This window comes from Pteropus medius, unplaced genomic scaffold (assembly GCF_902729225.1).
Source record: "Pteropus medius unplaced genomic scaffold, Ma_sr-lr_union100, whole genome shotgun sequence".
Taxonomy (NCBI): domain Eukaryota; kingdom Metazoa; phylum Chordata; class Mammalia; order Chiroptera; family Pteropodidae; genus Pteropus; species Pteropus medius.
In genome coordinates this window covers 15,662,314-15,804,053 of record NW_024349796.1, presented here as the reverse complement: position 1 = coordinate 15,804,053, position 141,740 = coordinate 15,662,314, and the positions used below count along the sequence as shown (strand labels likewise).

The window sequence follows — 141,740 nt, the reverse complement described above, 5'->3', positions numbered from 1 at the left end:
AGCAAATCCCTTTGTCTTTCTTCTTCCCGTGACCCTGGAGTGCATTCAGGAATAAGCAGATCTTTGGTTCAGGCTGCCGAACCACACCATTCTCCTCACGAGTCCCACAACCATTACACAGAATTCCGTCCTACTCGCCTCCTTGGTTTCCTGTATGTTCCTTCATCTTATTCGGGACTAAAAAGCTTCTATATAAAATGGCACCGTGTGTAGTACCTCAAGCGCATGACTGTTCTAACGCTGTGCTTAGGTTTTCAGAAGAAAGATTAAGAACAATCCAAAGCGAATGTCCTTCTACGGCAAAACGCGAAGGTCAACACTTCGTACAGGACAAAGAAAACGCAGCTGCTGCTCTGTTAGATGGCTGCCCACCCCTCCCGCCCCAAACTTTCCAGAACTAAAAGAAAGGCTAGTAAGTATCTCACCTCAAAGACGTGTAACTCGCTTCACTTAATCCAATTTAGTCAAAATTAGGGATCGGTGTAGAATCCTGAAACACAATAAAATAACATATTGTGTATGAAGATTTTTTCACGAATTTAGAAATTGTGCTCCAAAAACTAAAGCGTTCCGTAAAAGTTTACTACGTGAAGTATTTCTCAGTAATAGTGTTATAAAGATTAACTCTAAGGTCGAAAAATGTGAAAAACTTCTAATTCGACAACTCACATATGGATTACCCACGCTCTCACTCCCTTTTTTAAATTCTCATGGCCAATTGTGAATTCTGAGATATTTTTCTCTTCTACACAGGACGCTTCCAGAAGTTCCCAATCAGTACATTTTACAGAATAAAAGTTAACTTCCGTACGTGTCTAAAATAAAGTCCAAATGACAATCTGCCCCGAAAATGATGATAACAACCCCAAATAAAGAAGAACTGCTTGAACTGCTCATTTCTACCAGTACGAAGGTTCGACTACCCCAGGTTTAAAGGACGTATGCCAAAGAGTCAGCAAGTCGACACGATCCTCTCACCGGAATAAAAATCTAAAAGCTGAAAATGCTTTGCGAGAAACCACTCTGTAGCCACTAAAGCTAAAGACGAAAAAGTTTTGTTAGGACGGAAACGGAAAATCCTGCATGTACGCACAGACTCTAACGGGAAACGAAATGGGGGGTTTCCATGACGAAGCCTTCACCAGCGCTGTATTATGCAGAAAACAGATGGCGCCAGCTTCAGGTGAGGCAGAGCAGGTGAGGCTACGTGCGTACAGCCCGAAAGTCAGGTCGCCCGGATTCAGATCCAGCTCCCACTGCCGTTAATCTGGGCAAGCTATTTCGCCTCCAAATACCTCAGTGTCTGTATCTGTGAAGCTGGCATAATAATGGCCTTTAAAAGGATTGCAGCGAGGATGAAATTAGATATAACGGATGTAGAGCATTTAGCACAGTCATTGGGACACGGTAAATATCTAATCATTGTTAGCTAGCCGTATAATTATTGTCCTCTTTCTAAAACTGTTTCACAGCACTGCAGCCACGGGAGTGTCAACAAGCGCCTTAAGCAGCAGTTAAATAAAGAAATCGTATTTCAGTCCCCCAGTCCCTGACAGGAGTGGATAAGCCTGATGCCCATCACAAAACGATCAGCAAACACAGTGAGTGATCTGGATCCAACAGCAAACGACCATAAGTGAAATCATTAAAAAGTACTAAAAGCATAATAAAGGTGACCACTAATCTGCTCGCTTGAGCCCAGAGATCTTATTACCAATAATCAGGTTACAGTATTAAGGGACTAATGACATTTTCCTATTATATCCTGCTGCTGAAGAGATCTTGAGAGTCAACCATTAAAAAACAATAATAAAGTCCAAAAGAATCAAGAACCGTCAACCAGAACAGAAACTCAGCATGCCCCCTCTCCAGCCTTGGGCAGGGATGGGGTGGGGGTGGGGGGGCTGGAATCAGAGACACAGGGTATTTGAAACAGCTTCGCCCTCTCACGTTCCAATGTGTAAGAGCATCTACTGCAGAGCGTTCTCAAAGTGTGGTTCGCATTTGACCTTGACAGCCGAAGAAAACCTATGCAGTCTCAGGGAAGGCGACACCTCTATCTAAAACCAACAAATTGGGGATGAAAAGGAAGACTCCCAAGCATGCTTGAATTCTTATGCCACCTCCCCACCGCCGCCCCGGGGAGAAACCGCTTGGGACTCAGCTGCTGCTCACTGGAGCTACCGCCGTCAGAATCGTCTGAACATCTCCCTGAGCCGGACTCTAATGACCACTTATTTGGTAGCCAGCAATTTACTCTTCGCTTCAAAGCAGCCTTTTTATCCAGGTTTAAAAAAGAATGAAACTGTCTAAAAATTTTTTTTGCAGCAGATGGAAATGCATTCATCGGTCTCTCCATCATCCTTTTAGCTGGCAATAACTGGCGGTTGTAAAGAGAAAAAACGGGGAGGCTGGGTGATTTTAATCAAAGCTTGGACTCCAGCCCTGCCCCGCAGCATGCTGGAATATGAGGAAAGTTCGTGGCTGACATTCCACAGGAACGGAGCTCTCACGTGACCGGCTCCTACGTTAACCGCCACCTCTCTGTTACTGGTTTTGTGTCCGCAGCAAATATCATTAGCATCCTCTGCTTTAGATGCTCCACTAATTATGGTCCCGTCCTCGGAAAAAACACTGATCAATAACAAAACGACTGCATCTCACAAAAGTCTAATGTGGAACGAGTGGATCATAAAACGCTTCTCAGAGTGCGTGGGTATACAAAAAACAAAAACAAACTGCGGAATCGACACGCGGCTCACTCTCTCTGAACAGCACCTTAGGAATGCGCAGCGAAAACATTTACGGCGCTTCTGAAATGCAGAGGAAATCCGTGTATAATCGAAAGCAGGAGGGCTTTCAAATCAGCTACGCCCTAGCAGCGTCAAAGCTGACAAATTATTTAATCTCTCCAGACGTCCGCCTCCTCACCTACGAAGGGGAACTACGAGCATCTTCCTTGCACGACGGCCACCGCTGCCAGGAGGAGCGATCACGCCCACTTCAGTGGCTGGCACAGGACACGCGATCGACAGGGGCCAGTATCGCGAGGGCCATTTTCAACCGGGGAGTCACAGCGAGTGTGACTTTTATTCCTTGGTGGGAAAAACTGGTGTCAATAGAATTTATTTGTTCTGAAAAGCAAAGCGTAAAACCTTAAGTCGCATGGAAGGATACGCACCTCGACGCCATATAAATAGGAGTGTTTACCCAATGCGAGCCGGCAGACAGGAAGCTGCAGCTAAGGTGAGGTGTACTTCATAAGAAGAATATGTAAACAAGCAAACAAACAAACAAACAACATGTAACGCGACGACAGACGAAGGACCAGGAGACGGACAAGTGACACCTGTCTGTCAAGCTGGAAGAGGTCCTGTCTCCTCCCATTCTTCTTTCTTGTCATCTCCTCTGGGGAAGAAACGCATTCCCTCAGAACCTGGGAGTCCAAACTGAGGAAGTCTGAAGCAATGAAGTAAGTGAGCAACCCGTCTACACGCAACCACCTGCTAAGCCTCTGGGTTAACAGGTTTTTGTAGTGTTACAAGTTTCACTTTAAAACATAATTGACATAAAGTATGTGAGCATGAGGTCTATCGGTTTTCCCACGCCTTACTCTCGATTAACTCAAATAATTATAGATTAGCTATTGGTAATGAGAGAAATGGAGATTTCATCTGAGGGAGAGGTTAAAAACAAAAGACAGATGGATGGGTATTTTAATGCACGGGGCGCTTGTGAAATGAGGACACGTCATCATCCGAGAGAGGAAATGACAGAGCGGGCAAAGGACGAGACTGCAGGCGAGTGTGCCGGGGACTATGCGACAAGCACTAATGATCCACTTACCAACACTCTGACGCAGGCTTCTGAGAGACAGTAACCGTCCCCGTGTCTCAATGAACAGCAAATGCTACTGTAGATCGCCCGTGCTTACCAAATGCAGGACTGCGCAACGGGGCAGCATGCGGTCTGAAACGCTAGCATCTAAAAATGCAAAGTCGTTCTACCTTACATACTCGAACTCTAGGAAAATCATCACCACTCAAAAATTAATGTAGACTCTGCAGTATTTTACTTTGTGATATTTGCAGAATCCATCTGAGAATCCTCCAGCTCTAGGTTTTACTGCTGATCCATGAATAGGTTAGTCCTCAGTGCTAAAATGCCATAGAAAAGGATCTTAGAATCACTACAGGCAGAAAACTTCTAAGGATATAAGAATCCCACACCTAAGAACGTAAGTTCACACTCTGGTTCCATTCAAAAAGCGTTACTGAAACCAGGTATCTGTCTACCTTTTCTATAAGGGGCCAGAAGTATGCAGGCTGGGCAGACCAGAAGGTCTCCAGGGCAACTACTTAACTGTCACTGTAGCCTTAAAGTTGCCAATAGTACATAAAGGAAGAGCGCAGCTGTGTACCAATAAAACTTTATTGACTAACACAGGCCAGATTTGGCCCGGGGGCCATGGCCCGCTGACTGCTGACTTTCACTCATGAAATCACGGAGCTGGAAGAGACCCTGGATATCACATGGTACAATAACGCACTCAATGCAAAGATACCTATAAAACGATCTGACTAGCAGACATCTGGTCTCTGTTTAAGTCCCAGAGACCATCCGCTCGGAACCAGGTTCCATAACTGGACTCTTCTCCAAGCTAGACGATATTTCTAAACCAGGGACAGCGAGCTTCTGAACGGGCTGTTTGCCCGCCATATGGGGCTGTCGGGGGCACCGCGGTTCATTCAGCATCTCGGTTCCCAAACCCTAAATGCTAACTACAAAAAACACGCATCCCATCGCTGCGACAGCCCCAAACTTCCCCACATACTTCCAAATCCCCCGGCGTGGGGCGCTGGTGCCCAGTGGGTCAGATCCCCCGAGCTACGTCAGAGATGGAGCACGTGGCAGGCGACCCCTTCCACCTATGGCAGATATGACGACTCGGTCACAAGAGTCCTCCCTACTGAGGGTGGTCTTTGTCTCAGAATTCTTAACATGCCGTTCAAGACAATTACCACTGATGAAATCGGAATTGCGACATTAAAACATATGTGTTATCTACATGCACACTCTGGAAAGAAATGAGCTGCTTTTAAGTTGATAAAGCTGAAAATTTTTAAATGTAAGAGGTGTTTTCAAAGTGAGTGAAAACATTTCTTGGTTGTGAGAACGACTGAGGTGGCAATGCCAGATGTCCTGTGACGCTAGGGACAGTTCCCTACCACAACGGATGACCCTGCACCCCCCATGGTGTTCAGTGTCCCACCGGAAACACAGGTGGATGAAAACCCGTTTTAATGATCTCAGCCCAGACAGTAATTCCGCACTGGTGACTACTCGGGACAGCAAAGCTCTAGTCCATCAGAGCTGAAAAGGGTCCCGAAGGCCGTAACTCGGCCATCCTTGACGTGGGGAAGGCTGACCACGAGGGCTCCGAAGCAGTTGCCAAAGAGAGTGACCCGCCAGGCTTGCCGGAACAATGAGCGAACCAGAACCCTGACGGAACCCGGCCCCTGCTCACGCGACGCTGCAGAGGCAAAGGGGCCGAGCACCTCACGCAATCACACGGCCCACTGGCAGCACAGAACCAGAAACCCCGAACTCCCGTTCAGGGCTCCTCCTATTCCTCTACTATTATGCTGCCGACTGAAGGAAAATCCGAGTATTATTGCATGTCTAACTTCCCACTAGCTACCTAATAAGCACAGAATTCATCTCACCAACCGACAGACTCTTTCTTCAAAGCGAGACATAGCTATCGGACAACTTTAAAAATATGGAAATAAAGAACTAAGATTTGAACCAAAGCTTTAAAAATGTGTCTACATAAGAGATTATTAGTTTGCAATATAACAGCTGAATATAAATGGTTGGATATGGATGGAAAGAATCTCTACAAACTGTCTATATAATCTATATATATATATGTACACACATACATATGTATATATATATATACACATATATATATAATTATACATCTATATAATAATAATGGCCTAAGGCCATTGGCAAGACTAGTTTACAAGAATATTAACTCTTGTTTCCATGTCTTTTTTAAAAACTTTTTTATAGCTCGTGGCACTTTGTTAAAATCTTTGGTATGGATAAGAGTTCATACATAGTTCAAAGACTAAACTCCAAAGCAAAATCATGAACATAAGAAATGGCAGGTCCCAGATACTGTCTTTAAATCAAGTTTTCAACTATTCTAGATTGAAGCGGTAACATTTTGTTTTGAGGGCTTGGAGAGAGGCAGGTATGTTGGAACACAATTCCAACGATTTGTTTTTTCTGTTCTTCAGAGATAGTCATGTAAAAGTGAGTGAGCGGCAGCAGAAAATCCAGCACGAGTTCTGGAAGGGCCTATAAGGAAGTCTTGGGTCTCCCAGGAAGTAAGGGCACCAGGTCTGGCCAACTATGACTTGCCACACTTTTCTGCAGAAAACTTTGTCCAAAGTATCTGTAGATGACCCGCCTGTAAGCCCTACAGGGGGCATTAGCTACTTAGCTATACTCAGTGCAAAGCCAGCCCTAACTCAACACAAGCTTTAAAAGGTAAGTATCACAAACGTAGACGACAACGCCAGAACGGATGGCTGATCAGCAAGTTGAAACCTGAGACCCAAATCTCTCTGCAGGCTGCAATGCCCGACTGCTAAAACGCAGGCGGGATGCAATTTAGCAGCAAGAAGCGTGAAGTCCTGCACTTCAGTGTAAACATCAGCTACACAAGTACAGACTGAGTTCCTATGACAGTTTTGGGCGCTCTGGCTTAGCAAATGTTTAATATAAGGGTAAGCTGTGTCTGCTTAAACGTCCATGTCTTTTTGGACTTCAAGAATATTGAATATGCAATAACAGTAGGGTGTCCACCTTACAGAAAGTAAGAGTCCCACTACTTGCCGCCTTGCTCAGACATCTAAAATAGGGTAGACAATTCCAGAATCCCGCCTTTTCAGGATGCTGACAACCCGGCTCATCCAGAATAAGATGATCAGGATGGTGAGAGATCTAGGCACTGGTAATATTTAACCTGGAGAAGAGACAGTCGTCTGTAAATACGTGACAAAATGTTAAGTAGCAAAGACAAAATACATCCGAGTTGCTCTGGACGGTGTAACTAAAACCAACAGGTAGAAAATACAACAGGTAGTTTGGCTGTTATAAATAAAAGAAGAGCCTCATAACTAGAGCCACTCGACAATGAACCAGGCTGCATAAAAAGTGAGTGAAGAGTTTGGTGCCCTAAGCATTCCCCGAAAGGTCCCTAAATCCTCTGGGAGGGGTTGGAAGGGCGTTAAAATTAAGCGGAAGATTAGATTAAGTGGCTGCTACAGACTCACTTTACTTCTGCAATATTATTTTAAGTGCAGAAGAAAAGGAATAAATTGAATCAGCCCTTTATTTCCTTAACAGTAGGTGGGGCTGGCGAAGGCGGAGAATGAGAAAGTTAGTGATTCTAAGGTTCATTCGAAAACACATGATACGCTAAGGACCTGAAATGCAGTAGAAATAAGCAAATCTGGACGAAGGATACACGGAATTAGGGTCAGAAGACCTGGGACTGCATCCTGTTTCCAACGGAGCCTAGTTCTACAGGGCACTGAGCAAGTCACTTACACCTTGTCGCTCAGGTTTCTTCATCGCTGAAATAGGGTTATTGCCTGTCCTGCTCTAAGGATCAAATGACGACATGGGAAAAGCATTTTGTAAATAATCTATACATAAATCATCCCTGCTGTTATTCTACATTCATCAGACTCTTCTAAGCTTTGCTCAACACACTTTGAAAAGGGTATGAAACACTCAGAATCTTGAAAGATCAACCAAGATGAGGCTTTGTGAATCATCTAAAGAGACAGAAAGTATTAGGTAGAAATCCTAAAGGTATAAAATAGAATTACCCAAGGGAAGCTAACAAGGTATATATCACAGAATATCTGGACAGAGGAATGATAACTCCTACATGTCAGGATAATAAGACTCTAGAAGATGCTACAGATGTTCAGAAATCAGAACCCACCCGTCCAGGACCTGTCGGCGTGTACCCCGCTCAAGGAAGTACGATCAGACCGTCTCCCAAGGTCCTTTCCAGTACTAGCTGGAACTGCAGCCAAAAAATAACTGTTTATTAGGAAAAGAAATAAAGTTAACAGTTCAACTTGGGAATACAGTTTATAGGAGCATTCTACTTTAATTACAAGTGTTCTTGTTGTTAACTGACAAAGCAAATCGGGTAAAACATTAACAACGGGTGGACCTAAATAAAGGATGTTTCAATTACCACGAGACAGTCATCACTTAGGTTGAAACTATCAGGAGTTGACTGTGATGCCTTTTATCTGCCGAGTCACGGGTTCCTGGGGGACAGTCTGGCCCTGGCTTAGCACCATTCCCCAGGGCACGCCCTCCCGACTCCGCTTTACTTAAGTTCACTGTTCTCATCAGTACCCGCGCCGAAAACAAATGTTAGTGCTAAAACAAACCTCGATACTTGTTTTATTCACATTGCAACCTGTCCCTTAAACCTCTCCATGACACTAATTACCATATGAACCTGGACTTCAAGAGCCTCCGCCAGGTGCCAGGTCATTCGCGAGTTCTCTCCCGGCCCCCTGCAGACAATAAGAGAATGCACTGTCCGTCCGGGTATTTTAAAACAATGATAAAACCAACTAAAAGTCCTGCTTTCACTCTCACCAAGCACTAGCGATTCTGAACAACCTCAGTGCTAAGATACGCCTTCCAAGCACTGCAGACAGCTCCCACCATCACCCATTAACCACGCTGGTAATGGTCTGCCTCCCCCATTTCCGCCCAAGTCTCTTATCCAATAGTTTTTCTTTTCTTTAAAACTGCAAATAAGAAAAACTAATAATAAAGACGAAGGGCAATCTGTGTATTTTCTACAGAATTTGCAATTGTGAAGTATATCACATCGCTTTACCGTGATGCCTTCGTCTAAGCAAAACTAAGTAGAGGCCACTTACATAATCCGATCAATTATAATTTAGTATTAAAACTCTTTTTCCAGCAACAATAATGTAAACAGTGGTTCAAAGCCACAACCACACGCCTGGAGGCTGGAAATTTCACCGATTTATGGGGCCAGACTCAGTAGAACGGACAAGGCTCAAACAGGACCGCAGTCCTTTGTGGCTGCTCTGGTCTCTTTGGGTCTCTCGGAGGTCCAGGGCATCCTAGTCACTGCGAGAGGAAGGTCTCACTCAGAGAAGAGAAAGGACAGAGAGCGATACTAAAGAAGGGGGGTCGACTACGTGTCACCACGCTCACGTCACAGGCGGCGCAGCAGCTGCATGGTGACTCAGCAGAAGGTCGACACTCTGCTTGGTATGTCCTCGTCCAAAAGCTGTATTCCTCGGCTGTTACCAAATTCTACCAATTCTACCAAATGGCAGGTCATGGCGTTCTAACTAGGGTTCGCAGACAACCGGGAACGGAGTATGCACTACAAAACTGATCATCGGAGTGCAGAACCAAAAAACCCAACATAGCAATTACTTCGTGATTACAAACTGGTGATTAAGGACAAGAACCTGTGGAAGTATATGTGGACGAAGAGTTTGGGTAATCACTGTCTTAATGGTTCTCCCAACGCAGATAGATATTTTATTGTAGCAGAAAAAATAAATAAATCTATAAGAATAACTAGTAATTTGCTGCACCCTGATAAAAAAAAAACTGCCATAACTGCTTAAAGTGTAAAATACATTTAATCCTACAGAATAACACACGGAATTTAACTGGAGAAAGCTCAAAACTTTACAATTAGAACAAAGAACAGAAATTTCGGATTATCCAGAACACAGGGCACTCAAATTTCAAACATACCATCCAGATATGTATCTAGAAACTGACTACAGAAGGCAGGGCTCCTGTGTTTCAAAGAGGAGGACCTCCTCTTCCCAGTTCAAGACTGTCGCAAGCGCTTTATCTCTCAAAACCAAGGGAAAGGGTGGCGGGGGGAGGGGAGAGAGGCTACATCTTTTAAACCAAGATTGTATGGAAAACTCAGAACAAGCCTTACTAGAAAAACAGCATTGTCCGATTTAAAGAAATCAGATTAAATTAAGACATATAGAAATCTACACAGCAGTTAATTCAATCATCATAAAGACTGGTGTCATCTTTCCATTTTCTAACTTGAAAAGTATCCGATATGCTCACTCACGTGTTAAAGCATTGTTTACGTTTAGGCACTGCTTTCTACCGGTAAATATCAGCTGTGCCCATAAACATAAGGAAATTATAACGATCTATCTAACTCAAGCACAGATTTTCAAGAGTTTATATGCTATAGCTAATAATATCGTGTGTTTGAAATTTGAAAGAGAGTAGATCTTCAGTGTTATCACTGCAAAAACAAAGAAAGGAAAATGCTAACTTAGGCGATGCGTGCGTTAATGAGCTTGACTGCTGATCGTTTCACAATGTACACGCACATCAAATCAGAACATTGTACGCCTCAAATGTAAACAGTTTTTATTTGTCAAGTATACACCGACAAGCTGGAGAAAAAAAGAATTTATAAGCTAGCAAGACGCCAAGGCACCAATATTAAATGTTCTAGCTCACGTGAATTAGTGCAAGTCGGAGCACCCAATCAAATCTGAAAATTAAGTGTACCAATATAATAATTTTAAAAATAAAAAAATTTAACACTTAAAACATGAAACAATCATCAGACATCACCCTCCACCAATAACAATGTTACAGTTCTCCTTAGCTATCTCGTCCAGTTGGTGGCAAAAATCCAATTCACTTACCATCTACATGAAGCTAGGAGAATCTTTGTAATTACACTGAAGTGAGACATTACATGATGTAGATGAAGTACGTATTAATTGCAGCCAATAAAACATAAATACAATGTAGACAACTAATTACGATTATCTCTGGAAATGATAAAAACAAGCCGCATTACTATACGGCTGGCCATTAAGTGAAACTAAGTGTACGAATGTGTATATAACAAACAGATCTCGGGTTGTTAATATTTCTAAAATACTGCCAATGGAAAACATATTTATTTCCTTGTAGCAGAAATAAAAAATTACAGTAAGTTCTTAGTTGTTGCTCATAACTGGATGCACCCTAATCTAAAATTGTCCTTACTGGTTAAACTGAAAAACTAAACCCAACAGGGTAACTTTGAGTAAAAATGTGTTAGAAAGTTTGGCAGAAAAACAGTGAATTGCAATGGCAAACGTTGACAGCGCTGTCTTGCTATGCGACGATCACCGTAATTCTAAAGGCATTTAGAAGTTCATTCCATGACAAAGGGAGTAAGACAACCCTACAGGGCGAGAGAAGGCTCCAGAAGGAAACTTTGAAGTTTGATGAATAAAGACAACTTCAAAGAACTATCGGTATGAGGAAGGTAAAGCAGCAGAAGTTGGGACCTGGATGAAGAGTTCAAGCTTTCTGAGGAATGTAAAACATTCCGCCGAAATCCACATGACACACGCACACACACACACGCGCACACACACGCACGCACATACACACGCACGCACACGCGCGCGCACACACAGCAGCATTAACCGAACACGAAGCTCTACGATGCCGCAGCCCAGAGGTGCACGATCGTCCTCACCGGTCCGGTCAGGACCCTCGGAGCAACGACCCCTGGATGCCACCTCTGCCATCTCGCGCCACCCGCACAATCGGCCAGGTCCCGGGACACGGCCCCGCGCGGGACGACCTCCCCGCGAGACGCACCCCTGCCCGATGCCCGCGACTCCCCGCCCCCGGCCCCTGCGGCCTCGGGGGCCCCGGCGCCCCCCGCGCAGCCCCTCACCTCTGCCCTTCGGCCCCGATCGCGGCGCCCTCACTCCACTCGGGGTCCCGATCCGCGCCCCGCGCGCGCGGGGAGCCCCGACTGCGCCGTCCCTACCGGGTCTCCGCCCCGCGGTGCCGGGCGGCGGGCGAGCGGCGCCCACGGAGCTGGCCAGTGCCCGCGCCGCGGCCCGACCCGACCCGGCTTCCGCCTCGCGCCGGAAGCTCCCGCGCGGGGGCCGGAAGTCCCGCCCACCCGCGGCCGCCCCGCCCACCTGCTTGCAGCCGGGCCTCGCTGCGCGAGGGGCGGCGGCTGGTGATGTGGGGCAGCCCAAGCCGGCCAGGGGCGACCGGGCCGAGGCGCCCGGAGCCGCCTGCGTCCGGCGGATCGCTCAGCCGCCGTGCAGCCGGGTGACCAGGTGGCGGCCCTGCTCACGCCCCGCGGGAGGCGCGATGCCCCGGTCGCTGCCCCGCCCTCCCATCGAGCCGAAACGTGACACGCAGAGGTTAGGCACCCCGCGGGGCAGCACGAGTGCGGTACAGATATCTCGGAACGAGGCAGCACTGCTTCGTTCCTTCACTCAGGTCGTTACGCCTGCGAGATGTCACCCCTTCAACAACCGAAACAAGAATACCCTGTCTCCCGGCGGGAGGGAGGCGCTCCGGCTGATGAACTGGCGTGGAACCCATCGAGCAGCGGCCTGTCGGTCAGGAAGCTTAGTGTAGTATGAGGGAGCAAGCAAGAGCGACGACAGCTGAAGCATAAAGGCACTGACTGTGGCAGTGCTGGAGCCCACGTGCGAACAGTAGGGTGTAGGGAGCCAGGCAGATGATGAGAATTGGGGCGATGATGGCTCTTCAATTAAAACTAAAATAAATGATGAACAAGAGTGCTGAGCCAAATGATTCATACTTATACCCACAGCAAACTGGAGCAGATGTAGACACAGCTCCAATAGGTTAAGAGGGTCTCTCATACATGGATTTTGGAGTCACACACAGAGCTCGGGCTGGTCCTTCCTCCATGTTGATATAGGAATCTCATAGAAACCTAGGATGGGGTTAGACAGGATGGTATGTTTAAGCTGGTGGATTAAGTGGGGGGAGGAATTCGAGGGAAGAGGAGAAAGAAGGGATAAGGAGGAGAGAAGGAAGGGGAACAGGAAGACAGTCATCCGAGAGGTGGTCGTCTTAGTTCCCACGGTCCCAGTTTTTGATCTGCAGTCCCCTGTGAGGTCCGGCTAAACATCCCGTCATTAAATTCTATGAAAAGTCTATGTCTTTTTAGTAAATTTCCCATTTCACTTGGGTTAATTTTGGTAGGTTTCTTTCTAACAATGAAACACCAAGACATCGATGCCAGTCCGCACTATAGCATTAACCTCTTCTAACCAGAGTCCCGGGGCCAGCTTCTCCCCACAAGCCAGTGACGGGAGAAAGATTTGCACATGTGCACTGCTGCCTGGTCCCTCCAGAAGAACTCCCAGTTACAACGGGGTTCGGCGGGTGGGGTAAATCATACAATCCGGACGTATCTAAGTCTGGAGGGAGACTTTAGAAAACATGGATTGCAAATTTCTCACTACACAGAGCAGGGAACTAAAGTCCAACTAGACAAACTGGTTTTCCTGAGCTCAAACAGTTCAGCAGTCCTGGAAACAGGACTGGTTCAAAAATCTCCTCTCTCCCAGTCCAGTCACCTGATTGCCAGGTGTGGAGAGTGCGCAATACCCCCAGGAGGCTACTGTGAAATCCTTAAAACTCTGCTCCCAGCCTCCTCCCACTTACCCCTGCTCTGTGGAGTTTACCCCTATCTATGTAACGGCTCCGGCCGGGCTGCAGAATCGTGACGGCTGTTCAGAAGACACTTGTGCGTGATGGTGGATGACACGTGTTACTATGAGCCCGGAGAGAACATTTTAAGGAAAATTTTCCTACTTTTTTTTCCAGTCCTCACCAACTGGCTCAGACAGGCAGATGATGGGTTTATTAACAAGAGCTAATCGGATTAATTGTTCACCAAGTTTTTGACACATTCTATGTCCTCTTTAGCCCACACGTGGGTGTTTTCTCTATTCTTTTCACCATCGGCATAAACGTCAACATCATTAGCAGTTGTTTCTAACACTATATCCCTTCCCTTTGCACGCACTGTAATTTAGTAATGTGTGGCAAAATAAACTCGTCGAGTAGGAGGCGATCGCAACAGCACGTTCCCCCAAATAGTAATAGTTTTCTGGAAAATTATATTAAAGATTATGACTTAAGTGATAATTAAGATCGACCAGTGCTCTCCAATTAGTCACCCTGACTCTACGGCAGAGTTCCAGAGGCACGGTTTTTTTCCATGAGGATCTCAGTCTCCTGTGGTCCAATAACACCCCTCAGGCTAAAATGGAAGGTGACTCTACATCTAGGCTGCTGGTTCCTAAAGTGCAGGCGCCCCAGAAATGTTTCGATGTGATTGAAATATCTGAGAACATCACTTCTGATACTTGGGTCTAATTTTTTATTGCGGTAAAATATATAAAACATAAAATTTACCTTTTAAGCCACGTTTAAATGCACACCTAAGTGCCATTAAGGGCATTCACGACGTTGTGTAGCCATCGCCACCATCCATCTCCAGAACTTCTGCATCTTCCCCAACTGAAACTTTGTGCCCATTAAACGATAACTCCCCATTGCCCACCCCCTCCTCCCCTAACTCTAATTTTGGTCTAATTTTATAGTTTATATATCCCATAAAAATATTTTCAACACGGATTCAAAACAAACCCTCTTGAAGTAAACATTTATAAATAGAAATAAAACAATACCTTATTCACCTCTTTTCTCCTGTGGAGACACATGAAATGTGAACCCCACAGGGACACGCTGTATCGTAACCAGATTATTCCTACTTCACCCTCTTTACGGCCTATGCGAATGGAAATTCCCTACAGAGACGAGAAACAGCAGGGAGACTCAGCGTGATACTCATGCACCAGAAGTCTGGGTAGGTATGTACCCAACGACTTTCATACGAGTTAATAATTTTAAACTCCAATCCTCGTTTGTCTTTCTGCAAAAGCAATGGGCGTGCCATCCGTCTGATTGATGCAAAATCTTCCTGACAGAATCAAAACTGAGCAGAAACACTCTGCCGGAGAAAGCATCACCTGTGAAATTCCAACAGGACTAGCAAAACGAGCCCTTCTCTTCAATACAAAATTTCACTCCATCATTTGGCAACTGAAATAGACACACGGCTCTACTTCTAACTTGAAAATCTCACCACGCCCTCTTTAACAGTCATCCCAACAGAGACAAACTGCACAGAGTTTCTGAGACATCACAGCTGCCCCAGCCCAGGACCCTATCTATATGTGTCATCTAAGCTTCCAGTCCTTGAGACCTCAATGGACAGGTATGTCCTCTCCCCACCCCAAGTCTTGCTTTATCACCTGAGCACAAAGGAGCACTGCCAGAGCTCATCTTACAAATATTGTTTGTAAAACACCGCCTTCATTTCTTCCCTGCTGCTCCTCTACCTACGTGGAAGAGAGATCACTAACATCTGAAACATACACCAGACTGTCCTCGCTGGTCTTTTTAATAGCCTTATTAGCCTTGTGCCCCCAAACACCTTTCTTATTCTTCCTCAGCTAAACGCACCCTCATTCATCTGTTCATTCAACAAATATCCAGAGAACGAAAGAGACAGTAATTCCTACCTTTGCTGAGTTTGCATTCTAATGGCCGGGGACGGAGCTGGAAAATAAACAATAAAACGGTAAACAGATATGTTAACGATGTTAGGATTTAACATGTTTATTTAACATGACGATACATGTTTATTCTACTTTGACATGTTTATTTAACATGGTGACAAATGCTTTAGGAAAAAATAGGGCGTGATAGAAGGGCATGGGACAGGGGCAATTAGGATCATCAAGAAATGACACCGGGGCAGAGGTTTGAAAGAAAGTGAAGTAACGGCATGTCTGGGGAAAAGTGTTCCAAGACAGATGGGACAGCCAGGGCTAAGGCCCCGAGGCAGGAGCCCGCACATCAAATCCTGGCTAACTAGCTCTCGAGCTGGTCACGTGCTCAAAGTCTCTCTATTGCAGCCAAGGCTCAGACTGGACTCCCTGCTAGAATGTTTGGTTCGCTTGCATTTCTGTCTCCACCCGTCAGTCCTGCAGACATTTTTGCCAGTTGCTCCCCGATAGATGGGAGGCCTGGAGGCAGAGAAGGACCTGCTCCTTACTGCGTACTTCCTATTTTCTGTCAGCATCACCTACAGACGGTCCTTCAACCCGGAAAGGGCCGTTAGGACCAGCTACCAGCCTTCACCCAGCTCCCAGAGCCAGCCTCTTCGGGCCCCTTAGAGTGTCTGCTGGGGAAACGCAGCCTCGGCTCAGAGCCCCAGGCCCACGCTGCCCTTTCTTTCCACGGCTCCAAAGGCACCTGCCTTCCTGCAGCGACCGCCTCTCTGCGACCTCGGTGCGCCTCTTGGCCTTTCCAGCTGTCCATCATCCACTTACCCAATTCCCAATACGGAATTCTCTCTATCAAGAGAACTAGCGTGGTTTCTTTTTCCCCGACGGGGACCTGACTGATAAGGGAGCGGGAATGTAACTCTCGCAGTCACAAACCGTGTTTTATTCCTTTCTGACTCTGAGGACTTAGCATGAAATCTGGCATATTCACCGCGCTCAATCAAGATTTGCTGGATGAACAGATATTATAAATCCATTCACTGGCAAAGTAGATCGAGACCAATGCCTCGGGACGTGACAGGCAAGCCCGACTTTCTCATTAAGTACTCGGAAAGTGGCCTCAGAGCTGACCAAATGCAGGGCCTTCCTGAGACCAGCGGCTCCCACCCCCGGCTCCCGTCCAGCACACAGGGGGAGTCTGTGCAGAATGATGAGGACCCACACGGAGACCACTCAGGAACAACGAGTCCTCAGGCAGGATGCCATTACCCCAGGGGGGTTTCCAAACAACAAGAGAGTGTTCGGATTAAAATTATTTACTAAGATCATTAGCGTCTGGCCCACTGCCCACCCAAACTCTGCCAAAACATTGGCCACTTACTGACAGGGATGCAGAACAAGACACTGAGCGGCTTATTTCAGTGGGGTCAGAAAACGTAAAAGAACATCTCTCTGGGGATTCTCATGCGCATTTGAAAGACTGGACCATATTCCTGCCAGGGAGCTTCATTGTCATAAAAATGCGCCAAGTGATTTCTGGAAGTTGAGCAGCGTTGCAGGGGCCGTGCGGTAGTGAGCATGAAATCAATAGTTCTTTAAACTCTTCCATTGACGCTCGATCCAAGTTCTCATCTATGACGAAATCCTCCTGGAGAACTCAGACCGCCTAGGACCCCACAACAAGCACAGGAGAAATAGCGTTTGCCGTCACATTCTTTTGATGCGCTTCTCCATCCTGGCCCCTGTCTAAGGATAACCTCTCTTTTTTTGGATTGATATAATAGCCTCCAGACCGAACTTCTTTCCACTAGCTCTGAACCATGCTCCACGTTGCTCTGAGTTATTTTTGCAAAGCTCCCTTATTTAGTTCAAATCTCAGCTTTGTCGCTTATTAGCTAGCTCTGTGGCCTGAAGTCACTTAATTAACTTCTCTGTGCTTCGGCTTCATCATCTTAAAATGAGGATCATAACAGTATCTACCTCACAGGACCGGCACACGGTCGAAATAAGTCAGCGTATCTGAAGTACTTAGGACGATGCCTAGCACATTGGAAGTGCAATGTGAGTGCTAGCTATTATTACTATGGCTGAAAATGCTGTCTGGCTTCATGTTGCTTATGGGATAAAATCTAATTTCTAAGGCGGTAAGGGTTTTCCCGCTCAAAACCTCCAGCTACCTTTCCAGACTCACCCTCCACATATTCCCTCTCGACTTCTCTTCATAATAACCTGTCTCCGCACTCGCTCTGACAAAACCTACTTTCCCAAGGATCTTCCACGAGGCGGACCGCGAACCGTCACTGTCACCGTCCCCGCCAGCACTGGCTTCCCAGTCTTTTCTTATTGGTGTATTTTTTTTTCTCAGTACCCGAAACGCCCTCCTTCTGCCTGCCCTTCAACTGCTACACCCCGACCCCAACCTGCAGACCGTCCGAGATGCGACTCCACGAAGCTTCTCTCTGTCCTCTACACCGATAATGACTCCTGTCCTCCAGACCAATAAAAAAACTCCGTTTTTCTTTAGTGCTAACGACCACACGATACGCCATCTCGCGCATTTACCCGTTCACCTCTCCTCACAGAAATGCAGACTTCTTGGAGGGCAGGAAATACACCAAAAAAGATGACTACCTGTTTCACACCGGCGCCTTAACACAGTGATTGACATGCTATGTGTTCAATAAATGAACAAATGAATCGATGAAATAAAAGCTCAAAACAGGCAGAAGGCGTTGTCCATTACCTGAAGCCTTCAAGCAGATGCTGAGTGACCGTCTGCCACCAATGCTTTAATGAGAAGTGGGTGAGAGTTTGGACCAGATTACGTAACTTCTAACTGTAAGATTCTGGGAGAAATCCAGGGAAAAAAAAAAGTGTGTGTGCGTGTGTGTGTGTGTGTGTGATGCGTGAGAATATATTTTGCTTGATGCAAATGAACTCAAATTGGACCCCAACGTTATTTTATCTAATCACTCAATTTTTAAACGGAAAAGATGTGTACATATATAATATATGACATACGAAAAACTGGTTCTCGAGCTAACGGATTTTGCAAAAAGTCCCATAAGGAAGAGCTCGACTTGTCTTGTATTGCACACAAGGTCTTTCTTTCGCCTGGAATATCTAAAAAATGCTAATGTAACCTATTCCTATTACTAAAGAAAGTTAAATACAGAGAAAGAAGAACAAGAGAATGGTAGGTGAAGAGAGGTAGGAGCGATGAGGAGAGATAAGGAACTGATGGCGGAACCAGGAAGAAAAAAAAAATAGATGTCAACAGGTGAACAGAGAGTGGCTCCGGATGACGCAGAAAAGCTGACTGTCTAAGCAGTCCCAATCTAAAATTAACGTGTCTATTTACATCATACATAAAATGGAAACAGCCAAGCAGTAAAAACACTAGCAGTTTTCCTTGACAAATATACGGCAGCCATAGCTTGAAAAATACCCCTTTTCACTGAAGAACTTTTTCCGTTTCTCAGACTTGAGTACTTTACATGCGAGTGTCACACAAACCATTCGGCAGAAGCAGATGTGAATGAATAAGCGTGAAAATAAAGTTCTTCTTCGTTACTTTAACAGAACAAGCACATACATGTTTAAAATATTAAAACTGTTCATTCGTGATATGAAAGGTAGTTTTTTTTAAGTAGCAAAAATTATTAACTGTTTTGGCCAAATCGGCCTAAAACACTTAACATCCTAGGTTACCCAGCTAACTTGGTTTTTACCGTCCTCTTCCTGTTTATTCACACACTAAAGAAAAAGATAAACTTTCTTGCTTTTAAGGTTCTAAAGAGATCTTAGTAGACAGAGATAGACAGCATCCGTTCTATACCCTGGAAGGTGTGCATTCTCTCTTAAAAGCTGGACGCCCCTCAGTTCTCTCCCAGAACCCACGTGCCCTTCAAAACCCCAAGAACAATTTGCTGTGGGCTTTTGAAAGAGTTCATCCCAAGTGGCTCATATTAATTATGGCCAATAATAACATTTTCTTGAAATTTACCATATGTGAAAATAAAATACAGTTTGTTTTTTTTTAAATGAAAATCACTAAACAAATAAAAAGTATCATATTACCCCCAATTTTGAGCTGGCGATTTTTCTACAATTTTCAAGGGGAAGAAAAAGTCCTGTCCTACAGTTCGGAGGGCATCTAGCCAGCAGATCTAATTGCAAGCTGGGAAGGGTGTAACCCTGCAAATTACATGGGAGTCAGCCATCTCTGGCCGAAGTCCACTATAATCTCAGAAAGTGTGTCCCATTTTTCTGTGCAGAGAGGTTTTACTAACTGTCTCCTCTCATAGTAAAAGTGGCTCATGTTTATTGATTAGTTTCAATTCATCTGCTTGTTCCAAGGACTTTGCACGAATCTGCTCATTTCATCCTCACACTCACTAAAGATGCGTTTTGCCTGTTCTCGAGCTGCTTAGTAAAGCAGGGACACATACAGTCCGTGCTTTTTTGAGCAGCTTTTCACTCGACATTGTGTCGGTGAGACACAGCTAAACCGTTGGAGCCAACTGCAGTTCATTCTTTTTCATGGTGGCATAGAATCCCCTTGAGTCCATAACAGGATTTCCGAGCTTAGTTTATATGAAGACTATTGTGTTAACAGCAAAACACAGCAAAACAGCTTTGCTTTTCTATTTAATTCCAAGATTACTCATGCTTAGGTTACCGAAGTGCTTTAGTGATATTTTAATCACACTTGTAAAATGAAGGTTTCGGTGAAAATAGAAAAGGAGAACATTTGGGGTTGAGCGCACTTGTCCGTGATTAAGAGTAAGTGGGGGGATTCTGAAGCTGTTCTCGAGACACCTCCAAGTTTTAGGGTGGCGCCTGGATCTTAAGAAAGCTTAGCGAAAGAGGCAGAAAGAACAACAGTCTTCAGAAGCAGAGGCCATAATTTTCGAGGATGGGAGAAAAGGAAGAGTTAAAGCCCTAGGTAAGAGTTCTGCTTTTCTAGAAGGTAAACTTCCAAGTTAACGCTTTAATTCCGCCTGGTTTTCAGGCCTTAGAGATCACACTCGGAGCAGTACGCCAAAACCGACTCTGAATACGTCTGCTTAACCCGAACGTTACCTAGCTTTAGATAAACCGACATTGGAAGACCTAGAGATTTGGATAGCCAGCTTCTCCAGATGCTCCCCTTCAAATCAAAGGCCTCGCACTTTAAAAGTCTTACGACTTTGACCGCCACGGTGTGGCTCTGAAGAATTTTGCCGAGTATGTCCTTCGTCAGTCTCATCAGGAGAGGGACCATGGTAAGAAACTGACGAAGCTTCAGAAGTTACGAGAAGCCTGAAACCTCCTTCGGGATATCGAGAGAACAGAAAAGAACCCAGGAGTTTTTTTTTTAACAGGGGGGAAAAAACCCAAATCATATATTCTCATTAAAATTTCAAGCAAAAATACAATGGCCTTTATTCTAGCAGAATGTCCCCTTGTTCAAATCAACTATTGATTGAGCATCCCTGTTCCTCTGGCGCCTATGGTAGTATAATCACTATAGACGCCACAGGAATATAAAAATAAGTGACAGGCATTTCCTTCCATCGTGGCACTTATAATTGAGAAGAATAGATAAGTCAAATATATGAAGATTTTTCAATAAAGGACTATCAGAAAGGTACCCCCCAAATGGCATGGAAGTCAGAAAGAAAGACAAATCAGATCGGGTTGGGAACAGAGGAGAGACTGTGTGGAGAAGCTGTGGCCATGGCATTGGCCTTGAAGCACAGGTAGGATTTTGACAGCAGAAGTAGGGTGGGGAGGAGAGTGTACCAAGCGAGGAAAAGAGCAGAAGCAAAGCCACGGACACTAGACAGACCAGAACGACAAAGAATACACCAAATAATAGTATACCACGGGGTTCACGAAAGGATGAGTTAACCACCCCTCCCCGGGGGCCCAGTACGCAGGCCGGCATCCTTTCTCCAAAACAAGTTTGTGTGCATATTTCTTGTCTTGGTTTGCTAGGGCTGCCATAATAAAATGCCAGGCTGGGTGGCATGAACAACAGCGATTTACTTTCCGACAGCTCTGGACACTAGAAGCCCAAGATCAAGGTGTGGGCTGGTTTCTCCCGAGGTCTCGCTCCTTGGCTTGCAGACAGCAGGCTTCTTGCTGCATCCTCACGTGGGCTTTTCTCTGGGTGAGCAACTCCCTGGTGTCGCTCCAGTCACACAGGATCAGGACCCACCCATAGGACCTCATTTAACCTTAATTACCTCTTTGAAAGGCCCATGTCCAAATACAGTCATGTTCTAGGGTACCAGGGGTTAGGGCTTCGACATGAGAATTTGAGAGCACGAGGCACAATTCAGTCCATAACACTTATTTAATGACCTCCTTCTGCTTATCATGAGAGAAGGGGTCTAGTTACGCCTTGCATGGAAGTATTTCTTGACCTACTTTTTGTCAATTCAGAGGTAGAGTGCAGATTGTGGAGGTTGGAGCAGATGATGAGAAGAGCTTTAGAAGCTAAGGACAGGTTCGACTATTTCAGAATAATGAATGGAGGCGGGGTCACGTGATGAAGAGCACTCTTCAAGAGAATCGATCCGTCGACAGTGCAGAGGGCTTGTTAGAAGTGAGAGAAAAGGGGGCCAGGAAAGCCGATTAGGGGTCTCTCACCATGGCCCAGGCGTGGGGAACTGAAATGTGAATGCTGGGGTGGCTTTGGGGAAGGGGATGAAGGGGACACCTGCTCCAGAGCTCGGCTAAGACAATCCACTGGAAGTGGGAGGAGGGGGAGACAGAGAGGTCCGAGGCAAGCGAGGTTCCTGAGCTCGGTGACATGAGCGTGAGTGACGATCCCACTCAAGTCAAGACATGGCGCTCGAGGTGTATACGACCGGTGAGTGTGAAATGCAGGCGACCTACGTGGATGCTCCCTTGGGAGGTGTTCAATGCGAGAAATAGAAAGTCGAGGGAGTTGGAAATGGAGGTCTGTCGTCCAAGAAAGAGCTATCAGAGCCAGCTGTACAACAGATGGCACTTTGCTTCATTCACTCCCGTACCTGCAGCTCCGAGCCCAATGCCTGGCCCACCTCCCATGCTCAATAAAACACTTGCTGAGTGGATGACAGAGATGGAAGAGTGATCTGCAGGGCAGGCCCTGGAGCGTGATGGACGATGGCTGAAATCAAGGGCGTGAGAGAAGGGGAGAGAGAAGTCAAGTCCAAGGATGTTTCATTTCTCTTACTTGACTTGGAAATTCTCTGACTGTAAATCACGGCTAACGCAATGGGCTATTCTCCAAATCAAGTACAGGAAAATAATCTCAGGACCTCTACAAAAAATACGGGCGTTTCGGAGCCAGGGGGAAAGGGTTGATAATCTGTTGTCTTAACGAATAGCTACACCTAGTGACCAGTTCCAAAAACAACATGGGAGCTTTTCAACGCGTTTCTTAGGGTTTTCACAGCGCTCGGACGGACACCTGGGGAAGGAGAGTTACAGACACTGACCGATTCCGCCGGTGGCAGTGACAACGATAACTCATATTTGCGCAGCGCTTAATGACCTACAAGACGCTCTCCTGAACCGTATCGCGTTTGGTGACCGAGATAGATACTGTCGAAAACAATCGAGGCCGGTGCACAGATGGGGGTCTGGGCTGCTTCGCGGGGTCGAATGCCCGTTGCTCTCTGTCACGGACACGTGCGCCACAAGAAGTGGCTCTCTTTGTCCCACGTCTTCCCGTTCCACTGAATTCGTACCTGCGCACTGCTCCCCCTGTGTCACCGTGACCACAGTCACTGTGTCTGTGTGTTCGGGGTGTGCCCGCCACAGGCGTCCAGCCGAGGGGCGTGGGGAAGCGCAGCCTGACCTCCTCACACCGGCCGAGCGCCCGTGGGTGGCATCTTCCCCCGGGTGCCTGTCTCTCATCCACATGATGGCACTGCCAGTTCCGGTGAGAAGGCCCTGGCTGTGGCCGCTCCTCCTTACGGAGCTTCAGCTCTTCGTGGCATCAGAGTCTCCTAGGCCACTCATATCAGGAGCCCCCTGGACCGTCTCTATTAAAACCTCCGAGTGCAGAGACCAGGGGTCGGTGCTTTGGGCAAGTTTTCTGGGTGAAGCGGACGCACCATCAGATCTGGGAAGCACATGTCGGCCGTTTCTCACGCAGTTCTCTTGGACGACTGCGTGGTCTCTGGTGCCTGTGAGACTTGCTCCCTGTGTGGGCGCAGGACCCTGAGGACGCGGAGTCTGTGTATAACACTCACTGTCACACCCAGCATGAAACAGGCTGTGAAGGAAGGCGCGGATGACAGGGGCCTAATTCCTCCACAAGGTGCATCACTCGGCATGTAATAAACCCACTTATCAAACGCAACTGGAGCATGTGCTGTGGGCTGGGCCCACTAGGGGCTGAGGGGGCACCCTGCCCACGTGGTGCAGACAATGGGGGCGGGGACTGGGGTGGGGGGGAGGATAGAGAAGTAAACAGGCCATTGCTACAGAGCGAGGCAGGGCGGGAGGGGAGGGAGGAGAAGTTGGAGGGAGAAACAGAAGCCAGCTCATGAAGGGCCTTGTACACCACAGTAAGGAGGGTGGACTTGGCCTTGGTTCAGGTGTAAACACCTCCCAGACCTGTCAGATCCTTTGGAAAGAAAACGCCATCCCTGGCTCACCCTCTCCGGGTTACAGGAAGAACACAGTCTTCCAGGAGGCCCTCCAGACCAGCGGTCACCCCTGTCCATTATGCCCGCCATGCTCCTGCGACCCCTCAGCGCTGGTGGGGACCTGGGGACATATATGGATGTACAGTCTTAGCTGTGGGGCTTGGTCCCTCACATGAGGTAAGGAAGATGCACTTCGGATTTAAGCGAAACGCTTATTCTGGGAATGGGAAAAGCTAAGAAATCAACTCAGCACAGGATCAAGAACACCGGATGCCACGATGCTTGGGGGAATTCAGATTATGCTCTGTATTAGGGAGCTATTACTGACTCGATGTTAACTATTACAGTTATACGGGAGAATACCCTCTTCCTTAGGAGGCCGAAGTATTTTGGAGTAAATTGTCATGATGTCTACAACTTAATTAGTCTAGATAGATAGATAGATAGATAGATAGATAGGTAGATAGATAGATAGATAGATGGATAGATGGATGGATGGATGGATGGATGGATGGATGGATGGATGGATGGATGGATGGATGGATGATAGAGATTCGAGAGACAAAGCAAATACATGGCAAAATGTTAACAGCTGGTGAACCAAGCTGGATGAAAGCTGTAGAGATGATGCTTGTGCCATTCTTTCGGTTTTTCTGTACGTTTGACATATTTTGTAATTGAGAGTTGGGAGAATAAGAGAGAAAAAGGCCCTCAGGTACCTGGCCCAAGTCGCTTCTCAGACCTCGGGTTTCAGTTTCTCCGAGATGATGTGGGCGTGACACCTTGCTCTCTCTCCACTGACAGCCTGTTCGTATCAGCATCTCAGAGCTCCCAGCATAAGATCTTGAAAACCTGTTTTGAAACGGCTAAAGCGCCACTGTTCAAAATCTAAAGGCACGCGCCAAAAGGTTAAGAAACTGTTTGGCAGGCTCCAGGATCTCCTGTTGCTTTCCCGTGTTGGTAAATGATTTATACAAACAACCTGGTCAGCACTGTGTTCGAAAACACACATACGGGAATTGTACCATTCTTTATGGTTTACCTTTCTTGGGATTTTGAACTACCGTTCAAAAACCTGAGTTCTCATTTCAGGCACCCCTCGTGTTTGCTGCCTTAACTAACTCAGAACACAAGTCAATCATCTGTTACCACTGGCATCCTCGTCCCAGAGATTTACAAACTGTGTTTTCAGGTGATTGCGTGTGGGCTTAAGAGATATAGCGAGGGTGTCCTTTGAGAGAAGAGGAAGAAAATGATTTATAACTAGTGAGCGTAATAAACAACATGAGGATGGACATTAATGACATAGTGAAATTGCCTGAACAACCAGTTGACTCGGCTTTGACAACGGACACGAGATGTGCACTGTTTAGGGACGTGATCGCTCAGGAAAGCTCCGGCCGATCAGAAACCTTTCAGTCTACTTATCCTGTGCCATCTTCTTGTTCTGTGGTCATGTTTGACAATCTCCCTAAAGAAATTGAGCAGACGATCCCTTCTCCTAACGAGATTTTATCACACACAACTCGCTTTTGATACGGCCACGTACATTTCCGTGCAACGAAATGGACGAGTGTTCTTCAAACTTTCTAACCTTGACCTAGAGAAAGAAATACACTTCCACGGAGCTCTAGAATACATACTCATCTATAAAACCGAAACGACTTCGTGAAACTACCTGTCTCTGCTACCTGTTCTCTGATATTTTCCTTTCCACTCCACTTCGTCGTTTTAAAAATGGGTGTTTGAGACTCTTGATCAATGTCAGAGCTTACTGGGTCCTGCCCCTGGCGCTGAGGAATCTGAAATGGACGACCGCCACCTCGGCTGCATCTTCCTCATGCAGAAACAAACCCCTGAGGTGGAAGGGAGCAGGACACTGTGCGCTGTCCGCTCCGCAGAGCCTGCGATGAGGGTCATAGTGTGGCAGCGTGACCGTACGACAGGGAAAGCCCCGAGCACTGCGCATGCTCCCTGCACATAGTAGGCACTTAACGACAGCTAGTTGATCGACCAGCGCCCGCAGCGACGCCGTGTCCTGCGCGACAATCAGACCACACGTCCTGACAGCTCGCCTTCCCCTGAAACAGCGTTTCAGTCTCGTCTCCCCGTCGTCGTTAGGTGCCGCTGATGGCAGCGGTTTTGTCCTAGCTCTGAGGATTGTAGAATTACGATTTAAAAATATATATATATTTTCATCTGGTGCTTTATAAACCAAGAGACAAAGTCTTCCCTTGCTTGTCAAGAGGAGGAAGGCGTTCTCATCTGCTAGTCCCAACTCTATGCTACATAAATCTGAAAATGATAGCCAGTAGCAGTCAAATGCGCTGCCTTCTGTCCCTCTGTTCTGAAGACTCCTGGGGAACTGCTCACCGAGTGTGACTTAGACCCGTAAACTCCCTATCCCTGAGAAGACAGTTACGACACCAGTAAGATGTCAAAATGACATCAGAGACCTGGCTATCCCTGCCCTATCCTGACATCAGCCCTGCCCGGGGGGACAGACGGGACCTCTCTCCTGACAAGGGTCCAGATCGCTCAGCCCGCCTCTGCCAGCTTGTCTTCGGCTCCCAAGGTTTCCCCGTCTCTCTCCTCTGCCACCTGTCTCGAGCACTAGGGGCCCCAGTGAAAGAGAAAGGACTGTGGCCGGAGGCTCCTAACCCATCCTCCTGCCGCCAGCCCCACTTCCCGGGGACCGGAAGCTCTGCTGGTCCCCGCCTTCAGCTGGCTCAGCTTCTGCTCCCTGCCTGGCATCTTCACCGTCTCTACTCCCTGCCCCAAAGCTCTGACAGTCCAGCCATCCAGGTCAGAACGAGCTTACGTCTCTTTCTGGAGAAAAACCTGTGGGACCGAATCATTTTCAGGCGCTGCATTATTTAGATATATTTCCCCCATCGGCGTTCCTTATTATTTCTCAAATGGCCCACTATACATGTAAACGTTGCGGGATAAAAAATACAAAATAATTTAAAGCTATATAATTTAGGTCAAAGGCTCCCCGACCACCCGTGTTTGGCCACGTGATAGCTGACGCTGAGTCAGAGCTCTCGCCCGAGTGCCACTTGCCACCGGCACGTGGTCCGGCGACTGTGCTTAAAGGCGCCCGAGCTAGTCACAGCGACAACAAACGAGAAGCCACACGACTTCTCGGATGTGCACAGTGGCAAAGAGGTTCCACGTGTCATTATTTACTTAGTTAAAGACAAAGACTCTGGAGCCGAAAGGGACCTTAGTCCAAAGGTCGCGCACGCTGGCCGCCTTGGGGGACAAACCCAGCCCGAGTCCTCGGCAGGCACGATGTCATTTAAAGATGGAATGGGCCTGACTCTAACCAGGTTTCGCTGTCTGTAGGGTGCCACATCATTGTTACACTGCCTGATTTACAGACTTATGTTACAAACTGTAGACATTCGAACTCACATTCATGATAGTTCTGGAAATCGAGACGCAGAGGTGAAGAGACTCATCCAAGGGCACAGTCTTGAGTCCCTGGGTGCCCCTTACCCATGGGTGCCCTCCTGACCTACACGGATGACTGCATGCTGCTTGCACAGTATCATGGAGCTCTCTCAAGAGGGATGGTATTGGCCCCAAAGAAGCCAAAACCGGTTCGGGGTGGGGAAAGGGCAGGAATCTTGATCGTTTTATATATAAAGCACAGATATACATCGAGTACACAAATATATATTCAAGTATATCTGTGGTATTAAAATGTCATGGCGTGATTAGGAAAAAATGTCTAAAAAGCCTCCTTTGAAGGGCAACAATGTGAAAACGCTGAGAAATAACCGAGTCACACGTTCAGAAGATGTGTACGAATGTTTTTTCCTTGTGCAAGCATTGCCCAGGCAGAACTCGGGCGAGAGAGAGACTCAGAGCTCACGTGCCGGGTTTGGTCCTTAGATGCGCCACTTAGATGTGGTCACGTTCTACGCCTTGACAGAGGTTTAGGTTACACGGTTTTGATGACATTGGGCGACCCGGGACTTCTCTCCCCGTGCATCCTATTTTAATAATTCTATCATGGCTGTAACCACATTTTAATAGAACTAACTTTTTAGGTACTTGCTTTGGAAGCTCTTTGGTGGCAGAGTCTCACCCTTGGGTATCCCCAGCACACAGCACAGAACCTGACACCCTGTAGGTATTTTGTAAATATTCCATGAATGGATGAGTGCGTGAATGAAAAAAAGCATGCACGGGATGACTTCCTCGCCTAACTTCCAGGCTCGGTACCGCTCTCCACAATCTCGGTAATAATTTCTTATATCTGCTATACAATGGCTATGAAATAGTTCCAATGTCATCTCAGTCACTTGTGCTTTTATTTCCAATTAAACTAGAAACTAAAGGCCGATGGCAGGGATGTGTCTTGTACATCCTTCGACAGAGCTGACATCACCTCGCTGCTGGTTGGACGAAAGCTTCTATTTGTAATGACAGAGCCGTAAGTCACGGAAGGCGCCAAGGCTACAGAGTCCGGGCGCGGCCAGAGGGCAGGGACCGGGGACATTGCCTGGCAGTAGTTGTCACTCAATAACTAAATAATACTCAGTAGAAGAAAAGGAGGAGGGAAGGAAGCAGGCTGGATGGGGGGAGGTAGCAGGGAACTGAAGCTTAGAGCTGTAAAATGATTTTGTGAAAACCTCCATCAAATTCAGCTCTCTTTCTCGGTCTAGCTGTTCCCACCGCATTGCTGACATTTTTAATATTACTAATGTTGTCCGAAATGCCGTCCATTTTCCTGATGGCGATTTAATGGCGAAAGCTGTCGCCTGGCTCCATTGCGGCTGTTCCTTCCACGTACCTGACAGGCCAGTGCTCCAGGTGCCTGGATCGAGAGGGCTAGTTTGCAAGAAAACAAGACAATGTACTTTGCTGCCTTAATTCTAGTGGGGATTTAATTTAATTAGCAGCTGATTTACCCAACGCACTCTGACAGCTGTGTTTGTGTAGCATCGCGGAAGCAAGAAATCACCACCCATGGAAACCAGCATCAAAGCTAATTAATCTTCCTGCCGCATCTCTCCAGCCTACAGCTCTGTGGACTTCCGTGTGCTTACTGCACATTTCATGGATGTTACGGGAAATAATACTCCAGTAAGTGCACTAAGACTTGTGAAGTACCTAGTGCAGGCTTGTTCTAGAGCCTTAATAAGACGAATCTGAAAATGAGGCTTTGGAGGTTTGATCAAAGGGCAGGTGTTTTTTAATGGGTTTTAAGGAATATTAAGGAACTCAGACGAGAGCGAATGAAAACGTACTTATTACCTGGGCCAAACAAACAATCACAGCAGCAGCATCTGGGACCCGCACAGCGCACTCCAGAAAAAGAAACTAGTTTGACTCCTAGCGGCGAATCACGGGGCCCCTGCCTCCGTGAAGAAGGCAGCTAGCTGCGAGAATTAACGTGAATTGCAAGACCCGTCGGTCCTCGACGCTTCGAATGCACTAGTGGCCCTGGGTGTGTAGTTAGTTTGATTTTGCTGTCGGTATAAAAACAATCACATCTCGTGGTTGGAGGTGGTGCAATTTGGCAGAGGACAGAAACGTTTACAGGAATAACTGAAGGGCATCATCCCGAACAAGCCCGCAAAGATGAAAAGACTCAAAGAATTCTTGGCAGGCTGCTCGTTCAGAGAAAGACATTCAAATGATTTATAAATGGAGACGAAGTGTGTGGGTTCCTGGGTGTGTTTGCCGAAGAGATTCTCCGATCCCTTCAGACTTCCTGCATCTCCACTCTGAAGGTTCACTTTTAGGTGACTTCATCATTAGAAAGAAAAATACTAAAATTGACTTCAGTTTACCTCCATTACACACAACGAAGTGTGGTGATAACCTAAAACATCGAGAATCAGAAAATCATTTCAATTTACCTCATTGATTCAAAACTTTCTGCTACGTAATTTGTTTCATTGCGGGGGATGTTTGGGGTTTGGCAAGAACGTAGGGCTTCGACATCTGGAAGTGGAGGTTAGGCAGCCCTTTCCCAAAATATCACCGCATCTTAGGAGCTCCCGTCCACTGTTCAGCTTCCATGAATTCACACAAAGGCAGAGATGCCTTCCGGACTAGGACCGGAACGCCTTCTCCAAGTTCAAAGATACAAAACCGGGGGCGGATGGCCCGCGATGATGCTGATCAGGGCTAGGGGACATGGAAGGGCAATAAGGCCCGAGACGGAACCCACTAAATAAGCCCAGGAGTCAAGACTGGTGGTGAGAACTAGACCACTGTCTAGCTTGTTGCTTGGCAGTGTTGGCTCCGGTTACAGAGTCTTGCTAATGGCAGAATCCCTTTCTACTGAGTCAATTTGATATTACGATCACACTTTGGGGAGAATGGCTATGGATACCTGAGTAAGAGAGTTCTGTCACTAAAGGGTTGTACTTACTGGAAGCCTAATATTTTTTTCGCTAAAACGCTCATGACTAGTATTACAGAGAAGTCTTCCCCGGCACGTTGCAGACCCAGGGGGAATCGGCGAGTGAACAATATGGGAATCGACAGTGACAGCAAATGAAACACACACTAGGTCTGCAGGAGAAGGTTGGGGGCCCGCGCCCCAGCACCACACAGTAAGGTGGGAGACACAGCTGACACAGCTCAGTGAGTTGGGTCTTGCCTTCGGTAGTAAGGCAAAACCCGGCCCTCTGAGACCATTCCCATTCTGAGTCCTTATGAATATTTAGGAGGAAAAAACGTATTAGTTATCCATCGCTCTGTAAAAAATTACCCCAGTATGTAGCACCGTCAAACAAACATGTCTTAGGTCACAGTTTCTCTGAGTGAGGAATCTAGGAGGGGCTCACCTGGGAGCTTCTGTTGGGTCTGTCCTGAGGCTGCAGGCAGCTGCTGGCTGAGGCCACGGTCATGTGCAGGCTGGAGGAAGACAATCACAGGGCACTGGGTCCTGTCCAAGCCCACTCCTCACAGAGGCTCCGATCAAGCCTGAAACCGTATGTCCCGCGAACTCTGAAGCCTTGGCTGGTGGGAGCAGAGCCAGGAACGAGGGCCACCTGTCGCCCCTTCGCAAGCCCAGGATCAGGCCGCACTTCGAGCGGCCCCTCCCAGGAGGTGGACGCCTGAGCGTGTAGGCCCCGCATGGCATCAGAAGCCAGGGGGGTCCCTGCTGCCCCAGGCCCCCTGAAAGATTGCTGTGGTTCGTTTCTTTGGGTTAAACCCAACCCGTGCGCACGCGGCGTGGGTCAGGGGTGCTGGGGCTTCCAACCCATTCAGGGGTCCCGAGCGGCCTCATCGCCCGCTTGGGCTCTCGGAGGACCCCAAGTTCCCGAAGAACTTCAGGACGGAACCTAACGAACGGCCTGTTGCCTTGGTGCAGCGGGGCCAGGCCGGCGGGGGTCTTCCAACGAGGGACACCTGACGGGACACCTGCCGGCTGGGCCCGCTCACCTGGGGGGCGGGGGCGGGGTCCGCAGCGCGCCGGGGCCGGGGGTCCCGGACAGGCCTAGACCCGGTACCGGGCCAGGACCTGCTCCCCATCACGGGCTCTTAGGAGAAACCAGGTGTCTGCCAATGCCCGAGGCCGCACTGCACAAAGGCTGCCGTCCCCCCGAAGCCAGACGTCAAGGGCGCTCGAGGCCTACTCGGGGGGACCTGGGGGCCCTGGTTTCCGGAGGAGTCTGGGTCCCCGCCAGCAGCTCTTTCGAATCGGAAACGACTCTCGCCACCGTTGCAGCCACTGTATCAGACGGCTTTGGGGGGCGGGAGGGGATGGCCCCGCCACCCGGGAAAACGTACGGTGGTGAGGCTGGGCCGAGGCGGCGGAGGCCTGGAGGGCTCGCTCTCCCCAGGCCTGCTGAGGGGTGCATAGCGGGCACTGGGGTACCGAGGGCCTGCCGAGGGGTGCATACTGTGCGCTGGGGGCACCGGGGGTTCTGTAGCATTCAAGGGTCCTGAGCGGCGGGATCCCTGGCATGCTCTTGGGGTGCCTGAGGCATCTGAACAATTCCAAGCCCTAACCCACCATACGGGCAAGGTTCCCACTGAGCGCAGATCTCAAGGGCCGGGCTGGAGGCTGGCTGACGAATGCTCCGGGGGACAGCTGGGAGCCTTGATGGCTGGAGAAGCCCCAGCCCCCTCTGTGTGGCCTCTCACCATTCAGAAGTCTAGCTCAAGCTCCTTTACAACAGGCAACTTCTGAGAGGACGAGCTGCCACGTGTAAGTGCTAATCAAGGCTCCACTTGCATCCTATTTGCGACTATTTCATTGGCCAAAGCAAGTCACGTGGCCAAGCCCATGTGGGTCTCTGCAGGGCCGTGAATTCCAGAAGGCGTGGTACTTTGGGGACCTTCAATGTAACAGCCTATAACGGCCATTGATCAAGTATTAACAACTAACGTTCACAGCTTTAAAAGCGTTTCCATTTATTACCTCATTCTGTTTAACAATGATCCTCGAGGAATAAATAAATGTCACCCCTGTTTACAAAGAAAGAACCTGGAGCTCAGAAATCTGGACACCTAAAATCCCACAATTAGGAAATGGTAGAATTGACACTTGCGCTTAGATTTTATTACTGTGTTTTTCTGTTATATCACAGCTATCTTTTTTTTTTTTTTTTTTTTTTGGCCAGCGCAGTCTGTGTTTGTGTAATATTTCCAAGTTTTGAAAATTTGTTGACAAATAAATAAGAAAATCATCCATTTTTCCCCAAATACTTTCTCCAAAGCTTAGATTGTTTATTTTTAATTCTTTGGGAGAAACGCACCCAGTTCTCAAAAACTTTGATATATCACAAGAGTCATTAGCGACGTTTGCTTATTGTAAAGTAAGCGCTAATGTTTGCTTATTGTAAAGTAAGCCCCAAGAAAGCCAGGATGGCTATTTGGAAGAACATACCCCACGTCAAATCCGAAAGGGGATTTATTTAGACTTCGTGATGCCCAGAGTTTCTTCTGAGGAACAGAGCTTTTCTGCACTGCAGCCCCATGACAAAGAGTTTCAGCCACAAACTCCCAGACCCAAGTCCCTTGAGGCATTTATACTACTGTGCAAAACGTCACTACTAACGGACCACGATTGACTAACAGAACTTGTATCACTGGGGTGGAGTTGGGGTGGGGGGCGCTTATCAATAAAAATTTAGACTGAGAAAGAATCCACACATATTCTCATTACTGATTGCAATTCCCGGATGCAGGAGAATGCGTCAGAAGGAGATGAAAATCAGATGCGTCTCAAACACTCCCCGTGGTGCCGTTGCCATGGCAATAATGGCGGAGGAGCAGAGGCCCAGGGGGCCCGCAGCCCTGCGTCCCTTCCTAGGATGAGGCGCTCCACTGAGGAATGCCCCGTCATCTGGTTCCATACCCTCGGCCCCCAGCTTCCAGGTGACACAGTTCATTAGGAGCCTTTATGGCTGGGCCTTTGATCCATTCCCTCTGCTTCCCTTGTCACTTTCCCGGTAGGCAGAGAAATAAGGAAAACTTAATAGGCCAAATAGCTCAGAACTCCCCATCTTGTACGGACATCCTTGTAAGAAGCTTCTCCTTTAAGCAACCTCAGGCTTCACGATCATCGACCTTTTGTGACCTGCCTCATGCCATTCCAACTTCACAGGAGCAAGGCCAATAAGAGGTGTCATGGGAGTGGGGGGCAACGGAAAAATACGTCAGTCTGGCCTTGGGAGCTCCGTGAGTTTGTAGCAAACCAGAGTTCAGTCAGTCTTGCTTCTTGTCAATGTTATAACGAAATGCCATTCCAGGACCTGCCTGTATGTGATTTTCAGGTGGAAAAGTACACTTCTATGTGGCCTGAAGCAGGAGCAACCAGCCTGCCCGTCTTGGGGCTCTTGGTGTTCCCAGAAGGATGTCATACCTTATTTCGTTTTCTAGAGTATTCATCTAACACATACTGATATTGGGATCGATTAAGACCAGAGAAGATAGCAAATCCTCCCCCAAGGAATTCACATGCTAAAAGAAAGAACAAGCTCCTGGGGAAAATAAATTAATAACAGAAGCTTAGCATCCACCGAGATGCCAAGAGCTCAAACTTGCGTGCCAGTGGTCTATTGCTATTACTGTCCTTAACCTTGAAGGCTGACAAAGGTTCCATCTGCTCTGGACTTTCATGCTGCTCCCCTCGTGCTCTGACTGCTGTATCGTTCTGCTTCATTCACCTGACCTGATCTCCTGAGGCATCCCTCTCTGAGAAACATCTCACCTCTTCAAACAGCCTCGCCCTGACTAAAGCATAGGGCTTCAGGCAGTCTGGAGGGCGGGGACACAGGCCTTGCTTATTTTCAAAGCCACCCAAGTGATCCCAACATGCAGGCAAGTTCGGGGACCAGGGCCCTAAGGAGAGCGATAAAGGACAGAACTTCTAGATGGAAACAGAGACTTGTGACTTAGTGATCCGTTTTTTTTTCAAGAACGGTTTTTGCTTTCTGCTTTCTGCACCCTCTTCCCTGCCTCACCCCAAGCTAAAAGGCTTCAATGTTAAAAGGTTAAGAAGAAGGCCTAACAGTCACATGACAGTCTATCTTTCAAAACCATCTCCCAACTCATATATTTTGAATCTGGGCGAAGCACCCCATCCCCCAGACACCTGGCTCACTCCTATTACCTTACACACTAATGGTAGCCGTTGGCTCTCGTAAGAAAATGCCAGCTTCTTCATGATGATAGTATGCATTAAATAGACATACACACCTTTCAATTCAGAGGGGCTCGAAGGGAGGGGAGAGGGGACAGAGAGACAGAGACATAGACAGCAGCCGTCAATTTAGTGGATGTTTTCTGCCACCTACTGGACATTTTGGGATGTGCTATGCAGAAGTCACCTGTAATCACAGTGCCTGTCATATAGAGGTGGCTCAATACTGAACGGTGTGGAATCTCCTTATTTTTATTTATAAAAATCTTGGGAGCATTGCCAAATACCTACACATGATTGTTTTGTAGGTGACCTTTTAGAAGGCCAAATAGTCCCTACAACATGCTTTTTTACTTTAGTTTCTTATGCTCACCTCTATTTATCATTTCTTAAAAGCTGAACATCTAGATTATCGAGACTTGTTCCCAAGCACGTGATGTAATTAAAAGATCTGTCATCTCCCTGACCTTTCGCTCTCAGAGTCCCTCGGGGCTCAGTGATCGGACCGCCTCTGTTTTCATCCCCTGCCTTGACGATGTCATCTGGCCCTCGACTTTAAACTTTCTCCACACACATTTATGCCCAGCATGTCTATCTCCAGGTTCATCGACCCTGCTGTGTACTTGGCGTCTCTCCTTGGACGTCTCACAGACATGTCAAACCTCACACGTCTGACTCTTTGCTCATGCTTTCAGCTCACGCTTCTTCCCGCGTCCCCCCGGCCCCCACTCACATCTACTCTGCCAATCTTCCCTCTTCGATAAACGGCAACTCTATTCTTCCAGTTCTTCTGTCCCCCAGAAACACTGGGGTCATCCTTGACTGTTCCCCTTTCATCAGACTCCACGTTAAGTCCATCGGGAAATTCTTTTGGATATTTCCAGAATGCAACGCCCCCGGTCTAAGCCATCCTGTCTTACCCGGATGATTGTGGTGGCCTCCTAGTGTTCCTCCTGAAGTCTACGTCCCCAAAGAAGCCAGGGCTGTTCGCTCCTGGACCAGATCACGTCCCTCCTCCTCCGCTTTGAAGCGCTCCAGTGGGTTCCCACCTCACCCAGGGTGCGAGCCGCGGCCCTGACGATGGCCTTCTCGGCTGCGGGTCTGGCCCCCAGCTCGTTGCCAGCCTCATCTAGGACCACTCTTCCTCGCTCCTGTCACTCCAAGCCCACACTCTGTCCCCGCAGGAACCTTAGCGCTGCCGGGCTCGGGGCCAGCCTTCCTTCCCTGACATCACCCTCTCATTTCCTTCACTGAGTCTTTTAACTCGGGTCTCAGCTCCTCTTCAGGCGACTTCCATTCCCCTTCACCGCCACTGAACACCTCGCCGCCTCGCTCTTCTCCTCCTGAGCACTTATCATTGAACACACGCCACATTTCACTTATCTTGTCTGTCACCCTCTTCCCTTCCCTCCCCGCCCCGCCCTCTGGCCAGAGTGGGAGGGGTTTGGCCTGTGTGTTCCTTGCTGTATCTCCTGTCCCTGTAATACCAGAACTTAATATTTAGTACACCTTAATGGGTGGGGGAAGGTACTATAGGATTGGAAAAATAAGGAGAGAACAGACTTGTAATTGTCTTTATTTCCTGATGTTAAAATGGCTACCTTTAATATTTTTCTCATTACATTTACACTCTCAGCTCATCCTAAGTCCTTCACTGAAATATACCATTACAATCTGGATCAACAAAATGACACGCTAGTTCTAATCTTGGCTCTTAACTTCAGGACGGTTACAATAGCTGAAATTTCCTCGAGTTCTTTCAGTGACATGTTTGCAAGTGAACCAGGTTAAAATGCAGCAAAGAACCAGCACTGGGCTCTACTCAGCGTTGTTCCCGGGGCCGCTGCTGGTCCTTCCTGCTTCCCCTACAGGTCAAGGCCCTGGTGAACGGCCGGATGGGACGTCCAGAACCCCATGGAGCGGTATTCGCCACCATATTTTTTTAATACGCACATATTAAAAAAAGATAAGGAATGTGGTATTTTCTAGAGCACGATTGCTTTGGACAATAGAGTATTTCTGAATGTGCTTTTGTTTCTTCGTACGTTTATGTAGCACTGAAAATGCCACCTCAAGCTGCTGAAGTACAAAGTCTCCCACAGATGGTTGGACAGTGATAACGATAAGCTCTCTAGCTTAGCTTGTCACAGTACATGACACACATCATACCGGATAAATACTGTGACTAAGGTAGGTACGATACATGAGCCAGTGGAAATGCTCCTTTGAGATCAAGAGGTAACAGGTACTAACAAACAGAAACCAAACAGGTCAAGGCATGTCGAACATTTAATAAACTCGCAGCATCAAACAACTGATGAAAATGTGTCATTTTAAAATATTACTGGGAAGAATTATGATTTTCATGTTAACTTACTGTCTTAATAAACGTAAAAATATTTATTGAAAAGCATATAAAGTCCAATGAAACTAAGTAAAATTACTTTTATTTTTATAAATAGATAATTCATCATACAAACAACTTTTAGCAGAATGTTAGCTGTTCATTATCTGCTTTAAGTATGAAATGTATGCAACAGTTAAGTTACATCTCTCTATAACCTTCATGCAACTACTTTTGTTAACTTCCCCGTATTTCCAACACTACTTCAAAGACAGGATAAATAATAGGGTATTTCAGTCACAAAGTGTCACCTTTGCTGCGTCAACAGAATATGATCTGCTTATGTCACGGCTGCCAGTTATGGATTATAACACCAGGATTTACTGGACTTTACAGAAGCAGCTAGCATATTCCATGTTTTCATTCCCTATGCAGTAGTATGATCCACAACGATGTCACTGTGAAAACTAGTAACTAGGTTCTCAAACACTAGGATCTAAGAGAAATAGACCCTCTAGACGGAGAGCAACAAGCTGGCATCAAGTACTGCTGAACGTTTTGTCAGTAAATGGCATATAACAGATAGATGAATGATTCTGTAATCAAAATACAGTGAAATTTAATTATTTTTTTCTATAGACAGCCAAGTAAAATTAATGTTGTTATTACTCCACTTATTCTGGAAATTGCGGCTTCAAATGTTAAATGTTTTACAGCAACGAATATTTCCATAGATTATTTTTAGTAGCATGGCCATATATTAAAAAAATGCTCCGATTCTATGTAGTTTTCAAGAGTGTAAACTATGATTTAAGTAATCATTTATTTGAATACAATATTGATTCAGAAAAGCATAATCTATTCATTCTTCATAATGAAATGTTCAGTCCAATTTTGATGCTTTATGCAGATGTCACTTATTTCTCACGAAGCTGCGGTGTGGATTCAGGTTTATCCGTGTAAGTACTCAGCACAGCGCCTGGCATGTGATAAGCTCTCAGTATACATTACTATTATTATTTCTATGAAGTGAATCAATCCATTTATAATAGGAAAATTAGCTAACGCCCCAAGAGAACAATCAGAAAATAAACCTACAGAGGTATGACTTCTTTTAATGATTATGCAGCCACTACATCCCAAGTTTTGTATATGTGCTAAACGGTTTCGAATATTACAAACTATTTTTAAGATCATACTATACCTGTCTGCTCTGTTAAGTTTTTGCTATGGCCTCTGGCCTAAAGCAATACAATTCTGACAGAATATGTACATTAGAAAACCATATAAAAACAGTGCACACGGAGATCGGGTCAGGCATTGTACCGTCACCTCCCAAAGAAGTAGTGACCAGCGTCATTCAGGACGCCCTAGCTCCTTTGGGTTTAAAGTTTTTTCTTTTTCTTTTTCAATTATAGTAGATATTCAATATTACTTTATGCCGGTTTCAGGTGTACAGCCTAGTGTTTTTTTTCTTTACGTCGCATCTTATTTGACTTCTGCAAAACCTGTCGCCCTGTCTTCTCTCATACAGAAACATTACGAGCTGTGACAAAGTTCTGTCCTCTAAGGAAAAAATTCCTTAGAAAGGTTCTTGTAAAAGCCACTGTAGGTTTATGGAGACTGGAACGGGGTGCTGGGCCACCACGGTAAGAGTGAGTTCTCGAATGGTCTCGACAAACTAAAAACACTGATCTTTTGAGTAAATTATAGATACGTACGTATGTAAAGGATTTGATGAAGATTTTCTGATGTTTAACTATAAATAACTTTTTTTCCCCACTAGAAAAGTTAACTGACTCAACGTAACAAGTCTGTCCTACGATGAACAAAATCATGAAAGAAAAAGTCTGTCAAAAACAGACTCCTGCCATTCTTTCAGTATCAAATAAGAAGGAAAACAAATTTTTTTTGTTAAGATACAACAGCACACCTGACACCACATGATTCTGGCCTACAATGTTATTCTGTGACTATTACCACCCAGAATTTGGGGCGGGGGGGAACCCAACCCTCAAACACGCCCTTCAGAGGCACAATAAAATCCTCCCCATGTTGTCCTGGTTAAAAGGAGTGTGGAAACGAAGCGCGACACCTCTCCGCTACACCAAAAATCGAGAACGAATAACCGGAAGGCAGATTCCCTCTGAATGCACTATCATTCTACAGGCTTCGGGGAGATCAGCTCCGCGGTTTCATCCCGTGTGCCCCGTCACTGTGTTTTAGGAGATGCAGCAGCCCGTGTCCTTCTGGGGCTTGATATCGGGTTCTTTCACAGGTTTCACCACCTCTTCTGGCTTGGGTTTGGTCTAGAGAGGAAGAAAGAACGACAGAGCGTGAGAACGTAAGCTAAGGTTTGGAACAGGGACACTGTTTTTCCGCTTCAGATTTTAAAAGACGCACTAAGAAATCACACTGAGACGAAGGGAGCTTTTCCAGGAGCTACACGTCGTGTCCACTCAAGACGCAGTCAGAAGCGACATTTCAGTGAGGATGGACACGCGACGGGTAGGCGAAAATCAAGCGAACGGTGCTCTTCCTCCTTCTGAGGAAGACAGTGAGGGGGAACCACGCGCGGGGACCCTCAGGGAGACAGTGAGGGGGAACCACGCGCGGGGACCCTCACGTCTGGAGATCGCTCGTGAGGGTACAGGCTACGTGCGCGGGCCCATCTTAGAGGCTGAACAGGACACAGAGATACTTGTTCTCAGGAAGAGCGGTTCTAGTGTGGGTAGGACATTGTATAGAAACCATCCGATTTCAAGGAAGGAGCCGCGGCTGCGAAGTAATTCCCGCGGCCTTCTCCCAGACCCCTCCTTTGTGGAAGTCAGACCTCGACACTGCCACCTGCCCCCATGTGATTCAGCACACCGAGATGTACTTGGAGAAAAGTGAACGAAAGCGGTCTCGTTTTAGCCCGGGGTGATGTACTTCGTGGACTGCTGAAATCAGGCCAAATCTTCAAACGCCCCGCACTACGCTAAATCGGAAAGAGCACCGCTGTCGCGACAGAAAGCCGGGCGAGCCGCCCTTCTCGAAGCAGGCTCTGCCAAGCCGGCGAAAGGGCGAGACAGTGCGCTGAAGCGGCGTCAGTCAGTCGGGCAGAAAGTCAGAAGACGATGCAGGCCTCCAGGTTCACGCTTAGACACAGCTATCTACTCATCTGGAGGAAAACAGCAGGGCTAACTCTGCACCCCTGTGACGCGAGCGCGAGTGAGTGGCAGGCGCGCGCTCGTACACCGTCGTCCTTGGGTCTGCCGCTGAGGTCGAACGCGGCCAGCGCTTCTGGGGTCCACTGCGCGCTCGCAGGCGGAAACTCGAAAGGCACCGGCTCCACGAGACCGTAGTTGGCTTTGAGCTCCAGCTGCGGGGCTTCGGTTGGGACTTTTTGAAAGTAACTGCAAAATAATTTAAACAGCAATTCACTCATCTGTCCGTCAGCTATTTGGCTGTCTTACTGCGTTCGAGGGCCTGTGCGAGGGACAACAGACAGCTCAGTGACGCGGTGAGGATTTTTCGCGCCTCACGTCGCTTACGGAGGCGGGACGCGTCACGACGCCTTGTGAACTACAAGGCAAGTGGAACCGAAGCCCCGACGGGTGCGGCGTCGTGGGCATGCACGAGGAGGGCCGTGAACCCAGATTTTGGGGGTTCGAGGAGGCTTTCCAAAGGAAGCGATGGGGGTTAAACTGGGCACGTGCAAGGGCGTGCAAGAGCTCGGCACGACCAGACGACATCCCCGGTGGAACAATGAAGAGAGGGAAGGGGGACAAATAGATTCTAGCAACCCACGCGGGTGGTGATCGGCAGTCTACGCAATGCTGACTTAACGACAAAGTGCTTGCCCGATGGACAATGAATTTCCCTGCTTTGCAGGTAGCTGAAGGCACGGCGCGAAGGACACGCAGAAGGAGCTGAGACCAGATACATAATGTGCAGAGGAAGGGCCGGGAAACGAGAAAAATCGGGGTGGTCTAAGCCGGCTACAGGCTACGAATGCAGGCTCCAGTTTAACGGCTGCTTCTGTATATCATCATCATCGCCAGAGGCAGCATAAAAGTTAGGTCCAACACAGGTGAACTTTGTATTATCAACTTAAAGAGCGGATTAACCGCAGTTCACCATGAAATCTTTGGGAGCAGATCAGTCAGCCCGCCTCGGCCACAGACCCCCAACCGTGGACCAGAAACAGGGCAGACATTTCCCGGAAACGGTCTGCGTGGACGTGAACCTGGGCGGCTCAAACCTGGGTTGTTCGAGGGTCAGTGTGTACGATTATCGCTATTGCTACGGCAGTACTGGGCGGGACTCACATAAACCCATTTTCCCGCTGACACTTCTCCAGGGTGTTCTTCACCAGGCTTCCGAGCTTCCTGAAGAACAAGTGCCCCGAGGGTTTGACCGTCGGCCCCGGCCCCTTGGTTTCTCCATATTCTCTGCACAATGCTTCCGCCTTTGCGTAAACTGCACGTGAAGGGACACAGAGTGGTCTGGCTGTAATTCGTTTTTGAGCATTTCCACTAAAAGGCTGTAAGCTGCAGATGGTGGGCAATTTCGCTGCTCTTTACCTAGTGTGACAGCAACACGCAGACCAGTGCGAGGGGAAGGAGGGTATTTTCTACAGATTTCAGGTTTTTGAAACGTTTTTTTTTCTCCAATTACCTCATTCCCATTCGCTTTCATGAACTGAGCCAGAATTTCTTTTAAACGCCTCACCCCTTTATGATAAAACACGTTTTTAAAAAAGGAGTTCATACTCCGGCAGAAACACTCACGTTTCTCGGCTTCTTGGAGGGACCTGATCGCTTCGCCACATTTGTCACTAGCCAGCAGCGTCTGACCGTGGTAACAGTACGCCTGGTGGAGGAAACGCACTTTTATTCACTCTCCCCCCGAACGATGCTCCCCGCCAGCTCTGCTTCATTATACGCGTGGCAGGTGAATCGATGCCTCTGCCCACGGTTTGAAGTTTCAGGGCGATCCTTACGTTAATTTATTTGAGTAAGTGGAATTATGTCACGGCTTTGAGCCAAACTGGCCTTCCGAGCATGGGCTGACAGCAACAAGGACTTGCTGAAACCCGTTTTTAAAACCAGGGCGCAGTGGACGAAGGGGAAAGTTTCTGTGACAATGGGGACGGAAAGGGGGGGGGTACTGAGGTCGCGGCCTGAACGGGCTTTAGGAGAAAGAAAGGCAAGAGGCGGAAGGTGGCCGCCTCGGCTCTTCAAGCATGTCCACTGGGGGAGGACAGCGCGTGGTCACGCAGTACGCTTGAAGACAGAGAAGGCAAAAGAAATAAAAACGCTCGTCCAGATCTGAAAGAGGTTTCTGATTCTCACTCATGTAATATTCTACCCAACAAAGTCATAAACTTGTGTGGTGGGCGAGAGAGACTGAGCAGTGACTCCCAAAGCAGTGCCTATGACTGCTTTGTCACCACTCGAGGTGACACTCGCTGTGGTGTGCCTGGCAGCTGGGGTCAGTAAACGTCTTCCTCCACATACAGGATGAAAGGAGACACTGTTATTAAGTGTGCAGAAGGTTCCAGCTTAAGAGCGGGTTTAAGACAATCGGTAACTCCACGGCTGGACTCCGTGCGCAGCCCCCGGCACCTCCTACTCCAGTTCGCAGTGGCTGCGCCGGCAGCCAGTGACCGTGTACTGACAGCTGTCCACTGTCTGTAAAACTAAGCCTGGCGAGATGACAGACCTGGCACTCGGGGATCAGAATGACAGTAATTTACACCGTTTCGGGGTTATAGATACTTACATAAGCTGTGTAGAAACACATTTTCAAGAGAAGATATTTTCTCCATTTAGCAGAGTAGGCAGGCTCCAAACTGGATAAAGTATGATCTAAAGTTACATTTTAAAAAGCAGAATATAATTTCACCCTGATTCACTAGAAGCCTTTTAGTTCATGTGTTCAGATGCTAAAAGCAGAATGCCATTCAAGTCTAAAACCCAAGGATTTACACATTTTTTAAAAACCTCACTTTATTTAAAGTGATTTGTTTTCCCCATAGCTCTATTTTAACTCCATGAGACTAAATACCACGACCCCTCTTCGATATGATGAGTCATGCAACTTAAGTTTAACATAACGATCAAAACAGGTATGACTAAGAAGTTCAAGGTAAGTACAAATTACACTATTATATTATCAAATTTTTAAAACTGGTCTGACACAGCAATGCACAGAAGAGCCTAGTCTCCTCTGGCATGCCCAGGTCACTGCCATCACGATGTGGCTACGTGCCTGTCTCTTTCTCCGGACTGTGACTCTGTTCTACTGACCTCTCGTTTACCAACAACTAAAACAGTAACCATCCCGTAAACTGAAACATATGCATGTTTTCTAAATAAGTGAATGAAAAGAAAAATAGACTAATGAGAAAATCTGAGTTTTAGTCCCAGCTTCCCACCTGCTAGCAGTTAAATTACGAGTCAGTTATGTTAATTCTCTGGATTTCGGTTTCTTGTCTAAATAAAGATAGCGACTATGAAATTGTTATAAAGACCAAAAAAATTTCAAAAGCAAAAGAGCAGTAAAATTATTAGATGTAACTGGTTAAAAAATATAGTATCCTCCTTTCCATTAGAAGCTATGCAGCCTGTTAACTGTGAACAGCTAATTCTTTTATTTTCTTTTAAACAAAATTAATAAAAATAATGCAGATATTATTCCGGTTTTGCAAATAATGAAACATCTGAGAATCTTTATGATTTGCTTGTTCCCTATTGAGCCAAGAGGACAATCTGAACATCTGAAGACTAAAAAATACAACAGAAAAGCACACTGACCCGCTTTCTGATAGAAATTGGCCGTTTCGTAGGCCAGCGCAGCGATCAGGCCAGGAGCATGTTTCAGCTCGATAGCTCGGGCGATCGTTACTGTAACCAGAACACAAAATGAGTATGTCATTCCATTCACCTGCAATCACTCTACGTTCAACTATTACAGCAAAGCTTAGACTGACGATTTGAGATTTTGTCTGTCAAAGGTTTTAACATGAAAAGCTACAGAAAATGCAAACAAACAGAATACTGAGCTTGTTGGTTTGGATACCATTTCTTTAAATAAATCACTAGCCAATAACTAGCTAATTGCAGAAAATTACCACTACAAAAAAGCATGATTTAAGAGGAAACGAAGCCTTTGAGGGCATTGGAGTCTGAAATAAAGAAAAACAAAAGCCTACAAAGTTCCTTGTTTTCATCTTAAGTCTTCATTTATTTCCTGCGATTGAAAGCTAAAGATTTCAAGCCAAGCCGCATAATGAAAGAGGAACAGAATGAGCCCGGCACGGTAGAGGTGGAAAAGATGAGTTACAAAGATGAGTTACGGAATGAATTCTATGCTGTCAGAAACAGCAGGAAATCAAAATCCTCTTTAAAAGAGCCATTAAGTTGTGAGGCCTTTTCCTAACTAAAAATGAGGCAAATCCTAAAGGGAAAGTTATTCCTTTCTATAAATGTCTCAAACTCTGAACCTCAATTCTAGCTTATTCTGATTTTGGAAAAAAGAATTAAAGGCCAATAGAGACTTCCTTCAAAAAACAAAAAATCTTCCAATAGGTAGGATACCTTCTTGAGCTTCAGCCTGACACTGGATAATATAAGCTTCTATCAGCCGGGCTTCTAAATCTCTCCCCTTTTCTGCAGGTGTGATAAGCTTTGGGATGTGAGTTTCCTGAGAGAGAAAGAAAACCAAAAAAGCCATATTTAGTCTAACCCAGTTGTGAGTAATGAAGAAAATGGAAGTTGACACATTCGGTTTGAAGATTTATCAGAAATTTAGGGTACTAACAAAAAAATGCGCCCCCCAAAAGAAAAATAATACTAAGCTTACAGAGAATAAAAGCTGCTGCATACTGAAACTTTCACAGCTTTTTAAAAGCTTTTGTAAAAATAAGGAATCCAAGAGCAAAATTTGGGTCATAATAGACTGGTTTGATATATAAGTCATATCTTCATCTCAGAAAACGTTTAACTGAAACAGTAACCAAAGTTCCCTTCTGCATGACGCCAGAGTCGTCCATTCGCATTAATAACTGTAGAGACGAAGAAGACTACATTTCTATAGCTAAGTCAGGATCAGAGCCTTTTAATCGCTGTAAAAGCACTTTATTTTATCATGAGAAAATCCAACATTGGCCTCCAGGAGAATTTACCCCCAAGCTCAGTCTTGCAGAAGCACCGGACAGAGGATAATGGGAAATGGTGAGAACCATCAAACACGGTGCTCTGTTTTCTCCTATCTTCTCAGAAGAGACAGAAAAATAAGCAGTGAACCACAACTTGAATTTTCTAATTGTAACATTCACTGCTGATCTCCTAAAATGGAGACATTTAATATTTCTAATTGGCTACATTCATCGACATAAGGAAAACATACTAGTTCTTGTCACATAATGAAATCATCTCCTCCCCCCATCCTCCTAAATAAAAATTATTCGAGAATTATAAACAGTAAGAACATATTTTATTATTATTACTTTACCTTTAAGTGTTTAAAAATCCCAGCTGCAATTTTCAGGCTTCGATGGACCTCTTTGGCTTCCTCTTCTGTTACGCTTAGAGACAGGAGGAACATTGCTCAGAGGAGGGACCCCGTTTCTGCTGTCACAACCGACAGCTACTGCCTCCCATAAAACCGAATGAGTCACTCGTGTTTCTCACCGCTAGTTTCTTTTTTTCCCTTTTAACACCAGGCTCCGTAACTCTGATAACTCTAATGGTAACATGATGAGGCAACTTTCCATTTATCAGAAGTGGCACCTTTTATCAATAGCTTAGACTGTTTAATGCAGCTCCATACCCCGAAAAAATAACACACATGCATAGAAACCCTTCCCCTTTAACTTACTTTTCTTTTCCAGCCAGTCTTGAAGCATATTTGGTATACCACAAAGCTACATTAAATCCCATGGAAATTAATTCAAAAACAGCATCCTGCTGGGCACTAGAATTAGAAATATGATCATTAAGTTTTGCCAATTAATGAGACATCGCTACATGACACCTATTGTACGTCCAACTCAAAATTATAAAGACTATCTGTTAACTGCGAAATGAAAATGGTCCTTGTGTTTAATATAGGCGGGAAGACACACACACACACACACACACACACAAATTAACAATGAATACTTAACACAATGGCCCAGTACGTACTTCATAATAGTAAACATGAGAATAGGAGTTATCCCCAAAGGTTATCCTGCAGAGAGTAGCTTTAAAAATAGATTTCTGGGACTTAAACCCAGAGAGTTAGAAAGTCCTGGGAGGGGCCCAGAGTCTCATTTTGAACAAGTTCCCAGCTGGTTCTGAAGCAGGTGGTTCTTAGGCCACATGCTAAGAAAGCGGAATTCGGAGGATAGGTGGTTACAGGCTACAACGACTACGGAAGGCTGCGTGGTGTGCGGTCTGGACTGTCCTTGGGAAGCAGAAGGCCGTCTCGGGTGAGGAATGACGCTGTGGAAGCACAAGAAAGGACGGAGGTTTCCCCGACAGCAGGGACCCAACGAGCCTGACTGGAGCAGATGGTCTGTGAAAACAAAGCGAGGCACAGGAGGGCGAAAAGCCAAGCGGAAGCGAAGCTGCAGGTTTCAAATGCCAAGGCGGAGTGCGCTACGAAGAAAGAGGTCTCAAAAATGAGTACATTTGGTATCTGGTTTCCTTCAGATTCTACTACTAATATGACAGAAAGATGGCAAAAGCTTATAAAACAAATAAGATAATACTAATTTTTAATCATTATCGTTCTGGTAAGACCCTGAAAATTCTTTATGCCTTACCTCATTTATTGCAAATGATAAAGGAAACAAAAGCAACATCCTTATTCTACACATGTAATCCTAAGATATTGAAAAAATGACCCAAAGAGAAGAAACTAGAATGATTTTGCTTTGTATTTTTTTATTTAACTGTGCCTCCATCTTAAAAGGAATGGAGACACGTGGAGACATTTAGATTAAAAAAAAATGCTTACAAAAAAATAGTCATTCAAAAATAACTTATAAGCTATCTCGTTTAACATGTTATAACATAAAAAACAATGACAAACTTCTTAAAAGTTTCACCCTGCTGCAAAAATTTTAATGCATAGTTTAACCCTTTCCCCATTCACTCCGAGATAATTCGCAGATCACAGTCCTAACCTCATCCCCAAAGTCTGCCGTGAAATATCTCGCTTTTATTATTATTTCGCATCGCTCTAGTGTATTGATAGTCTTTGGAAACAACATTTACAGCTTTCTGTTTTTAGCAGTTCAATGGCTGAAAACGTCAAATGCTAAAAAACGTGGGGTTCCTACGTGGGATGTTAAACGAACTCGGGCAGCGAGCTGCCCTGTTTTTTTTTAAAGGGAAAGGGGTTAATTTCATCTTTGAGAATTTTCAAATCAATTGTATCTGGTGATCTCGTAGACATATCTAATCTAAAACTTCATCTTTAAATAATGAGTTTTGCTAAGTTATGTGAGTTTCATGAATAAGTCTCTTTTAATCTGAGTTATTTCAACCTGCCTTGCTCCGAAGACTCCAATCTATTGCACCTAACGTAAATAGTAGTTGGAGTACATAGTTGATACCGTGCAGCGTCTATTGAATAAGCAGCAATCAAAGATAAAGTAACTTAAAAATCTCAGATTTCCAGAACATTCAGTATTATTACCTAAGACCTTCATCACGTAATTCTTCACTGTCTTGTAAAACTGTTGAAAAATGCTGTCACAAGAATCCAAATTTGGCATAGTAGAAAAAAGTATCAATTTATATAATGCAAAAACACTTTGCATTCCGCCCAAGTTTTATAAAGTAATAATAAGTTTGCCTGTATAAAACAAAAAGAAATTTAAAGAAAAACATTCCTTAATTTTAGATGAAGCGCAAAGCTGTCATAGAAAGAAAAACGGAAAATGAAGACTTGAAAAATCTTAGTATGTCTGACTACTAAAATGTGGAAAGGATCCGTCGTTAGTCCCCAGCTTAATACCTAATTTATGAATTCTACATCCAAGACTCCCAAGAAAGGAAGGACACCGACATTCGTTCAATGTGCATTCAAGATGCCTGGCGTTAGTCACTTCACGTCACTTTTCCTAGTTCGTTCCTCACAAGAGCTCTAGTCTCTGTAACCCCGACACAGCGGAAGCAGCAGGAGTTCGCAGAAGGAAGAGCTGACAGTGCCTGAGTGGCGTGGGAAGCCAGAGCCCACCCTGGTCTTTCGGCGATCTCCATTTCCCTCCCTTCTGATGTTATCAAATGGTGATTCTAAAGTGACGTGAGATAAAGATATGACCATTTAAACAGCCCGACGGTGCAAAAAAAGCAGTTAAACAAAAATCTGGCACCATTATGATGTTTCCTGTCCTAATCAGACCTCTGTGAAGTAGTTTCACAAGAGCGATGAGGAAGTTCGAGGGAAAGCTTTTAATAAGGGCAGAAAGAAGAGAGAGAAATTAGGAAGAGAACAAATAATGCGAGTCGAAAAGAGTACAGAGCTAGGGTGAAAGCAGGGAGAACGAGAGAAAGAGAGAGACTGACCAAGGACGTCTGAACTTTCCATCAGAAAAGTAGGGCGAAAACCAGAATCCTGCTCTGCTTGAAAGGAGGCAGAGACCAGAAGCCAGCGCTGGCTTCCGAACTCCCAAACGTTCTCTGTACAAAGTCAAGGCTGTTCTAGTTAACGTCGCTCGATGATCTCAGAAATAGATCTGGTCTAGGAGAAACAAATTATGCTTTTACTTAATAGGAAGTATTAGAAGTTTAGGTAAAACACTAAAAATTAACTTCCTGCTGGGAAAATGCTGATCGCATCTATATTTTATTTCTTCAAACACAGGGGCTGTGTGAGTTAACAGTGGCTAATAGTTCCAAACTGGCTTCGACTTGGTCCTCTTGGCACTGCTCACCTGGGGACCTGTCCTTGTAACGTGTCGGTCCACTTGAAATTTTGAATATATCGTAACTTGCTTTCTTGGCTAGATTCATCCAATGAATTTATGAAACCTATAAAAAGATAAAGAACATTTCAGTTTTAGAAGAAATATCAAGTGCTCTATTTAGAAAATTTTTCAGATAAGGACTTTTCCAGGTACCTGAATGAAACTTCTAACCCCTCTCCCTTCCTGTATGTCACACCTCCTCCTAAGGCAATATAATACGAAGTACACACACATTTAATTTTCAAAATGTTAAAAAGACCATCCTACAGTCTCATATTTCTGAACCTCAGGCACACCAAACAATATAGCCAGGAACCAAAAGTAAATGTGAACTTCTGTATAGCTGTCTTTCAAAAACCCTGAAATTCATATAAATAACCAACCTTGTAAAAGAGAAAAATATGAATCTGCTGCATTCTTCATCATTTCTGGATTACAGCTCAAATCAGTGAACAGTTCAAGCAGTCGTGCTCGGGACGATCTCAAGTCACTTATGGAAGACAGAAACAGTAAAGCTGAGTGAGCTGTGCTACAAAGAATCTACGTAAAAGTGGCATAAATTTCCCAATGTAAAAGCTTTCAAACACAGCACACACGTACACATCCTGGCAGGTATTAATAACTGCACAGGGATCGATTCGATTAGGACCGACATTGGAGGTGCCTGAAATTTCCACTAACAATTGTTTGAAGACTTGCACTAAGATAAACTCGGTCCAATTAAAGGAGCAAATTATGGATATAATTATGTAATAAAAGTATACAGTAAGTTTTCATTTAAAAAATCAAACACAAGTTCTTAGGACGAGAGGAAGGAATTAAGAAGGAATAAACTAAACTAACCAGTTTTACAAAAGAAGTTTTTGAAAAATGGAAATTTAACATCTTTGTACATGAATTTAGTATCACCTTAAAATTTCAAAATTTGACCTTATGTCAAAATATACTTTAAGCAGCAAACAGTATTTTAAAAACAAAATTGCGTTCTATAATTCTATACACACACACGAAAAATACTGAAAGACACGTGGCCGCTTTAAAACGTCTCCATTCTCCTTTACTCCTCTGCAGCAATGTCGCAGGCCGTTTCCTTCTTGAAACTCTTTCTCCCGTGATTCCAGGAACGCTAAAATTTCCAAGTTCTCCTCTTATCTCTGAAAGTGCCTTCTATGTTTTTTTTTTTACCTCCTTTTCTTATTACCACCTCCCAAGATGTTCAGTCTGGCTTCCCCCCTTCTCTCTCTTGAGGTCTCGCCTATTAGTGCGACTTTAGATCCAATCCTAGCTCTGCATCATCCGCTCTAACTTGGTCCTGTTCCAGTTCCACATCTGATCGCAGAAGGCAACTTGTTTAGTGAGGGTTCCAGAAACCACACTACACGAACAATGACGGAGGACACTTGTGCATGAATGACTAAAGACTAAATTTCAATTGTAAGCACCAAGAGAATAAGGACTGCCTATCTAGAACGTAGTAGGTGCCTAGAACAAAGCATGGAGTCGAATTTCTTTGTTGAGTGGAAGAATACTAACATCTCCAATACCGTAAGATTCTGAAGAGCTGTAACGTAGCAGTGCTGTTGGAAGAGAACACTGACTTAACCCTGCATGCTCCAGGTGCAGTGTTCATTCGCCGATACTGGCTCTAAGGAGGCCCTACTCCCAGAAAGCACACGCCAACAATCACATACGGCTGAGTAAAAATGGGATGGGATACCTCAGGAACGTCATTTTTGAGTAACTGCGCTAGAAGCTGGGAAGAAGTAATTCCTGGACTAGCAGAAAATTTGAACTTTAAGGCCTATTCTAGACTCAAATAGTTTGCTAGCTATGTCTAGGATGGTGCTCCATCGTCACCTGCAACCCAACTTTATAAAGTTATAGTCATCTTAAAATTATAGAATTTAAAAAAAATGTACTTTAGAAATATCCAATTTAGACTGTTCATTTTATTGATGACTAAAAGCTGAGACTTGCCCAATGCTACAGATAAAAGTTAACTGGGACCAATCTCTGGGAGTCGAAGAGTAGGACTGGTGAACTATAACCTGTAAATTGTCTTCGCATGGCCCACAGCTTTTTTTATTTTGTAAAAATGAACAAAGAAAAATATGCAACAGCACCTGTACGTAGCCCACAAAGCCTAAAATATTATTAGACTTTAAAGAAAAAAATTTGCTCACCTCTGGTCTTGATTTATAAGCCACTTTTCCTACTTTTTGTTTCAATTACTTCTTTCCACAAAAAAGCACCAACTCTCTTAATTTTTATTTACCATCAATGTCCTGATCATCTGGTTTCTACATCTCAATACACTGAACACTTTTCAACTTCCCAGAGCACATCGGTCTGGCCAGCCGACTCCTAAATATCTCTTGCATCTATCTCTTTTTATTCCAAACTGCTCTGGCCACTACCTCTAGAACACGAGGTTTTCGGCAGAAATGACTTTCTCTCCTCCCTTCTATCTAAGTCAGGGATCGGCAAACTTTCTTCTGTATAAGCCGAAGTAAATATTTTAAGCTCTCTGGGTCATAAAGTCTCTGTTGGGACTACTCAGCTTGCTGTGTAAAGGAAAGAAGACAAATGTGGCCACAGACAACATGCAAATAAGTGGGGGTGGAGTGGCCGTGTTCCATTAAGATTTTACTTATAAAAACAAGTAGTGGCCCAAATCTGTTGGACCTAATTTGCCAACCCTTGATCTAAGGTATTTAAACTCCAGCTCAAGTCCTTTCTCCTATGCGAACACTAGTCAGGACACAGGGTCTCTCTCTCCACGTGACTCAATGAATTTACTACCTGGCCAATTAGCCACATCCACGTATGATGCTGTGGATCTCTGTACTATTGAAATAGCTTAACTCCTTTATTCTGATTGTTTTAGCCTCTCTGGGACTCACTTACTGATCTAAATTAAGGACCCTGGCCTTGATGGCTGTCAAAGTTGAATAACCTACGATTTAACTCTTCACATCATTTACAAGTTTATAAGGAGTCTACTACGGTTAAGGACAGTGTGTTACGGTTAAGGACACTGTGTTACGTACTTCTGTATTGCCCATGGGACCTAAATAAGTATCTTGTATCCAAGGGTGGCTCAATCGGTACTTGCTGAGATTGACTAAAACTTACCTGCAAATTTTTGAAGCAGCAGGACCGGAGACTACGCCATAGTAATTAAAAGAAACGGGAGCTGTGGCTTTTAATGGGTTCCTATGAAACCAATGTGTCATTTTCTCCAGATGTTTCCTATAAACAAAAAAGTACGTAATATATAAAAGTTAAATGAAATATTTAATAAAATCTGACTGCAGGGTATATATATACTTTCATATAAGATATATAGAAAACAGACCCATATAAAAATAAAATACTTCACCGCTGTAAGACAATCTTGTTTTGTCTATACATAGTAATCTATGTTTAGATCAGATCTAGTAAAAATAGTATCTGGAAATTTGCCCACAATAACTGCAATGTTAAATATACTGGAGCAGTCATATTTAAACCTTAATGCATAAAAATCACCTGGAGAGTAGGTCTCGTTAAAATACAGGTTCTAATTTGACAGGCTGGGGTAGCACCTGTGATGCTGCTACTGCTGGTTCCCAAACTACACTTCTGAGCAGCAAAGTACTAGGCTTTGGTTGGACAGCGGAAGTGAGAAGGGCCCAGGGCCAGATGAATGTAATATCCGAAAGAGAGTCAAATGGTGACCCTTGTTTAGTCTGCTAAGGTTGAGAGAAATAGGTTTTAAATTAGCTATATTTCCCACATGATATTGCTGGCTGGTTACAGCATGTTCTAGAAATAGACTTTCCACGTAATAGTTAATAATTACCAATATTTTCATGATTAAAAAAAATACTTGATCAATAACTTAAAAACCAAAATAATTGAAAAACTATTAAAGTGAAATGCCAACTTAAAAAAAAAATTAAGCTTAATTTTTTAGGTTAAAAAAAAAACCAGTATGTCACTCTCCTAAAAGTCCTTGAGGTAGATAGTGCAGATTTTACAGGAAGGCATAGCTGAGGACTTAAATATGGCAATTAGATTCCAGGAAGTCATAGATACGAAATCCTGATAAGGTTTAATTTGAAAGCATTATACAATGTTGTCGATCAACTTTTCTTAATGGGAAAAAAACGTAGGCTCCGCAGGGTATAAAACACCTACTTTAAACACCCCTCTTACCCTTGAATATTTACTTATTCAAGGCAAAACCGGTTTTGGAGAGCACTAGACAGTTAATGAAGAGAAAATTCATTGTGTATTCAATAAACAATTGAGCAAGCTCATTTATGACTCAAAATATTTAACAAGTCCTCCTAAAAATATATATATATATATATATATGATCCTTACACGTGATCCATGTAAACCTCCTGTATAACCGAAGTAAAACGAATACAGCATCTAGAGACAGCTAAATCGAGCCTTCTAGAGATAATGGCAAACAATATGCTTAATTTTGTGACAGCAAATTTCCCACACACACTCTCCCAAGGCGGCCTCCCGCCGTCGATGGAAACGCCCGACGTTCTGTATACGTCTCCCCACTGCAGAACCTGGAAGGTCAACACGGAACTGTCCGCCCGGCCCCATCCTTCCGCTTCGGAGACCCCGCATTCGTTTTCAGGAATTCGGAGGGTGGGGTCGCGGAGCGCCACACCCACACGCAGGCGCGGGGGTCCTGTAGGTGCAGCGCGGCGGTGGGACCGACGCCGCCACCCCACCCGGAGGAGGACCCGATTGGCGACAGGGTCCCCCGACCCGAGCAGCGCGCCTGAGCCCGGGGCCCCACTTCCTGTTTACCGGCCTCTCGGACCGTGCGCGCCCCGCGCAGGCGCCAACCCCAGCGCCCCTCTTTCCCGGTGGGCGTTTCCGTGAAAAAGCAAACAGTCCCCCCGGGGGGGCCGCGAATGGACCCCATGTAGTTCAGAGCCCCCCCCTGCATGCAGGAGCGGCGCGCACGGAAATTTCGCGCATGCGGCTTACACCAGCGGTTCACGGGGCCCGCGTGGGTTTCCTTTCGTGGGTTTCAGGGTAGTAGGAGGAGGCTACCTTTGGGGACAACTATCCGGGAGTCTATGGAGACTGTAACAGGGGGTGCCCCACTGCTTGGGACTCCGGGGGGACGACAGCGACAAGACTATGACGGGGAGCCCCCGTCCTCTCGACATACTCACCGGGCCTCCCGGGGGCTGGACGGCAGGCTCTCGGGGAAGCGAGGCGGCGTCCGCGTCGGCAGGCCACAGGCGGAGGGCGCGGACAGCCGGGCCACCGAGCCTCGGCCTCGCGAGACTGCGCGTGCGCCGGCCGCGGTCACGTGACCGGGCGCCATGACAGCTGCCGGGGCGGAGGCGCGCGCCGCTGGGGGCGTGGCTGCCGCGTCACCGCGGCCGCGCCGGGCGGGGCGCTGTCCCCGCCGCTCCGCCCTAGCCCGTCCCCCGGAGCCGCAGGCCCGTCTCCGCCGAGCAGGGGCGGGGTGGCCCGGCCGGCCCCGCCGAGGGAGGTGCCGGCGAGCGGGGCGGCCTCAACCTAACTCGGGGCGGGGCGCGGGGCGGGCCCGCGGCGGGGCGGCCGCCCCCGAGCCGCAAAGTTTGGCTGTGGCGGCAAATGGGCTTGGGCGGCTCCTCGGCGGGTGGCGGTGGTGGCCGTCGCGGTTCCTCCGGGCCCTGTTAATGTCGGGGCCAGGCCCGGGGAGGATGGCGCCCTAGAGCCCGGCCTCGCGGGGTCGGGGAGGGGGCCGGCCATGTCGGAGGTGACCCGGAGTCTGCTGCAGCGCTGGGGCGCCAGCTTCAGGAGAGGCGCCGACTTCGACTCCTGGGGCCAGCTGGTGGAGGCGATCGACGAGTACCAGATGTGAGTGACCGAGCGCCGAGCGCGCCGGCCCGGCCGCCGCCCCCGCGTCTGTCGGTGCCGCTCGTCCCGGTGTCTGCAGGGTGGGGCCCCGCGGGCACGGGCTCCCAGGCCGCCCGGTCCCCCCCGGGGCTCCGCGCCCTTCCCGCGCGGCCAGTCCCGTTCCACAGGTGGCCCTTCTCCCGGGGCGCGGGCCAGGCGGGCTGTCCGCCCGGTGCCCGTCCAGCGTCCCGCGGGCCTCCCGCTCCGCAGTCCGTTTCCTTTCCTGCTTCCCTCTGCCTCTCGGCGACCGCCCCTCGATTTCTCTTTCAGACTCTCCGAGGGGGACTGGGGGGGGTCCCCGCCCACGTCCCAGGGACGATGAGTGGCTCTGTGCACGGTGCCCTCCTCCTCCTGCCCTGTGTGTGTAGCACGGGAGAAGACTAACTGGTGGCGATCGGGGGGAGGGGGCCCCCCGGGCGCAGCGAGGCCGGAGGTGCCTGCCTCGCCAGCCAAAAGGAGGGTCCCCTCTCGCGCCCCTTCTCCACCGCTCCTTCTGGTGAGCCCTGTTTTCCCAAGTCACCTCGATTCCGTTTCGGTTTCTGGGACTGTTATTTGCTCGGCAGTGTGGGTCCCACCCACCCCCTCGCTCGGTTATTTTGGGTGGAGTCCGCGCAGGATGTGAACAGAAGAGCAAAATGTGAATTGAGAGACCACGCGCGGGAGCCGCCACTCCCTCCCGGGGCCCCTCCTCCTTCCTGTGTGTAATGTATAGCCGCCGGGTCCACGTGAGTTGAGTACCCGTCTCTTTGATGGGCCGAAGTCCGATTCCCCTTCGGTTTCCGCCAGAAAACTTACGGGATGTTTTTTTGAAATTCAAAGTCGAGATTTATGTTCGCGTAAAACCTTGCTTTGATTCTTTCACATTTTCTTGGAAATAACTGCCTATTAAAATGCTATTGTTTGCAACTGATGCCATCACTTACTCTTGGTTCAAAGCAAGTTATTGTTCGAGGTTTTACCGAGTGCGAAACCACGTGTGAGTGAAATCTAGAAAGAATACACAAGTGGTACGTGGAAGAGCTAAGCTGTTTATCCTGTCCCTACTATAATTCTTTGTTTTTATCTGACCATTAAGGTAATTTAAATGTGTAGATGTTGTCGACCCCCATCTTACTGACTTTGAAATTGTAGTTTTAGAAAACCCGAGAACAACCGTGCTCTGGGCCATTTTGCCCGATATAAGAACTACTAGCATTTGATTTGCACTTCTATTTGATATCACCTGCTCTTGCAACTACTCAGTGAGAATAGTCTCATTTTACAAAATGAGGAAACCTAGGGTCACAGAACTATACCACTGAAATCTGAGATTTAAAAAAAAATTCCAGATCCTATCGGCTCTGCTACACAGTGCTCAAGACACTTTATTTAAGTTGCATTGTGTATGTGACTTGGACAAATCAGATTTCCTTCAGGACTAGAGAACATGTCCTTCCATACTCCAGCCGGTCAGACAGTGAGCACCTATGTATACTCATTCTGTGCGTTGACCAACATTCTACGCTCCCAGATGTAAAGCTGCCTCTCTTGGGTGGGACTTAGCTGTGGGCGCTCAGCAGCAGGCTGCTCAATGCAAAGTGGAGACCGTGGCCAATTGAAATTACAAAGGAGAATTGGATATGCAAGCTGTTGAGCTGAAACTTCTAGAAACATCTCAATGAGAGTAATAGGCACATGCAAAACTATTGTTGGACCTCAATACTAACTTCTGAACTTCATAATTCAGAGTTCTCAAATTTTAAAAACTGCCAGTGTCAAATTTGAATAGGAATGTGTAATGATTGGTTTAAATGTAAACATACAGGCTACATATAAAATGAGGTTGAAATTTAATATATTTAAAAGTGAAAGCAAATTGTCTTTTTTATTTGAATCATCTGGGAGGAAAGGCTGCAGAAAAGACCGTTCAGGGGCTACCAAATGCTGTGGAAAGAATTGCCAAGGTGTTGAGAGCAGAGGAGGAACAGTCTTGGCTAACGCGCATTCCCAGTAGGGCAGGCAGCAGTGTCTTCGTGGTGGCACCACATACTGGAGCAAATTTACGGAGGGGAGGCGTTGGGGGAGGTAACGAACATGTTTGGTGCAATCCTAATGTAAGATGCCGTCGCTTAAACAATTTCATCACCCAGCAAGTTAGAGCCAGGATGTAAAGACGGGTAAGGTCTCCACTCTCAAGGCACCGATTGTGTAGCGGAGTGCTTTAGGGTCAATTGCATGTTGCTGTTACAGAAGTATTAAAAAATGCTCCCACGTTGCTTGCTGTTTCCTGAAGCTTCTGGCTTACAGCTTTTGTACTTTTTTCTGGAACACTCTTTCCCCATTATCTGCTCCAGTCACTTGGGCACCTCCTTCAGGTCTTTGTTCAGATATTCTCAGGGGGCCCTCTTTGCCACCCTATTGAAATTGCGAAGCCTGCTCCCCTCCCCACCTCCTCTCCTCAGCCTTGCTCATCCTACCCGCCCCCCAATCCTGCTTAATTTTTCCCATAGTGTTTCTCACCATCTAAAGTACAATACATGTTACACATTCATATGGTGTATCGTCCCTCCCCACGTGAATGTAAGGGTATCCGAGGGGTTGTCTGTTTTGTTCTCTCTTGTTTCCTAAGTGTCCAGAGTATGCTAGCCTATCATTAAATACTTGTTTATTTAGGTATTATGTAATTATTGTATTCTGTTGAATGGATCAACTCAAGAGTAAGTATACTTGGGAGCATTAAAGAGTTGATGCCAAAATACTGTTGGAATATTTAAACAAATGATGGCAAAACTAAAATTGCTATCGAAAATATACATGATCAGTGAAAAGCAACTCCATTTAGCAGACCACTGTTTTCAGCACCCCGGGGATATATGATGCCTGATTTTCGGTAGCATGGTATGGAGTCTGTGGCTCAGAATCAGGTATTTCACAGGATCAGTCCTGGGGTAGTAATCCAGCCCATGGATGGCCCCAAAATATTTGTTAAGTAAATACATGAGTGTGAAGACTGGCTGGTACCTGCCGTATATCACCTCAACCACGCCTCTGCCAGGGGAACCCAGAAATGTGCCCCAAATGTCAGTGCCGGTCTGCGAGATGAAGAAACTGTGATTTAGAAACTTCTTAGCAATTTGGCATCTTCACAATAGTTTTTATCGTATTTTATAAAGTGTTAGCCTGGAACAGATTGGGGGGAAAGAACTGGAACTTCACTGCAGATAGTTCGACAAGCACTGGTTTCTGTCTCCGGTTGCTGTCAGTCACTTGTTCATGTGCCTAAAGCGCATTTCAAACTTCCCCCTTGAGAACAGTCCTGATTTTTCAAGAGTAGGTACCCTTGAAAGGTGACGTCATTCGCTAGAGAAGAATATCAGGTTGGTTTCTCACCTTTACTGATAGAACGGCAACTCTTTTACCTGCTCATCTGATAGCCAAAGTATGTGGATTATACCGTAGCGGATATAGTCATGTCTCACTTTGTCTTAAAGTGGCGCAATCATTTATGGATTTAGAAAATTATTATTTTTTTGGTTAGGATTTAAAAAATGTTTTAAAAATAACTTTACTGAGATATAATTTACGTACCATGAAATTTACGTTTTACATATGCAGTTCAACACATTTTTAGTGAATTCACCAAGTTGTGCAACCATCACTACAATCGAATTCTAGAACGTTTCCCTCACCGCAGAAAGATCCCCTGTGCTCATTGGCAGTCACTTCATATGCGCACTCTAGCCCCTGGCAGCCGCTAATCTGCATTGTGTCTTTACAGATTTGTCTATTCTGGACACTTGGCGTAAATCGAAGCATGTGATACCCGGTCTTTACATGCACCTTTCATCTAGCGTGATATTTTTGAAGTCCATCCGTGTCGTCGCATGTGTCAGTACCTCATTCCTCTTTACGGCCAAACAATATTCCATTGAATGGATGTTCTCCTTTTCGTTTGTCCATTCATCAGTTGATGGACATTTTGGGTATTTGCGCTTTGGGCTGTTATGCATAGTGCTGATGCTGTACAGGTCTTTTTGTATGTGAACATGTTTTCACTTTTCTTAGGACTCTACCTAGGATTTTGAAATCGCCAGGGTATGCAGTAACTCTGTTTCATGTTTTGAGGACCTGCCAGAGTGATTTCCACAATGACTGACCCATTTTACGTTCTTACCAGTACTGTCTGAGGGTTCCACTTTTTTCACATCCTTGCCAACATCTGTTATTTTTCCCTCTCTTTTGAAAAAGTATACCCATCCTAGTGGGCGGGTCATGGTATCTCACTGTGGTTTTGATTTGTGTATCCCTAATGACTAATGATATAATATTCATGTGCTTATTGGCTATTTTTATATCTTCTTTGGAGAAATGTCTATTCAAATCCTTCGTCCATTTTTAAATTGAATTATTTATCTTTTTATGGTATAGTTGTAAGAGTCAATCCTTTGGTTTTTGCTGTCTCGTAAATCGCTTTGGATTCTTACTTTCGGGTTGGATTCGTAACACAGATATGTGTTTGAAAACTCACTAACGGCCCAACTGCTATTTTCAAGTATGATAATTGGGCAAACAATGATTTTCATTTTTTCTCTATTTTCCATGAAAAATGTTTTCAGAAGTATAATTTGGTTATTATCACTTTGGCACAGCTGTAATTTGGACTAATCTTATCAGCAAATGAATGATGGATGGATAAAGCATCTCTGATTGGTACTGTCATTGGTGTGCACTGGACATGTTTAAGCAGAATCTGGACAACTGCTTCTTGGCTTGTCGTAGAGGAAATTCATCCATGCTAAAGGAAGTTGGGCTGCGGCCATGCCACCCTGAACAAGCCTCTCCTGTCTGATCTCGGAAGCTAAGCAGGGTCGGGCCTAGTTAGTGCTTGAATGGGAGACCGCTTAGGAAGACCAAGTGCTGCAGGTGTAAAAAATGATTAATTAAAAAAAATAAAGGAAGTTGGGTTGAATGCCATTTGAGATTCTTTTCAGCCCTAAGGTTTCTTTTTTCCTGCCTAGAACTGAAATTTGTCCCACTGAAATGGTATGAAAAGGATTATATCTTATAGTCATTGTCATTGTATAAAGTGTTTCATTATGAAGATAATATAGATTTGTACTTTGAAAACAGAACAAAGTATTATTGTACTTCACCGTTTGTTTTTACAAGATTTAAATTGTTTCACCTTGTTGTACTTGAGATAGCTCGCTTTCCTACAATCCTAAAGAATGCACGTTTTTCTTACAGATTAGCAAGACATCTACAGAAAGAGGCCCAAGCTCAACACAATAATTCTGAATTCACCGAAGAACAAAAGGTACCATAAAATAATCTCTAGATATATCCGATTCCAGATGAAAAGGGTCCTGTCTTTTAGAGTCCATTAAGCAAAACCAGACAACAAAAACTGTCCTACTTAAGTACAAAGAGTAATACTTATGCTTTGCCAAATATTAAGTGATCAAGTAGAAATACCACATGATTTACCACTTAATGAATTTCTCACTTCATGAATTTCTTTACTCAGCCATTTAGACTTTGCTTAACTGTCCCGGAGATCATCCCCTCCCTGGTTGAGGGGGTGGGCAAGTTCAGAGACTGCAGTTTGATTTTGCTTAATTGCGTCCCACCTCAATACTTACTTTTAACTCTGAACTTTCTTAACTCTTTCTCTGCCTCCTCTCAGAACAAACAACCCTCAAAAAGCCAGCACTAAAAAAATTAGTTCAAGAATGTGGCTTGAGAATGTGTCAGCAGAATAAATGCATAAGGTTGCAAAATGTTTCAGTGGTGCTCTTTCTCCTTGAATTAAAATTTTAATGTGTCAAGCTGATTCCTTGTACTGTTTGAGACGCTGAAAAATGGGATACTTTAAGAAGCTTTACTTTGGGAGAGCCATTTTTTCCTGGCTCAGAGTATCTAGTGTCAAACCAAATTTTAGTCTCGTCGATAATGAAAAAAAATCAGTGCGTCCGATTTTCCGTCATCTCTTAAAAAAAGACGTTGTGAAAACTATGGTGACTTCATCTGTTTTAATTCTTTTTTGTGTGTGTGCAAGGGGTGGGAGTGGGAGTGATATATATTTTTTCATACTCTTTAAGCCCAAACAAATGAATTTTAGTCCTTAGGCCTGTATTCATTTGACTCTTTTTTATAGGAATACGGAAAGAAAAAAATCCCCAAAGATTAGGGTTAACCATATTTCTTACCTAAGTTTATGTTTGCATTTTAAAAATATTCAGGATTTACATTTACATCTAATATACTTGTTTGTGTTGAAAAAGAAACACGTTGCTATAATTTAAATGTGTATTTGTCTCTTTTTCTTAATAACTATTAATACCCACAATAGACTCAGAAAATTTAGGATTCGAGCCCTGGAAAATAATTACCACAGAAGAAATAATGGGTTTGCTTAAGGAAAGGAGCAAAGACTGTATATTTTATCGCCCCTAGAAGGTTGTGAAATCTGTCCCGGAATCGATTAGGAAGTGATCAGTTGGCATCACAGTATTGGGAGTTAAAACACCTAAATTTTGAAACAGAATCTCAAATATCTGAGCCTGTAAATTAACAGCTAACAGTGTGTTATGGATGTGGAAACAGTGTGAAGCCTTCGGGGATTAAAACTCTAACGACCCTGATATTTTAACCACCTGTTTGCTTTGTCTCCAAGTTCTGTCCCTTAGGTGTAGGGACTGTGAGCAACATCACGTACAAAGTGATTGGACCGAAATAAAACATACTAAAATTTTTTTTAAATGCCATCAAGAAATGAGCTTTGTTATGTGATAATTAGACTAGTGAGAAAAAAAAAAAACATTTTCTTAATTTTCTTTCGCTTTCTAAGGTGAAGCTGGTGTTTGGTAATCCTATTTGTTTATTCCTTAATTACCGTCGTTTCTTAGTCAGCCACCTGGCTGCGGTCTCCTTTCAGCTAACACAGACACAGACACACAGACCTTATACTTTCTAAGGCCCGGGGGCAGCGTGGCCCAGATGAGCGAGCCTGCGGTCTGGAGTCCGAGGACTCGGTGTTCAGCACTGGCCCTGGCCCTGCGCCTTCATCTCCTTATATACGAAATGAGGGATTAAATAACATTAAACCATGGCAACAGGGATCTCTAAATCCTTCTCATACCTCTACCTTTGAGGTGTCCTGGACCCCTCTCCCCTGGAGACCTGATTTCTGCGGTATTTGTTAGTTATGATACCTGCCGAGGAGGCATTTGTGGCTGCCAGTTGTGACTACAGAGAGCTTGTGCCCTCCTGCCTATCCTTGGGCTTGGAGAAGAACCTCCAAATCATTGTGTGCTACATTCTGATTATGAGGCAAGTTGTGTGCATTCACAAATTCAGTTTTCTTTACAGATACAGGTGACACATTCCCAGCGGGCCAGAAAACTCATGTTGACAAATCGGCCTTATTTGAATGTCACATAAGGAAGAAGTTCGAGGCTCCAAGTTACTAAATGATTAGAAAACAAAGGCTTCCCAGGTGTGGTCTGGAGGACATTTGCTCTGAAAAATTAATAGATCTACTTTCAACAGAGAGAGTTTGCGACTTGTCAGGGCTTTTAATATGCTGATGTATATGTTGAATCTTTAGAGAGTTTGGGTAATGGAGTATTTCTTAAATTTGTTTGCCTTTGGCAGTTTTTCTTCTCCCTTTATAGAACATTTCATTAGGTCTAGTGTTCTGAAAGAACACGTTAAGGGAACTTCTGAAACCAACTGTTAGGTCTGCAAAATTAATTGAAGGCCAGACCTGGCACATAAGCCAAAGTAGAATAAACTCGATTGCGTTTTCCTCAAAAGAGGAAAATGGAGAATGTTCCTTCCATTATTCTCAGCAAAATCATTCTTGATGTTTCGTATTTGGAATTATAATCTTTATGCTTTTATTATTTTCACTGTTTTTGTTAACAGTGACAAATTTGAGAATTATGCCAACCATTCTCTAGTTTGCGGGACTTCGAAAGATTTTTCAAAAACCAACCGTATTTCTAGAGTGCTTTCTTTATGAAGCTTTTCACTGTGTAGCTCACAGTAAGCTTTTAAAAATATTACATGCTTTGTTGGAGCTCAGGTTATTGATATTTATTTGCATATGATTATTTTAAGATAAGAGAAATCCTAATTTCTGAGAGAATGAAATACACATCGTCACAGTATTTATTTTGTCTAAACTCTAAAGCAGAACTGTTGCTCTCTCTAAGCTTTACTAATTGTTGATAAAAAATCTTCACATGGATTCTCTATCCATAGTATTCTTAGAGATTTTCAGTGGAAAGTAAGAGAATTCGTGATTCTTGTCTGATCCTCCCTCGTGATTAGTTGACTTCGCTTTCAGTTCTCAATAGTTTTGTCATAGTAACGACTGGGTTTCACAGCCAGAGGACAGCTGCCAAGAGCTTTCGTGCCATGAAGCTCCCTCCTTCGGTGTCACAGATTTCCTCATGTAAGTTTCTGGGCGAAACAGCACATCCTGTCTCATGATGCTTAGAAAGTCGTCCCTGTTTGAATCAGACTTGGTGGTGATGAGAATCCCAGCACTGTCGGCTTGTTCTGTGTTTTACAGGTCTCCCCTTTCCACCGCCACCCCCCTTTCTTGCTCCTCTCCCTGCCTCCCTTCAGCTAGAGAGTAGATAACTGGCTATTTAAATCTAAAAAATTGAGTTTGGTTTGTGACTAGACCACTTCAACTATGTGTATTTTTGGAACCTATTATTTTGAACGTGTTTTAGCAAAATTAATTGAGCTCTGTAGTTGTCTAATTTTTATTCCATCTTTTCCTTCTGTTGCTCTCTTCGAGTTGTCGGTTTTCCTGGCAATGACCAAGCAAAACAGCCAGTATTCTGAATATGAAAATTTCCATTTCTGTACCATATTAGGCACGAGCAAGTAATTTGAATGAAGTGCTAATAATTTAAATGTTTCTAAAATTAACTTCACTTACCTTCAGTGCTTAGTCTTAATGTACAATAGTTACTAGTCAGTACTTATGACCTGGCACGAGTGACCTTGTGCTTCTCAATTAGTTTTCTGAACCATTTGTTTTTAAGAAAGGGGAAACAATTACAGTAGCAAGCACCGGATTCTGACATCGACAAATGCTACATGTTTTAGAAGTCATTGCTACATCTGAAAATGATAGTGTTTCATTTCTTTTTTAATGCTGATGTTGGGTGTGGTCCCTTAAAATAGTTATGAATAATGCCTGTTGGTATTTTGCCATAGTTCAGTAGATTCTGTGTAAAAAGCTGTCGCTTCTGCTTAACTTGAAGAAATGTTTAAGTTTAAAATGGGTTATTAGTGGACTCAGTGGTTAAACTACATTTTATCTTAAAAGTTAAAAGCATCAAATCAAATGGACTTTATAGTAAAGAAGGAAAAGAAGTTTTTAGAGACGTACTCATTGATACATCTCACTTAATACAGACACAATCCTTTTTAAAAACCATTTTTTAAAGAACATAAAAAGCGTATTATTGCTCTGTTGTGTATCTTGCTCGTGTGTAGAAGGCATTGATCCTAGGGCAAGTTACGTAACCTCTTCAATTTTCCTATCTGTAAAGTGATTGTATCTAATTCATAGGTTATAGTGATGATTAAATGAATTAATGTTTGTATATTCACTTAGGAGAGCCTGTCACTTAGTTAAATGCTCAAAGTTGTTAACCATTACTATTACTGTATTATTATATTTGCATTTCAAATGATTTACCAGTTTCGTCAGACTTGAGTGGTGTGTTTGAACAGCAGTGATTTGGGGCTGATGAGATTTTATGTAGAAAAGGCTCGCTGGTTCCTACACAGCAGCTGTTCGACAGGGTAAATAAGTTTGAGTATCTCGAACTCTTTTGCAGTCGCCGTATTTAAATGTAATTGTTAACTGTAGATTTTCAGAATAAAATTGGGTATTTTCTAAACTCTTATATTGAGATAAGAAGAATTTTCAGATTGCGGATATAGGTAAGTATTGTTCCTGTGCCTTGGCCAGGAGTCATATCTTGCTGAGTCGTGGTCTGTTTTGTGAGTTGCTGTACCGGCTGTTGTCGATATGATAATGGCATAGCGCCTGCCAACCTAAGCGCCAGAGGGCAGGACAGCACTTGTCACTCCGCTCTGCCTCTCATTTATCTTGCAGAGAAAATTGACAGTAGAGAAAACCACCAAATCCAGTTTACTAAACTTTTGCAAGTCATCAGTGCATTTAGAAATCATGTCATCTGTTTCCAGAATATGTCTTTGAATATGGCATTGCAAATATTGCACCAAAATACTTCACTTTTACGGTCTGTGTTTACTCCTAATAAATACTTAAGAAATGTCTGTCTTGGGAGGACGTGATGGCGTAGTTCAGCGGCCGTCCTGCAGACAGGTATTTTTCCTGCCGGTCTCCTTTTCCAGCCTGGTCACTCACGTTTTCTTCTGATCGTCACCTCCCCGGAGAGTTGAAATAGCTGACTGATCTTCCCTTGAGCCTTTGCGCTTTTCCCCTTCAGCCTATGGGCACTGTTGTCACAACAGTCTTCTTAAAGGACATCCCCGATAGTCATTCTTTGCCGCCGCAGTGAAACCTTCCTCGGCCAGTCATTGGAGGTCCCCTTCAGAACGACCCCGTCTCCTTCATACTTCACGTGTCAAACCTGTCTCCCCCCGGTTTCAGTTTGCAACTGTAAACAATTGAACCATGACAGTTTCTAAACTCTTTAGTTTAAAAGCCCTCCCAGTCCCTGGAGCTTGATCCCTAACCCAGTCTTGTCTTGTTTCTTTGGAACATGCAGCGGCTCACGTTGCTGAAACTGGCGGAATCAAGTGTCTCTTCTTTATATCACAGTGATTCTGTACGCGTCTAATCTTACGTAGTGGGACGTGAGCTTCTTAAAGGCAAGGACTACGCCCTGTCACTCATATTCATTTTATAGCTCATATTCTGTAAAACAGATCTGACTGCAATTTGCCACCATTCATTACACTCTTGATTTTACTTAGTATTTGTCTGCGTATTTAATCCAATGAGTCAGGATTAAACTCAGTCAACGTTAAATTATACCATTATGCTAACTTTCAGATATTCTTATTTTGAAATCTTTCAGTGAATTTTAGGCTTTGTGGAGAAGAAGAGAAGGCAGAGCTTGGGAGGGAAGATGTCAGAAGTCCTTTTCATGGCCCTTTAAATCGTATCATAAAGCTATCATCAAAGCAACCTCGATTTAAAATTGGTTGTGGCACATTAGGTGGCGCCTTCTCTCCCTTATTCCAGCCCTTTGCCTCTTGTTTCTCTTCTTTAAAATCTGCAAGATGCTAAAAAGAACTAAAATTTAACTTGTTTTTTAAAATTGTACATCCTTTATCAATAAAAATTACCTTGCCGATTTTGAGAGCTCACAGTTATATACGGTATTTATAGCTTTCTCTTTTTCCTACAGAAAACCATAGGCAAGATTGCAACGTGCTTGGAATTACGAAGTGCAGCTTTACAGGTAAACAGGTTTTTCCCTGTTTTTCTGGCATAAACCAATTTACAGGTAAACAGGTTTTTCCCTGTTTTTCTGGCATAAACCAATTGCAAAATTAAGGAAAAGAAATTATTATAAGCTATTAAGATATAACATTAAGCATGCCTGCTAAAAGCAGTATTGTCTCAGAAGGGTTTATAACACTAGGAATTCATGGCTTAAGCTCATATTAAAAGATTTAGTTCATATTTTATAAATTATAGAATTAAAAGGTATGACTTTAATTATTTTTTTCTGTTATTTTTAGCCTGAATGTTCCCCAAATTCAAAACAAACAAAAACCATTTTGGGACTTCTCTTTCCTACTTTGAAAGCAGGAAATAGATTCATTTAATTTGGCTACTTTTTGAATATTTTCGCCACTTAAAAGACACATGGTGTAGTGAAATCTTTATAACAAAAAGATGTAATGTGCATATTTTAAATTCAGTCCACACAGTCCCAAGAAGAATTTAAACTGGAGGACCTGAAGAAGCTAGAACCAAGTAAGTTTCATTTTCTATTTTTTAGTGATACGCCGTTCAAAAAAATTTATTAGAGATATTCCCATTACTTAGCATAAATGCTTATTTGATTTATTTCTGTTCGTATCTAGCCCTATGTGATTCTTTCACGCTTTTGTAATTTCTATAATATTTATAGTAACTATTATTTGGTTTACCTTTATTTAGAATATGAAAAATTATTAGATTCTATGTTCTACCTATATCTACATGTTTTAGCCTTTATTTTGTTTCAATTGCTTTAAAGGAGAATAATTACTTTGGTAAGCATTTATAGTAGCATCTGCTGGAGAATTTTACATTATAATCATCGATGCCCATTTATACTCTGTCATCAGAAGCTATAGTCCAGCTGTTTGAGCTGCTCAATAAATGTTGTAAAATATTGCTTCAAATGTTTTGGTGTTTAGGATGCTGCCAGATGAAGCTTTTTTGGTGGTTCAAATGGAAGGTCCCTTAGAGGAAATGTTAGCGATATCGGCAAAAGCACAAGTACTGAATATCACCACGGTCAATGTTAGGATGTTTTCATCACCCCAGGAAGAAGCCCGGTACTGGTCGGCACTGCCCGAGCTCCCCAACTCCCAGCTCCCCAACTCCCAGCTCCCCAACTCCCAGCCAAGGCGACCGCTCATCTAATTTCTGCCTCTGTAAATTTGCCCGCTGTGGACATTTCCTATAAATGGGATGATATAATACGTGGTCTTTTGCAATTGGCTATATGTACTATTATTTTAAGAAAAGCATACTGGAGGCTGTAGTGGTTATTTAATGATCATATAATGGTTCTAAAGAAAATTACAATGCTCAATTTTTTTTAATAAGAATAATTAGGATTTTGGCTCCTTATTTACTTACTGTTTTCCGTTAAGTTTTTTTTTTTCCAGTTTGTTTTCTAATAAAATTTAGAACCTTAGATATGTGGAATGACTATAAACCATTCATCCACAGATAGTTATTATCTCTTCCTGTAAACATGCTCACTTATTTCTCCCGTTCCTCCCAGGATCTTTCATGGTGACAGTGGCTACCATTTTTTCGAGTAGCAGCTATATACCAAGCACTCAGATAAATCTACTCAATTGCAATTTGCTAACAGACACTTTCTCATCACCTCACAGCTCATAAATGCCAGAACCGGGTTTTTACCAGGGTTCTGAGTGACCCCAAAGCCTATGTTCCTTCCACCACCCTCTGTATTAATACCTATAATTGTGCAATATTGACATCAATTCTAAATATCCTGCTACTCCAGTTCAAGCTCCTGAGAGGTTATTGGTGCGTATATTAGCGGGACTAACATCTGCATTGGTCTCTTCTCTTTCTTGTTTTTACGGTTGCTTGTTTTTATCTTTTTAAGATTGGGGTGGGAATGGAAAGGAAAGATAGTATTATTGGCATTCATTTTGTTATATTTTGAATTTACATGGTGCTTTTCATACGGACTTCCCCCTTCTTGGCACTTAATGTCTTTTTAGAGGATTTTAATTGCTATTGCCTCCTACGGGAACATCAGTGTATGTATTGTATCTCGGTAGTATATCCTCTGTAATTTTGAATTTATTGTTTTATCAGAATTAGTCATCTTTTTCAAATTGACACTTGACTATATTTCAAGTTAAGTATACTGTGTCAGGCTGGCCTCTGCCTTTTTTGAGACTGTAAAGAAAACAATTAATGAATGACTGTACTTTTCAACACATAAGACTTGCTTTATTTTGCTAATGTATTTTTCCTCCAAGGTTTTTTAAATCTCTTATAATCTTGTCTGAAATATACTAAACCAAGATCTTGAAAGTACTAGTCATTTAATTTTCTTATGTTAATCCCTAGTGATGTCAGTGAATCAGGTTTCGAATCTCTGCCACTTCCCCCTCGCTTATCCAGCCTCAGCTGCACGGTCTGTTCTCTTCCTTGAACAAGCCGAGCCGGTTCCTGCCTCGGGGCCTTTGTTGTTGCTCTGGCCTGCCCCCTAAACCCTGCCCCCTAAAACCTGGAGAGCCCTGGCCCCCGGGCTGCTCTGGACAGCCCCCGCCACGCCGGCCGGGTCAGGGCTCAGACGTCGCCTGCTCTGTCTCCCGAGCCGGGTCAGGGCTCGGATGCCGCCTGCTCTGTCCCCTGAGCTGATGCTCTCCCCGTGCTCCTGCACCCTCGTCACGTCCGTGCCTTTGCAGTTCATTAGCACATTCGTAGTCTGTGTTTCCAAAGTCAGGTCCTACGAAGGCAGGAGCCCCTGCCTTGGCCACCTCCATTTCTTCAGCACCTAAAGCATTATGGGACATTATGGGCACTCACTGTACATTTATTGAGAAGAAGAAAGAGGAAGGATGAGGGTGAGAGCTGGAGGAAGGGAGAAAGAGAATAAGAATCATGAGAATCTAGACTCAAGACTTGGACTTGGCCTTCGCTCTCACTGATGGACTCAGTAGGGGAGCCTATGTTACAAGACATCTGGTAAACAAGGCTTACACCTATGGGAGTAAGTCATGCGGTTGCAACCTGCGCACTGGGGTGGCAGTGTGCCGGGCCTGTTTCAACTCTAAGCTGCAGGAGTCCAAAACCAGGCCGCGTGAGCTGAGTGTAAAATATAGGAACCTGTTGGATCGCCCAGTCACTGCCACTGCTGCACCTTCATGCGATCGCAGGTGGTTACTGGGAAGCCGTAGGCTACATGAGAAGCCCTAGATGCCGTGCTCGGAGTGCCTCCGCAAGGGGTCTGCACTTACGGTACCTCTGCAGGTGTAGGCAGAATTGTTGACCTCTCTAAGTTCACATGCCAGGATGTCATCATCGACCACAGCCGTAGGACTGGGGGTGGTGCCACGTTGTTAGGATACTTCCCTTGGGGATAGATCTCTCCTGTGTGTGTGTGTGTGTGTGTGTGTGTATACATATACGTGTGTACGTAATAACCTTTACGTAAGTGATAAACTTTATATGTGTGTATATAAGTTACACGTGCGTGTAATAAATGTATATGAGAATTATAACCAGATTTAGCAAACGTTACCAGTTTCATGGAGTTGAGGGGAAATCTCATCGGGACACAGAATAGGACAAGGTCATGGACCTCCGACCGATCATCTTTGATGTCTTTTAATTGACATAGTACAGGAAGGAGGCATTTTTATCTGGTGCTCATGTCTCACCTGGGACCTTGCACACATAACTATTTTGGGGATCATTTCCCATGAAGTTCACTTTCCATGAGGGCTCTGAGACTCTGGAACATATTCTCCTTGGAGATCTGATAGTGCTCTAAATTACTGGTACCTAGAATATACTACGGATATTTTCGTTCTGTTAAGACTTGTAAGTCAATGGACAAATGCATTGTGATTTTGGATGATGCTAAGACTAGGAATTTTTACAAAGTTAATTTTTAAATGCATAGTAAAATTGATTAAAAAACAAGTCATTTTTGGTAAAATTTTAAATTTTGATTCCTGAAAGAATTCATGTGTCTTTCTCTTTTTATTCTAGTCCTAAAGAATATTCTTACATATAATAAAGAATTCCCATTTGATGTTCAGCCTGTTCCCTTAAGGTAAAATAAATAAGCACTAATATTTGTCCTCTTATTTTGTCATCTTCTTTTACACCCGTTTTCGGATATTTCTAGGTTTTTCATATCAACACTGATATCATTGATATCAGTATATCAACGTTTTTATGTCAATATTTTCTATATCAACATCTGACCCGGGAAGGGAGCAGCTTGCGGCTTCTCTAGCACATTTCGTTTTGCAGCTCGCTGTTTTTTCTGTCCTTTTGCATGTAGGAGAATTTTAGCTCCCGGCGAAGAAGAAAACTTGGAATTTGAAGAAGATGAAGAGGAGGGCGGAGCTGGAGCAGGGTCTCCCGACTCCTTTCCCGCCAGGGTCCCCGGTGGGTACCGCGTGTCGGCACATGTGCGTCGCGTGACATAGTCCCGGTCGGGGCGTCGGGCATGCGTTTCGGTGTCGCTAGCGGGAAGTTGACCCTGTTCAGGGCTCTGCCGGTCTGAAGCCGGTTTCGTGGCCGTGTTTTGGTAGTGGCTGTTGGAGAAGCGCTGTCTGAAAGCGTCTGAGGTCTGCGTCGGGGCTCCCTCCACCCTCGCGCTCGCCGATGCGCTGGGAGGACCCAGCACGCGGGCGCCCTCACCGCCACCGCCGTGCTCTGTCGCCGGGAGAACACAAAGCAGTCAGCGAAGGGAAAAGGCGCACGAGTCAGGAAGCCAGCAGCGGCTTCCAGGAGCCCTTTCCCCGGGACTCACACGCTTGCGCTTAGTTCCTCCAGCAGCGACTTGTAGCAACACGTGTGAACTGTCGCCCTCTGGCAAAGCCGCTTGGAGACTCAGTGCCCAGGGCTGTCACTGGGGCCTGATCACGTGGCCCCCTCCGCCTAGCGCTGGCCCAGACTCCAGACGCTCAGAGGAGGCAGATACTCAGCATAAACCACACTGTGTGCATAGGCAGCCTAGGCCTAGTGACCTTCTTACCAGAGGCCACGGGGAGCCCTCCCCAAACCCAGGTTCCCGGACTAGCCTCGGCCAGGCAGGTCTTCCGGAGAGCTGCAGTGAGTACTGCTCTAATGAATCAAATTGTGGTCATCAAAACAGGATCCAGGGGAATGTACTGAGCAAATGCCCTTTATTTTTCCCATCTTGTTTTGGGCAAGCAAATCACGTATGGCCAGCCTGTTACTTGCAGGAGATATCGCTGAGGCTCTCCCCATAGATAACCTAGGGCAGGCACCTGGATCGATTTCTTGCCTATCCTACTTACCGTTTTACTCCGTACTGTTGGGGTTTTCATTTCTAATAAACTAGTTCACTTTACGAAGTACAGCGATACGCCGTAATGTGATGCATTTTCCAGTAGACTCTAGAAGCTTTATGGTTAAATACAGTCGTGTCATCCAGGGAAGTCTCTGGGTAATAGAAGTGCAGTACTGTGCCAGCATCTTTAATACTCCTTTGGGATGAGGCGTTGTGCAGTGCAAACAACGTAGACTTGAACCAGCAGAGGAGACATCTCGCTCCTTGTGCTGTGACCTGCGCAGTTATCAGCTTCCTGGGAACAAGGTATCGGCGAAGGACGAAGGGCCACCGACGGGCCAGCTGCACACGGGAGATGGTGTCGACCGCTGGACACTGCGCCGGCCCGCAGGGGCCTTGATGCCTGCCCTGCCACCGCCACCCTGCCCACAGGGGCAGAGGCCCTCACACCCACCTGCACGCTTGCTCTATTGCTTGGTCAACGTTTTCACACAGTTTGTAAAACATTCTAGAGTGAACTGGTCTTTATATAAACACATATAAGCTTTGCCATTTTTGTGATGTCATCCAGAACTTTTCATTTCCTCTGCAAGAGTTTTGTCACTAACCTCTCTGTGAAGAAAGCCGTGAGCTGTGACAGGGTCAGGCTTTTCTGTTTCGCACGAGGAGCGTCAGCTGTGACGGACACCTCAGTGCAGCTGCCGGCGCAGTTCTCCAGAGACAGAGGTGAAGACTGGACATCAATCCATCTGGGCCTTTGAGCCAGAAAAGGTTTTCTTGATTTTCACCATCAGTAGATCTTACAAATGCTCGAGAAGCTGTTTTTATAGTTTAGCACAAAACCTTTTCCGCATCATCTGCAATATCATCAATATATCGACCTATTGTACCGTTTGAGATTGGAGCTTTTCAATTTCTTATATGGCATTTTGTCCTAAACTATCATTTCACATGCCGGCATTATTAGCTTCTCACCAAATGTGTGACTTCTCTTTCTCTGGGCATTAAATTCTGCTACTAAGTAATTCACTCCCTGAGCCTTTTAAACTGAACATGACTTGTTTAAAAAGCTTTACCCTGCGTAATTTAAATGATTATTAGAGTCTCAACGTGATCAGCACCTTGTCAGTGGCTGTGATTTTCCAGTGCTGCACCCACGGCTGCATTTGTGGGTTGTTTTCCACAGACCGCACAGCGGAGCGAGACAGCTCGGGGAACCGGCCCAAGTACCGCCTATTGCTAGAGGTCGATATCCGTTCATCACCACGCACTTCACCCGCTTTTGCCCAGTTTGCTCTCCTCCCTCCCCCTCCCTTCTGAAACCACCTCTGTTGTCTGCGCCTCTGAGCTTGTTTTTGTTTAGTTCTGTTTGTTGCTTGCTTTGTTTCATATTCCACATATGGGTGAAATCAGATGGTTTTGGCCTTTTTCTGACTTATTTCACTCAGCATAATGCCCTCAAGGTCCGCGCATGTTGTCGCAAATGGCAGTATTTTAGGGGTTTCTTAAGGCTGAAGCCCTTCCCTTCGAGTCCAGTTAAAAGCGCCTTTTCTCAAGGTGCCTTCGTCTGTAGAAGAGTCCAGAGAAGCCAGCCTGAAGGGTCTCATGCCACGTATGTGTTTGGAGTTAGCATCCCAAGCCCGTTAAGATTTCTTCATGCCACACTGGGGCGAAGCCTCTAGTCTTTCCCAACCCTGCATTTTCTGAGTTCTCAATTTTTAAAAATTAGTAAAAATTCTAACACATTTCTAACCACTCTTATTCTTTTACAACTTTATTGAAATAGAATTTTCACATTATAAAATTCACAAATTATTAAGTGGCCCAGCCAGTGGCTTTTGATAAGTCTGTAGTATTGTGCGTCTGTCAGTTTGATAGATGCAGTTTGAGAATATTTTCTCTGCCCCACGGTTCCCTCAAGCCTGTCTGCAGTCGATTAAACGTAGTCTATTTGGGACGTAGTAAGTTAATGGATTCCCAGACTTCAGATAGTTCATCATTAAAAGTCAGCTGACACATTGTTGGGCAGAAACTCGAATGTTAACCAAAGCCCTTTATCAATGTTAGGTCCTGCAGTCTGAGGCACTATGTATGTATCAGGTTAAAATCAACTCTTGTTTAAATTTCTTCTTCACAAATGATTTGAAATAAATGAGCAAACCGTACAATCGATTTCTTCTTTCATGTATTTTCTCCATGGGACATGCCTTGTGTGGTTCCGGGTGGTTTTCAGTTGTAAAACGTGTAAATGGTGTATGGAAAGGATTTTAAACGTAGTTGCTCCTGTAGTTTCGTGTGGCATCCTCAGCAGGACTAATTTCTGACAAGTGATCATAAAGCATTGGATGAAGGAAGGAGTGAGAAATCTCATGGAGATTATTCAGTTAAATATATAAATATTAAATTGTATGCTATTTCGTCATCCATAGTAACCAAAAGATTTGTTGATTGATTCTGGTATTAAATTTCCTAGACTTTAGGATGTGACATTCTTAAAAAGCTTCTGTCTTTATCCTGTCACTTCAGATTGAGAGAGGTATACTGTATATGAATTTACGTAAAGCGCATGTGTTATATGAGTACATTATTATGTACATTATCAAGTGTTTTATACTTTGTAATTTTATACTTTCCTGGACTGAGTTGAATTTTTAACAAACTCGAATTAGCAATTTCTGCTTTCGCGTTATGAGGTATGAGAGTATAGATGTATCTTGTGTTTAATTAAATATTTGTCTGAAAAGAACATTCGGGAGTTTTAGAAACCAGAATAACACCTGGCTCGTTACTAAGCCAGTCAAGAGGGAGGCCGTATCTTCTCTGTGTGAGACATTCACTCCGAAGTCCCGGGCGGAGCTCGTTTTCACTGCCGTTGCTCCGTTGCCAGGCACCCTGCTGCCGCGGTTGCCATCAGAACCGGGGATGACGTTACTCACCATCCGAATCGAGAAAATCGGGCTGAAGGATGCGGGGCAGTGCATCGATCCCTACATCACAGTCAGCGTGAAGGGTGAGTGGCTCTGTCCGCGTGCTGCGCTCTGCTGAGCTCTGGCCTTGCTCCTCGCTGGGGTGCTTGGTGGGGACGGGGCTCCGGCATCTGCGACAACTCCTTTTAAATCTTTCTACGGCGGGGCAGGATCTCTCAGGAGGCCATCATTCCTTCATGGAACATTCCTGAGAGATTTACTAAAAATATTTTCCCGTTATAATTTACACTCATGTTTGCTTTTGAGTTTTTCTTTGTCTCTGTCTTTTTATTCTTAAAATGCCGTCAGGGGCGCTCCCTAGACAGACACGGCCTTTAGCAGAGGGTACGTCCTTCAGGGAACAGATCTAAAAACGCCCCCACCTCCCAGGTGTCCCCCGTTTCCTGTGCCCTGCATAGGTGTGAGAGGCAGGACTTCAGTGCGTCATAAGACGGGACAGGGGAATGGGACACGTCCAGCAATAGCCACAGCCCGAAACTCATCCTGTGCAACCTTGAGAAGAGCCGTATTTCTCACCTTGAATTGTTACCATGGTTATTGAGCCAGACTGTTCTTAGATTTGCTTTTCTCTACCATCCAGTGTGGCAAACGCTTGGCAGATCCCTGAAACCGGCTTTTTCAGTCTTTGGTCTAAGAGGGAGACCACAGGGGTTGAATTCTTTTATCGCCACTGCCAAGCATTTTATCCAGCATTTTATTGTAAAACACTCAACGGTCTTTTGAAAATAAATATCGGGTGATTGAGTGTGAAGTTCAGAAGTGATGGCGCAGTTAACCCTGTTCACAGCGAACCTGCAGCCGGAGGCAGATCATAGAGGCTCACGGACTCCGATGGAGGGGATTATTCCCAGCTGCGGAAATCATCTCGGATCCACTTGTTCCCAACGGCGGAAATAATCTCGGATCCACTTGTTCCCAGCGGCGGAAATCATTTCAGATCCACGTGGGTTCATTAGTACCAAATAAAAGAAAAAGGAATTGGGCTGCGGAGAGCAATTTTAACATGAAGAGACCACGATCCACGGCACGAACGCTGTGCTACTTACGTGATCCGTTACCAAGTCCACGGCCAGCCGGGGGCGGGGGCGCTCATGCCCCGTGTGGTCTTCCAGGCCTCCCGCAGAGCCGCAGGTCTGCTTCGGGGGCGTACACTGCGAGACAGAGGAATGTCGTGATAACGTGGTGTCGCGGTACTTTTGCACGCACGTCGAGCTGAAACCTGCCTTTGCGTAAATACCTTTAGGAGCTGAAATGATCAAGTGTCCTGAATCGTTTTACTTTCTCTAAGATGGGGCTGGGGGTGATCCAGAAACACTGGGAAGTCCTCAGACGAGTCCATGTTGAGTCTGATTAAACTGGGAGAGTCCTAGCGCCAGGCACTTAGAACGACACCCCGTGTGCTGCCTGGTGGTTGTGAGTCAGGTCACATTGTGGCGAACACACCCAGACGCAGGCAGCACAGGAGACAGTACGCGCGTGCGCAAGGGTTTCACGGGCAGCTCTCACCCGTCGTCTGGCCCTCAGCCAAATACAATGGGAATTCTGATCGTGGCAGGTTTCGGGCCTTCCCGGGCCAGGCGCTCGATTACGGGTGGGGGACCGCTGTGGGATGTTACTCACATTGCAGATTTTTGTCGCACACGAAGATGCAGTGGCCTGTTCCCTAAGACAGACACAAAGTCCTCTTCACCTCTTAGCAATAAGCGTCCAGCTGCGTTCGGGCTTCCTCGTGGACCCCGTCACGGAGGGCTTCCTCCTTCCATCCATGAGGCCTCCCACCCCTCTTCTCCCCAGCCCCCACACACCTCGGAAGCCAGAAGGTCTGGGGTTCCTGCTGACACCAGAGGGGACTTCCTGTCAGCCCGCGGGTCTCAGCTTCTGCCAGGCCTCTTTAACAAACGGGACCCTTCGCAGTGCGTTTGCTCGTTTTGAACCTGTGAATTTGCACACTCCTAAGCAGACACTTTCTCCCCTCCAGATCTGAACGGCATAGACTTAACCCCTGTGCAAGATACTCCCGTGGCTTCAAGAAAAGAAGATACATATGTTCATTTTAACGTGGACATCGAGCTCCAGAAGCACGTTGAAAAATTAACCAAAGGTTTGTAACTGTAAATAGGCGATTTCTCGTGGCCGGAGCCCTCATCTTACTCACGTCTGTGAGCCTGGTGGACCTAGCTCAGGTGGTCGGAGGGAACGGCATGTGGCGCCTGTTGATTGGAATGAAATATGAAATACAGACTTTTTTAAATGTGGGAGTTAAGGATCATATTATCTAGCTGTATAATAAATAACTTACACCGTAAAGTGTTCTTGCATGGTAAAGTCTTACCGTGTCTAACAAGCATTCCTCATATCACACTAAGGAGCCCCCCAAGCAGGGCCCTAGATGCTTACGTCTCTAACAGTCCACAGATGCAATCTGGGTGGTGGTCCCCGCTGAGTGTTTTGGGTAGAAGGGACCATCGCGTGCAGTTGGGAAAGGACAAAAACCCGTTTCTCTAACGTTTCCAAGCTAAACGCTTTTTCGGGTTAAACACGTCTCTGGCCTTTGCTCGGTGGGAACGTCAGTGTTCCCTGACGAGAAGGCTTCCGGGTCCCTTTATCACCCGAGATCCAGCTGCAGCTTTTGAGGTTTGCGGGCGCCGTCGCAAGCTCGCGCAGGGTGTGCGCGCGCATTTGAACGGCCGCCGCGTCCTGTGAGATACGAGCCGTTTTCCTTCTCGGGGTCCGGTGCTGCCGCTGCCCTGTTCTGCGAGAAGCCTCGTCCTCGCGGGGAGGTGGCAGCACCTGGACCGATCCCCCCGGCTGCGCCCCGGACCTGAGTCAGGAGCCCCCCGGTGGTGGCGATGCCACCGGAGTGGGAGTCGCTGTGTTCGCATGTACAGACAGGACGTGCGTACATGGTGGTGAAGACGTGTCAGTACGAAGCACGCCTTCCGCGTGCAAACATTAGCGAAACTCTTCTTTCCCCCGCTGAGCTCCATCGCTCTGAGAAACGTTTCTGGCGTGGGGGTGGGCAGTGTGTCACGGGCTATTTTGCTGTGTTTCTGTTTGATCGCCCAATGTTCTTAATGACTTGATTTGCAAGGTGTTGAAAAAGTAGAACTATATTCAGAATTTGCCTCCATTTTCTGCAGCTTTGAATTTATCACGTACGGTTCCTGCAGTTCAAACTGATATTAGTGCTAATAAGTATACTTTCCTCACGTTTACAAGGATTCCAGCTAATCTTCCTAGGCTGTTCTGAGTTCACATTTTGTTCTTGAATCAGTTCGTTAGCTCAGGAAGTTTCCCTGGACTTCTAGAACTGGATGATATGGAGAACTGCCACTCCGTTCAGATGCATGAGAGTCTGGGGTGACGGCCACAGCCATATCGTCATTGGACAAGGATTACTTCTTACAGTCCTGCCAGTTGTTGCTAATTCATGTGCATCCGGTGAGCAGAGAAGAGTCGTTGGCTAGGACGGCACTGTCTGGCTAAAGCGGTTTGTTTTGATCCTGTAGGTGCAGCTGTCTTCTTCGAATTCAAGCACTACAAGCCGAAGAAAAGGTTCACCAGTACCAAGTGCTTCGCTTTCATGGAGATGGACGAACTCAGACCCGGGCCGATCGTCATAGAACTGTAAGTGACGCGATCGCCTTAGTACTGGTGGAATGGGCACGAGGGTTTCTTTTCAGCGTGTGACCTTGGAGCACATCGGGAGTCACAGTATGTTAAACAGTGGTTTTTCTATTGTGGTTATAGATACAAGAAACCCACTGACTTTAAAAGAAAGAAATTGCAATTATTGACCAAGAAACCACTTTATCTTCATCTACATCAAACTTTGCACAAGGAATGACCGTGACATGAGTAACCTGGAGCTTCTGTGAACTTCCCCACTCCCCGGAAACCGTCACAGCTCTGTGTAGCATCTTCACCCTTCAACAGGCAGGAGCAAGCCAGTGGGCCCGGGCGCGTCCGCTGCACGGCGCAGCACCGTCGCCGGCGCGTGAGACTCCTTGGGGACCAGGCTTGTTGGAGGTTTCGAAACGTTTTCACTTTTCTATTGATTGTGCAATGAATAGTCTCTCTTCTGATTTACCACCACTCCCGCCCCGCTTCCTGGAACAGCGCTGTTGTGGGTAGGACGTGCTCACCTTCAAACTAAATGCAGCAGTAAGAATGTGCTAGAGTGTACACACCTGTTCACTTCTGCTCCAGTATGCTCTGTTGGGTGTGGGGTTAATGTCAGGCTTCGGGCCGAAGTGGGCAGGACAGGATGGAACTGCTTCGAGAGGGTTGGAACCGGTTACGCTGTCCGCGAAGGTCATTCTGGGAACTGACAGGCTGCTCAGAGCGGCCTGAATTCGCCCCGAGCTCGGCGTCCTGCTTCGAGTGCCTTGCCCGGGTCAGCACCCCCGCGGGCGTGCGTGCTCCCGGCTGTCGCTGCCTTGTCCGGATGAGCAGATTGTTTTTCTGAACGTGAGCACATTTTTAGTCATCTTGATTCACTTCTTCTCCATCACATTGTTATTCTTTCCGATGGTGATTCTGGGGCTAACGTGGAACAAACTCAGAATGAGTCAGGTTTTTAGATGGCTTTACAGTGTCATGTAATCAAAACAGAATTTGAGTCAGACGCTGATGCGATACAGGAGTAACTGCTGTTTTTCTGACAACTGATTGTGAAACCTGGAAACCTGCGTACGTACATCTCCTACAGTGCTGAGCATGCAAAATTCGGAGCTGTTCCGTTTTTTGTTTTTTGTTTTTTGTTTTTTACATAGGTAGATAGGATTGCCATTTATTTTCTATTTAGATGTTATCAACATTCATCCATATGGAAATATGCAGGTCATTACCTTATTATAATTTGACTATTTTACATTACTTTTGACTTAATGGGGCATAAATAAAACTTTCATGGTACACACGAGGTGGCTCTTCCATACAGAACATTGAGATCCGGGTTTCTGGGGGTTAGATGTGGAGCCCACACGTTGAATAGTCACTTTTTTAAATGACCAGTGCCAGCACAATGGGAACGCAGTGCCGGTACTTGGCCTGTTTTTAAACTAGTATAATAACGCTAGTCATACCATTCAGTGTGTTTGTTTTTTAAAATAAGTAACCACGGTTAAGTTGGTCTGGCCCTGGCACTTCAAGATACCTAGTCTTAGCTTTCAGTTGTGTTGGGTCAATTCTTTTTACTAAGATGGATGTTAAAAACTACACGAACCTGAAATTCTCAACCCAAATTCGTAGTCTCTCGTCTTGATTAGATTAACTCTAAAGAATGATTGGATCCACAGTAGCTTGGGGGTGGGGGAGGTGAGGCATTTGCCTTAAATGACTTCATTGTTCACTCAGCTCTAGGCCCTGAGCTGTCAGCCCCAGACTGTAAGCTCCCCCAGGGGCAAGAACCACACTTGGTCCACACACGTCAGGGAGATTTTCTAAGGCGGCAGCACTCTGTACCCTGTGGAGTGCTCGGTACCTTCCATTTGATGCTGCTGACAAGACCTAAAATATTATCCCTCAAAAAACCCATTAAAATGGAGCAAAACTGATACTGTTATCTTTCTCATAGACCATAAGACACAGATATCAAAGTGGTAATTTATATGAAGCAGGATCTGCTATTGTTCACCTAAGTGTGGTTTATTCGAACCACAGATGCCTTTCATCACTCTTAAAGAAGCTTAAATTCAGACCCGAATGAAATGACAAGTGATTGTCTTGAAGAAACAGAATACTCCACATCCCACCAAGTATTTAAATTCACTGTCCAATAAAAAAAATCAGCCATCGAATAATCACGCCTCTAGTAGACAGGCTTTCAGGCTGAAACGATGCTGCTTCGTAAGTGAGATGATTTTAACTACGCCTGAAACAGTGAGCTGGAGATGACTTCTGGAATAGGTGTCGCTTTTGAGATGGCCTAGTCCAGTGCAACTGAGGGATGGTACAGCCACCCCCTCTACCTTCTGGATGTTGGCAGCTTGCCCGGGCAGCGGTGCCATCACAGGGCTGAGGCGGTGACCGTGGCAGTGTCAGAGAATGAATGACACAGATCTTCTGCGGCTGATTGATTTTTCAGTAATATGAAATGGAGAATGCCCCCGCCACCCGCAAAGCTTTAGAAGTTAAAAAGACTCCGGCTTTGACTTGAAAATAGATTTAATTTCCCTTTCCTAGCTGGTATAATCTATATTTAAATGCTATTTAAAATTAGAAATTATATTAACTTCATTATTTTGTCCTGAAGGGACTGAAACATTCAAAAGTCGTGACTTAATCTTACTTTACATGGTTAAAAATAACCTTTGCTATTAAGTCTGCAGTTTTCCTCTTGAATTTCTTCTGTTCTTGGTGTTAAGCTGGAAGACCTATAGACGGAATTCTTTTCTTGATTAACGTCTTCTTTCGAAGGTCCTTCTCTTTCTAAAATGGTGTTTCTTTTTAGTAATTTAGTATAAAGGAAAACTTTTGTTTCACGGTGAAGCTTTTGCCTCTTTTTACAGGGTATTCTTAGCAGAGTAACAGTAACAGGTCACAGTCTGGTAACTGTTCCAGCACGAAGCTTCAAAGCACGAGAGTACAGTCAAGCAGTAAGCAAGAATCTCAGCTTTTTATAATTTTGATTTAATATAAATCTTAAATTTCTTAAAATGTGCTATTAAGTTACTATAAGTTAAAGTGTCTGTCTGAACAGTTAGTCCCTAAGAAACATTTTTTTAAAAGACGTTATCTTAATGGCTATAATAAGACTTTTAGGTATGGTGCAATCCCAGCTTCTTAGATTCACCGGTTTTTAAACGTAAGCTCAAATATTAACTGTGGAGTAGAAGCAGTCAACAAAAAGAATCGAGTGGAGCCCAGGTTGCTGACCTAGGCACGTGACAAGCCTTACGATCCCTAAAGCATCCCATGTCATAGTATTCCACTCTACTGATGTTTTGCCGTATTCTTTGAAAATCAGTGGCAAGGCGCAGGAGAAATAATAGACTACATTATTTTTAATAAAAGAAGTTTCCTTTTATAGTCATGACACGTTTTCATTTTTCTGTTCTGCACTCTTAAAGCCGAAATGGTGAGAGCACAGAGCGTCAGGTCAAACGAGTCTTCTGTATCGTGAACTCACCCAGGAAACGGACGAGGCGTTGCGAGTGCCCGGGAGCACGTGCGTCCTGTGCCGCCGGGCCCACCGGCCTGTCCTGGGGTCCCGGGGGCTCTGAGCGGGGAGCGGCAGGGAGCATGCTGCCCAGGTGGCCGCTTCCGCTCTAGGAGCCCAAGTTTACGTGATTCCAAACGGCACAGGCCTCGTGAGAAAACTGTCCAATGAATCAACAGACACTTGGGAAGCAGTAACCAAAGTTTTATGAACTAGTACTACAAAGAACATCAGCGAGGGGGGGACAGTTTAGTGATCTTTGAGTAAACATTTTTAGCGTAACAGTCTCTGCGACCCATATTTTTTAAAAATCGAGCTTATAAACACCATTGCTCTCCATTCAACTGGTATACACTAAAAATAGGATAATAAATGGAAATACACGTTCTTAAGCATTTCCACAGGAAATGTTCATATTTTTCATGACATTCTAAATCACTGAACAGTTACATATGCTGCATTAACTAAAATGCGGGACTCTTTATTGCACATTTCAAAGCTGGAAGGAGGCTCTAGCTTACCAGGTGATTTTTATTGAAGGGGGAAATGATATTTTTTAATTGCTTGGCTCAAAAATGCACACTGCCGGGGCAGCTTAGTTCGAAAAACAAACCCTTTGAAATCAACTTCGGGATTTTGAAGCCTGTAGTGGATAGTGCACGGTCCACTTTCTCCCCAACCCGGCGTCAGTGGTCACGGTCACGGGCTCTGTTTCAAAGCCGGCGAAGAGTCCTGGCTGCGGCTCGGGGGGGCAGGCGGGGGCGCGTCTCTTGTAGCAGGGGGCGGGGGATACTCCTGCGGGCTGTGAGCTGGGGCCGGTAATCGGGTACCAGGGAAAAAGTACTCCCTTGAGCCATGAGAGCCTGGAGGTCTAAAATGTGTGTGTCCTGGCAGGAATTCCCGAGGGTCGAGCGGCAGGTCCCGTGTCCCGGGTGGGACCCCTGGTGCGTATTCCCTCAGGCCCAGCGGCGGACGGAAACCTGGACCTGGGAAAACAGATCACGTCACGCACACAGATGAGAACGGACCTAAAGTCAGGTGGCACCCGCGTCTTCATCTTAAACTTCTCACAACCCCAGGCGTCGGGTGCCGGCACCCCACTTCACAGATGAGGCAAATGGGCTCAGCGAGTGCAAGCCACGTGGCCGAACAGCCGGCCACGAAGCGACACGGGCAGGACTGAAACGCGGCTCTGCCTAGCTTGGGTTTTTCCCGCCACACGGTTCTGCCATCTCCGTCTCACAGGAGCTTGCTTTGTACTTGCAAGTCCGTACATCACACCAACGTGGCCGTTGGTGAGATTCGGGTTCACCGTAGCAGAGACGTTCTGCTGAGGGACCTCGTCTGCTGCTGCGTCAGTCACACAACCACGCAGTGGCCCGGCGCGGCCCCAAGGTGCTGGCCCTCCCGGAGCCCTTCGCGCTCCGCCTGACGAGGGTCAGCAGGGGCCTCTGGTTGCTATGGAAGCTGGCCTGCTGCCTTCCCACTCATCCCAGCAGCCAGTCAGGGTTCAGTCCGCCCCTCGCATGTGGCCTGCAGGACCCCGGAAGCTCCTGGACTTTGGGGAGCTGGTTCTATCTGCTACAGGACCTGGCGTGTGGCCACGGCTGTTCAGTGAGCACCTGCAGAAGCAACGTGCCTGGCTTGCCATCCACAGCCCCATCTCGTCTGCAGGAGACCCTACTGCCCGTCTTGGCACAGAGACAGCAGGTGACACCTACTGTGTCCCTGCATAGCAACTGCTAAAATTTTAGCAAGGGACAGACAGAAAAGATCACGCTCCACGCGTCAGTCCCCACTGTTCACGTGTCGTACCAAATGGCGGAGGAAGTGGCCGAGGCCCGAAAGGCCCGCAGAGCTGAGGCGGCGGTCCGTACCGGATGGGCGGCAGAAGAGGGCCTCCCACGGGGGAGCTCAGGAGGGGCACCCCTGGGAAAGGCGGCGGCCCCTTTGCGGTCACGTTCACCTGCAGGGCAGAAACAGGAACGTTCTGAACTGCTCCGCTGCAACGGGCCAGAGCACCGACACCTGCACGAGCTGAGGCCCAGGGATGCAGCGGTCAGGCGCCCGCCCGCCCACCTGTCCCCGCGGACCGCTCGGGCAGGTCAAAAGGGTGGCAAAGGCCTGAAGCGTTTCCCTGTCGTCGGACTCCTGCTGTACAAGCAAGCGGGAGGGAAAGCACAAGGACTCTTGTCAGAGGACATTAACACGGGTGACCCCCCCGGACACAACCACCGCGCCCCACGCCGCAATCCACTCCCAGGCCACCAGTCCCCGCCCAGCGCCCTGCCAGCACTGCGGCTGCCCCCACCTCCTCACTAGGAAGGGAGAGAACGGGTTGGGGGGGAGGGGAGTCCGCTGTCTACACGTGAGCGGCTGCTGGTCAGAGGACCTCCAGCTTTCACATTCATCTCTAACTCCCACATCGCTAGATGTCTTAGGTGCGACCGTCTTGTTTGAAACGTGAAAGAACAGACATGGAGAGCATCAGATAGTCTGCCGGAGGCCTCGGCAGACCGCAGGACAAGTCTGACTCTGCGCTCGCTGTCCCGGCTCGGCCTCCCTCCGAGGAGTCCCTCTCTGAAGTCTTCTGCTTCTGCAAGGTCTTGGGTCTTACCCTAGCTGCTCTGAGAAAAAGCTCTCTCAAAAGAGGTGTATTCCTGGAATCCTGCTCTGAAGCTGAGAAGTGTTTTCCAACAGAAACAACGGTCTATATACAAGTCAGGCAGACACAGCACTAACGTTCACCTCTGTTCACCGGTGACACTGTGCTTCGTGCTAGGAGACACTAACCCTTTCCTATGGGGAACTGGACCGGAAGTTCTGAACAATGAGACTACAGGTATTGTCGATTTCAACCCAGAGCAGCACTGTGAGGTGCGATCGGAGGACTTCTGGCTGTAACAGCTACACGGTGACGAGAGAACACCCTCACGCGGACAGAATTCAAGGCCGCGGCTGGGAGCTGGCACAGAACAATTCCGGATTTCCACTATCCGTTATGTCACTTGTAGCAAACGCTCTTCTGTTTCCAAGCCGTGATCTGACTACTGAGGTGGGCTGTGCCGGGTAGACACTGAGGTAAACAGCACTTCCAAACACGTAATGACGACGAATTACGGAACGTACGGTAAGTGTGCTTTATCTTAGAGCGCTCGACAGTGAAGCACACAACGTAAAGACAGAATGATGACATTTTGATGCTTTAAAGCAGAAAGAGGAGAAAGAGGAGACCACCACCAACCGACTGGTCCGATTTCAGTGACCTGGCAACGCTTCCAGGCCCAAGGCGACAGCGAGCTCAGTATCACAGTCAGTGTAAAGCGAGCAGATCACACACGCCAGCTCAAAGCCCGTCAGCCCTCGACTGCCGGGTACTTACTGCGACTGGGTGCTCAGCCAGAGATGGGATGCTGGGGACTGACGGGCCTTCAGGCTCGTGGAGAGCAGTTTGCTTTTTTAAAAAATAAATGAGATAGTACAGATATAACAGAACACACAGACGGGAGGTGGCCGAAGCACGGAGGGTGCTGCAGAAAGAGGTCGATGTCTCCGGAAGTACTCACCTTGCCCTCGTCCATCACCTTGGATGGGGAGGAGCTTCTTGAGCTGCTGTTCGTCATGGGCGTGGCACCAGACGCTGGCTCTGCAGAAGGCCAGAAACGGAGTTAGACTCGTCCCGACTTGTGTACTCTTAAGGCAGAATAAGAAGTCCGCGACCCGCTTCCACTACGATTCCAGACCCTCTGAAGACACCCGGCCCCTTACCGGAGGCGGAGGGCTTCCCAGAGGCCTCAGACGACCAGCGGGGACGAGGTAGAGATCCGTCCGCTGAACCTTGAGAAAGAAAGAACGGGGCCCTTGCATGGCTCTTCTAGAAGACACGAACCAACTGTGGGCAGGTCAGGGGCCACCTCTACCTACAGAGCTGTCCCCCAGTGCCTGCGAGGGGAAATCGCGTTCACAACAGAACGAAGAACTGAAGTCAGAAGTGTCTTGGATGGAGAGAGCAGCAGTGAACCTGCACATCAGCAGTGCTGGCCAAGCGCTCCGGGCTGCTTGCTTCCGGTTTCCATGTAATAATGTCCACGTCTTACCAAGTGTTATAAACGCACTTACGAACAGACACAGACTTACAGCGTTTCATACCACAGTACTGAGAACGGCTGTACGCTGCGTAAATGATAAAGTCTTAAGGCTACTTTCATAACAGTGAAGTGAGGAATGCCACGGGAATTTGATTTAAAGATAAAGGTTTATGTATCACAATAAAAAATAAAAAAAGCAAAAATTACTTTTACGTATCTACATAAAAATAAGTTTTTATGTATTTATACATAAGTAATATTAACGGACACGTCTGCTCTAAAGCAGATCTTGCAGTAAACTATTTCAAATAGTCACCAAGAAAAATAAGAAAATTTCTTCTTTACGTTGGACAGACCCAAATTCTAGAATGTCGTTCGCATTAGAATTCTCAAACGAAGAGGAGAAAACCTCTCAAAAGCGTTTACTGCAAAGTAACGAGCACACGCTCACCAAGGTCACGTCTGGGCACATCTCCTCGGCCAAGCGTGGCAGACGGCGGCCTCACGGGCGGGTCTGGAGGCGGGGAGCACTCGCCCCCACTCACAGGCGACGGGCCGAAAGAGCCGTTCTGGCTCAGGGGACCTGCAGGCGACAGACAGCTGTTACTACTTTAAGGCAACTCTTCTCTTCACAGTAAGTTCCTGGGATCATTTCTAGGGGATCGTGACTCATTACACCCAGAAACAGAAAGTAATTTATACATTCTGCACCCAAAAAGCAGACTGCTGCCCTTTGAAAGTACTCCCCACCTCTCCGCGGGGGGTTCTGGGCGCTGGGTCTCCCTGGCATTGGTTTCACAATCACAGGTTCTTCTTGTAGCATTGCCATCTTCTGGGTCAGTTCCAATAATCTGGAATAGAGAGGAAGACGGGCCTTAAATGTGAAAATGAAGTCTTTGTTACTACTGACAGCGCAGCCTAAAACCCCGAGCCGCGGTGGCGCGCGTGCGTCGGAATCACGTACTTGTGCCTCAAGTTGGCAGCTTCTCTTTTCTCTTCAGCTATAGCTCTTTCTGCGGCACGAGCTTTGAGCTATTGGAGGAAAAAATATCCAAATTCAGTTGTTGGAGACTATGCGCAAAATCAAAGAAAGGAAAAAATCTTACCCAGTTATCGTGAGCTTTCTTCTCATGAGTAGCAATCTGAAAAACGCAACACAGCGAATTACGTTTAGGGAGTCACTACAGTAGCCGCTGTCATAGTCTACATTAGATTCCAAAGAATTCCGCGGCCGTAGGGCAGATGATTACCTGGCTTTTAAATGCGCGCTCTGTCTTCTGTAATTCATCCTCCATTTCTTCAATTCTCCGCCTAAGAATTACACTTGCTTTTATCAATTAAAGTTCAACTGAATAACATTTTAAACAATCTCGTAGTATCTCCTTTACTCTAATTGTACCCTCACAGACTTCATCCGTACATATAAAACATTTTGCATGGTTCCAATAAGAATGCAATATGATCAGAACTGATACCACATAACTTCCTTCCTTATTAAATGGCTGCAGATTCTCAGTTGATACATCAAAATTTCCCAGAGCTATGACTCCTAGGCCCATCAATGGCAGTTATTTTAATGGTACCCCGTAGAGCGAGCTGCCTTCCGAGAAGAATTTCTCCCCCATGCAAAACCACCCAGAACTGTCGGCCTGAACTGAGTTCCTTTCCGGTCTTGCCAGAGTTGGGTGTCAGGAAATTTCTGTTAAATGTTTTTACCTCTGTTCACTTAAAATTTATTGTTTTCTTATGTGAATTATAGGTACTCATGTTCTGGGATGACTTATTCGTGTTTCTGTGCTATTTTTTCTACAAACTGTAAAAACGGTTTTAAAAACACAAGCCAACGGCCGTCCCATCAGCCAGCAACGCCCGCTACAGACGCTGAACTCACTTGTAAGTTTTCACTTCCTCTGCCGCCAAAACCGCCTTTTCATCCGCAGCCGACAGCCGCTGTTCTCTTTCCTGCCGCTCGTATTCTTCTTGACTCAACTTCCTAAGATAAAAATCAGTCAAGTGAAAGCGTCTGCTTCTCCCGCAGGCTGCGTGCATGCCCCATGCGAACGTTCACCTTCCGTGCTAACGTGCAGACGGACGAAGTCACAGGAAGGAACTCAAACCTGCCACCTAGGGATAACTATCGATCTCTGGCCTACTGGCAAATCACCTGCATTTTCTAAATTCTCCTCATAGTTCTGTACTAATCAATAAAATAGATGTAAAGAAAATAAAAAAGTGGTGTGCCCCATGGGCAGCTTTCTTGAGCTTGAGATGACGAAAGCTCATCTTACTCCAGTGTGAAAAGCCAGGGCTCATCGAGCTAACACGCTTAAGCTTCTTAGGGTAAAGCAGGGGATAATTCTCTCAATTCCACCCTGAGAAGAGCTGTAATTACTGCTCTCTATTATGGAAGGACTATTTCTCCACCCAAGACTCGTTCCGCGACAGAGACAGACAGCCAAGGAGCCTTTTAAAACCTGTCTTTCCTGCAGGGAAGCACGGAAACTTCCACTCCTCAGACAGGGGCTCCCGGCGGCTGTGGTCAGGGCGAGAGCGCTCAGCGTCTGGGATGCCCGCGGCACGGAAACAAGACTCGGACGGCCCCATGATCGGGGTATTATCTCCTGGGAACGGACTTTAACTCAATGACCTTCCCGCTCAAGATGTCAGTCTGCTGTAACGAACTGCAGAGGTGGCGACGCTTAATGGTTTAAATGCTGTTTTTTTGTTACCCTTGGATTTCTCTCCCTGTCGTTCTGATTCAAAAGATACTGAGCTTGAAACTTAATTCTCCAAAAGCTAGACTAGAGTAAAAAGGGTTAATAACACCCAAGAGAAAAGGTTTACGTATTGTTTCCTAACTGCCACTGAACACGGCCACCAGGAGTTTCCGCGTGGCTCTAAGGCACTGGTTGCCCCGTCAGATGCCGAGATTACGGGCCGGGCACGTGCTCTCCCTGCACCCACAGTTCACGCCACACGCGAGAGCAGAGCGATCCCTGACCCCGGCTTACGAGCAGGTGTGAGGACACCAAAGACCAGAGAGTTCTGCTTCCGGTAACGCAGGGGTCAGTGCGAGGACACGGAGGACAGCGGGAGCACTGGCCTCTGAGCGACAAGGTGATGTGTGACGCCCGGATGCAGGAGGAGGAGGAAACTCGGGGTCCCGGTGAGCCTGCGGCTGCCGCCGCCTCCCCCCAGGCTTGCCCGGGCACCGAAGACGATGCAGACACAGAGCAGAGCTTTCGCTAGAGCCCGGGTTCAAAGAAAAATGAGGGGAGTTCAAGGCTGTCAATGAGGGGGACCCCTAGGCATTCAGGCTGAGAGCAGAGAGAGCTGTGCGCTTGGAGCGCTTGGAGCACCGAACCGGCCACAGTGTCCCTGGAGGGGCTGAGACCTTTCTGAATGATCCTGATTGCTGACTGGGTGAAAGGAGAGGCCACGTGCCAGAAATGAACGGGACTCTTTCCAGTAATTTCCTCTACAGGGAGCACATACAGTATCCGTCGCTCAGTCAAAACTGATGGGGCGCTCTGAAAAACCTGTGACCCAACTCCAAAAGACAGAACAAATGGACCTGTCGGGTATCCGCACAGTAGCACTGTCGCATAGACTTTAAAATAACTGTACCTTATATATTTAAGGAAGCAAATGTCAAAATTACAACTCTTAACAGAGAAAAAGAAACTGTAGAACCGAAACAGTAACTGAAACTAAGAATTCGAGGCATGATTTCAGCAGCAGATCTGATGACTGAAGTGAGCGTTCAGCACACTGGAAGATGGCCGAGCAGAATTATCCAGAAGACGGCAAATACAGATAAGAATGCAGGAGACACGGGGGAAATCCTAGAGCCAGCAGAAAATCCTTAAGAAATGGAGTCAAAATCCAATTGTTTTCATACAAAGACGAACTGATCAAATGTGTCACTAAAGGACGTTCTTCGAGTAGAACGGAAGGATCCCAAGCAGGAGCTGCCTAACTCCAAAGCTGAGACGCATGTTTCAGAAGATTAATCCCTCAGTATACAGACCAAAAAGGTTATTTTTCTATGTTAAAACTCTCCACATCCTTGCCACAATTACATCACCTGATGTCTACTGTGTCTGACTATGTTAAGTCCTAAACTCATGATACCTTCAATAACTAAACATTCCTTTTGAAGTATTTACTAAAAATCATTCGTATACATCGCTGGGGATTTTTAAAGGCTACAGTAAAAACTAGAACAAATACAAGACAAATCGGAATTACGTAAGTGACCACGAAGAAAGAAAGAAAGAAAGTGGTAGAGCCATAAAAGGGTATGGTTCTGCAAAACCAAACCAAACCCAACCCAACCCAACCCAACCCCACCTCTACGGCAGTACCTGTGAGCGCCAAGAAACCACTGCCCCCTCAAAGAAATTACAGGCAACAATTTCTGACGACTGGTTGAAATGGAAAGAAAAATGCGAGTTATGGAAAACGAGGTAGAAAGGAAAAAAGGTAGATGGAAAAACTGTAAAGAATCTTTGAGGAGGAGACACGATTATCGAGAGCAGCACACGCGTTTAGTTAAATGGCGACCCCGTTCGCAACCGACCGCGGAACCGGGACCGTACTTCTGCAGAGCCATCTCCTTCTGCTGGTACAGCTCGTTGAGAATCTCCACTTTCTGCCTCAGGGTTCTGCACTCGTCTTCCAGCCCGGCTTTGGCAGACTGCAGTGAGTCGCGATCGTCTTCTAATTTCTTTATCTGGTCTGTAAAGGATAAAACGTCGGAGCTTTGCATGTGCACAGGACTCGAGACCTTGTGGACGGGAAGCCGCTCTTTCTCCCCGCCAATGCAATTCTGCGTCTGTCCCGTACTTGGCACCCACCTTCCAGGTTACATTTGGTGGACATGGAGGCTCTAAGCTTTAACTGTAAGAGTCTGAGATCCTCTTCCACTACCGATATTGCCGTTTGTGTCTGAAAAGCGCAGGAGAGAGAGGCATTCTTACGAGGGAGGCACAGCAAGAACTTACAGGCGCTTACGGGAGTCTAGGAAAAGCATTCTACCCGAGAAATGTCCATCATCTGCTTAATCTGATTTTTCATCTTCTCGCTCCGGTCACCTAAAAAACAAAAAATTTTTATTGTCTTTTCCTCCCTTGCTTTTTAACTATATTTTCTTGACGTCCCCAAAACAAAATAATTACCATGCTCAAACGTTCAAAGTAAAAACAAACAAAAGGCTACTTGATTTTTTAAGTCTGGCAATAAGCGAACGTACAGTAAAGACGTCTGTACGAGATAAAAACGCTGCCTGTGCTGCTCCTAAGCAAAGAGCGGTGTGAGGTAAAGCGCCTCCTGCTTTCCCAGATCTTCCACCGGGTCACGGGTCTGATGTGGACACTCGCCCTTCTGTCCTCCCCTTGAATCTGCCGCCAGGTGTGGTTTCCAACGCCCGCTCCGCAAGCAATTTCCGACTTGGGAAACGGTGTCCAGAAACAGCTCACTCACCCAGAAACGCGGCAAGGCTTTGGCCTCTGCTCCGTGACCCTAGTCAGTCTATGGCTCCCACCACCTTACTCCTTTCGAAATCGGCGTGAAGCCTTAAAGCCACAGAACTACAGAGGTGATGAGCATCAAATTCAAATGTCACCTCCATGAAGCTGAGAAACAAGTCTCTCCTACTGAACAGTGTCCGGCACCGAGGCCTAAGGCATGACCGGTGCTGCTGTGGCTCCAGCGCACACAGCTCGTTCCCACAGGACGGGACGCAGGAGCAGCGGCAGGGCTCACCGCGTGCCCACTGCTGCCCCACGGCACCCACGGCCACGGACGTCTCTACGAGCTCAGTGACGTGCTCCGCACCTCGGTCAGCTGAGACGCAGCGGCAGTGTACCCACGTAGAGACAGAAAGGCCAAAAGAGCTCCAACCTCCCTGAAACTGATCTTACCTCCTACTTCCCCATTTGCTAATTCATCTGACTCGTTTCCTCCTTTATTTTGACCCTCAGATTCGGATTCACAGTCTAACCGATTCAACTGCGTGATGCAATTAGTCAAAGCCTGGGGACGAAGCGAAAGGGCATTAGAAAGCAGCTCGCGATGTGGAAAGTGGACTGCTTGAGAATTCACGAGAACCGAGTGTGGATTCAGGAGAATGAACTTACGTTAACACTATCGTCTTTGTGAGTCAGAGCGACTTCCAGATCTTTCTGACACGTCTCAAACGATCTGATTTGCTCGCTGAGCTCTGCATGTGATTTGCTCCAGTCTTTGATTTCCTGCTGCAACTGAAAAGTGAAAACATGTAACTTTCCAAAGCTTAGGACTTCTGCGCTGGTGACATCAGGACCATGAGAATGAGCCGGGAAAGCAGGAGCCATGCCCCTCTTTGGCCTGTCACGAAGGGCTAAGGCCGTGGCTCAGGGACAGCAGTGAGAACGTAAGAGCTGAGTTAATCGAGTCTATTGTAGCCTTCAGAAATTGTAGCCGGTTCAAATAACTCACTTCCAGTAGGAAGAGAAAGGTACACCTCACTGTCTCCAAAGTCCAGACTCCAGATTATATAACCTTCCCTTGGTCAGTAAAGCAGTAACTGCTCAGAGGAGGGTTCTAAACACCCAGCTCTTTGGTCTACGAGGCAAATCCATTGCCCCCTTGAGGCTACTGCAGTATTACAGTTGATAATTGGTTGGTGTTTGACAAGACAAAGATGAAACACTGGTGGCTGTGAGAAACTGTCCAGAACTGAAAAGCCAGAACGGATGGAGAATGTGCAAGTCCTCAATTTGGGGAGCACAGTTTAAACTTTGCACATCTAAGAATAAAGTCCTGCGTCCATGTTTCATTTCCTTAAAAACAGATCTGAGAAGAGACATTCACGAGGTAATGCCATTCGGTTCTCTAGTTTACATGACCTGGGACGGTGACTTTTCTTTACCTGCTCCTTCTTCTTCTTCAGCCTGGTGTTTTCTTCTTGAACCCGATGGCATTCAGACTTCACTTTCTCTTCACTGAGTTTGGCTTCATTAAGGGCGATTTGAACCTAACGCAAAACACTTTTACTAGTGAATTAATTGCAAAGAAAAACAAAACAAGTTACTCTTTCCCAGCTAGGCATGATACGGTTTTCATTTTTTTTGGCATATTCCAGCACACGTCAAATGTTTCTTCCTCAATAAAACTAAGATATCATAGTGACGTCCTACAGTAATTACAGGCCGCTTTACCTCTGAAAGTTCTGAGGAATTCATGGCAATAACATCCTTTAACTTCTCTAAAGACTTCTTGTTTTCCAGTATCTGCCATGTGGAAAAAGAATATAAAAAACATATTAGGATTTCAGTAAAAACAGTGGGACATATGCTAAAAAGAAGAAACATTAGCAAAACGCATCCCGGAGCCATCCCCTACCGAACACGTAAAAACAGCTAATCCGCATTCAGGGAAAGTCAAGAACGTAACGAGATGACGGAAGAGGAAAATAATCGGAGGCACAAACCTTTCACAACCTTCCTGGCCATGGGAGAATGTGCTAGAATGTGCTAGATGACCAGATGAAAGGTGAACGCAAAGAAAATGACAAAAACTGTCAAGTAAACCAGTTCAAATCAATGGATTTTCCTCGTGACAGAGAAAAAAAAATCCCCAAGGTCGCTTTAAAGATGCTCTTGCCCGAACCATAAATGGTTGGACCTGAGGGAGAACAGACAGGTCTCCCACGCAGACTTCCGCATAAGTTACGAAGATCCTGCCTCCTCAAGGAGGTGGGGCTCCTTCACTCTGTAACTGTGGGTGGCGCACAGTACCTTCCTCCCAGGTACAGCGTGCAGAGGGTGGAAAGCGGTAACTTTACAGCGGAGAAGCCACAAGGGGCAATGGCGCTTAATGTGCGTTATGCAATATACGGGAACGCTCTCTATTATTGTTGCAACTTTTATGTAATTCGAACACTGTTCCAATATTAAAAGTTTATTTTAAAAAAGAACCACGCAAACCGAAACGTAAGAACTGTTTCAACTGGGCTAGTTTCTTAGCTGCTCTACATGTCTCAGAGGGTCAAGCCAAGCAACATGGAAATTATCCAGGGCCGAGGACAAACATACCTCCTAGGACCATAAAAATAACAACAACATTAGCATGTAAAATGCTTTAAAAGTGGACAGAGGCAGGTGCAATTTCCCTAGCTCCCCATCTTACCCTAGTCACGGCATGGGAAAATGCAGAGTTCGACTCACCCAATCTACAAAGTAGTTTGGGAAAAAAGTCTGAACTCCACATGACGGGACCACTAGCAGCAAAACGCTTACCAAGTCCTGATTCTTGGCGTTCTGATCTCTCTCAGAGTCTAACATAACACGCAGACTTTTAGCTGTATCATTCAGACTCTCGTTAGTTTCTTCCAGTTTCCGGATTTTATCCTATAGAAGATATTCAGATTAATATACTCATTATCTTTTTGTTTTTAGAACGTAATCTCGAAAAGAGAAGAGAGTTTTACCTTAAATTTAATTGCTTCATCAGAGAGAATCATATTTTGTTTCTTGGTTTCCTGAACATGTTTCTTTGATTCCTTGATCTATAGAACATAAAGCATTCAGAATACAGAAATATTAATTGTTGTGCCATCAAAACTTATCTCCAAGTAGGTGACCCCTTTAGAAAAGAAAGCATTACATTACACATATGATGACTACTTCGGGTTTGGATGGTTTATAGGAAACTGAATTTTAAAGTATAATTTAAAAACAGTATAAGAAACTATAAGAGGGGGAAATAATTCAAGTTGGAACCCTGGGAGGGGAGAACTCAAAGAATAATGGTACCTTCTGTTCATAATCTGACAATTTCTGTACAAGTTCTGCATTTTCTTTTGTGATATTCTTCAACTTCTCAGAAATCTGCTGTTCAGTGACTGAAAATGGGAGGGGCATCCATAATATTATTATGATCACTACGATAAATTGAATTACCAAATGTATCAACAGCAAAGACGTCTTAGCTGGCTCTATGAAGGAAAAGCACTTCCCAGTGTGATAACTACTGGCCTTTAAAAAGCAATCTGTAGTTAGGAGCAGTAAATGTGTAATATTAAAATTTAAGAAAAATATAATAAGAACCCACCCTTATTTCAATGTGATTCCAATTTAAATTTATAGCAAAGGTAGCCTTTGTGAAGCACCTTTCTTCTTAGAAAATTTGATCATTTCAAATATATGTCTTTTGCAAAGAGAAACGAAGTATGAACATATCGATTTAAATCTTACTCCTCCAATCGTCAACTTACATATACCCCATATTAAACCATTAGCACAGAACTGTTCACACATAACAAATTTGCATGACATCAACATTTAGTCAATCTGCCCCAAATTAAACTCATCATCTTCTTATTCCCAAAGTCTGTTCCACCTCGTCTTTAATCTCAGTTGGTAGCATCACCATCTACCGTCATCCAAGCCAGCAACCTCGGATTCATAAATGATCAGGAGCTAACACGTCAGACCTCGCTGTATCTTCTCTTAGCTTGAATAACTCACACTGAACACTCATAATGAAAGAACAGTCCAAATAACAAAATAAGCCTAAATACTTACCTTGGTATACTCTATTCTTTACCTGTAAGAGAGAGAAATAAAATTACATTTGATGTCGAAACATTATATTAATAGAAATATTATAGTTCCTAATGTAAGTGTCAAATCCTAACTACGTGAAAATTTAGTAAGAGTGGGTTTAGCCTCACGATTCATACGATTAAAAAACAAAACATCAAAAAGCATTTCAAGTATAATTGGTGGTGACACGTCATAGTTTCTAATAGATAAAAGCACTAAGGTAAATACTTCGTTTTGCACCGAGAGATACTTTTACACATCCATTAAATGAGCACCGACTTAATGAAATAAACACCTAAGTTTAACAATGGAAATAGATAACGCTTTCATATTAAATATACTAATGCTTCATTTACCCCAAATCATTTGAAAACCCCAAATAGCCAGAATGAGGTCTAGAAATAATGACTGTTCGAAAAGACTTTAAGGAAACAAAATTAAAGGCGTAGTCTTTGTACTGAGCTACGCCTCTTCCTCTCAACAGAAGACATCTTAGAAATTTTATTGAGTTGACTACTGGCTGAATCTAGAAATCTAAGAAGCTAGATCGTCTGATTTTCCCGACCCCCTAAAAGCAGTGGACATATAAACCTCAAGGGAAAAGAGACTGTGACAGGAAAGGGCACCGGTAACAAGAGAAAGGATAGCTAACACCTAAATCACCTTCTAAAGATAGCACTAATTTCAGGATAATGAAATCTAAGCAGTACTCATTGTAAAAGAAGTGTTACTAAATGTTTTTGTGACCCAGAATTCACTCCCTTTCAAGTGTCATAAAGGATGATGAAATACTCAGATCAGCCCACGAATAACCCACGATATCTCACCATTACTACAATTCTAACAGCGCTCGTCCCAATGTTGTTATAGGAAAATGCATTCAGAGTCCCAACATGGAAAAAAAAGACTATTCCTGTAATGACACAGCCTTGAAAACGAGAGAGTAAGCTTCCCTGGCCCTCCTTTCACCCAAGTCAACGGGCAGGAGGACATAGGAAGCAGCAAGAAGCAGACAATGGAGAGCAGAGGTCAAGGACCCAGAAGGCAAATGCTGAGGCAGAGAAGCAGCAGTTAGGACACAGCCTGCATAGCCTTGTGAAGATCTAAACAGGTGTCAGCGTTTTTAAGATGGGAGAAGCAAGAGTCGGGCATAGAAAACGTTTCCCCTTCCATTCACCGTTCCTGTTCTCCCTTTTTCTTTGAAGAAAAAACCCAAAGGTTAGAGGAGTCTTCACAGGAATCCAGGCAAAAGGCTCTTTTTAAAGCGATTTTACAATCGTGTGCAAGGAGCGAAAGTTCATGAGCAGTGATTTGTCTGATAAAAATCAAGAAATCAGAAAAAAAAATAATTTCAGAAAGCTACACCTCCAATGCTTTGGCCACTTTAACTGTAAAGTGTCAAGTGAAACTGAAAGCTTTTCATCTGCAAAGCTCACTTACACAGAACGATTTTCCCCAACTGTGTTAGATAGCTATACAACAGAACAACGGAAAATATAATCCTAGGTGTGAGTATGTGTGCTTATACATACACTGATAAGCATAAAGATAAATTCTGCACAGAGAAAGACTCTAAGGAATAAAAACTTTAATAGTGTGTCCTTGGATACCATACAATCTGTATTTCAAAATGAAAAGATATTTTCTGGGCACAATAGCACATGATAAAATGAGAAAATCTGTAAAACTTACAAGAAAAAGACTAAAAAATTACCTTATCTCCTAGATATGAGTGTTTTTACCATTTTGTTGTATTTCCTTGTAACGTTTTTCCTGTGTGTGTATGATATCTGCTTTCTTCCACTTATTAAATTATGAGCAATTTCTGTACCCCAATATCTTTGTAATATGTAAATTTTAAGAGCTGACTAATATCCCATTATATGGACGTATAATAATTTTCCCTTACCATGGATCATTTGGGTTGTATCAAGTTTTCACTCTAGTAAATACTGTTCCACTAAATGCCCTCATAAGAGATCTTTAATGCACGACTGCTTATTTCTGTAGGATAGATTACTAGACATGGCATTTTATAAAAGGATAGGAACATTTTAAGGGTTCTGATACATATTCAACTGCTTTCAGGATGGCCATGAGAATTTCAATTACACTAACAATGTATACGTGTGGGCACGAATATAACGTAATCCTTAGGTTTTGATATAAGAGAATTTATAAAGCTTTCCCATTGAGATTTTACATGCTATCTTGTTCACGTAAGTCTTTACCAACAAAGATTACACTGAATTATCTTACAAGGCTAGCTCAGATTACGTGCATGAATTTGTGTTCATGTTAGTAAGAAAAAGAAACAAAAGGATGATAAAATATCCCTTGTATTTATGACTTAAGGCGTAAGTTAATTTAATTTACTCACGACAAGGATAGTTCTCCAAAAGAAAATGACAAAGGACACAATCCCCAAGAAGGCAGTGATAAGCACAGGCTTCCACGGCAGTCCATAAAAATCAGGCCCGGGCTGAACATCATCAGGCAACGTAGCAACCAGCTGAAAGAGAAATATTAGAAACAATGGGAAACCATAGAGAAATCTACAATAGAGCAGTGACAAAGAAACATCCACGGAAATTCTAAATCAATCTCTGTCAGATAACTACCCCCTCAAAAATCTTCAACAGCTTCCACTGCTTCAATAAAGGTAGGATACTGGCAGCCCCCCATTTTTTGTCCCGCTTGAAGTGTTTTTAAACATTAAAATCTAAATGTCTTTAAGTTGTGCACGTTATTTCCAGTTTGCAATAGGTCATATTACGACCTGTTGTCTAACACATGGTTAGACTCTCTGTGGATCACACTCTCTTCTTAGTCGATTTTTAGGATTTTAAAAGCCACATAAAATGGAAAAAAAAAATACTATAGAAGTAATCAACTTCCATGGCTATAAATAAAACCAAAATGACAATAACACAAATAATGTGCTTTTCCTCTAAGAGTTTATCTTAATTCTATTCCTCTCGTATATAAAGACAAAAATGCTGGGGAAATTCAGACAGCTCCTGATAACTGGTATAGCCTGCTCTGAATTTAACTGTCATCGGTAAAACTCAATGCCTTAATTTATTAAATGCTTCCTTGAGGACAGTGCATTAAAAACCTGCCTACTTCCACACTGTTTTCACTGCCCTCTACAAGTACACATGTAACTATCAGATTGGCCCCATCCCCCAACAATGCCGGGGCCAGTGGAGAAGGACCCGTAGGGACGAGACGATTGCTGTTATGGCCGTGACCGTATCCAGAAGTAACACGGTGCCCGGTACATCCTCAGTGCTCCGTAAATACGAGCAGGCGAGGAAATCACACACACTCCCGCCGGCCTCTGTCAACAGCACCGCGCCGTCCTGCCCGCCTCGGGCCTCACAAGCGCCGTTTCTCCTCGCCCCGTCCGCCACGGCACCCACTCCGCTCAGAACTCGTCCGCCCTTCGGCCAGAGTTGGGGTCCCTCCCCGGAATGGGGACCGTCACCTCCAGGAGCTTGGCTAGGACGGCTGCGTAGAGCACTGACAGGGGTCCCAGAAGCTCCGAGTTCCCCGGGGAAGCGGTGACGGAAGGCACAGTGGCAGGTACTGCGTCCATTGTGGGGGGACAGCTGAGCGGCGACGACGCTTCCCCGGGGCACGGCACTGGACACCCCCTCTTTCGCCGCTTCCTCCTTCCGAAGGGACCGGTTCAGGGGGCGGACGCCGAGAGTGAACTTCGCCTTCCCCCGCCGCGGCCACCTTCCGCCCTACGCCTCCTGCAAAGCACGTCACCAGGCCCCGCCCCCGGCGGACCTAGACGTGCGACGGAGGCGGCGCCCGCGGTGGGCGGGGCCAAGGTGGAAGAAACCAACGATCCCGCGAGGCGGGGGAAGAACGAGACCTGAGCGGAAGAAACCACGTCGGGGGGTGAGGGGCGGGAAGGCGCGACGCTCATCCGACCTGGACCTGGGCGAGAAAGCGCCGTGGTGAGGAAACCCCGAGCTACCTGGACGAGCGTCCGCGTGGGCGGGGACGGGGACAGGTGGCGGATCACACCCGCCCGGAGCTGGATCCGTGGTCACTGCGCAGAGCCTCGGGCTCCGGTCCTGAACTCCCGGGCGCAGTCGGGGGGCCGTTCCCACCCGGGGCCGCCTCCCCCCTTCTCCCGTGCCAGATCTCGGTGCCCTGCTCACTCTCCCGTCCTGACCTCCGGGTGCTCATGCCGGCTCACATTCTTACGGACGCCCCCTTAAAAAGCCCCATTCCAAGGAATGTCATTATCACGCCGATGCCATCGGGTTCAGTCCTGGGCCCCACATTTGATGGGTACGCGACTCGTGGAAAGGGACAAGGATTATGAACAGTCCGGAAATCACGTTCTAAAAGTTGAAGAAACTGAGGACATGAACGTGGAGAAAAAACAATTTGGGCAGCTGTTCAAAGGTATGTCTTTGAGTTGAATGTGAAGGAAATTCAGAAGAACAATAAAGCAAGAACAAGCAGGGAAATCCTGAAAAATAAGGAATGGGGGGGAAGGTGAAGGCGGGCTCTGTAATTAAGAGCGTGGTACTGTTCCCTGAATACAGACAGATCATGGAAGGGAATAGAAAATCCGGAAATAGCCCCCATGGCACTGGAAATTCGGGATAAAATGAAAGTCAGCTGGGGAAAAAGACTTTTTAATAAGTGGTGTTGGCGTACTTAACTAACCATATGGAAAATGATAAAATGATCTTTTAGTCATTGTTCATAAGGATAAATTCTAAATGGACCAGAAACCTGAATGTAAAAACGAAAACAAACAAGTACTAGAAAAAATATGGGGGAATTTCTCCATGTATTGAGTGGGCAAAGACCTAAGTGTCTCAGAATCCAAGGGAAAAGATTTGTAAACGTGATTACTTAAAAATAAAAAAAACACGTACAGCCCCTGCACCCCAACAATGCAAAAATAAGCTGTCTGACAAAACAAACTGATGAAGGATATCTGTAACATATATAGGCAAAGCGTTAATATTCCTAAAATATAAACCTAAATGGCCAGCGAACCTACAGGAAAATGGGCTGAAAAAAATGAGTAGTCTTCGGGAAAATAGGAATAGCTGACAAAACATAAGGAAACATGCTCTGCCTCACCCATAATAAAAGAAATACAAATTAAACCTACACCTGGATACTACTTCTCTCTCATATTGGCAAGATCCAAACATTTGACCACATACTCTGTCGGTGAGAGAACGCAGAGGAACACGTTCTCTCGCACGTTGCTGACCATGACATGAAATAATACAACCCCGACGAATAGTGTGCGACAGCGTCTCCCCAGATGACCTGCGTAGTCACCCGGTGACATTCCCACTTCTAAAGACCTATCTCAAAGGTAAAGGAGAGGCAACAAGAAATGTTGAAAAGATACACGCACACAACTGTTATTACAACACTACGATAACAAACTGACCAAAAGAAGAGTTGTCGAATACACTGAAGTATACTATAAAAACAGAAAAAAAAAAAAAAAGAATAATTCTGTATACTGCTAGGTTATGGTCTCCAGAATGTTCTTCCTCATATTCTGTCTTCTTTGGGATCAAATGAGTCTTCTTAATGATTCTAATTTATCTCCTTTGTTGGCTCTTTGGCTTATTAGCTTTAACTATTTTGTTATGTTATTGGTCCCTTTAGGATTAATAGTATACATCTTTAACTTATCACAGACTACCTTCGAGTGACCCTAAACTACTTAATGTATATAATAAGAACTTTACAAGAGTTATTGCCATTTTTCCCTCTCCTGACCTTTATATACTGTTGTCATCATACATTTTTTTCTGAACCCCGTACTACATTTAGAATATTTTTCCTTTAAACACATAGTTAACTTTTAAAGATATTTAAATAACAAGATAATGGCTTTGTATGTTGACCCAGAGGGTTATCATTTCTGCTACTCTTCATTCCTTTGTGCATCTCCACTACATCCGTCATTCAGGCCTAAAGGTCTTCCTTTAACACTTCCAAGGTGCAGGTGTGCTGGTGAATTCGTTCATCCTTTATATGTCGGGCAAAAAATCTTCATTTAATCTTTGTTTTTGAAAAATAATCTGCTGGGTATGATACTGTGGGTCGACAGTGTTTTCTTCAAGCATATTAAAGGGTGTTATTCTGCAGTACGCAGAATAATAACATGCCTTGCCTTAGTTCCTCTCTCTGTGAAATGTCTTTTTTTCTGGGCCGCTTTCGCTTTGTATCACTTACTTTGCACAAGTGATTATGATACGCCTCGGTGTCGTTTTCTTTATGTTTCCTATGCTTGGGTTTCATTGAATTTCTTGATTCTGTGGGTCTGTAGTTTTCATAAATTTTGGAAAAATCTCAAGCCATTAGTTTTTAAATATTTTTCCAAACATCCCTTCTATCCTCTCCTCGAAAGATTCTAGGTACACGTTTATTAGGCGGCTTGAAAGTGTCCCACGGCTCACTGACATCTGTTCATTTTTCTTGAGTCTTTTTCTTTGTGTTTCATTTTGGATAGTTTCTATCCAAAATGTCTTCAACTTGTCTTCGGATGTCTTCAAAATGTTTTCAACTTGCTATGTCTTCCAGTTCACTAATATTTTCATCTACAATGTCCAGACTAGCATTAATCCAACTAGCATTAATCCAGTATGTTTATCATCTCTGGCACTGTAGTTTTCATACCTAGAAGTCTGATTTGAGTCTTTTAAAAAGATATTTTTCATGTCTCTACTTCTTAACATCCGAAATATAGTAATATTAACTGTTTTACTACCCTTGCTTAATTCTAACATCTCTGGTAGTTCTTGATTGGTTTTGATTGGTTGATTTTTCTACCTATCATGGGCCATATTTTCTTGCCTCTTTGCACGCCTGCTAATTTCTGATTGGATACCATACATTATGAACGAATGTGATGGTTAATTTTATGTGTCAAACTGACTGGTCATGGGGTGCCCAAATTAAACCTCATTTTTGGTTGTGTCTGGGTGTTTCCAGGTGAGATTAACATTTGAATCGATGGACTCAGTAAAGTAGAGTGCCCTCCCCAGTGTGGGTGGGCATCGTCCAAGCCACTGAGGGCCTGAACAGAACAAAATACGAAAGGAGGAACTCACCTCGCCCCTGCCTGACTGCTTGAGCCGGGACATTAAACTTCTTCTACCTTTGGTATTTCTGCTTCTCAGGCCTTCAGACCAAGACTAGACTCTACGACATTGGCTCCCCTGGTTCTCAGGCCTTTTGCCTCTGGCTGAATAACACCCCCGGCTCTCCGGGTCTCTGGCACACAGACAGCAGACATGGGACTTCTCAGCCCGCACGTGTACGTATGTCGACTCCTCGCAGGAAACCTGTTCCTCCGCACAGGCACACCTCAGTTTACCGTGCTCGCTTCACTGCGCTTCACAGATGCTGCACTTACATCAAGGCGAGACACTCTACCGGCAAGTAATTGAGATGACGGTTAGCGTTTTCTAGTAATATTTTATAATTAAGTATGTACACCGTTTTACTTTTAGACAAATGCTGTTGCACTTAATAGGTTACAGTACAGTGTAAACATAACATAAAAAATTCGTGTGCATCACTTTATTGTGATACTCGCTTCATGCGATGGTCTGGAACGGAACCCACATGTCTCGGAGGTTTGCCTGCACCTGTCCTACCGGTTCTGTTTCTCTAGAGGCCCTTGACGAATACAGTGAACATTCTTGAGCTCCGTTCTGGGATGTAGGTAAATTACTGGGAAGTCGTTTTTTTGGCTCTTGCTTTTTAAGATTCATTAGGCGAGACACGAGCAGCGTTTGGTCTCTGGCAAGACCCTCTGAGTGCTCTACCCAATGAGGGATCTGCCCAGTTCCCCAGGAATTGACCCTGCGTCAGGAACTGTTGCCTTCACTCACTTAGATGGTTTCTCTGCCCTTGAGTAGTTTCGTCACACTCGTGTGCTGATCCACACTGTGCTGAATAATCCAAGGAGACCTTTCACACATCTCCAGGGTTCTCCCTGTGCGTTGCTCTCGCCTGGTGGTTTCTGCCCTGGGGACTCTGGCTGCCTTCCTGTCCCTGGGTGCTCAGCTCCGCCTCCTCATCTCAGGGTCTTCCCGGGAGCTCTGCCAGTGCAGTAGGCTGGGATGATAACAGGCCTCACGGCAGCTGGTCTCTAATTTCCAGGAATTACTGTCCTTTGTAACCTGATGTCCAGTGTCTTCCACTGTTGTTTCATCTACTTTGTTTTTTTCTACTTAGTAGGTTCAGCTAGGAGGGTAAAGCCGGTACCTATAAATATATCTGGGCTGTGCGTAGATGTCATCGGCTTCTTTTTAAATGATGAGATAATGAAATTTTACAAATTACCTGTAGAGTAGGGTAACAACAGGTGAGATGGAACTGGGGTAAGAGCTGGACTTCTCTGGATAGGACTTGTTTTACAGATTGACTTTGGGTCTTGTAAATATGTTAATTATAAAACAAACAAAATCTTTAAGAAGAATCCCTAAAAAATTGAAAGCAAAAATGAAACAGTGAACCCAATCGTGTATCGCGTTGGTGGCAGGACAACGAAAAGGACAGATTTTAAGCACACCTAGTGCGACACAGTATAAAGACAGAAAGAACTATAAAACACCTTTAAATTGTCTTCAGTAACATGACGATGGTAGTGTTGATATTGGTATTTTTAACACTTGTGTGACTATATTATAAAATAATTATATCGATGTCATTGAAAACTGGGATTTCCAACTTTGGAGGAAAAAAATACAAATGTAAGATAAATAAGGTTAACTAAAAACCCTCTAGCTCTCTGAATTTTTATTGTGAGTATCTATAACGCATCATGATGAATATTTAAAAAAAAAATCCCCTAGCTTTGTTTTCTGAAAAGGCTTAGAGATGATGGCCAACTGAAAAGTAATCTTAGTACCAAGAATATATTCTCTAAATACGATTGCCCATTAAAAGGAACCAGGGCTCCTTAGAGAAATAGCTCCTTCCAGATCTAGGCTGGGTGTACAAGAGCTTGGAACATCTTGTCACACTAAAAAAGCAAGGAAGGTATCAACCACTAGGTGGTGTCAAAGGGCCCAAGAGCCAAGCTGATGAGGATCCCACAAGTCAAAAATGGGAGAAATTGAGCATCAATAAGAATAATAACTACAGTGGGTAGAAACAGAAAATATTTAAAAACTCATGACAACATAATGATTCTTAGAAAAGAGAAGACACACACACACACACACACACACACACACACACACACACAGAAACCTTTCAGGCATCTTTAGATAATGCCAAGAAAATAACTCATTATTTTAAAAACTAAACTAAATAGATTCAAAGATTTGTATTGCCTTAACTATACAAACCAAATCTTAGTGTAAAAGATACTTGATTATAAGTTTTTCTTTAAAGAAGAAGACCAGTCTTTAAATGAAGCAGGAACAACACAATCAGGCTATCACCGTATTGCAGCCTATACTAACAGATCTGGTCAATATCACCAATGACAAGTAACATCAAAAGAAGAGGGGCATCTAAACATCAGATGCTTCTTGATGGAAGTAACAGCATATCCTATTACATATTCTTGCCAAACAAAATTAAACTTGAATCTGACTACCAATTCCCAGGAAATATGAAGAACCAGAGGAACATGTTCAATTATACCAGGGGGATGTAATTAGCAAAATGCAGACCAGAATATCCCCTAGAAGCCAAATAAACCTGTTTCTTCAGTGAATACATTGCAACAACAAACAAAAACAAATCTATTGACAGAGTAACTGGTATATCTGCCATCCTACCGAAAGTAACTAGAAAACAACAAAATATATGAGAAAACTGTTTTGAGATAGAGAACAGGCAGCACACAACCGTGACCCCGAGACAGGAGAAACAAGTGGGGTGAGCCACGTGATCACTCAGCTTCCTGCCGGGAGAACCCGAGCAAGAGGTGGTAATCGGAGTTCGGGGAGGCGGAGGTGCCCGGAACAGGCAGGAAGAAGTGCCAGAAAGATGGGGGCGACACAGAACAGTGTCAGCGGTCTGCAAGGAGTTTCCTTCAGTAGCACCAGGTAAGGTATTCCTCGAGGATGGGCCAAAAAACAACTACAGACAAAAAGAACAACTACCAAGAAGCCGGAAGCTGAACAATTCCCGGAGTGAACAGGACAGGGGGGCATCTGTGTTTCGGCTGGTCGGAGTGAACTCATCTACCAAATGCTGGTGTTCAGTAGATGCCAGAAGACTCACACCTTAGTAGCAGGGCTGCACTAGCTCTGCAGACTACCGTACACACCTCTCTGACGAATCTTAAAAACAAGACTGGAAAGGATCAAGCTGATCGACAAGTAACTTAATAGACTACCAAAACAAACGTCGACACTTTTTAAATGAAGCCACTAAACTCCAGGCACTCAACAACACACTTTTCACAGTCTCTAGCACCAAATAAATAAAGAGACATGCCAAAAAGCAGGAAAATGGAAAATGTGTCCCATAACTAGGAGATAAATCAACCTATAAAACCCCCAAAATTACAACAGATGGCAATTAATTAGCTCACAAGGGCTTTTAAAGAACTACTTCAAAGTATACTTAAGAACTTTTTAAAAAATAAAACCATGACCATACTGAGGAGAGAAATGGAAGGTATAAAATAGGACTAAGTAGAACTTGTAGAGCTAAAAAATAAAATACCAGAAATGAAAAATTCACTTGATAGGCTTAACAGCAGGTTGGATCTACAAAAGCAAAGCTCAGTGAACTTGAAGACAACAGGAACTATCTAAACTGAACCAAAGACATAAAAGGCTGAAAAACCACAAAAAAGAACAGCCTCAGTGACCTATGGAACTCTGGTTCTATAAAGTGGTCTAACGTATGTATAATTGGAGTCCCAGAATGAGAGGCAAGAGAAGAACACAAAAAATTTGAAGAAATATGAAAATTCATAGACCTGTATACAGAAAGGGTGAATTTTATAAGATGTGATTATGCTTTAAACTTTTATAAAAAATGTGTTTATTCACGGATGACATGATCATCTTCTACACAGAGAATCCTATGAAATCTACAAAAAAACCCTGTAGAACTAATAAGTAAATTTAATAAGGTAGCAAGATAAAGTCAAATACAAAAATCAATTGTATTTCTATATATCGGCAAAAATCAATTGTAAATGAAATGTAAAAAGGATACCGTTTGCGACAAGATCAAAATCCATGAAATAAACTGGTATACGTAAACCAAATATGCATGAAACTTGTACACTGAAAACTACAAAACACTGTTGAGAGAAATTAAAGATCTAAATGAATGTAGAGATGAACTTAGTTCTTGGCTTAGAAGCCTCAATATTTGTTGATATCGATTCTTCCCAACCCCTCTGCAGATTCGACATAATCACAGTCAAAATCTCCACAAGATTTTTTGTAGAAATTGATAAGTTGATTCTAAAATCCATATGGAAATGCAAAGAAACTTAAATATTCAAAACAATTTTGCAAAAGAACTTCCCAATTGCAAAGCTTTCTAAAAAAGCTACTCTCTAATTAAAACAAACAAACGTGTGGGATTAAATGAATGAAACAGAACAGAGTCCAGAAAGAGACACACATCTGCAGTCACTTGATATCAACTCAAAAGTGTCAGAGTAACTTGGGGAAAAAGTGCTATGGGAACAACTGGATATCCACACAAGGAAAAAGTAAAACGACGCTGTTCACAGAAATTAACTCAAAATGGAACGCGGACCTGAACATGAAAGGTGTAAGTATAAAACTTCGAGAAGGAACATGAGCAGACATTTGCATCGTTGGAACTGAGTAAGAGTCCTTAGGTAGGAAATAAAAAGCACTAACCGTAAAAGTGAATTAAATGGAGTTCATCAAAACTAAAAATTTACTCTTCAAAAGACAAAGCCAAGAAAATGAAAGTCCAGGGCGTGGCCTGGGATGAACTGTTCACGGTGTGGCGCGTGTGTGAGGACATGCTGGGCAGAGGGGCGGGTCACGTCCCGGAGGGCCGGCCGGCCGCTTGGAGCACTGTGGGTTTAACACTTTGGAATTGTTTCTGGAACTTTACGTTTAATATTTGAACTACAACTGATCACAGGTAACTGAAACCAGAAAGCAAAACTGTAGATAAGGGGGAACTACTGTATATGTCTGTCAAAACTCACTGAGCTGTGCTCCTGAAATGGGTACATTTTACTGGATGTAATTTATACCTCATGAAAGCTGATTTAAAACATATGTCAACTTGTAACATCTGGATCTCAACAAATCCTGATGGGAATGAGAACAATTTTTAAAAGGGCACGGGATTTTGAACATGCCAAGCATTGGGCGATACTAAGGAATCACTGTTAAGCTGGCTGATGGGCCCGTGGATTCATTTTACTCTTCTGCTTTTGTACGTTTGAAATTTCCTGTGAGGTAACACTTAAACACGTTAAAGCATAACTTCAACTATTTAAAGGATTACTACGTAGGAGAGGAATTAGCAGACGTCACGTGGAGGCAAATTTGGAGTCGCTATGAGTTGAGCTGGCTGGGAGAGCACTGTGGAGCCTCGAAAGGCAGGGTGCTCACACCGGGAGCTGCTGATGCCCGACTCTATAACTGCGCAGGTCGTTCGCACCTTCACCTGCTGACCTTCCAAATGAGAAGTGGGCAGGGGATGAGCGCCTACCAAATGCCAGGCACTGCGCTAGCCACTTCACGTTATCAACTAATCATGTAATTCTTCTTACACCAATAGTGTAGGTATTACCTGCATTTTAGAGATGAGGAAGCTGAGGTTCAAAGTTTAGTAATTTGCTCAAACTTCGAAATGACGTATCTGGGATTTGAAAACCAGATTATCCTGGCTCAAAACCCATGCACTTTACGGAACAAAAAATAACCCTGTTTGCTACACATGTGCATTGCTACGCAGAACCTGGACAAAAATATTTTTGTTGGGTCGGATACTTTTCTCTCTAGCGCCAAGGGCAACTGAGCCTCCAACTTTTGAAAGCTCGCTCACTCATTCCCATAATTTACCAAGAAAAACATCCAATTTCAACAAATACCACAAGGGGGAGCTAAGTCTCAAAATCCTTAGACAGCTTCCAGACCGACTGAAGCGCTCCTTTGGATCAAGACTCTCTTTAGAATGATAAGTCTGAATAAATACTCTGCCATAAGTGACTCTTTCTAAGAAACAAATCTGACCATACCTTCTTCCTGCTTAAAACCTTCGGAGGGTCCCTACCCCAGACAACCTCACACGTGCTGTGACAGCTTCCTTTGATTTTGCCCACCTCCCTGGAACACTCCAGCGACATCAGGTAACCTTCTCTTCAGGCCTCCTTCTCTGAACGTGCTGTTTCTCCTGTCTGAGCGCACGCGACCGACGCCGCCCCCCCGCCCTCCCCGCAGCCCTCTCCTCCACAAATGACACACGAGTCTCCCGTCGGTCCTTCCTCTCTGCTCAAACGCGTGGCATCAGCTCACTTCCGAAGTGCTCCGAGCACCCACCCACCACGAGTCCACTTACCCAGCATGTTGTTCTATGGCAGGTAAATACTTCTCTTTCTGCCCCTAGGACACGACGTTTCAAGTGAACGTCTCCATCTCCTTGCTGGGACTAAAGGCCCTTGAGGGGAAGAACCGCGTTTCGTAGGTGTGCACACGCCCGCGTCCGGCGAGCAGCCAATCTACTTTAGGTGCTAACCTGAACTAAGAACCATCGAGGTCATGCACCCGTGGCTTGCTTCAAAGGCTATCTTCAGAGGGTCGGGAGTAATTTCATAAAGACATTCTAAGTTCTTCACCTCATGCTCAAAAACTGTAATCATCAACATACGATCTGAAAAAAATATCAAACTTACCGTCTTAGTTAAATAGTACATGGATGAATATATTAAGAGAATTGCATTTTCCAAAGGCGTGACGCTGGCTGGCTCGTCGGCATTTGTCACTCGTTGCTTTTTGCCATCAGCGGCATCCACAGGAGAGCTGTCAGTTGTAACGATCCCTAAAACCGAGGGGGAAAACCAGTACTTTATGCCATGCTTTAGAGTAAGAATTGTTTCTCTTCATTTGAATATTTATTGAGTTCCTGTGAAATATTAATAACTGTGCCTAGATACGGGGTTCTCTTAATTTTTTTTTTTTTGAGACAACTTTCTCGATGCAGATGGAATGAGTCGCTCTCCCACTGGGTGGTCACTGTGCTCCGTGATTAAGTTACTGTTCACAGTGTCAGTCTGCACAGGACTATCCCCAAGTTCTGTGCTGTTTCCTGTAATCGTGTAGTATAAGATACCTAGGAATAAATACCCTCGTCCTGAGTCGCACGGTACTCTATGTGGGGCAGGGACACAGAATCTGTGAGTTACAGAGCAGTGGTTCTCAAACTTGAACTTTGAAAAGATCGGAATTTCCTGGAGGGCTTGTTAAACACGGATTGCTGGTTTCCACCCCAGAGTTTCTGATGCTGCTGGTCTGGTTGAAAACTACTGTCTTAGATCGTAAGGCTTTTTAAAGATAATATTTTCGATTAAAATTATTAGTATAAGCTAATGCCGGCCTATCATGGGTTTGTCACTCAGTTGCTGTCTCTGGCCTGTTTCCTTTTATTGGTCTCCATCTGGCTTAGCTCCCGCCTTCCTCGGTCAGTTCTGGGATTTCTTATTTTTGAAGCTCGTCCATACCTGTGTTACTCTCCTCTCCACTTCCTACCGTTAACCCATCTCCCAGGTCGTCTTTACGATGTGCCTCTATCACAAAGGGAAACTAGCAAACGTACCTGGGTCTACAGCTTCCTCAGTATTTGGCTTCTCTGACGCATCTGAGACATTCATGTCACCAGTCGTGGGTTGATCCAAGGGGCCGAACCCTTCAGGATTCTGCATCTGAAGATCATCTGTGTTCTCTAGGGGGAAATTTTCTTCCAGCGGTGGTTGTACCTCTACAGGGAAGAATGCACTGGGCTGGCAAAGCTCGCTGACACTGCCCATTCAGCTATCTGCTAAGCACCCTGCCCCCCACCGTCACACAGCCCCAGGCACCTCGCCACTGCCCTCCAGTGCTGGCAGCCCAGGAAGCAGGGAACTAAGAGTTTCCACTGCTTTTATCTCACTTAGAGATGGCTAATCTACATAATAAAATTTCCAAAAAAAAAACAAAAAACTACCTTATTCCAAAATATTTTATAAATATTTATGGTAGCGACCTCAATAACCTAACTGCCCTTGGCGAACTGACATATGCCCACCCGGAAAAACGTGCAAGAGAATCCCAGTCAAGAGCAAAAATACGAAACGTCCCTTCTACAGAGAAGTAACGTGCTGTTTTACAGACAAGTGTGCTTGTCTCCCAGCAACAGCACAGGGAAGCGCAGCACACAGAGGCGGCTTGCTGGGTGCCTTTCGAACGTTTTCAAAGCACCTCTAAGTGTCAAAAAGACACTTTTTGTCCCTAAGAGGCACGGGGCATAGCCCAGTGTGTCCTACAACGAAGATGAATTTTTTGAAACCTCGGAATTTACCCTGAAAATTTATTTGAGTTTTACATTCTAATCCAAAATAGATTTGCTTTGATGAAATGCAAAGATGTCTGCCTCCCTGAACTGTCAGGAGAAACTGGCACTCTGGAGAGAGACATTTATCCCGCCTCTCTGTCTACCTGGTCCTCCGCCACATGGGGTGAAAAGCACAGGAACAGAGACGACAGCATGGCACCGGGAACCAGCTTACGTTGCGATACTGGCTCAGGGTCAATTCAGTGACTGCTGACTGAATGGCTTCTGTGTGTCAGGTGCCCTGTGAGAAGGCTCCGCATCCTGGACCAATGCTTGAGGAGTCTAAATGCAAAGTCCCTAGTGCTCAGCAGAATTTAACTGACCTAGGTGACAGCTCCAAAGAGGCAGGGAAGAACTTGACACCCACAAAAGATGACCGTTGCGGGGGAATGAAGCATCTCAGGCAAGCCATCGGTTTAAAAGTTATACCAGTCCATCCTGGGTCCGATAGCAGTTATTTTATAATTAAGAAGCTGTGTTCAAAAAGAGCCCTTTCATAATTTTACATGAAACTTATGTTCTGTTCCCAGGGTGGCTGTGTACATTGCTTTTTTGTTTATATCCTTATCCTACGAGGTTTCAAAAAATTCATCTTCATCGTGGGTCACATTGGGCTATGCCCTGTGCCACTTAGGGACAGAAACAGGTGTTCTCCTTTTTGCCTCTTAGAGGTACTTTGAAAACGTCCGAAAGGCACCCAGCAAGCCGCCTCTGTGTGCTGCGCTTCTCTGTGCCGGCGCTGGGACACAAGCACACTTGTTTACAGTTTCCTTTTGAAAATGCGACCATTCTCAACTGTCCTGAGGGGAAGCCGGGGTAAGAAACCTTCATGCAGGCCTGAAGCGAGGCAGGAGGGGACCCGCGGACGTCCCGCGCTGCGTCCGGCCGCGAGCCGCGCTGTAACCCGGGCTTAGCTGACCACGCAGGGTACACCCCGGCCGCCCACGCGCCTCTCCCGCCCCGCGCAGGTGCCTCACCTTCGGCCTCGGGTGGCTGCGCCGCGGCCAGCGGCACAGTGTCCTCCCCGGCGGCGTGGGTGTAGCCGACAAAATAGATCAGGTCCTGCACGTCGTCCAGCACCGCGGCCGCTTCAGCGCTACTGTCCTCCGTCCCCAGGCCGCCGCGCCCGTCCACGCGCGCGGCGAGCATCGCCTGCGCCGCCCGCAGGATCTGCGACTCGGCGGCGCGGAACGCCGTGTCGCGCGCCGTGTCCGCGCCCCGGGGCGCGCTGTCGCGCGGCGCCGCCCGCAGGCGGCGCGCCATCTCCTGCAGCATGGCCTCCAGCGCCCGCACGTCCAGGAGCCGCTGCAGCCGCCGCAGAGCCTGCTCCTCCTTCGCGAAGCTGCGGATGATCGGCAGGTCGGCCCCCGCGTCCCCCGGCCGCTGTGCGAGGCCGGAGGGGGCCGGGGCCCGGGCCGGGGCCGGGGCCGGGCGTCCCTCGGGGCCGCGGCGCGCACGGTCCCCGGACTGCGCGCCCCGCAGCGCGCCCCCGAGCTCCAGCGTCCGGCGCTCCTCGCCGTCGGCGGGGCGCGGGGCCGCGGGGTCCGCACGCGGGCCGGGGCCGGGGCCGGGGTCTCCTCCCGCCCCCGCCTCCACGTCGCCGTGCGCGGCGCCCCCTCCCGGCCCGCGCGGCCGCCCCTCCGCGCCAGCCCGCCGTGCGCTCGCGGCGTTCTCGTCCTCCAGCAGCCCCGCAGGGCCGCGGCCGCCGCCGCCGCCGTCGTCGTCGTCGTCGTCGTCGCCGTCGTCGCCGTCGTCGCCTTCCGCCTGTGGGATTGGGGCGGGGGCGCCCGGGGCCTCCGCGCCCCGCTGCGCGGACAGCCCGCTGCTCTCGCTCGCTCGCCTGTCCTCGGCCGCCGCCACGTCCCTCGCCTGGTGCCCGGCCGGACTCCCTCCGAGAGCGGCGCCCTGCGCCCCCAGCGCTCTCGACCCGGCCACCTCACCGGGAGAGGACGACCTCGGCTGGTTGTGCGTTCTCGGGTCCTCATTTTGACGCTCCTCTGAAAGCACCTGCGGTTCGGGGCCGTTTACTGAGACATCTGCTTCCTCCTCCACCGGGTCCTGGGACGATGCGTTATGCCGATCGTCTCCCGAGGGTGCCGGTGCCGTGACGCCCAAGCTTTCCTGCCTAAGCCTCTCTCCCTTCATTGGGTCCCCTGCAGCTTTGCGTTCCGACCCACTGTCTGAGCCACCTTCCAAAAGCTGCTCCCCGGGCTTCTCTTCATGGAGCGTTTCTTTTGAGACAGAAACGACTGTTCCTTTTAGGTCACCTTCTTTGTTACCGAAGGTCGATGTCAGTGCTGCTCTATCCTTCCCAGGAGCCGGCAACGAGTCAAGGTCACGGCTCTGAGCAGAACCGCGCGGTGTCCCGCCTTCTTGCTTTTCATCCTCTGGCCCTTTCTTACTCCGCGGCAGGTCCGTCTGGGACCCCTCACCGGTCCTCCCCTTTCCTTTACTGCCAAGTTCTGCGTCCAGTTCTGGGTCTTTGTCCTCGTTTGTTTCAAGGCCGTGTACAATCAAAAGACCATCCTCTGCCTTTTCAGACTCAACATAATCTGCCGCTAACTGTGGCTCCCCGCATTCGCCGTCTGGGAGGAATGCATCATCGCTTCCCTCTGCCTCTGAACTAGAATTCTCTAAATCCATACTTATTTGTTCACTTTCTGTGACAGTAGCATCGTGTCTGATGCCAGGGGGCTGAGTTACCTCAGCCTTATTATCCTCTTCGCTTGAATTCTGCTCTTTATCTGGTGAATGTTTCTCAGCTCCAGATTCCAATGGCGTTTCCAGATCTTCATCCGTAAAGGTGAGTAACGGCAGCTCATCAAAGCTTTCTTGATCCTCTTCTTCCTTCCCAACTATGTAATACTCGTCATCTAAATCCTCATCAAAATCATCTTCTAATGAAGTAACAAGGCTGGTCGTCTCATCATCAGATACAAGTGCATCTGCAGTTGAGCCAAATTTGGTTTTCAAATCCAAAGTCATTTCTTTTTTCAAAAGCTTATAAGCGTCAATCTGCTCTTGTTCATTTGCGACCTGAGAACTGTTGCTGGTTTTGTTGTTCTGACTTTCCGGCACTTTCAGTTTCTCTTGTAGCATTTCTTCAAAACGGTCGAATGAAGATTCTCCCTGAGGGTCATCCGTCTGACGGTTTACGTGAGGGGGGTTCTTCGGAGACGCGTGTCTTTCCTCGAGTTCCTCAGTGTTTTCGGAGAGTTCGCTTTCACTCTCCTCCGTATTGGCTTCTGCTGGGTCAAGGTCACTTTCCTCAGATACTTCCGGGTTTTCCACATGCTGAGAAGTTTTTTCTATAGCTTTCCCAGAGTCTCCCGTTGCAGACTCGGGCAATTTCAAAAATCCTAAAAGTTCTTCTATATTATAATTATCAAAATCATCTTTTCCCCCATCAAAACAAACAAAATCTGTCTCCTGTAAGGAAAGGAAAAACATGGGCGTGTTACTCGCTACATGTCACAAGAGCAGACTCTTACCCATGCTAACGACAGAGAGAGCCTCAAATCCATGTTTGGCTCTGGAGGGACTTTTGCGCCAACAGTGGGCAATGACTGTCCTTGTGTAGTCGGGGGACAGGAGGCTGGAGCCTCCTTTTCCTCGGCTTCCTGCCTCCCCGAGGAAGGGCTCCTACCTGAGTAATGCTCCTGGCTTCCCTTCCTTGTCTCTTCCCCAGGCAAGGAACGATCCCCGTGGCTAGCGCCACCCATTTTCTGGTTGGGACCAGCTGGAGGGAAGACACACCCTCTCTCCTCCATGTAGTCAGTTCTCTGGAGACAGTCTGCCTGGGGAGGAGGCCCCCCACTACCTGGCTCTACCGTGGCTGGTTCGTTGAGTTTTTATAGACTGCCAGGTTCGAAAGCCCATTATTTCTGCACACTTGAGCCATGTTTGCCAAAAAGCTTTGTTCGTAAGTCATGATGACATTTTGGTCTGCATCCGCCTGACTCCTGTGTTTCTCAGTGTGTCCTGAGCTCAAGTGGGGGAAAGTGGGATGTCACTGGTTGGGTCCCCAAACTTCTAACATCTATGCCTGATGTTTGGGGGAATTCACCACATAACGATTTGTCCGGGAGAAGCCAGAAGACCATCTCGCTTCCCTGTCACCCTGGCCTCCAGGCTGTGCTTCTCTGCTCACCCGGCCAGAAGCAGGCAGAATCACCTCGCTGTCAGGCTCTTCGTCGACACAGAATTTTGGCTCATATTTCCCTTGGACTGGGAAACATAAATCAGCTTAAGAGGTGCACGGGAAGGAACAAAGGCTGGTGTCAAGGGGCTCCCCACTTAATCGTTACAAGGATAACCTGAAAACACAGCTCAGCAAGGGACGTGCTCGACTCTAAATCCGGGTTCTTGGTGTCGTTACGACCCGCTTTCGGGACTGTCCGGGGGGGTCTATATTCTTCCTTTCCTCCATCAAAAACCAAGTTGACATCAAAGGGGCCACAGACAGAGAGAAAAACTAAAAGTCCAACGAAGACCATTTTCTGCTCCTAACTCAGCTTGCCCGTCCCTCCGGGGAGGGTGCGTGTGCCCCTCGTGTTAGCACACGCGTTTCTAAGCCACTTGCTTACCACTGAGGGAAGCGTGCCCTGGGAGGTGCAGTGAGGGGGCAGAGTCCCCAGCGAGCACAGTCCCCGCCACCCGTGAACTGCTGTCCCACGCTGAAATCCCAGAAGCCTCTTCATTACAGTGAGGCCGGACAGGCGAACGGGTGGGTTTTATGACCCTTGAGGTTATCGAGAAATGTGAACATTCTCCCGCTCTGCCAGCCTCGTCTAAGAACTGCCTGGGCCAGCAGCAGCACGCTCTGCAGCCGCTCCCAGAGCTGCTCAGAGATGTCCTAATGAAGGTGGGCTTCAGTTATTATAAATCTTAAAATTCCAGAAAACAATTAGCTGAATGAGGATCCCAGAACACAAAACCCTGGTGTTGACAGCTGTTTTACGTCAGTGCGCCCTAGCAGAATGCCTTAAAGAGTGTGCAGTCAGTACCTTATGGATCTGAAACCCTCACGGTCCCTTCTCCACGTCTGTAACTATAATCCCTTAAATCACTAAAGATTTAATCATAAGAAAAGTCTCATGAGTTTGCATTTCTGGCCTAGTACATAAGTTAGGGTTTGACCAATTTAGCCTGATTTCTATATAATTATACTGTCTAGCAGCTGTTCATTGAGTTTTCAAATTGAGACACTTTCTCCTTTTGCTTGTAAAAAGAATTTTTTTCCTCGTAAATTTAATAACTAAATGCAAAGACACTGAATTCTTAATTTTATTCTCATATAAGCAGCAAAGAAAAGCTCCGTCTAGGAGTATACGGCCTTATATAAGAGTATACGGCCTTATAAAGAGCGTGCTGCTTTAATGTATTAGACAACTCTCAGATTATGATACAGTCTCCTATAAATTCTCTTCAAACTTTTCCCTCTTTTCTATTTTTAAAGGTATCTGACTTTAAATCTGATACATTTATGGTCAAATGGACTTCTTTTGACCAAAACACAAAGACTTTCAAAACTACAGCATGTCCTTGAATAACGTCTCGTTCGACGTTGTTTTGTTTTAACGTTGATGAGATGCATAGGAACCTAACTGTTGCTTATACTAATTAGCCTGTGATAAAGCTGGCTTCATTATACATTGTTTCGTTTAAAGTTGAAGAACCTATCGACGATGCTAAGTGAGGATTTACTGGAGTTAATAACTGATGAGTTTATAAGCCAAATTATAATTGAGAACCCAAAATAAACCCAAAAAACAAAAAAAAAACTTGCAACTTACGTCTGCTGGGACTTTCAGCTCTTCTTCAATATATTCATGGGCTACTCGAATAAAATCCTTCGGAAAATATCCAAAATTACGCCCGACCTACATAAAAGAATGGGTAAAAGAAACAAATATCAACCAAAGTTCTGAACAAGAAATGTAAATGAGAGACTTCTTAGTAGTAGAAGGAAATATACATATGCATAAACAGGTCAATAAAATCACAGGAGATACAGTCACTATTATGATTACAGAGACTATTATTCCAGTAACGATCAAGTACATAATATTGTAAAGCCAGCTTTTCTAAAACCACTCAAGTTTCCTTTCAATGTTCGGCTTAATTCTAAACATAGGGCACATAAAGATAGGTTTTGGAAGTCGATAAAAGATCTGCACAAGTGAAGATTGTTGTCTGTTACGTGGTTAAAACTATGCAAATCAAAGCTGTTAGAAACACAATTCCAAATAACCTCTGGCAGGCATCACCTGCTGCATGGTTCACAGCACTGCTCATAAAAGCCAAGTGATAAACACCAGCCACGAAAATTCATAAGTAAAAAATACAAGATTTCTGAAATGTATGACCAGCATAACAAAAGGCAAGTAGTTATTGATATTATGGGCTGTACTAGCTTTTTCAAAAACGAGATTTTTGAGTATTTGAGGAGAAAATAAAATTCACACTAATCTACATATCAAGCTTTAGCTTTATGCAAAGCAAATCTCTGTGGATCATCCCATTAATGTACAGCACTGATGGCTAAGGTATAAGTGTGTCTGCTTGAGAAACATGCACCATCTTTTACTAGCTACAGCCCGAAAGGACACCGTGGATCTCTTCCCAGTCATTTGACCGATATGCAGATCAAATGCACAGAAAGAAAAAAAGGCTCTTATCACTAACTCCTAAAATATCCTCATTACGAGTGCTTTTGTTATATGAGGCAGCTTGCTGAAAGCCAGTCTTAGTGACAGGGGCCTTGGAGATTAGATAAAACAGGGCAATTAAAAACTGCCACATTGGTCGATAAAGTCTGAAACTCTAAGAAACCAAAAAAGACTGCAGGATGAAAACAAAGCGATGGAAACAAGAATCATTTCGAAGAATAAGGAGAGAGAATTTTTAATTTCCTAAAGTATAAGGTTCACCAATTGAGAGGGGAGACTGAGGGAAAATAGACTTTTTTTCCTTCTCAGGAAAATGTTATTAAAAGAGAATCTGGAAAAGGAAAAGAAATCAAGAGATCTGTAGCGAAAGGAAATATCTGTGCGTAATCTCTGTCACTTGAGACCACAGGTTACATACAACTCCGCGTTTTTACACTGGGTGGTGTCCCGTTTCTTAGGAATCACGGCCCTCATGACCGGAAGTAATCCTTACATCTAATTTAGCTGCTATACGGCATCTCTGCCAAGGAACTGCTAATTTGATTCGAATATTGTTTCCAGAGAAGGGATTCTTCACAAGCTGCTATCAGGACAAATGTAATAAAGTGCCACTGCCCTGAAATATTCAAAAGGAAGATGGGTTACCCAGGGCCCTTCCGTGCCTGAGCTTTTAACTTTACAGGAGCTAAATCAGTATACACAGTACCTGCAACACAACTCAGTGAAAAACAGTTCTACGCGAGCAGGGCAAACAGTGCCACCTAAACAGTTATCAGACAGCAGAGGTCCCTTCTGGCTGGGTGCCAAGGGCATGTGTCCCAAAGAGGGCAGGGTGAGGGCTGGGCCCCAGAGAGACGGCAGGCTTTCTCGATGTGCCTCGGGTCATGAACCAGAGTGAGGACGTACACAATTGCGAGTTCACCTATCCTGATGCTCAAACTTAACCACTAGATGAGAAACGCAGCTAGGGACGTGGAAAAGAACTCCCAGGAGTAAAGATTATTAAGAAATCTCATGTGGTAGACTTGAAAGAGGCAGGAGAGACGATTCTTTATACCGAGAGACTCAGCTGGGATTCTGCCTTTCAGGATTCCTCCCCTGTTCTTCCCTGTGGAGCTTTCTTAAGCCTTATTTTCTGTTGTTTGGTGTTTAATGCAAGTTTTCCGTCGGGACTGGGTGTTTCTCTAAATTTGGACAGTCTTAAGGCAATGGAGGACTCTTACTACTTTCAGTAAACAGTCTACACATCACACTCTTTAAAGAGGAAAGGACAGTAACTCATGAGCCTCTCAATCAGGTCACTCATTCAAAATATCAAGGCACGAAGCTGTTGCTGCCCTCCCGTCTGCTGTCACCCAGTCACCCAGAGAACCGGGTTCCTGGGACAGCTGCTGCGGAACCATCGGGAGCAAGTGTCTGAAGAGCAGGAAAAGACCCAGAAGTTGCAAACAAAAGAATAAACAGGAAAGCAGAGTGAAAAAGACATTTTGCTTTTCTAACAGACTAAGAATGGCACACGTGTTCCCAAGGCTGCCAGTTTTTCACAGAAATTCATAATTCAGAAAAAAAGGGATGCACACAAAATCAACTTGAAGCGAGAATGCCCGGAATGGCATCTTGCGGTTTCCAGGAGGGAGTCTGCTGCTCGCGAATCCTTCCTTTTTGAAGCAGTGAACTTAAAACTTTGCAGGTTTCAGCATTTTGACCTTTACTACGGATAGAACGTCCATGGCCGATCAGACCCAGAACATGAGGCTGAGGACCAACAGCGGGAAGCGGTCAGTTCTGCCTCAGAAACTGCTGTTGAGCCCTCCTCTGCGCCAGGCCTGACGGATGCCTGCCGGGGGCCTAGAGCCACCTTCTTCGGTCCAGCAGAGGCGACAGGTTAACACCATCAAAGTCCCCAAGAAAACAATTATTTAAATCGACTGCGCTAAAGAAGCCAATAAAAAGTCGGAAAAGAAGTATGTCAAACCGTTACTTACAGTTCCAGCCCAAACTTCAGGCGCTCCCCCTGCCAGTTTGTAGTACACATACACGTGGTCGCCCTTCTTAAAATTCACAAAACGACAGTCCGGGCCTGTGAAATCTTCTAAAGCCTCACCCCGGTACATCAACACTGCGTGGGAAGAGACGAAAGAGAGGACCAGATGTCAGGATTCGGCTTTCACAGTCCGCATTGGTCTATTAGGAAATGTAAGAACCCCCTGTAAGCAGCAGTCACCTTTACCCAATACTCTCCCGCACCAGTCACTTTCAGTTCCTGTGCTCAAAGCATCGAAAGACTTTAGTGCTTTATAGATCAGGACCCCCTGAGAGCAGGCAGCAGAGATTTTCTCTACGAGCAATGCTGAGAAAAAGCGAGGTGTGCGCTGCCGCACGTGCCTGGTCTCAAGTGAAACTCTTGGTTCCCTCTCTCACTGTCTAGTCCTCGATCTCTGCTGTTTCGTAATCATAAAAAAGCTTCATTTTGGCACTCGGGTAGATGGAAGCGCAGATGCTGACTAGCGTAAGCATGGCTACGTGCCGAGGTCATTGGGAATTGGGGAAAGCACCAGGAACCCCTAAGGGGTCAATTAACTTGAACGAACCACTAAAACGCACAGTCTTGAGGTGGCTTTAACTGCTGCCATGCAGACGTACACCATCAATTTTATCTGCGGCCAAGTTGCTTTCTCCTTACAATATCTAAATAAATTAACGGGAAAAGATGTCACACCCTGTTATGGATCAGATCACATTAGAAGGTGGAGTTTTCTGAAAGTAAATATGTTGACTGTACCCGGCATTAAGAAGGTTTCAAAACAAAGTCAAAATGCCCTTATTTACTCATTTCTACTTATTCGTACAAACAAAACTGAAAGAGGATATCACATGGGGCAGGGACAAGCAAAGCCGTGAGGACCGTTCAGTAGTTACTTTCAGTCTTACAGTGCAGGACTTAGATCACACTCGCCCTAGAAACTGGTAGAAGCAGCGTTTTTCTTTCTATTGGCCAGATACACAGTTTGTGATGTAAGGTGAAATGGACAATAAATGCAATTAAATAGAGAAAAAGATGAAATGGCAATAACACTTCCTAAAAGCCCATCAGCAACAGATACATTAAAACGTATCTTTAAATACATATTTGAGGGACAAACAAATACATTTGAAGGGCGTTATTTGGATCTTGAAGATGAAATCTGATTATTTTAATACATGTAGGCATCCTAATTCAGATATAACTAGGTGAGAGGCTGAGTTGAAGGTGATGGACGATTTGAGACTGAGGACTATCAGATTGGAAATAGCAACGTTTCTCTTGTTCCTCCTTAGAAGAGATTATTCAAGATTTATGACAAGAAATGAGAGCATCATGCATACCGTGGAATGGCTAAGAGAGACACGCCACACAACACAGTCCCAGACCCTGCTCCGGCTGCTGCCTGCTGTGTTTGGTTACATCTGTTTGGACTTGTGCCATTTCTCAAATTATGTGACAACTAACGGGCCCTCCAACACCGTGTCCCCAAACGACATGATTCTCCAGGCACCTGGTTTTGAGGAACTCAGGCAGGGCAGTCCTTGAAAGCAAAGAATAACAAGCATTCCGCCATAGCCAGGCCTGCTTGCTAATAACCTGGGTTTGCTCCGAAACAAATAAAGGAAGAAATCGTGGAAGTTGACCTGCTTTGGTAGTGTTTATTTACGCTGGCCCTAGGTTTGCCTCCAGGAATGGCTGGACACAAATCAAAGACTGCCTTCTTTTCTTTAATGGTGTTGCAGTAATACAGGCTCTTCCAAATTATGAAATTTGTTTCTAAATGACACCAGTTAGAATGTAAATGGCCAAACTGTAGGCCCACGGCCTTTCCAGAATGAACATCTTTCTATACGTATCCATTACGGTTGATGAACGACCGATTCCGAAGCGGTTGTAAGTTACAAGGTTATTTGAGACCAGCCTGGCGGCTGTGTGATCCTGGTTGGGCGAACACATAGGAAGAGATTCCAACAACACAAGTGACTAAGGCTAAAGGTAGCTGGGTTTCTAAAACCCTTGGAGTATTTATTATTGTTACTTTAATAATACTCTTCATCTGAGTCTGGAGATCTCCGCTCTGCGCACCCCCCACCCCTAGTCCGATACCGGGGAACGATTCTGCTTCCTGCGCAAAGAAGAGGAGGCTGCGGGTCCCAGGTGGCCGATGCAGATCCTCGGCCTCTTTCCAGAACCACAGATTTCGGCCTTGCTGGTGCCCCCCCTGCCCGGCTGCCTGCAAGGAGACTTCCAAGCACAGAAATGACAGGACTGAGGAGGAGCCGGGGCGGAGAGCTGGGAAGGCGCCGCAAGCCTGGATCCGGGCTCACCCCAAACCTGAACTACAACGTCTGTTCAAAGGCGGTTGCGCCCCACGTCCGAGTGAGGTAGAAGGGCCAAGAGGCAACGCCGGGCGCTTCTCCCCAGCTCCACCATCAGCCGGAGGCAGGGAGACTGCCCGCCGGGCCCCGAGCGCATCTACCCCGGGCTGCAGCCACCGAGGTCCCCGCGGCGGGGACAGGAAAGCGCTCGGAGGCAGCGTGGGGAGCCCTGGCCGCGCGGCGCGCACCCCATCTCTGCTCTGCGCCGGGCGGGCCGGGGGAGCGCACGCTCGTTGCTGCCCCCGGGGAAACGGGGGCCGCCTCCAACCCTCAGCCCCCCCAACTCGGTCAGCAAAGGGAGAATACGACGCCGGGGCGGGCTGGCCGGGCGCCCGCAGAGCCGCAGGGCACGGGCTGGGGGGGGGACCGGGGCTCGCCACGGCCCCCGCCCAGGCGCCCCGCTGCCCGCCCGGCCCGCGACCCCTCGGCCACTCACTGCTGCATTCGTCGTCCGCGCACAGTTTGTGCTCGGAGAAGCGCCGGTTCGCGTCCGGCTCCGGGTGGCCCGGCACCCGCCAGGGCGGCCCGAGCAGCAGCAGCCAGAAGAGCAGCCCGGGCGCCGCAGCCATGTTGTGGTCGCCGCGGGGAGCCGGTGACGCGCCGGAGGCGGTGCGGGGGGCGGTGCGGGGGGCGGAGTCGTCCCCGGCTGACACGTCAGCGCGGGCTGGCCGGGGATGCGGGGGTCCCGGAGGACGAGGACCGCGGCTCCGCTCCTCTCCCCGCTGCCTTGGCAACCGAAACTCTCTGTGGTCCCCGCCGCCCAATCGTCTGCCTTTGTCCCTGTCCCTCCGCGGTCGACCCGCCGCGCGATCCCATCCCTCGCGCTCCCCTCTCTGCGACCTCGGATCCCCTAACCTCGCAACATCCCACCAACAGGTCCTTCTGGCACCTCTTCGCGGCGTCTGGGGTCCGGCCTGGCCCAAACCAGCCAATCCGCACCCCCATTCTTGATTCGGTACCTCCTTTGCCGAACTGCCAAATGCCACCCACGGTTTGCCGCTGTTAGGGCCTGGTTCGAGGCTCCCTCTCCTTCAGACTCCCCGGGGTTCTTGGGGCCCCATCCCATGATCCCCTTGAGTTAGGAAGCGGGAGTGTGAGTGGAAAGGTGCGTTGGCGATGTAAATGAGAGCCGGCGCCGGCTTGTTCTTTTATTGAGCCCTGGGGGGCGGAGGTGGGCAATGGGTCCCCGCGCTGAGATCTTCAGATTCTCGGTCTTTATCCATAGTGGAATAAGTAATTTAATTCGACGCCGATGTGTTGAGTTTCCATTTTATGCTACCATTTCATTTCAGGCATTGGACAAAGTACTAGAGTGGTGGGCAGACAGATGTAGGACAAAGACAAGCTATCTGGCCTTTGTCTAAGAAAGTCCACAATTTAGTGGAAACGAACTGGCATAAGAACGGCTCTTGAAAAAATGTCAGAGTAGGAGACGGCTTATTCACGGCAGCAAACATTTACTGAATGCTTTCTTTAGGACCAGGTGTCATTCTGAGGCCTTAGATTTATCAGTTCATTTAATCTTCACAACAATAGTACCTCTCAACGGTGGATCCTGTTACTACCTATCTTCATATTTCAGATGAGTAAATTGAGGCATTCAAACTCTAGTGGTGATGGAGCTCAGATTCAATCCCACTTAGTACCCTCCCTTGTAATCATAACTCTAAAGCCTGTCAGGGAACATGCAATTTCTATACTTCCTTTCTGATTAGGGGCAGCAAAATCTTGTTTAAAGCACAGTGTAACTGAATTATCTACATGTGCACTTAAGGGGGGTGGGGACGCAAGCCCACGAGTCAGCTCACGAACCAGTGGCTGCCACGCTGTGGCCCCAGTTGGAGCACTCTGCATTGTCTGTGACCAGGGGCTTCTCACTGCAGTCTCTGCTGAGGTTATTCATCAGCCCGGAACACCAGTCAAACCCATCCGTTGGCCTCCCGAACTAACTGGGAACTGCCTGCTTCTTTAAAAACGAGAATAAGGAATGTGGCCTCTCCGTGCAATCCACAGTGTTGAATAAAGGACACGATGGGCTGTTCCCAGAGATGCTCGCAGTCGTTTGTCTGTGGTGCTCTGAGATGTCTGTGGTACTCTGAGATGTCCCACTGGTCCGGCACAGTCCCCATGCTGTCTGGGAACGTACCGTGGTCAAGGCCACCGAGCACAGCATCCAAGCAGTAGTGCCCTCCGGAGTTCATTTCTTTTCTTTGTGTTTGTTTTAGAGTCTTAGGTGTGTCTAACAGGCACCTCTAACTTAGTACGTTAAAAACCAGACTTTCTTTTCCCTGTCAAACTCTGCTCCCTTTCATCTTCCCTATCTCAATGGCTCTTTAATTCCTGTTTTCCAGGCACTCAAGTCAAAAACTTACAAATCATTCTTGACATCTCTTTCTCTCACACCCCAAGTCCAACTCATCAGACAGTCCCGTGCACTCTTTATTTTAATAGCTTTATTGGGGTATAATTGACATACGATAAACTGCACACACTTAAAATGTACAATCTGGTAAGTTTTGACAAAGGCATACACCCACAATCAGGGCAACTGACATAGCCATCACCCCTAAAAGCGGTCGTGCTCCTTTGAAGTCCCCCGCTCCTCTCCTGCCCGTCTCCAAACAGACTTCCATTGCTAGAGACCGATTTTTGCAATTTCTAGAATTTGATGTAAACGGAATCACACAGTATGTACTCTTTTTTCCCTCAGACTTCTCTCACTCAAGATAAGCCGAGGGAAACACCCAGAATGTGACCACGTCTCACCATCTCCTCTGCTAACACTGCGGGCCAAGCCACCTGATCGCTCACTTGACAGACTGCAGTGCCTCCTCCCGCCTCCCCCTGCCTCTGCTCTTGCCTTCCTAAAGTCTGTTGTCTCAGCAGCGGCCGGAGTGACTGATTCGTGGTGTACATGTGGTCACATCCAAACCCTCGGCTCCTCTGCTCAGAACTTCCTATGGCTCCCCACTTCCAAGTAAAACGCGATGACTTCGTGGTGGACTGCACTGTCGTATTTCATCTAACACCCTCCCCTGCACTGCTGGTTCCGTCCAAACTCATCGAACCCATTTCTGCGGCGGAGCGTTCGCACTTGCGACTCCCCCTCGACCCGGGACAGTTCCCCCAGCCAGTCTGCCCGGCTAACCAGCTCCGTCACTCCGTCGAGGGTCTGTAGCAGCAAGACTTATGGGAGGGGCCTCCACATCAGTGTCCACCAGACAGAGCGCTGTCCATGATCACCCAGCCCATCTTCCTGCTTTATTTTCTTTAGAGCACTTACCCGCTGCCTTATATTTGCTTATCTGTTTGATTGCCTGCCCTGCCGTCCCCCCACAAATATAAGCTCCGTGGCAGCAAAGAAGTTGTCTGTTTTGTTCAATGCTGTAAATAAGTACCTAGGAAAATGTCGGAAATATATGACGTGCTCAACAAGTGATTTGCTGGATGAAACCATGATTCCTCACGTATTATAAATACATTACGCATTTAACCCACACAGAGGCTCCGTGTGTGAACAGCGCCAAGAGGGACTAAGCCGTGAGAGGAAGGCATTTCGTGTCTTCCTCTCCGCAGTAGTGTCAACCCTGGGGACAGAACCTGGAACACAGTTATTGTTGACTGTAAGCACGCTTGTCGTGGAGGAAGTGAATGGCACTGCACTGTACTTTTTTCCTATATACCAAAACATTAAAGCATAAATGCAATTTTAATTTCTTATTTCTATTTAGAATAGAATGAATGACAAATTCATTGGTAGAAAAATCAAAATTCCAAAATGTCCCAATTGAAATCAATATTACTTTACTAATATTTACTTTGACTAATCTTCAGAGACACTTTTATATGAAGGATGAGAGCTCTCGGTTATTGAAGAACTGACTGCCTAGATTATAGATTTTCCAGGGTTTTGGTTTATCTCTATTCTTTTAAGTTGTTATTATTGCCTTAAAGAGATACTAACAAGTTGGTGGATGATCAGAAAAACTTTCTCAGCTGCCCACAATGAGAGTACAGTTGGTAATTCTTCCTGCTGGCATATGTATAATTATAGTGGATGAATCAGTGTTCATTTTTAATAGCATTTGAATACGTGGCACTGATGCTTAGCCTTCACTCTGATCCTAAGTGTATTATTTGTTAACATCTTAAACAGAATTTTCATTGGGCAAAGGTTGAGTAAGAGTTAAAAAAATAAATTTGTGGTTGGGGGAGGGATCAAAATATAAGATATGAAGGGTTCCTGATCATAGATAATGTGTAATCTGATTGAAAAGGACAAGACAGATTCATACGAAACAAACAGAAGACAGCATAATAACATATGTCGCTGTAAACTTCCCATGGTGCCTGCCCGGGAACATCCAGCAGGCCTAACACTGAAATTACCAGGAAGAACCCAGTCTATTGCAAATGATGAAACCACTTAGAGTCCAGAGAACGGTGAAAACATTCACTGAGGACTATGGCTTCCAGCCAAGATGGAGTAATAGGGATCAGATTTACCCTCCCATGTTAAATATTTGAAAAAAAAAACTGGACGAATTATGAATCAATAATTTTCAGACACTGGACAACAAGCGGTATGGGACGATGACCCCTACGATAAGTGGAACGAATGAGGTGAGCGCTATGACGCTTCGGCTTACTCCATGGATGAATTTCCAGACAATACTCAGAGAAAGGAAACTCAAACAAGTAAGTGATCCCCTTGAGTTGAAAAGACACATCTGAAAGTTTGAGGAGGTCGAGGTAGCTGAGATTCGCAGGGAACAGCACAGGAGAGGAGAGAGCAGCATGGCAAAGAGAGAACTTCACAGACAGACAGCTCCGGGGACCTGCAGAAGATTTCTCTCAACCTTGGACCACCCGAGGGAACAGGGAGAACAATTGTTAGAGCAGGGAATAGTCTGTGCTCCCACCAGCCAGAGTGGAAAACCCTGTAAGAAACAGAGCATCAGGTAGAGTATTCGGCAAAGGAGAAAATATCAGCCTAAGATTGAAAGCTATTCTAAGAAAGCTCACAGGCAAGCCATGAAAAGATCAAACTGTTTACAAGTAAATTAACTGCATTCTATGACAAAGCTCAAGAATATTTAAAAGAATGCAAAATATCCAGACCCCAACAAGATAAATTGACAATGTCTGGAGTACGATAAACAATTATGAGCCATGCAAAGAATTAGTAAAATATAGCCCATAACAAAAATAAAAATCGATCAATAGAAATTTTCATAGATGACACAAAATTAGATATTACACAAGAATATTAAGTTATATTCTGTATGTTGAAGATGCTATAGGAAAGCATACACAGGCAAAGGAGAAACAAAGAGGATATAAAAATGATCCAGTTCAAACTTAGGTGAAGAAAACAATGGCTGAGATGAAAAGTACACTGGATAGAACTGATAGCAGATTAGATACTGAAGAAGAAAATATTAGTGAACTTGAAGCCATAACAATGTAAACTCTCCAAAATGAAACACAGAAAAGAGACTGAAAGAAATGAACAGACATCGAAAACTAACATAAAATATTGAATGTCTACTCCAATTGAAAAATAAAAATTAAAAAAAAAATGAACAGAGCATCAGTGAGCACTTCACCCAGTCCAAAATCTGTGCAGTTGGGGCCCCTGAAGGAGGGAGAGACAGAAAATATATTAGAAGTAATGAATGAAAGCATCCCAAATCTGATGAAAACTCACAGATCGAAGAATCTCGACAAACCCCAAGTACAAGAAACAGGAAGAAAACAACACCTGTGCACATCAAATTGCTGAAAACCAGTGGTAATGAAAATAATGTAGAAGTCATCTAGAGAAAACAGACACTCTATGAAAACAGGAGCAAAGATAAACTACAGGAGACTTCTCATTGGAAAAATGAAAGCCAAAGACAGTTAATCAACATCTTCAAAGTACCAAGAAAAGAGATATGACATTCTGGAGTTGTGTACCAAGTGGAAATATTTTTCAAAGATGAGGTGAACTGAAGTCTTTAACATACGGTGCTGGGACGGCTGGATATCCACACATATGCAAAAGAAACATATTGAACACTGCCTTATACCACATACAAAAATTAACTCAAAATGGGTCACAGACCTAAATGTAAGAGCTAAAACTAAAAATCTTAGGAAAAAACATAGGAAATCTTGGAGTAGGCAATGATTTTTTAGATATTACACTAAAAACACAAGCAACCAAAGAAAAAAACAGATAAATTGGATTTTATCAAATTTAAAACTTACGTTCTTTAAAGGACATAATCAAAATGTAACAAGATAACTATACAGAAGGAGAGAAAATATTTGCCATTTATATCTCTGATAAGAGATATGCATCTAGGATAATATAAAGAACTCCTAAAATTCAATAATAAAAAGACAAATAACCTGAAGAATTATAAGCCAGGTAAATCCTAGTAAGACTTTTAATTAAAAATATTAACACTATAATTGGTTATACTATAGAGAGTCTAAAAACCAACATTCAGGGTTTTTCTTTGTCAGATCAGCCTGCACAATGTATTTCCTGCTGGGCCTCTTGAAACCTTCCTTTCTTCTCTCTTTCCAGATTTCTGGCTTTGGTGTCCAGTGTTGCCCTTTGAGGCCAGTGTCTAGGAGATTGGTCCACCTTTCGCACTTGTGCCAAAGGCGCCCCAATGTCGGCCCCACCCCCGAGGGCAGAGAGTGACTCTGGGTCCTTGTTATATTCTTTAGAGAGGCAACTCCTAAAGGATAAACAAGTGCCTCTTGCTAATACTCATCACCTCTCTCAGTGAGAATGGGGGGATGGGAGGCAGAAAAGAACCCCTGCCACACAATAAGGACTAAAATGTGTTTTGGTACAAATTCTGAGCACTAAAGAGTTACACGAAGGAGGCCAGTAAATGACCGTGGTGGGCCTTGAGTTAGGTCTTGGTAAGTAGGATTTAGATTCTAAAAAGAAAAGGAAGGGGAGGTGAAGAAAGCAACATAAAACAAAAGAAAATGGAAAGTAACTTTTAAAGGACAATGAGGAGACCTAATATTACCTGAGTAAAATGATCCCATGATAGAGGAGTAAGAGATAAATTTGGGTGGCTAGGGTAGGTCAGATTATAAAAGCCCGTGAAAATCAAGCACAAGAATTTAGACTTAGTAGAGTGAAAAACAGAAAGCTATCAGACTATAAGTAAAGGCATCATAAAACCGAAATGGGCTTTAAGTGTCTTGTTCTGAAAGCTAGGGAGATTGGAGTTTTGTGTTGAGCATGGCCAGTAGGGTTAAATCCTCCCCCCACAATTAAAAAGCCAAGCCAAAGTCACGTCAAAGGGTATGCCCTACTGGGAGTGAGTCATATACCAGGCAAGGTCTTCTATCAGCATGTAATATTTGTCTAGTCTTGGCAAATATTATTCCAATTTCTATTATACAAAGAAAGAAACTCAAACATCTGAAATTGCCACTAACATATAGGCTTATATATAAGTTCCTGTTTCCGGTTCTGCCTAATTTACCTTGGCTCTGTTTTCACAGAAGTCAAATATTTGGTGCTTTGAAATAAATGCAGAACAAACTCCGGGGTAGGGCCTGTACAAATCAATTTCCGCAGTGTAGACTGTTTGGCTTCATCTATTACAGTTTTCAGATAAGAATTACTTCCTTACGGGACAACAGTGGTGGCAGGGAATGCAGTCAAAAGCATTAAACTGGGTCTCAGAAGTCTAATTGTATGACCCTAGGGAAGTCATCAATTTTTCTGAGTCTTCGATTCCTCGTCTATAAAATTGGGGCTAATGTTAACACTTCAAGATTCATAGTGCTAAGTATAAAAGGCAACGTTTATTAAAGTTGCTCATTTATGTTGTTTAAATAATTAAACGGCAACGTATCTGGCTCTTAGCCAACAGGTATGGTTGATGGTTCAACAAGAGCCTCAGCAAATCAATGACTGCGACAAAGGAGACATGTTTAGATAGCACCTACCCTGGAAACTCACTTCTTACTAAGTCAGCATGGCAGGTAACATCCTCTCAAGCTGTGCCTGGAGGATGCACTAAGAACTGAGAGGGAGAAATAGTTCTTGAGGATAACACACAATCACAGCCCACCTGTTAAGAGATCACATGTGGAGACAAAGCAAACCTGAATCTCCAGCATTTTAATTGATACATTCAGTATAGAATTAGGAACAAGAACATAAATACCATTATGAAGACGACTCAAACACCAAGCAATTGTCTGCAGAAAGAATAAGAGTTCCCTGCAAGTATGAGAGCGCATTCCTATTTAAAGCTACACGGGATGTGAAATAGTATGCAGTACATAAGAGGATGAATGAATGACAGACAGCAAACCAGAATGGTTAGCTAGAGGATCTAACCTGATACTCCCCTTCTGCTGATTCTCTGGAACCGTGCTGTCCAATAGCAATATAATGGCAGCTACAATGTAATTTAAAATTTCTACAGGTCACATCAGAAAGATGAAACAAATCAGATGAAACTAATTTTAATAATACATTTTATTTAACTCAGTATATCCAAAATGTTACCATTTCAATTTGTAACCAACTTACGATGATCGATGAGATATTTTACATTATTTTATATGAAATCTTTGAAATCTGGTGTGTATTTTATACTTACAGCACATCTTAATTCAGACGATGCACATTTAAAGACAGCACAGTTCTAAGAAATAAGGATTAAAAATTAACACCAGATCCATATCACATAATTATACATATCTGTACGTTATTTTGCTTTAAAGAAAAGCAAAGCTTAAAATTGTTTTCGGATTTAAAATATTTTTGGCCAAGGGAACTTCTGTGGAAGGAAAAAGAATGATGGTGGTTATCTCAAAACCCCTAAGTTTTTGTTTGTTTGAGATCGGAGGTTGAGATTTTTCTTAGGATATCTGAGAATTTCATTGCCACTTCAGATGAATCTGAAGTCCTTAATAAAAAGTATAAGCTATAGTTATCATTATACTCCTACGGTAGCCATGCGTTTATCCTTTATTTCTCATAATTATCCTATTCTTGACAAACATAAAGAAACCAAGAATGACATTTAAATGTGGAATAAAACAATGTGACTGCATTAGGGAAACACAGTCGCAGTTAAGAGACCAGATCATGTTCCTGGCTGAGGCAAACGTTTCTCGCTAGAGCTCTCTTGGCATTTTGGGTGGGATATCGTCTTCAAAACTGAAGGTGAAATAGACATTTTGAGATCAGGACAAACTGAGAGAATGCAACATCAACAATCTACACCATAAGCAATGTTAAAAAAATTTCAGGATGAAAGGTCATGACACACCTGATGAAAACTGTTGTGTTTCCGTTTTCCTTCACATTTAGCCACTTTACTTTCGACCTCTATTTCACAAAAAGTCTGTCAAGTTTCCCCATGAAAAGGGACCCCAGACGGGCCCGCGGAAGCACAAATGCTGAAAGCAAAAAAGATATTCTTGCCCAAATTTGGTGGGGGTAGTCAAGTCACCTAAATTCAAAGCTAACATTTAAAAAAAAAGAAAAAGGATTTCGAGGAAGCGACTAAAAGGTTACGCGGCTTATTCTGTCACGATCACCAGGCACAACTCTCAGGCTCCCCAAGGCGCTCGAGCGCCAAGCAAAAACCTAAAGGTTATCGCACAGTGAATTACCCGGGTTAAGTAACGCTCTGCTTTTTTGACTGTTCATCTCATCCAGCCGCCCTCCCCTCGTCCCAATGTCTACTTGCGATTAGAGTCTCCCATTTTCCCTACTGGGATAGACAAAAAGTAAACCTGGAGCCAACGCAACGGGAAGGCGGAAATCCACGGTCACTTCCGGGTCACTTCCGAGGTCGAGGCGCGGACAGCAGTGGCCCCGCCTCCGAAGGCGGGGTTAGGGGCGGGGCCGCGTCTGCGCGCTGCCTGAGAGCCCGAGGCCGACTTTGCGCATGCTCACACGAAGCCCTCGCCGACTCCGCTTCCGGTGCGTGTGCTCGTGAGTTTCCGGAGCAGGGAGGCCGGGTTTGGTGGGACTGAAGAGCTCCGGTTTTAGGCAGGTAGGAGCCGCTGGCGTCGTCGCGTCAGTCACTGCCGGCGTCCAGCGTGGAGCCCGAAGGGCTGTGCTGGGAGTCTCCCGTGTTCTTCCGCTGTTTTCTCCGGATGCTCCGACAGCACGAGCTCTGAGAATGAGGCGGAGGGTGGAGACGCTCTGGTTACCATGGCTGCCTGGCCTCAGCGTAGCCTTGGAGACTTTGGGAGGGGAGAGCCGTTTCTGTAAGGACGCCTTAAAGTACACGGGCGTCGGGTTCAACTTCACGTGCTCTCGAAAACCCATGCTCCTAACCCTAGAATTTTGATTTTTAAACATTTGCCTTGGCCGTGATGGGGGGTAGCAAGATTTAAGGCCAGGTCTTAGTTACAAAGCTAATGCAGCAGTGTAGACACAGTTCGAAGTTGTGCTGAGCGAGCTGGCGGTGTGCGCTTGAGGAGAAGAGGGAAGGCGCGGGAAGTCCTTGCAGGTGGGACCCGCAGGACCTGTGATCAGCTGGATACAGGGAGGGAGGGAGAGGGGCCCGGAGCGTCTTGAGGATTAAGTCCCAACTCAGCTTGGCATGTGGTCTCTTTATAGATTCGTTTCCCAATGTCACTACCGCTCTTCCTCAAAGACCCCCCACACCGTTTCTGGTCCTAACCTTTCCTGTGACTGTGGGGCCAGGTCTCATTACTTCACTAAGCCACTCAGTTTTCCAGCATGAAAATGGGAGAAAATAAATAGTACTTACCTCGGAGTGTCAGTAACGATTAAATTAGATGGTTTATATAGAAAGGACCCCCAAAATGTTAACTGTTTGTTATTATTGTATTGTTTTGTTATTACGCATCATTTTGCTTTTTCTTTCTCTAGACGATTTTTTTTTCTTTTTTAAATTAAGGGGTAGTCTGTATTTTCTTAAAACAGTAGTTGTCTTTTTTTTAAAGGGATTATTTATTTTGGCTGTTGCTGATCTAATTAAATTTATTCCTTTGAAGGAACTACCAGACAGAATTAATTTTGCTGATCAAACGATATTTATTAGATTAAAAATGGCTGTTTTCTGTATAACTCAGAAGGCTGTGGATTATGATGTACAGAAAGTAACTGATCTTCTCAGTTTGGAATTAGGTATGAGTGATTTCAGCGAGGACTTGATAAGGCCCATGACAGAGGATGACCCCGGGGGAAACTGTGTGCCCTCTGGTACAGGAATGTATCTTCCTTGGCTCCAAAAGCATATAGAAAGTGTGGGTAAGTAAAATAACACACAACCGTTTTACCGTCAGTGCAAAGAGGGAAGATTCAATGAGTATAGAAAGTGAATAACCAAGCTGGATCTTTTTTCAATATAGGAGTATATGAGGGTTTTTTACACTGTAGCAAAAAAGAAATGATGAAAAAAATAGTTTGTTTTTCCTTTTAGGATTCTTTTCCTTTGTTTAATAACAGTCTGTATTGTGGGAGATACACATTTTTCCTCAGTAATACGTCCTGAGCACTTATATCTCTGGCATTAGCTAAATATTGGGGCTACATAGATGTAGACGATACCATTTCTGCCACTGAGGAGTCCATACCTAGGAGGTATTTTCAAGAAGTTTCTTTAGAATTGCGTTGAAATCATTCCTGATAGAATCGACCAATAATAGGTTTCGAAGAAAGAATATTTCCCCCCATTGTCATCTCACGTAAATACAAGTGAGTTTTTCCATGGGATAAATTCTCTACTAGAGTAATGAAAGAAACTGTTACCTCCGTGTCGCCATGTTGGTGGCACAGTTCTGGGAATGTGTTTGGATCAGCACTTTTCTTACTGCCCTCAGATACATCTTTCTTAGCCCGGCCCTCTTTGCCCTTGACTGAGACTCCTGGGCTCCTAGAATTTAGCTCCTATTTTTTTTTTTATCTTTTACTCTAAATTTTATCTCATGTAAGTATCTCAGCAGATTCATCCTCAGTAAATCTACGTGCTAGGCATTTTAAAGGTGAAGAAACTGATTCTCAAAGAAGTTAAACTCTAAGCGCTGGTCTCAGGAGTCAAAGCCACTAATACCCGCTAGTCTACTTGTTAAAACTACCTGTTATCAGAAGTAAGTTTATTGCCATGGAATTGGGGCCACTGTGGGTGAAGACTCATCTCTTTACTCTTTACAGCGACTGGAGGGAAAAAAGAAAAGGATTTTGCTCAGACAACAAATGCTTGTTTACATTTTATCCAAGAAGCTCTGCTGAAGCACCAGTGGCAGCAGGCTGCGGAATACATGCACAGTTATTTTCAGACCTTGGAAGATGCGGACAGCTGCAAAAGGCAGGCTGCACCGGAGGTGAGTGAAGAGCCAGCCTGCGGGAGGAGATTACCGGGGTCTGGGGCGCCAGCCTCTTAAGCCCCACCGAGAAGAGCTTTTGCAGGATCTCAAATCGATTTTACTAAAAGCTACTAAAAGTAGTTTTGGATGGAGAGTTTGTGTTGGGACATCATTTATGCACTTCTTTTTACTTATTATGATTTTAAAGATGACTAAAAATAGTTTGAACTCTGAATTCTCAGTGTCCCTAATATTCACTCATTCGTTCCAGTAATTCTTCCTTATTTCCCTGTGTCAAGATTTCTCCGTCTACAGGATGTTTCCTGTCATCATACAAACGTAATTTCTTCCATCTTAGAATCATCTCTTGATCCCCCCACCTTCCACAGGCTGTGCCCCAGTTTTCTACTCTCCCTTCCAGCAAAACTCCTTGAAAGCGTGTGTATCCCCGTTCTCCCCAGACCCTCTCCGGCCATGCTCCCCGACTGCCGCCATCACCATTTCTACCAAATTGCTTTGTCAAGGTCAACGGTGATCTCCATGTTGCTAAATCCAGTTGCCAGTCCTCAGCCCTCATCTCACTTGATCTGTCGGCAATATTTAAGGTCATCGGTCATTCCTTCCTGTGTGAGAAACCCTTCACCTGGCTTCCAGGGCACTGCCCGCTCTCGGTTTTCTCCTGCCTCCCTGGCCATCCCCCTGGCTCTTTTCCTGGCCGCTTGGCTTCTCCTTGGCCTTTTGACTTGGGAGTGCCGCAGAACCTGATCTTCAGTCCTCTTCCTTATTTGAATTCACTCTTGATGATCTCATTCAGTTTCGTAACCTTAAACTTGGTCTATATGCTGACACTTCCTTCCCAGTTGTATATCTGGGGCCCTGACATCTCTCTTTAGGTCCAGATTCTACTCTGGATACCTAGTGGTCATATCTTGCTAACATATCTAAAAGGGATCTTCTGATCTTCACCATCAAACCTAATTTTCCTTATCTCCGATGATGGTTATTTTATGGGTCTAATTACTAGGGCCAAACTGGAGTTGTCTTTCTTTCTTACCCCACATCCAAACCATCAGAAAGTCCTGTTGGCTCGACTTTCAAAATATACGTACATTCTGAATACTTTCCGCCACCTCCACTGCTGCAACTCGATCCAAGCCACTGTCATCCCACTTAGATGACTGTTTGCCCTCCTCCACCCCTAGTCTGTCTTCAGCATAGCAACTAGAGTGATCTTTTTAAAACAAAAATAGCTTTGTCGAGGTATAATGAACACACCATACAATTCACCCATGTAGGTTGTACAATTCAGTGTTTTTTCGTATATTCACAGAGATGTGCAGCCGTTACCATGATTTAAATTTAGAACATTTTTGTCCCCCCAGAAGGAAACTCTGTGCCCACTTGCAGTCACCCCTTTTTCCTCTTTACCCCCCAGCTCCAGCAACCACTAATCTAGTGCTTTCTATTCTGGACATTTCATCTAAGTGGACTCATATAATATATGGCCTTTGCGAATGATTTCCTTCATGCACATAATGATTTCAAAGTTTATCCATGTTGTAGCATGTATTAATACTTCGTTCCTTTTTATTGCAAACTAATGTTCCACAGTGCGGGTTTATCACATTTTATTCATTCATCAGTTGCTAGAAATTTGGGTTGTTTCCACTTTTTGGTCACTGTGAGTAATGCTGCTGTGAACATCACACACGACTTTCTGTACAGGTGTTCGCTGTAGTTTCCCTTGGGTGTATGTATACCTGAGAGTGGAGTCGCTGGGTCACATGGTAACAGGTTCACCTCTCGAGGAACTGCCAGACCGTTTACGAAGTGATTACATCATTTACGTTCCCAATTACATTTACATTCCTGCTGGTAGTATATGAGGGTTCCCATTTCTCCACATCCTTGTCAGCATTTGTCATCGTCCGTCTTTTTAATGATAGCTGTCCCAGTGGTTGTGAAGTGGTGTCTCCTCGTGGTTTTGATTTGCTCCAAGCCCTGTGACTAAGGACTAATGATGCAGCATAATCCTTTTAAGGCAGGTCATGTCACTCTGTTGAAAACTTGGCATAGCTTCCCATTCCACTCGGAGCGAAAGCCACAGTCCTGATTGCCTGCAGACTCTGCCTGATCCCCTGCCTCCTCCTCCCCTCCCCTCCTCCCACTTCAGCTCCTGGACTCTCCCACTCGTGTTTTCTCGTCCAGCCTCCCTGCCTCCTTGCTCTTGCTCCAGGCCAGATCTACTCCAGCCCACTTGCTTTTGCCGTAGCTCTTTCCTTTACTCAGAATGGTCTTTAGATGTCCCCGCGCTGCCCTCCGTCAAGTCACGTTTTCAACTAGGCCTGTCATAACTATGTAAAATGACACTGCGTGCCAGCCCCTCTCCAGCGGTCACTCCCGTTCCCCTTTCCCACTGCATTCTTTTCCCACAATACTTGCCTATTTACTACGTTTCTTGGTTACTGTCTGTCGCTCTCCAGTAGAATGTGAATTCAGCAAGGGCGGGGTCTAGAGCAGTGCCTGGCATATACTGTTAAATTTGTTCAGTAAGAGGCAGCTCATCCACAAATGACATCATGCGAATATCTGAGGTAGCTTTTACTAATACAGCGGCCATCGCATCAGTTAGATATCTAATAGAGCCAAAAAACCCAAAAGAAAAGAATGTAACCTTCATCGAAAATTTAGTTTATGGAATGAAGTTCTCTGCATCTTTAAAACATGAGACAAGTTAGAGGCTCTTTTTCTTCAGAGTTTGTTTTGTAAATAAAGGAATCAGTGGTTTCCAGACAGTCGTTTGGTTCAATCTGAATCACTTAGGCTTTTGTCGACAATATAGATTCTTGTGCTCGCACCCCAGTTCTTCTGAGTCAGAGTCTGACTCTCTAGAATATTTATTTCTAGTGGGTGTCCCAGGTAATTCTTACGTACAACTAGGTTTAAGAACAAATGTGATAGATAATCTCCAAGTTTTCTTTAAGCTCCAAATACTACACTTTGGTATTCTACGAACGAAATCTCGATCTGAGCTGGAAAGATGAGTGTTATGATCGTACCCAACCACCAATGCGTGTGTTCATAGAAAGAATTGTTTCAAAATCCACTTAAATTTACTTTAAGGTCAATATTATTGAAATACTTTAAATTGGGAAAAGAGAAAATGAGATTCACTCCCATGAAAAAGAACTTCAAGTTCTGTCACCAAAGTGTTGGTGTCTGGGGAGAAAATGTGTTTTACTAAAATTTGTCCGTAGCTGGTGAAAATTCTTAAATTGGAGTTCTGAATGTAGATTACATGGTCCGTAGTTGTAGAGCGTGATGAGCTCTCAGGAGGCATTTAGTCCGCTGTTCCCATTTTGCAGATTATAAAGCTGAGACCAAGAGCAGCGCAGAAGTCAGTATTAATAGAACCCAAGTTTTCTGATTTTAATAATCTTCTATATTAATTAAAAGTTTTATTTTCAATGTGTATCTTAACTGCCTGCCTTCTTTAGACTAACTTAAAAATGGCACTGTTATACTTATCGAGTATTTCGATTGATGGAAAAGATTTTATCACATAAGACATAATATTATTTTACCGGGTGAAGTACAGTGAAGGGTTCACAGTAGTGGCATCTAGGAAAAGCAGTCATAAGTTGCTTCTCACTGTTGTAATCAGAAAAAATAGCTATCGTAGGCAGACATTGGTTAAGGCAAGATTTTTACCTTTTTGTTGGTGATTTCTCTTTTGACAGATTATTTGGAAGCTCGGAAGTGAAATTCTCTACTATCATCCCAAAAGCGGCGTGGAGACTTTTAATACCTTTGCTGACAGGATGAAAAATATTGGTGTCATGAATTACTTGAAGGTGAGAGAGAATGTAGGCCTTGGGAATTTACGTTTGCGGTGTTTGTTTTTAGAAATCGCTGGTCTCAGTGATGAGGTGGGCAGTCAGGTAAAAGGCGTGACAGAAGGGTGAGGCGCCTGGATGTAAACGAGGGAGGCCGAGGGGAGGCGGCGCCGTGTCGCCCACCTTGTTCTCTGCCTCCTCTTTGCAGAGCTCTCGCTTCCAAAACCGGGGCCTGAGAGGTGGTGGTCGCGCTCCGTTACGAAGGTGGGCCGAATTCCAGTACCTCTGATTATTAAGTCATTCGAGCTTCCTCGGAATGGGCACTTTTGGAAGAAGATAGAGCTAAACAAATTGGGAATTTGAACTTGTGAAAATGTTTTCCCCCAGCTTTATCGAGCTGTAATTAACGTATACCATTGTCTAAGCGTAACGTGAACGACGTGATGACTCGATACACGGCTGCACTGTGAGATAGTGATCACAGTAAGGCGAGTTAACGTCCTCCATCACGTAATTACCATTTTGTCGCTGTGATGGTGGGAATGTGAACGCTCTACCCTCATAGCGACTTTGGAGCGTAGGATCCATCGTTAATAACTGTACGTTAGATTCCTGGAATTTACTCTCCGCTTCGACCAGCATCTCGCCGTCCCCTTCACCCTCAGCCCCCACCATTCGGCTCCGCTTACAGAGCCAGGACCTCTGTCTCCAAAGGCCCCGTTCTTTTCACTACGTCACTCTGTCTTCTGTTTGGAAGCTCGTATAATTCACCTCTCATTTACATAGCATGGTTACGTATCCTTCCTCATTGCTAGATGGAAAGTTTTAACGACAGGGACAGTGCGGTTACATCATTTGTGTCCTACCCAGGCCTTAGCGCAGCGTATGTCACGATTACTGAGCTTTTTGGCGAGCGGTTACCCTGTGACCCGTGTCAGTGGGCGTTTTCTCGTTATTGTTGCAGATCTCCTTGCAACATGCGTTGTACCTTCTGCATCATGGAATGTTTGACGATGCCAGCAGAAGTCTCAGCCAGGCAGAGACGTGGCGATACGGCGAAAAGTCATCTTCCCAGGAAGTATTAATCAACCTGATTCAGGCCTATAAAGGGCTCTTGCAATATTATACTTGGTCTAAAAAGAAGATGGAATTGTCTAAGCTCGGTGAGTGAGTACGCATGAGCTTTTTCTTACGGTGTCGGACCGAATCAGAGGGACAGAGGGGCCATAAGGAGTAACCGAACCCCCTACTTCCCAGCTTAGATCTAACCAGATAGTACGGAGCACTTACGTTTCCACCGATGTGAGATTCTTGATCATTTTTTTTATAGTATTTCTGACATATCAAAAAACTTTCCAGACTTAAATGAAATGACTGATAAGTTTATGACCACTTTAGGTTTATTGCTTTTAAAATGGGATATCCAAGGAAGGCTGCAGTTTTCTGCAGCAGGCATTACTGCACTTAATAAACACTTCTTGCATGTTTCGAACGGGATTTAGTTTGTTTTATGACGTTGTTTCTCAGAATAATATGTTTAAAGAATGGCGCAAGATGAAGTTGTTTCATTTCTATACAAAGGTCATAATGGACAGTTTTCCGAATTTACGGAGCATACCAAAGAGTGACCGTGCCCTTACTTCTCAAACTGAGTGCCCCTTCTCTCGCTCTCGGCGGCGATGGTATCCTCTCCCCGCCCCATGTTTGTGGTCTTTAGAGGTATAGAATCTGTGCATTTTCTTTTTCTTGTATGTACGGTTTTTCTCCGTAGCTTCCCTAGAATGAACCCCAGAATTTCTTTTAATTTTCTCATTCTCTATCTAAATTTCAGTCCTGGTATTTACCATGTCATATGTGATAAGCAGTGTTTCCTTATTACGCTTATGAGATAAGTAGTTATTTAGTGTCTAGTCACAAATCTCAAAATTCCCCTCCGTCTCCTGTCTTTCATCTCTCCCAAGACACTTCTGAAATGCCGTCTTCATCAAGGTGGGCTTGTGAGATCTTAAATGCCCTCCGCCCTTCAAGACTCTTCAGACCCCCATTCTTGTACCGTAAACCTCACAGATCAGCCACTCGGTCAGCCGATGTCATTTGGCTGTTCATCTCTTGCTTTTTAATTGTTCTCAGTTTTTTCACATGTATTGTATGTGCTGTCTCCTCGTCTAGACCAGGTTTTTGAGTCACATATCTGTCCCGTTTCTTTTGTGAACTTTGCTGCAATGCCTACTGTAATATTTCTTTTTAAAGAGGCTTACTGATGTTAATTGATTAGATAAATTTTAAAGTCAGTATTTACTTTTCTTACGCACAGTCAGGTGATGAAAGCAGTTGGAACCGTGGGCAGATGAATCAGCAACTTTCTGTATCTGACAGTCGTTCTGTAGCCACAAGGGATGAAGATGAGATGACACGTGGGGCTCTTTAGATGATTTTCAACCTCAAAAGTCTATTGAATGAGAAAAACGTTAAGGACTAGTTCTGTGTAACAAACTCATAAGAACCTTATGTAGAAATGTAAAGCCTAAGAACGTTTGTCTCTGGAACTCCATTTAATATTCTCCGACTGGGGTTGACTGGGTCTCTGAAACCATGGAAAGTGAAACCACGGGCGAGGGGGCTGCTGTAGGAACCTTGGCAGTCATACTGTGACTCCGAATTTGATCTCGGGGATGATGTGTAGTCCTTTTTATGTGTTGCTGGCTTCGGTTTGCGTGTATTTTGTTGAGGATTTTTGCAACTGTAGTCATAAGAAATATTGTTCTACAGTTTTCTCACGTTGTCTTTGTCTGGTTTTGGTATCAGGTTAATATCGACCTCGTAAAATGCACTGAGAAGTCTTCCCTCTGTTCTTTTTCGAGGGGAAGACTTTGCAAGAATTAGTATTATCCTTTAAATGTTTGTTAGAAGTCACCAGTGAAAACATCAGGCCCTGAGCTTTTCTCGCGAGTAGTTATTGGTGACTAACTCAGCAGGAGTCTTTAATACTGAAAGACTTTCAAAAATCTTTGTCTTTGGGCAGACGAGGATGATTATGCGTACAACACAACATCCCAGAATATGCTCAGCCACGGCTGGAAGACATCTGTAAACCTTTGTGCATTGATTCAAATTCCTGGTGTTTGGGACCCTTTTGTGAAGAGTTATGTAGAGGCAAGTAGACGTTTTATAAAGTTTTATTAGTTTCATTTCGTTATAAGCATAATCTTTAGTGATTAGAAGGAAACGTATTAAAATATCGATAAAAAATTGTTAAAAAAGGAATATGATGTCTTTTTTTGGTCTGTAAAATTTTTGTTTATTTTACTAGTATACTGTAAGTGGGACTTTGGGTCTATTTTCACCACTGGATACTATGTCATG

The 141,740-nt window shown here is 45.4% G+C and overlaps 6 protein-coding genes and 2 long non-coding RNA genes across 20 annotated transcripts in view; 3 read left to right on the top strand and 5 right to left on the bottom strand.

Annotated features, from left to right (window-relative positions):
• The window catches only part of DISP1 (dispatched RND transporter family member 1), a 133,899-nt gene extending 121,910 nt beyond the window's left edge, over nt 1–11,989 (bottom strand). The window contains exons 1-2 of one of the 2 annotated variants that reach the window (XM_039883451.1): nt 11,831–11,989; nt 426–490 (exon numbers count right to left, since the gene is read on the bottom strand). The gene's annotated coding sequence lies outside the window, so the exon portion shown is untranslated. The remainder of the gene's footprint in view (nt 1–425; nt 491–11,830) is intronic. The other variant, XM_039883450.1, reaches the window with a different exon arrangement.
• Nucleotides 11,990–37,040: 25,051 nt separating this feature from the next.
• On the bottom strand, nt 37,041–54,402 carry BROX (BRO1 domain and CAAX motif containing). 4 transcript variants are annotated; one of them, XM_039883444.1, is made up of 13 exons: nt 54,259–54,401; nt 52,199–52,315; nt 49,447–49,553; nt 49,031–49,127; nt 45,982–46,077; nt 45,616–45,688; nt 44,700–44,805; nt 43,917–44,006; nt 42,883–42,968; nt 41,889–41,970; nt 41,427–41,577; nt 40,352–40,511; nt 37,041–39,422 (listed from the first exon to the last, which is right to left on the bottom strand). In XM_039883444.1, the coding sequence occupies exons 2-13, from the start codon at nt 52,297–52,299 to the stop codon at nt 39,336–39,338; spliced, it is 1,236 nt and encodes a 411-aa protein (XP_039739378.1). In that variant the 5' UTR covers nt 52,300–52,315; nt 54,259–54,401; the 3' UTR covers nt 37,041–39,335. The 4 variants fall into 4 exon arrangements, with proteins under 4 accessions (XP_039739378.1, XP_039739379.1, XP_039739380.1 ...); XM_039883445.1 differs by lacking the exon at nt 54,259–54,401 and adding an exon at nt 53,566–53,831; XM_039883446.1 differs by lacking the exon at nt 54,259–54,401 and adding an exon at nt 52,595–52,873.
• Nucleotides 54,403–54,655: 253 nt separating this feature from the next.
• Nucleotides 54,656–79,648, top strand: AIDA (axin interactor, dorsalization associated). Its single transcript, XM_039883448.1, has 10 exons — nt 54,656–54,934; nt 60,200–60,269; nt 66,388–66,441; nt 66,908–66,962; nt 70,464–70,527; nt 70,762–70,868; nt 74,627–74,749; nt 76,705–76,827; nt 78,236–78,353; nt 78,477–79,648. The coding sequence occupies exons 1-10, from the start codon at nt 54,825–54,827 to the stop codon at nt 78,571–78,573; spliced, it is 921 nt and encodes a 306-aa protein (XP_039739382.1). The 5' UTR covers nt 54,656–54,824; the 3' UTR covers nt 78,574–79,648.
• Nucleotides 79,649–82,074: 2,426 nt separating this feature from the next.
• Nucleotides 82,075–99,322, bottom strand: MIA3 (MIA SH3 domain ER export factor 3). 2 transcript variants are annotated; one of them, XM_039883434.1, is made up of 24 exons: nt 99,057–99,322; nt 97,947–98,078; nt 95,546–95,567; nt 94,775–94,863; nt 94,450–94,527; nt 94,259–94,369; nt 93,179–93,250; nt 92,890–92,994; nt 92,117–92,239; nt 91,901–92,012; nt 91,017–91,072; nt 90,836–90,926; nt 90,578–90,716; nt 87,868–87,969; nt 87,227–87,287; nt 87,083–87,118; nt 86,941–87,008; nt 86,727–86,827; nt 86,428–86,559; nt 85,657–85,725; nt 85,455–85,534; nt 85,271–85,342; nt 83,704–83,854; nt 82,075–82,874 (listed from the first exon to the last, which is right to left on the bottom strand). In XM_039883434.1, the coding sequence occupies exons 1-24, from the start codon at nt 99,165–99,167 to the stop codon at nt 82,588–82,590; spliced, it is 2,400 nt and encodes a 799-aa protein (XP_039739368.1). In that variant the 5' UTR covers nt 99,168–99,322; the 3' UTR covers nt 82,075–82,587. The 2 variants fall into 2 exon arrangements, with proteins under 2 accessions (XP_039739368.1, XP_039739369.1); XM_039883435.1 differs by lacking the exon at nt 85,271–85,342.
• A 148-nt stretch (nt 99,323–99,470) lies between these two features.
• On the top strand, nt 99,471–110,639 carry LOC120619212 (uncharacterized). Its single transcript, XR_005657410.1, has 3 exons — nt 99,471–99,994; nt 102,754–103,030; nt 109,160–110,639. It is a non-coding gene; the product is annotated as an uncharacterized LOC120619212 (long non-coding RNA).
• Nucleotides 110,640–111,703: 1,064 nt separating this feature from the next.
• On the bottom strand, nt 111,704–122,817 carry LOC120619313 (transport and Golgi organization protein 1 homolog). The gene is made up of 5 exons (XM_039883637.1): nt 122,651–122,817; nt 119,796–119,929; nt 116,935–117,021; nt 112,117–114,568; nt 111,704–111,708 (listed from the first exon to the last, which is right to left on the bottom strand). Exons 1-5 carry the CDS (start codon nt 122,781–122,783, stop codon nt 111,704–111,706), a joined length of 2,811 nt encoding a protein of 936 aa, XP_039739571.1. The 5' UTR covers nt 122,784–122,817.
• Nucleotides 122,818–130,708: 7,891 nt separating this feature from the next.
• Nucleotides 130,709–132,271, bottom strand: LOC120619213 (uncharacterized). 2 transcript variants are annotated; one of them, XR_005657411.1, is made up of 2 exons: nt 131,872–132,271; nt 130,709–131,655 (listed from the first exon to the last, which is right to left on the bottom strand). It is a non-coding gene; the product is annotated as an uncharacterized LOC120619213 (long non-coding RNA). The 2 variants fall into 2 exon arrangements; XR_005657412.1 differs by having other exon boundaries at nt 131,995–132,271.
• TAF1A (TATA-box binding protein associated factor, RNA polymerase I subunit A) overlaps nt 132,144–141,740 on the top strand; it is an 18,907-nt gene continuing 9,310 nt past the window's right edge. For 2 of the 7 annotated variants that reach the window (XM_039883436.1, XM_039883438.1), the window contains exons 1-5: nt 133,364–133,486; nt 134,390–134,559; nt 138,282–138,395; nt 139,342–139,540; nt 141,400–141,530. In XM_039883436.1, the coding sequence (XP_039739370.1) occupies nt 133,366–133,486; nt 134,390–134,559; nt 138,282–138,395; nt 139,342–139,540; nt 141,400–141,530 (735 nt within the window). In that variant the 5' untranslated portion in view covers nt 133,364–133,365. The other 5 variants (XM_039883443.1, XM_039883442.1, XM_039883440.1 and 2 more) reach the window with 5 other exon arrangements.

What these genes read in the sequence shown, in the direction of transcription:
- MIA3 (XM_039883434.1), bottom strand. Translation starts at nt 99,167, where the DNA reads ATGGACGCAGTACCTGCCACTGTGCCTTCCGTCACCGCTTCCCCGGGG. An exon ending in ATTCCTCAGAACTTTCAGAG is followed by an intron (nt 92,995 to 93,178) that starts GTAAAGCGGCCT and finishes GTTTTGCGTTAG; the next exon opens with GTTCAAATCGCCCTTAATGA. An exon ending in TGGGAAGCCCTCCGCCTCCG is followed by an intron (nt 85,535 to 85,656) that starts GTAAGGGGCCGG and finishes GGCCTTCTGCAG; the next exon opens with AGCCAGCGTCTGGTGCCACG.
- AIDA (XM_039883448.1), top strand. Translation starts at nt 54,825, where the DNA reads ATGTCGGAGGTGACCCGGAGTCTGCTGCAGCGCTGGGGCGCCAGCTTC. An exon ending in CCTGAAGAAGCTAGAACCAA is followed by an intron (nt 66,963 to 70,463) that starts GTAAGTTTCATT and finishes TTTTTATTCTAG; the next exon opens with TCCTAAAGAATATTCTTACA. An exon ending in GTTCAGCCTGTTCCCTTAAG is followed by an intron (nt 70,528 to 70,761) that starts GTAAAATAAATA and finishes TTTTGCATGTAG; the next exon opens with GAGAATTTTAGCTCCCGGCG.
- BROX (XM_039883444.1), bottom strand. Translation starts at nt 52,299, where the DNA reads ATGACACATTGGTTTCATAGGAACCCATTAAAAGCCACAGCTCCCGTT. An exon ending in ATATTTTTCTCTTTTACAAG is followed by an intron (nt 49,128 to 49,446) that starts GTTGGTTATTTA and finishes ATCTTTTTATAG; the next exon opens with GTTTCATAAATTCATTGGAT. An exon ending in AGACTGGCTGGAAAAGAAAA is followed by an intron (nt 45,689 to 45,981) that starts GTAAGTTAAAGG and finishes CCTGTCTCTAAG; the next exon opens with CGTAACAGAAGAGGAAGCCA.
- LOC120619313 (XM_039883637.1), bottom strand. Translation starts at nt 122,783, where the DNA reads ATGGCTGCGGCGCCCGGGCTGCTCTTCTGGCTGCTGCTGCTCGGGCCG. An exon ending in CGCGGACGACGAATGCAGCA is followed by an intron (nt 119,930 to 122,650) that starts GTGAGTGGCCGA and finishes CTTCCCACGCAG; the next exon opens with TGTTGATGTACCGGGGTGAG. An exon ending in AGCTGAAAGTCCCAGCAGAC is followed by an intron (nt 114,569 to 116,934) that starts GTAAGTTGCAAG and finishes CTTTCCTTACAG; the next exon opens with GAGACAGATTTTGTTTGTTT.